This window comes from Dermacentor variabilis, chromosome 11, assembly GCF_050947875.1.
Source record: "Dermacentor variabilis isolate Ectoservices chromosome 11, ASM5094787v1, whole genome shotgun sequence".
Taxonomy (NCBI): Eukaryota; Metazoa; Arthropoda; class Arachnida; order Ixodida; family Ixodidae; genus Dermacentor; species Dermacentor variabilis.
Genome location: NC_134578.1, coordinates 114102314 through 114236354, shown reverse-complemented (window position 1 = coordinate 114236354; position 134041 = coordinate 114102314). Strand labels below are relative to the sequence as shown.

Genomic DNA, 134041 nt, shown 5'->3' with positions numbered 1-134041 from the left:
TACTCTTAGTTATTTTTGCTTGCCTCTAATAAAGTTCTTGTCATTGTCACTGTCACTGCCTGTTTTTTACAGAAATAATAGCATTCCCCCACTACGGACAAATGGACAAAAACCAAGCCGTTCTAGTGCACTTAGGTAGGGGGAAAACGCAGGATCATACGAAAATTCGTAATTTATAGTTAGAATTAAAATATATAATTTAATATACTATTTCATAAATAAACGTAATTTTTCCTTAGTACTAAGCGCATAGTGGGTCTTAGATAATTTCTTAACTTTTCCTTTTTTCTGATGCACGCAACTGCCTTTCTCTATGGCGCACTAATGCATGTGGTGGAAGTCAAACTACACACATAGGCTTATCACTCCTACAATCTTCCTCTCGAGGTAGACGTTTTTTCACTTCAATTCACTTCACTTTATTACCTTAAGGACCCCGGTTAGGGGGTATTACATAAGCGGTGGGCTTAGAAATAAAGGTTACAGAGAGTGATCTTCATGACAAACAAATGCAGTTAAGTTGTTCGCAAAAGTTGATGAACACATGATGGCTGCAATGTCACGGGGAAGGCCATTCCAGTCGATTGCTATGCGAAGAAAAAATGAGGCCGCAGAAGCAGTGGTGCGGGCACGTGCGCGTGCGATTGAGAAAGGATGGGACGCACGGGGAGTTATGCGCGCCGGTGGGATGATATACGGTGCTTGATTGAGGGAACTGTGAAATACTTTGTGCAACAAAGACTGCCGATGCGGCGACGCACAGAATGATTAGCAAGATCAGTTCTACGTTTTTAAGGATGATATGCTTATGTGGTATGAATATGAAGAAAGGATGAACCTAGTGACACGATTTTTTACAGATTCTAGTTCGTGTCTTGCGTACACCTGGTGCGGGCTACAGATGGGCGCTGCATATTGTTGTTTCGATCTGATGAGTGATTTGTATGCGAGAAGTTTTATGTCTGATGGTGCGTGACGCAAATTATGCTTTAAAAAAACCGAGGGATCTGTTCGCGGATGATGTGATATTGCTGATGTGTGCGTTTCATGAAAGATCAGAGAATAAGGTGACGCCTAGGTATTTATATGATTGAACTTATTCGACGGTGGAGTGAGAGATTAGGTATGAGAATGATAAGGGATTAAGCTTGCGTTGATAGAAAACGAGCTTGCATTTACTGGGATTAAGCTTCATTAACCAAAGATGACAACACTGTTGTGTAAGGTTAAGGCCATGTTGGAGTGCAGTTTGATTAGAAATCTTTGTAATTGTGCGATAGATGACACAGTTGTCGACGAATAAACGGATATGGAAGGATACATCTACGGGCAGGTCGTTAATGTATATGAGGAATAAGAGGGGTGCGAGTAGAGATCCTTTTTTATTGAGTTAAATTTCTTATCTGTAAACAACCTATTGTTCGCCGCTGTTTGGTCTGTGTATTGGAAACCTTCCATGTTTTCTGTTTCTCGGTGGTTCAAAACTTTACGATGTATATATTAATAAGGATAACATTGGCGCATTATCTTTTGTTTTCTTCATTTTGTGTAAAACATTCACAATTATTTGTTTCTGTCGTTTTGTAGGGTAACTTTCAGCACTTCTGCCCTACGTGACTGCAGCATGGCATTTCACATCAATTCCAAATTTTAACTCTCCTTGCCGTATTATGAAAGTCAGTTTTTGCATCTTGAATATTTACGTCCTCGGTGAAAACGTATCTAGTGTGTTAAAGGCTTCTTGAGCTTAAAGCTAGAAAAACGACGACGAAGTTACTGTGCTCGGTTGCTGGTTTTCTTCTGGTGCTGCAGTTTTTCTCTATTTACATTATTTTCGTGCATCAGTAACAGGCAACGACGTTTGTGCTGAACCCTGAAGTCGTCTACTCTGCTGGGAGATCCTCCCCGCGGAGCTTGCCATGGAAGGTATGGTCGTGGACGCGCCTGGCGGTCAGCATAGATCGCCCGCGGCTCGGAAGCGGCTCAGTTCGGCAGTAGGATCCGACGCTACTGATTCCGAGCTTTGTTACTCAAGATCGGAAGATTCGGGTGCTTTCATACCTGTCAAGCACCACCGCCCACGACGGACATCTCCGGCATCATTCTCAAGTGAAGGGACTGTCATATACAGCACCATCAAGACTACGACAGTAGCTTACATTCCCGTCGACGTGATGGTAAGCCTGAATTCTATCTCTGGACAGAAACTTAATGATTTCTTCTTCAAACTTGCCCCTGGACTAATACAAGAGGTTCGCGTGAACCCCTGGAAAAACGTCATTGCTGTTGACACAACTGAAGACAAGATGGTGCAAACTCTACTTGGTTTGTCTGAAATCTGTGGGGTCCACACGCCTCGCTACATACCACAGGTTACAAATATAGCAGCTGGTGTCGTATCTGATGTGGACTTGGATCTCAAAGACGACGTTTTTAAGAACATGATCGTTTGCACGCCACCATGCAAAATAGTTAGCGTTCGAAGGCTGGGCTCGTCAAAGTGTATGAAGATACTTTTCGCCCCTGGAAAGCTGCCTAGTCATATAAAGGCTGGACTTGTACGCTATCCTGTTCGACCTTTCGTACCACGGCTTTTGGAATGCCATAAATGTTTTAAGATTGGTGATGTTCAGGGCTTTTGCACCAAAGATCTGTTCTGTGCCAAATGCGTTGGGAATCACCATGTAGATTCCTGTGAAAGTCGGGCATATCGGTGCCCTAACTGTAATGGTGAACATTTAGCAACGGATAAAGGATGTCCCGCATTGAAGAATGAACTGAAGGCACTAAAAGAGAAAGCCAAAAAGAAGGCAGCAGGAGATGAAAGCTCCCGTCGCCGTAGTAGTAGTAGTCGCCGTAGCAGCGCGTTCAAAGAGTGACAAAGACACAACGCATCGGAAAGTAGGGGGGCGGACCTTATGCCTCTCAGACATATCGTGGCCAGCGCTTTCATCGAAACCGTCGGAACAAGTATCTACAAAGACGTCGACCACAGTGGAAAGCACTGCGAACGCAGTACCTAAACCGGTATCAGCCAACGACGATGTGCAACTTGCCAATCTTCTAAAGACGCTTGTCAACGTCATCAGGTCACTAATCGCCGGTCATCAGACGCCAGCAGCGTCAGCAGCAGAGCAACTTTTGGAGGCACTCGTTCCTGTCCTCGACGGCCTTCGCTAAACGTTTTACTGGAAACAATTCTAACAGTTGTCAGCAGCCTCTCCCATTTGTGCTGCAATGGAATGTCAGGTCAATGCGACCTCGGCACGCTGATCTAGTCCTTCGACTCATCGCTATGAAGACTCCACCAGACGTTATAGCGCTTCAGGAAACTAACGTAAGGAACGACGAATATCGATTGCCAGGCTTCGTGGGTGTTCACAGTAAAACTCGATGCGCGGAACCAGCTTGTGGCTCTTTCCAGTGTGTGGAGGCGGCGCATACACGCGATGCTTCAAAAGCATCAGTGTACGTTCGTGCTGATTTGGACATCGCGTTTATTGACACAGACGGCATCTGTGACGATGAGTTTGAGTGTGTAGCTGTTACTGTGAGCCTCAGAGGTGTGTGTACGACGGTAGCAAGCATATACAACAGACCTACTCGTTGTTCCGATACCTCGCTACTTGAGTGCTTAGTGTCTCGGTGTGGTGCATCGTTTGTGTTATGCGGAGATTTTAATGCCCACCATCCACGATGGTCTAGCCGTCCCCAAGACAATCAGGGGGCAGAGATAAACGAGATCATTATCAAGAACGATCTGCAAATACTGAATGACGGTTCACCTACATATAGAGGTAGAGGATAGGAGCATTCCACTACAGACCTTGCGATATCAACGAGAGATGTGTGCTTAGTCTGGTCATGTGAACCCGACCCGTGGGGCTCAGATCACCTACCCATTTGGTTAACACCAATACATACTGTGCGGGTCGCCAGGATGTCGTTTATACAGTGACTAACTGGGACAAGTTCCGACAGCTGATCTCAGAGGCTCCATCTCAAGACAGCCTATTTAACTAATCAGTGAGTGCTTACGAAAAACTACAGTACAACGACGACGGAGTATCGGCAACCCAAATCTCGATCTAAAGCTTGTCGCATGTCGCTTGTCTTGGCGCATGTCGACGGCGCATTTATAGACGGGCACAGCGCTATCAACGACGCACCAACTGGACTATATACAATCGCATTGATGCAGCCATACGGCGGCATACAAAACAACTCCGTCGCAAAAGCTGGGAAGCATTGTGTAGTTCGTTGCATACTGTAAGTGGTTTTGGAAATGTGTGGCACATACTGAAGGCTCTCCGCACTCCTGAAATCTGCAAGCTTCCTACGGCTACATTGAGCATAGCGACTGGCCAGCCACCAAACGTAATAGCGGAGGCATGTGCAGAGATTTTCGTCTCTCCTGCATCCAGTGTCACCACAATTAGCGACCTTCCTTCTTTGACAAGTCACAGCATCAGAACCGCTTCCAACGGTCCAGCCTGCCAGATGGACGAAGCAGATTTCACTCTTGAGGAGCTGCGACACGCGCTGACCCTCTCCAAACGCCGCACTGCTCCAGGAGAAGATGGTGTGACGTATCAAGCATTGCGGAACGTTTATAAGAGTTTCCATAACAGTATATTGGACGAGTATAATGAAGTATGGAGAACCGGTGTAATCCCTGCTGAATGGAAATCGTCCGTGGTAATACTAATTTTAAAGTCCGGGCATCCTGCGAGGCACCTCAAGTCCTACCGACCAATATCCCTAACTTCAAATGTCATCAAGTTAATGAAGCGAATGGTCTTGTTTCGCTTAGATGTCAGGCTAGAGGAGCTGAATTTTTTCCCTGATGTCATGAGTGGCTTTCGTCGCCGCCGTTCAGCTCTGGACAGCATATCAAACCTTGTCTCAGCGCTCGAATTTGCTAAAGGAAACAAGCATTCCGCCTACATGCTCTTCCTAGACATACAGTAAGCTTTCGATTCAGTTCCGCGTAAGGCGTTTATTTTCGCCCTTGCAACCGCGGGAATTTCAGGTCGTCTGCTCTAATTTGTGCATAATTTTCTACCGGAGCGCCGGATTAAAGTGCGTGTCGGAGGAGTAACTAGCGAATGCCGAAATGTGAAGTGGGGTGTTCCACAGGGCAGCGTATTATCGCCGCTTTTGTTTAACACCGTACTCGCCGCGCTTCCAAGTCGTTTGCCTCGGGACACTGACTTCCCTATGAGCATAGCTGTCTACGCAGATGACATTGCTCTGTGGATAAGCGGGCCTTCGCACCTTGGTCCGCGGATTCGTGCAAGCTTGCAAAGAGCTCTCAACGCTACTTCGGAGTACATGGGGGAAGTTGGCCTGCTCATATCACCTGCTAAGTCGGCTGCAATAGCATATCACCCTAAACAACGCGCTCGTCGAACAATGAGCCGACTGTATCTCGAAGAAACGCCTATAAACTGGGTGCGACAACACCGTTATTTGGGGTTAATTGTGGATGACCGGATCTCTTGGCGTCCTGCCGTTAACTCAGTACGACGCAAATCGCATTCCCTCCTTAAGTATGTGGCCGCCTTGACTGCTCGAGTTGCTGGCTGCGACTAAACAACGGCTCTTCAGGTGTACCAGTCATCTGTGCTCTCAGGCATGCTGTACGCATTACCAATTTTGGACATACCACCTAGTTTGATGGCCCAACTGCAGCGAAATCACCGCGTTGCCCTTCGACTAATGCTTGGATTACCTCGTGAGGCGCAATCTATTGCATTACTCACTGAAGTGCATCAGTTACCCCTGAGGCTGCAAGCAGATCACAGAGCTCTGTATCATATTCAGCGTCTGTACCGCGCATCGAATGGCCAGTCGATCCTTGACCGTCTCATTCACCGCCCGTTATCTCCACTGACAGTCCCGTCGCTGGCTCCTCTTCTAGTTCCCCCGGCAGTTCCTCGCACCACAACCGGACCGTTTCCTTCAAGAGGCGAAAATGCCGTCGAAAATGGTCATCCGGCAGGTCAAACGCATCGCCTGGCTCTCCGTGTTCATGTCCACGACGGCGAAGAGCCACGGCCATAGCGATGAGAGGGGCAGTCATTTCTTATTCCTTTGGAAACAACCCTGCCTCTGGCCCTGCCAAACATTTATGCCTTATTCTCGCCATAATGAGTGCGTAAACGTCACTTTGACGTTTGTGGTTTTTGCAAGTTCCTGACGTCGCCTCATTGACTGACAAAATGGGCACGGCCCGGTCATTTTCCACCAATGGCTGCGTGGTGATGGCTGCAAAATGCATAAAAAAGTCATAGAATTGTTACAAAATCGGACCCCTGCCGAGCATCGGAGAAAATTCAAGGATAATTTTTGTCATTGCGAAATGGCACAAGCATAGTGGCACATGCATAGTTATTCAAGTTGGCGTTAAAAAGGTCTATTGGAGAGCGGCACGCATCCAGCACGGACCGAGTGGCATAGACCCAGTGGTACAATCTGGTGTCAAAAAAATTTAGTGGTTAGCACCTAGTGTCACACAATCACTGCTGCATACCAAGTGACCCATTTCGGCGTCAAAGAGGTTCGTTGAATAGCGGCACGTGGATACACAATGCAGCTTACTGGGTGACCCAAGTTGGTAGAACAGTTGGTTTCGAATCCTGTCGCCTCAGCGCGGCAGCCTTATGGGCTGCCTATTCGAACATGGTCGTGATCCAGCTTGGCGGGAAAATGGTTAAAGACCTAGGTAGTCAGTCCCCCGAAAATTGTGTGAAATACCCAACGTCGGTTGGGGGTAAGTGATGTGGAGGAGACGAATGGACCTTCTTTGCCCTTCTAACGCTGCCGAGGATGCTCCCCCCCCCCGTAAAATTGCCTATGACAAGCATGGTGTGATATGCCCACAGGCTGATATAAACGCATGTGACTCGATACCTACAGCCACTGGATGTCACAACGGTGGCATGAGAAAGAGCGCCGGCAGCAAAAAGCGATCGCTGCATGCTGCCTCTTGTTTTACCAACAGAAAGCCTTTAACGGCCAAATAAATGCAAGCAGTCTTGCAAGTAGTGGCAGCCTCAATTAATTCCGCTATTGAGCTTCCCAGTACCAAGTAACCCAAATAATTGCCTTGATCAAGTATTGAAAGAATACTGCAGACGTGCAGAAGAGAAATTTACTACCTGGAATCGAGTGGGTGCTGTGTGCTATTTATTGATTTATTTATTTATGGACTTATTCATTCATTCATTCATTCATTCATTCATTCATCCATTCTTTCATTCATTCATGCTGTCGTCAAACTAGACATAGTAGATGTTTAAACAATTCAATAGCAAGCAATCAAGGTAGCAAGGCGCAGCATATAAATAACATGAGTTACGATTAACTAGTTGCAGCACTATATGGGCCTAACGAAAAAGTAATGCGCCAAAACAACTGAAACCGACAAACAGCTAACAATAAAACGTATTCTGAACCGTTTACAAGTAATTAGTAACAGCCTTTTCAAAAGATTGTAAATCAGTAAATTCTACATATCATGTGGCAAGTTGTTCCAGTCGTCTATGCTTCGAACCAGGAACGAATTTTTGAATGATTCTGTTCTATTATTAAATGGTTTAATATGTTTTAATGCTTTGTTCTGGGGTGAGCAGGTCTCGCTGATGTGATGTGTTTTATTCAGTCTACTGTATAGTCTCCGCTTAATACGTGAAAAAAGTACGTCAGCCGATTAAGCTGCATTTTCTGCTTGACAGTCATGAGGCGAGCTCTATTTCTAAGTTCATTGACGGACTGGGTTCTAGCGTATGTGTTAACAATAAACTTCAAGGCCCTGTCTTGCATGCGTTCACATTCTAGTGTGTTTTGCTGAGTATACGGCTCCCGAACATGACTTGCATAATGAGTGTACTTGCATGAAGTACACTCATTTTGTGGGTCATTGTTTTTGCCTCTGTGGTGGAGCGGTGAGATCTCGTCGAAATGACCAAAGCTTACAAGTGGCCTTGTTACAGATGTTGCCGACCTTTACCGACCAGTTCAAATCATGTGCCAAAAGAATTCCTAGGTATTTCAATTCCTTGACCTCAGCTAATTGGCTTACTACTGTAGGGGAAAATTAAAGGATCTTTTTTACGCGCCACACGCATACAAGCAGTTTTCGATGCATTCAGTTCTATTTGCCACTCGTCACCCCAGAGAGTGACTTTTTGTAGATAGTTACTAAGCTCCTGTTGATCATTAGGAGTGCATATTTAAGCATATATAATGGTGTCATCTGCGTAATGCTTGGCGGCTATTTGTGGCGAGAAACCTGCTCCCATATCACTAATATAAATGGAAATAAGTAAAGCGACTATAACACATTGTTGCGGCACACACAATCGAACTGATTTATTGGTACTGCAAACAGAATTTAATGAAATCAATTCTTCCCTTTCTGACAAATATGCATCAATCCATTTTAATGGCTGAGTATTACCTAAGAAATGAGACAGCTTCATAAGCAGCTGTCTATGGTATATTCTGTCGAATGCTTAGCGGAAATCGATACAGATAATATCTACTTGAACCCTTCCATCGATACATTGACCGATTTCATGTGTAACCTCAGTGAGAATAGTGACTGTGGAGTACCCTCGGCGAAAGCCATGCTGGTTTTTACCAAAAATGTCGTTTTCTTCCACAAATTTAGTTAGCTGGGTGGTTAAGATGTGCTCTAGCGTTTTGCAACATGTACTTGTCAAAGAGATTGGTCGGTAATTAGTGACATCATGTTTGGAACCTTGTTTGTGAATAGGTACTACCTTAGTCCGCCTCCAGTCTCTCGCACAGTCGCCAGATTCTAGAGATTTAGTATAGATATCCGAAAGAAAGCATGAGCACCACTCGGCGTATCTCTTTAAAAACACGTTGGGAATTTGATCAGGGCCAGGACATTTTTTCTCATGTTGTTTAAGGAGCAGGTTCAAGATGCCGTCTTATCTAATAGTTCGTTCAGAAATACAGTGCCTAATTGAATGGAGTGTTTGGGGTGTAGACCCATCATCCCATGTGAAGACATGGCTTGGCATGGCAAGAACATTTAATCCAGAAAAACTAGGGTCCGAGGGCAGAAGCCCCCATGCTAAGTCGGTGGCTCCGCCCACGTAGGCACCGGTAGGCCAAAGGCTTTCCCAATGTCGTGAGCTCTCCGGACGGCCAGGAGTTGATCTTGGAGGACTTCGCTGGATATGCGCAGACTCCAGTCCTTCTCACTGTTGAGGTCCGAAGCCCTTTGGTTGGGGCACAGCCAGAAGATATGATCAAATAGACACGGAGTGTGTCCGCAACTTTTACATTGAGCGGGAAAATCCTGGTCAATCTTGTTAAGCACAAAAGGTGTGGGATAAGATTTAGTTTGAATCATTCTTAATGTGGGGACTGCCTGAGCTCGGTTGAGCTTCTTATGGGGGGGGGGAGGAAAAAACCTCCTGCCATCCCTATAGTGTGAGGTGATCTCGTGAAAAGTAGTAAGTGGGTCTTTGTAGGAGCCGCTGTCATCCTGGAGTAGTTCCTGATCTGATGCGCGGCATGCGAGATCTCGCACAGCAGAGTAAGCTTGCTCGTTAGGATTGCAGCCATTGGGGCTGACCGAGTTGCCCTGATGAGCCGGAAGCCAGACTAGTTGCGAGCTATCCAGTTGGTTGTAATTATAAGTATTAATACTGTGTATAAGTAACTTGTGTGATTCCATCGAGACGAAGTCGGCTGAGTAATTACTAATAGCTGTGCCTCTCCTCATTGTGATAGCAAGTGCTATGCTTGCTTCTTCGGCGGCATGAATGGAGCTCGTTCTCGGTGACGCCGCGCTTATTAATTTACCGCTCTCATCGACCACGGCACTAGCGTAGCGGTTGCCCGATCCATAACTAATTGCACCGACAAAAAGAGCTGAGCTTTGTTGTTGGTGCAGTTTACCCAGAATTCATTTGGCCCTGGCGTCACTTCTGCCCTTGTGGACAGGATGAATATTTCTAGGTATGGGGTCTACAAGTAATTGTGCCTCCACCTGCTTGGATATGTTGAACTTAGAGATGTCTCCTCCTCGAGGCAGTATTCCGACTTCATCTAGAATTTTGCACCCCGGCTTTGTGTTGGAGAGTCTTGCAATTTGTGACATCGTATGTGCCTCAATGAGCTCATCTATAGTGTTATGAAGTCCTAACTTGTTGAGGAGTTCGGTACTCGTTCCGTGCAGGAGTCCTAGAGCCCTTCTGAGTCCGGCGTATAAGTGCGTTGAGCTTAGCTCTCTCTCCTTTCCCCCAGTTCAGGTATGATGCAATGTACGTCACATGACTGATGAAAAATGCATTTTATGCTCTGATGAGATTGGCCTCCTTGAGGCCTGCATTTCGATTTGAGACCCTGCCCAGGATCTTTAAAGTATTGTTGGCCTGACCTGTGAGACGGTTCAGGGCCGTAGCATTACAGCTCCTTGCGTCAATGAGAAGACCCAGAATTTTAATTTTCTCTACTCTGGGTATGAACCGTCCTGTGTAGTCTGCGATTTTAATTGGCAGAGTTTCTAAAGGCGCAAAGTTTCTATCACCTTGTCTCCCCTGTCTAAAGAGCAGCAGCTCAGATTTACTAGGTGATAGCCTGAGTCCGGTGCCCTTAGGGAAGGATTCTGTGGTGTCTACCGCTACCTGTAGTGTCTGCTCTACTGCTGCGAGTGACCCCCTTGGGACCCACATTGTGATATCGTCAGCGTATATGACGTGCCCCAAGCTCGGAATTTTGGACAATCCCTCCGAGAGCCTGTGCATGGCAATGTTAAAGAGGAGTGGGGACAATACTGAACCTTGTGGTGTGCCGTTGTTGCCTAAATTGTATGGACCGCCTGTGACTATACCGAGTTTGACCTGAGCTGTCCGATTAGCTAGAAAGGATCTCACATAATTTTAGAAATTGCTTCCCAGGTTCAAGGTTGAGATTTCATGTAGGATATGTTTATGTGCAACCGTATCAAATGCTTTGGTAAGATCCAGACCCAGAAGGCCTTTTACGTCCCTGCTAGGGTCGTCAATAATAGCCCGTTTGATCATGAGCATGGCGTCCTGTGGGGATAATGCCTTCCGAAAGCCTATGAGATTGTGCCTGAAAAGCTCCTGGTTTTCTATGTGTACTATTATCCTCATATGAGTAGCATGTTCGGCTACTTTGCCAATACAGGATGTAAGTGATATGGGCCTGAGGTTCTCCTTTGTTAGTGGTTTGCCGGGTTTCGGTATAAACGTCACCTCGGGCTCCCTCCATTCCTGTGGGACAGTGCCGGATCACCAGTGACTATTAATTTTGACCGTGATTATGTCTATAGCATCATCGTCCAGGTTTCGCAAAAGTTTATGTGTGATGCCATCCGGACCCGGGGCAGATCTCTCATTTAAATTAAAGAGCACATGCCTTATCTCAGCTGCAGTGAAGTCACGGTCCATGTCCTGTTGCGATATTCCGGAGTAAGGTTCGCTTATTTCTTCTTCGTTTTCATATTCATTTTTAAGTGGCAGGTACATGTGTGCGAGGTCGTTTGCGACCTCTCTTGCTGTCCGCCCTATAGTTATCTGCTTATGGACGAGTCTGTTTATGGCGAGGTTTGTAGTACCTCTAGAGAGCTTGTCATTAAGTAGGCTCTTCAATAGATTCCATTTGCCTCCTCTGCGCAATCAGCCTTCTGTTTCTGAGCAAGCTTCGTCCCATTGTTGATGTGAAAGTTGAGCCGCGTATGTTTCGATATCACGATTAACTTCGGCGATCTTGGCTCTAAGTCTTCTGTTAAGTCTGTGACTCTTCCATCTGGTTAGAAGGGGAATTGTTCGCTTCCAGCATGTGAGCTAGCTTGGAATCCATTTTTGGGACTTCGATTTCTGTTGAGACTGCTTTAGTAGCTTTCTTAATCGTTTTCATTAGTTGATCTAAAAGCTCCTCATAAGATTCGTCATCTAGGCTGGTTTCCTTGCGCAACTTACGAAAGAGATCCCAGTCCACGTACTCATATTTCCTTAGTGGTGGTGGTTGCGTCTGTAAGATGACTTCAATTATGTAATGATCACTTCATAAATTCTCCTGCAGATTGTCCCACGAGCCTTCCATTCCCCGAAGGAATGTTAAATCCGGGGTTGCATCTCTGGTAGTGGAGGTACCAGTTTTCGTGGGGAAGTTAGCATCTGTAATAAGAGGAAATTTTATTTCACTTGCCATGGTTGCTAAATTAGTACCCTTGACGCTCTGATAACCATAGCCCCATTCTTTGTTGGGAACGTTGGAATCCCCAGCCACTACGAGTGGGGCTGTATCTGCCTTACTGGAAATGCGGCCCAAGAGGGTCTTAAATTCCCCTTTCCTATCTTGTGGAGAGCTATAAACGTTAGCAATGTACACGTTAGCTGCTTTTTTGTTCTTCAGGATGAGTTCGATCATTTGTGTTTCTAGACCAACCTTGCACTTGGGAAGCTCGTGAGTTTCTTAGGAGGTACCCTTTTGAACCAGAGTCGCTATTCCCCGACCCCCTGGATTGGTCAAGGTTTCGGAGTTGTAACCCGGTAGAGAGTTATCCTCCTTAGCTAGTGTATCCTGTAAAAGAATAACGTGCGGCTTAACTTTGGCCGATCTGATGAGCTACAGCAGGGGAGCCTTGCGCCTTCGGAAACTCGCACAATTCCACTGCCATATTTTAATGTTATTGTTGTCGTTTGAAGCCATTATGATACCATTGGTTGACTACCCGAACCCCTAGAGTCCGCGCTCGGGCTGCCGTTTGTGCCTCCGTGGACTGCCGATGCAGCCGCGGCGCTTGCCTTTGCCTTAACTTTGGGCCTTTCTAGTTGACCCTTTCGAGCATCTAGATTACTGATGAGCTAGATTAGTGATGAGTCACAATAGACAGGACTCTGGCGAAAATCATGTGAAGACCGATCCAAAATATTCATTGAAGAAGCAAGCCATTTCAGAGCTGTTCGTGATAGACTTATCTTTGCTTGTCAAAAATTGAATGCCGAATTTGGGCCCTGAAATGTACCTCCAAAGTTCTCCCGGAGAGGATTTAATGAAACTGGTAAGTGTTTCATTCATGTAACAATGTCTCGCTTTAATAATTTCCGTTTTAAGTTCCTGTGAAATGGAATGAATATAATGACGTGTTCCTGTAGAGAAATATTTTTTAGACCTCATTTGTTTCAGCAGACGCTTTTTATGAATTTTTTTCCGCTTAATCCATGTGTCTTTTTTCTGTTAACTTTCTTGGGGCGCTTGGGAACAACTAGTTCTATTGATTCCAATACCACATTTTTAAACTTCTGACAAGCATCATTTACTGACGTAGTATTTAGCGAAATAAAATGGCTGAAATTATCATAACCTTCCCCTAAATGGTACACTACTGCAAAATCATCTGCTTTGGAGAAATCAGAGACTAGCAAAGTTTCATTCTTTTCTGCTCGGTTATACGTGGTAGAGACATACGTGACCACCATTTTGCGGTTAGAAATCCATTCTAAGACTTCACACAAGCACTTGGATTATGTGACAGATCTGATTAAAAACACCAAATCAGGTATTGATTCTGATTCGTGGGTTCGTGTGGGCATAGTTACTATTTGCGTTAAGTCACGGGGAAAAGTCAGATTCAGAAGAACACGAGACACGGACTGATCATTTTGACCTTCCGGATAATACACCCAGTCAATATTCGGTAAATTAAAATATCCGGCCAATATACTCTTTGAGTTTCTGCTGCCAAACTTTTCAAGTAATAAATTATTGAGAAATAGCATGTATTCTTCGGTGGTGTCAGGGAGGCTATATACTGCAACAATTACAAAATACAGGCCACCGATCTCTGTTGTACCTACAATACACTTCAGTTCTGGAGGGAATGAAATTTCAACCAAGACCATTGAAGTTTTATAAGCAATAGCAACACCTCCTCCTCTGGATCCTCGGTCTTTGCGACAAGCCGTATAGTTCGGAGGAAGGAAATCAGCGCTCTTGATTGATTGATTTAACCAGGTTTCAGTTACAATTACGACATTTGGTTCATGTTCCAAGAGGACAGCTTCCAAAAGTGAAGATTTGTTCCATATGCTGCGTGAATTGACGTTTAAAACTACTAGTCTGTCAAAGACACTCTTCACTGCTGTTAGAGCTGTTTCCCCTCTCGTAGTGTTTTTATCTGCCGCCTATGTTGCTATTTTTGTCATGACGACGCGACTCCCAACAAGGCCTACGTGTGGAAGTGTCATCATCCCAACATTGCCGGCCACATAAAGCTTGTCATAAACTAGGCGCACTCGCTTTCCACTCGACTTCTAATATTTAGCGCTTTCCCATAGGCACTTTCCGCTGTGGACCACGCTCTTTGAGAAGTCGCCGCTTATCGAAAAGGTCACGCCTTTGAAATTTGGACAATTGGGCATAATGTCATGTTTTTCCTTGAAGTCATACAGCCGGAAAATAACCGGTCGTGCTTTCGACTGCTTTTTTCCAAGACGGTGCATGCACTCAATGCTGCTGGGAGAAGTTCCAATCGCAGAAAATATTTTGTCCTGCATCAGCTTCGATAAATGTGCCTGTGTTTCATTGCCTTGTTCAGGCAAACCTAAGATAAGATTGTTGCGGCGCTGTCGACTTTCCATATCATCAACTTTTCTAGATAGCAGTGTGACCGTTTCATTCAGGCGAGACATCGTCCGCTATGCGCCATCAAGTTAAGAAAAAGAAGACCCAGGTTTATCTAAGCGGTCTTGAATAAGTTTTATGGCGGCACTATTTACTTTCACTTCCTTTTGATCTGCTCTCTGATCACGTTTAAGGTCACCCAAAGTCTTGCTCTGGTCGTTCAACGTTTGTAAAATGTGTTCAAGTTTTTCATTTGTAGTCAAACCGTGGCCCGGATTCAACTCGACATCCGCACTTGTGATGAGCTTGAGACATATATACACACAGTCACATACAAACAGCGCTAGAGTGCGAGGGCATGGTACAATGATCGCAGTGACAAATGATTACTTCTAAGTGAGGAAGTGTCGTGTCTCACCTGCAGACAAGCAAATACGAACACGTTGGAAAGAATGCTTGCATGCCTGCCGTGCCCGCAACTGCATCCGTGGGGGTCTGGGGGCCAGATTAAGTAGGGATCGGTCCGTGACTTGGTCCTCGATAATTGGCCAATGCTTCCAATATACGTATCGCCGTCGCACGTGCCTAGTAGCTCCTTCTGCAGTGGATCGAGATGATTTGGTAACAGCAATCGACGCCCCGGCTTGCAGTGTGTGGTGATTGCACTTGAATTCGTGGCGGTGACGAGAAGAAGGACCAGGACATGTATACATATTGGTGGTGGGTGTCCAGGAGAACAAATGAGGCCAAGGCTCCGCGTGCTGCTGGTGGAGAGGCCAGAACCCCATTATCAGAGCTTCTAGTGGCTTTCTTAAACTCGAGGAATCTTGGTCGGTACTCCAGTTGCGGTTGTTTGGTTTCCGAAAGGGGGGGGGGGCAAATGGTCTACTTTGCCCACCCCTCTTCTGAGATTGGAGATACGCCTTGGTGGGATGCGCCTTTTGTAAATTATGAGGGTCAGGCAGCCAAATTTTAGGGGTGGCATTAGTCAATTCTAGCAGTGGGTCAGGTTGGTTTAGAACGTCGGCCGAGTGATTTTTCGAATTGATTTTTGGGAGTTGGCCGCTCAAGTTTTCGGGATAGGTGAAGTCAATTGTGGGAGTAGGCCAGGCAGGTTTTCAACGTGGGTGGACTGAATTTTCAAATTCGGCAAAGTGAATTGATTTGGTGTGGCCCACCCAAATTTTGTAGATGAGCCAAGTCAATTTTTGGAGTGAGCCAGGTCGCTTTTCAACTTGGGTCAACTGAATTTTCGAATTTGACAAAGTCAATTTAATTGGTGTGGGTTTCTGGTTGCTTTTCGCAATGCGGCGCAGCAGGTCCAAAGCCGGGAGGTGGTGTCATCACTTGGTGATATGCGTATTGGTGCAATCGGATTTTAACTCCGGACGAACGCTGGACTTTCCGCTTCATGGGGCATATGATGCTTTGGCATTAATAACGTCGTGTCCAAAGCGCAAAGCACTACTCAATAATTCAACGGGGTAAGTGACTGAAACAAAGAAAATTGCGCTTAGATGGCGTGAAACAAGGTGAACGTCATCTGAATATGGAAAGATGAGCAATATAACACCAAGAGCAGCCCACTACAGCGACATCTGCGATATAGAGAACGATAATGCAAGCTTTACAATTAGAACCGTCAAAGTGGTTAGAACTAAAATAATGTGCTAGTGGAACTACACAATCGGTTTCGCTCGAACAGACACTCAGAGGATGTGCTTGATATAACTCGGTGCGCAGAGATTTCAGTAGCTCAGAACAAAAGTTTATGAATAGCATTTCGAGGTATTAAGGGAGTTTACAACAACAAAGACAGGGAAGTGTTATAGTATATTATCCAGCACAAAGGCATAGATGATTTTGTGGAGCTCATAAAGGAGTGAAACGTGTAGAAATTGTACTGGCAGACTGAAAATGTAACCATCATCATCGTCAGCCTGGTTACGCCCACTGCAGCGCAACGGCCTCTCCCATACTTCTCCAACTACCCCGGTCATGTACTAATTGTGGCCATATTGTTCCTGCAACCTTCTTAATCTCATCCGCCCACCTAATTTTCTGCCGCCCCCTGCTACGCTTCCCTTCCCTTGGAATCCAGTCCGTAACCTTTAATCAGCATCGGTTATCTTCCCTCCTCATTACATGTCGTGCGCATGCCCCCCCCCCCCCCCATTTCATTTTCTTGATTTCAACTAAGATGTCATTAGCTCGGGTTTCTTCCCTCATCCAATCTGCTCTCTTTTCTTATCACTTAACTTTACACCGGTAATCATTCTTTCTATAGCTCGTTGCGTCGTCCTCAATTTAGGTAAAACGCTCTTCTTCAGCCTCCAGGTTTCTTCCCCGTACGTGATTACTGGTAAGACACAGCTGGTTTTACACTTTTCTCTTGAGGAATAATGGGAACCTGCTGTTCATGATCTGAGAATGTCTGCCAAACGTACACAAGCACATTCATATTATTCTACTGATTATTTGAGTTACATGATCCGGATCCACGGTCACTACCAGCCTCAAGTACATATATTCCCTCACCACTTCCAGTGCCTCGCTAGCTATCTTAAACTGCTGTTCTCTTCCGAGACTGTTAAACAATACTTAAGTTTCCTGCAGAATAATTTTTAAACCCACCATTCTGCTTTGCCCCTCCAGGTCAGTGAGCATGCATTGCAATTGGTCCCCTGAGTTACTAAGCAAGGCAAGATCATCAGCGAATCGCAAGTTACTAAGGTATTCTCCTTTAACTCTTATCCCCAATTCTTCCCACTCCAGGTCTCTTAATACCTCCTGTAAACACACTGTGAATAGCATAGGAGAGATCGTATCTCGATTCCTCACGCATTTCTTTATTGAGATTTTGTTGCTTTCTTTATGGGGAGGACTACGGTGGCTGTGGAGCAGCCGTAGATATCTTTCAGTATATTTACATACGACTCGTCTAAAACCTTGACTTCCGGCAAGGCAAGGTAACTGGAGTAATGATTTCTTACATGAGTACATCGTTTAGAGTTTTGGTCGCCCCTACTCTTTGCAAGAACTGACAACAGTACCCCTACCCCCTCCATCACGATCAAAACTGCTAAGCACACCCTTCCTTCTTTTACTTTAACACTTCGGCTTCTCTTGACCTATTACATGCACCAGCTTCTCCTCCACCACTTAGGGTAGGGGCCAGTGAGCTATGCACAAAGAAAAAACGCGTCCAAGGAAAACAGTTGCTACCCTGTTTGATGACAAGTACTTTTGTTAAACTATAGCATACAGCAACATAACTTGTTCCAACAATTTTGGTCTACGTTCATGTTTTTCTAACACACAAGTTACTGTGTTCTAACACACAAGTTACTGATTCCTTTGTGCCGCTTTCTTTAGGATGGAAATTCACAAATACTATTTCTTTCACCTACAGCAACAAGTCTATCTTTGTAAGGCATGTGGGGTCAAGAACAACTTTCACCAGGAAGAGTGCGAGAGGAATGGTCAAAGAAAATAATGTTGCTTCTGTGATCTAAAGAAGTTGAGGACTGAAACGTTGCACCTTTTTTTATATATATGCTGTGCAGTGTATTCATATCATAAAGTACAAAGCACTTTATCTTTCCAGCTATGTAAATGTGTTAGTAAGACAATATTCTCAATGGTGACCTGCTGCTTCTGCTATGAGTTGCCTTCATGACATTTCCATTAAAGGGTAGGTACTATTGCGGGCAAAAGTACCGGAAGTTCGAGCGTCAACCAAATTGCATGTCGGCCGTCAAGACCGCTGGAAACGGTGGGTCATGCATGCACATTCCGAACGCAGATGTTAGCTGGCTGGTCCCGGCAGATAGCACAGCAATAAAATTCGGTCGACGCTCGCGCGTTCTGGGCATTTTTGTCCCCCATAGTTGAAAGAGAGAGAAAGGTAAAGGAAAGACAGGGAGGTTAACCAGAGATTATATAAGGTTGCCTACCCTGTACAGGGGAAGGGGCAAAGAAATGCGATAGGTGAGAGAGAGAAGGATACAACAAATTTTAAAGAAACCTACAAGCACACGCACGTACTCACAAACTGTTTCTGTTTCCGTTTGCTAGATACGAAAGCACTCGTGTTTTGTATCACGGACTCTCTTTTAGGGCTGTCAGTTCTACTGAAATTACCGTTTTTCATTTACGGAAGAATGTTCGGTCACACATTACCAGCAGATTTGCTCTAATACGATATGTCAATTTTTTTACAGTGCAGAGTAACCGAAGTTAAAGAAAGAAACCTCTAACGCCTCTTTGCAACTTTGTTCCTTTATGTCACAGGTACATACGAACACGTCACTCACGATACCATTGTCCGTATGCTGCTGTGGACGATATTTCGTGATGCAACAGCTACGTGTACAGAGTATCCTGTGTGCGCACTCATTACAGTCGAATGTGTGCCCATACGCGCCGCTCAGAAGAGCGCAATATGAATAGCCATGTTGTTCTCCGAGGTGACATATTAAGTTTTAGGCAGCTCTTCGTGAGGCTCATTAATGCTGAAAGGAACCATAAAACACACCCGAGTGTTAAGTGGCCGCTCCCACACCATGCTGCCTGAGGTGTCGTGATTGGTTTCAAGTACTGAAAACCAAATGGCGTTTTACATCCAATATAAAGTGATGCTGCAAGGAGAGTTAACTTCGCCTAAGTTGCTTATGAATGAGTAGCGTATATGCTCTCTTAACAATATTGGAACACATGCGTAGTCGGCAATTTTCTGATTTTGTTTTTTATAACAGCCCGCTAGTATCACTTACGGTGACTGCGCCTGCATACTATAGTTTGCAAATTTTAGCCAAGATCCAAATGTATTCTCAAGGTCTTGAGCTAGATTATCCTCAAAGTGTTGAATTTCACGTCATGTCCGCGAGTGAGTGGCGTTTTGTCAGTTTCGGTGTCGGTTAAGTCTATTTTTCAAGATTATCCCTTTTGTTCCAAGCCTCGTATTTTGCACGAAAGTTATTATTGCCTACGTTTTCTGAAACATGGCCACTTATGTTGCACGTAATTTTGATGCAGTTGATCTTATAGGAAATGAAGCGTAATTGAAGCGGCAAGGCACAATAATGTCTTTCTTTATCGCCTATAAGAAATTAAAATTATTTTGGGCATTATATTTAAAATAAAATATGCCCTGCCTGCTGCACCTAGGTATTGAACGCTGTCAAATTTGAAAAAAGAAATAAAAAGCACTTCCTACCATAACGAAACCAAAGCCAGGGAAATGGCGAGAGAGCGATTTATTGAAAAAATGTATATGCTTGATCATACATGACATGGGTTAATATCTTGACTCGCAGGATTTCTTCTTTTTTGTGCTTCGCGCAAACTTACAGAAAGATATTATTCCAAGTGGGCTTTTCTTGAAATCCATTATCCGGATACAGTCTTCTGTTGGCGATGCTTCTGTTGGCTTCTCTGTTCACTCTTCTCTGTTCTGTGTTGCGATGCCGTTTGCTACTGATGTCTTCTGTCTTGTGTTGTTATAACTTCTTGATTCGCGCAAATTGCCTATTTTTGCAATATTTCCCCCATTTTACCAGCTTCCACAGCCTTCAGAGGTCCTTCCAATGATATGTTGATGACTTAGGATACATTAACCTAAGAATGGGAATACAATGATATAAGATTTCATTCTTTTGTTCTAGTTTGTATTTTTTTCTGTTCTTTTCTTTCTTTTCTTGAAGGTTCATCATAGCATCTATATTGCATTTTGTTAATGGTGCTGTTTCATTTTTTATACATTGTTTTCTCTTTATTTGTTTCTTGTTTCTTTCCTCTGTTGTTTTTCTTTTCTTTAAAACATTGATATAACTTGTTTTTCTCTTTTATTGCCTTGGTATTTTCACCATGTTATTCAAGTATGAGGTTTAAATGGCTACCACTCTTGATACATATATGCGTTTTATTTTATAAAGAAGTACATCGATTGGAGATGATAGAATTGTTTAGATTGTGTTAGAACATATTTTTAATGCTAGTTTGAAGATGTCACTGCATTGTAAGATTTTGGGGTAACACTTTTTTTCATGTTTGAAGATCGAATGGAATAGACAGCTTTAGTTTGATTTTCGTGTTTATTTTTACGGTGATGGTCCAGCCGTCTTACCGCAGATTATTGTATAATGATAATATGAATAATAATTTGACTTCAGTGGCAGCCGTATATGTCACACAAAATCTGGCAAAGAATTCACAGATAATGCTCCTGTTCTGACTTCGGTGGTTGCCGTGGCCATTATAGCGCTGTCTCATATATTTATCCATTGTACTGCCTAATAAGGACTGATGAAAGAGATTATATAAATTTTAACCGTCAGTCTTTCTCAAGAATGATATATCAATATTACACGATGAATGCCGTATATATTAGGTCATTGTCGAAAACTTAAATACATGCAATGAGCCGTAATGATTTATCGGCTGTTTGATTTTCTCAATCTTTGCCCTTCATAGACATATGCTCAGATTTTTGCCCCTTTATTTATGCAAAACAGAGTCAAAGTAACTTTTATCTTTATTTTCTTTTTCCGTTTGCTTTATATCTATACAATTTTGTATTTTTAGTAAATATTTTGATTACGTAATCTACCATCTCCAAATTACAAAGTGTCTCTTTGTCCTTTATGAGATCAGTTGTCTTCCTACTGTACATATGCCGGAATTTAATTTTTAATTCGTCTCGGCACATTCTAGTTCTTACGCAATTTTCTAAATGATGATCATACGAGTTTGCATCGTTCCCACAAATATAACACTGCTTTCTCTAATTCTGAACCTCCGCAGGTAGGGCGGAAACCGGCCGTCGCCTGCCAGCGATCCGTCTTGAAACTCCAGCGAGTCCTGTAGAAAAAGGAATGCAGAGCACTTATTTGCCATTTCTGCCCGTTGCTTACATTCGCCACATTGCTCTTCTCCTACTAAAGAACTGCCGCAAATAAAGAGGTTTCGGTAAGCAAGGTTAGATCACTGTATCTTCCTGTTTTCAGATACCTGCCCAAAGTTTGCGTTTTAGGTGCACTCTATGTTACAAGGCACGCAAGATTTTTGTTTTCGTTTTTACGTTACACGAAGGCACGCGTATGCCTGTAGTAATGTTGTCCATGGAATAGAACCTGATTAAAAGAGGGCTGACTTAACAAATGAGCAACACACTGCTGCGTTCTTGGAATGCAAAATTTTTAATACTTGAAAGCACCACTGGAAAACCAAAACCGAAACCAAATCTTGAGTTTTGTGTTTCTGCCATCTCGTGGGAGACTGGAACCAAGTCCTACGTGGCTTAAAGAAGCGCTATGAAGCACGGTATTGAACCACTGCCAACTCGACTTGGGATGATAGGGGTGCGCGATTAAACCTCCAGGCCACGGCCTCCGACGATTCCGCACTAACATAGGCTTCAGTCTTTCAAGAAACCACGTGAACTTGCACGTTGGTGTTTCAAAAAATCGGTTTTGCAGACAGTGTTACGCCACGTGGAGAGAGTCGATATAAGAATAAATCCAAAGCTGAGCCTCCGGCCTACATACGCTGTAGCGGCAATCACATTGGCAGCCATAGTTTTATTACAGCGACCGTTTCTGTCTCAAAAAATTGAGTACAAATTTTCGTCGTTCCAAGAAGCTTCCATTGCTCAATGTTTACCCGCTCTGGGAACAAAACCTTAGCTTTCCACAGCATTGTCAGCGAATTTGTCTCGTGTGGCTTGTCTTCTAGAACCTGTCTGTCACCTGCATTTTTCACAATTGACTTTTACTATTAATTAATCGTGAAAAACACGTTCGTCCCATTCAAAACGCTCTAGCTTCAAGACGCAGTCTCTTGGGGCGCTACTTGGTACGTTTCCATAAAAGCTGGATAAGCCGAGCAGGTAAAATGTCTGCGTGCCCTCGTCATGCGGCTGATGCCTGTTACGGGCAGCATACGGACGCGTTTGATGCCGAGAGCCACTGCGCGTTTTTGATTCTGATTAGCGGTGTTGCATTGTACTCATGAAAGCTTTCCTGCACCAATTCTCCTCGGTACGTGGGATTTGAAATTTATATTCCGTAATTCACGCCAACTGTCCGAACGGTGGCGCTCGAGAAGTAGTCATTTCTCTAGAAGAATTACAAAAAAATTACGCATATATAAACATACCTTGCATAGTATTTTTCTCAAAATATTTTGAGCGAAAAGTTATTGCGCCCGTGAGGGGCCATGTAATTTTCTTTTATTTTTCTGCGAGAAATGGGGGGGGGGATATTGCTCGAGCGCCTCGGCTGGACAGGTGGTATGGAATGGAGGCATTGCTATTAGCAATCTCTGCCCAATTTGTGTTATTTATATATCTCTATATTTGTCTGTCTGTCTGTCTGTCTGTCTGATCTAGCCTCTTCTCTAGAGACAGTGATCCAGGATGTCTAATGGCTCGGACAACTGGGTATGTAAACGATGCCGTGGTGCCACCGTGGTCGTTCCAGTTTCGTCATCCGACTCTCGTCATGCCGTCATCGTTGCACCTTTTACACTGCTCCAGTCGCGCAAGTTGTCTAATGGCTTCTGCCACTATAGGTATGCGTTCGTGGTTGTGATGGCGTTAGAGTAACTGCATCGTCATCATTCCAGGTTCATCACCTGACTTTCGTAATGCTTCGTCGTCACGCTATCCTCGTCGCACGCTCGTTTTGCGCTCGTTGTCACACCGTTATCTATTGTCGTCAACCCAACCTCATCCCACACTCGTTAAGATGCGAAAGGTAACTTTTTCCCGAAACGCCAAAATCAATGTCAATATCCCGAAAAATAAATTCAGTTCGTTTCATTTCCTTTCATATAAAGAATGTGAATGCCAAAGTTTTTTCGGAAAACCGTGAAATCATGCATATAGAGCGTTCAAGCGCTTCTAGGCGTATTAACAGCTGCACCCGTAAAATTTATTTATTTATTTATTTATTTATTTGATAAATACTGCCAGCCTTCAAAGAAGGCCGTGGGCAGGAGTGGACAGTACGGGTGCGATCTTGTACGCGTTCCAAAATAGAACGGAAGCGGTCCCTTCCACCGAGCCGCACACGATTGGTCAATTTGAACCGTGAAGAACGCCATGACGTCAATTATGACGTGATATCTGGTGTCAATCAGTCCGTGTCGTCTGCTATCTGACGAACGCTACGGAACGGACCGCCTATCTCGTGACATAAAGAACGGCCCGCCTCCGTTCGACTTTGGAACGCGTACAAGATCGCACCCTACATATTAAGAAATCATCAAAAATAAGAAGACAAGAACACATTACACTAGGCTCGCACCACGCACTGAAAAGCAGTCAAAGACCGATAGTTTGCACGTCGCTTGCATACAAACCCGTGCTACAGATATAAAATTGCACACTGATATATTGGCAGAGTGCTTTACAAGGAAAAATTAGATCAGAACACTGACCATTCAAGCTGCGCATGCGCGTCGCACGATATGAGAAACCGCTGTAGTTCATCACTTATCGAAGCATATTGCGGGAGAACCATAGCATATGTCGCGAGATGATAAGTGTTGCAGAAAATCGAAGGCTGATGGAAGAATTATAAAGCACCTAAGAATGACTGTATGGTGGGTTTCTCGACAATGTGTGCACTGAGCCGGTTCCATTCTCGAATAGTTCGAGGTCCTTAATGATGAAAATAGATCCTTAATGCGTTCATCGTTTTATGCAACCGTACGTTACTCACGTTTATGTCGATTTATGTAGCAGTAACAGAGATTTGGTGGGTTTCGGCCACAAACTGCATGAACGGCTCTGTGTAATGTGAGACAAGTAACAGCACAGTCGTGCAACTTTGGACAGCCGTATGTGTCTGCGAAGAGAAAAGAAAACATGTAAAGTGCATATCCTTATTTTAATTCTCGAATTACGATAGCAGTGTTGTAGCCACGTAAAAAAATATCGCAGTTTCGACCGAAAGGCGAACCACCGATTGCGATAGCAGATGAGTGATACGAAGAAAAAATAGTAGTTTTATCGGCCGTATAAACTTGTAAACATTCGCTAACTAAATCAACAATGATGCAATGTGTAAGCGCGACTGAACGAGGACATCGTAAGAAACAGACACACAGAGACAGTGCATGTTTCTTCTTACGGTCCTCGTTCAATCGCGCTTACACGTAGTATCCTGGATTCAAACCAACTAGCCCCTGAACGTGTTTTAACTAAATTAGTAAGCATAGTGTCACGCGCGCACAGGTAAACACGTACACACCTCGCTCGATGAGCGCGAGAGGTTGATGTCCAAATGGTGGAGTGAGGAATCGCGGCAGTAGACGCGATCCAATTGACCTTCGTGTATCTCTCGCTTCAACGCGAAGAAAACGTTGAAAGCGCAGCTCACACGATGCTACCGGTACTATGCGAACTCTGCAAACATCGCACGTCACATTGAAGATTAAGCCAGCGCGGCCGCGCACTTTGGGCACGTCGGAAATCAGTTGAAGATACGGCGCCTGCACGGCCGCGCATTAAGCAACAGCCGCCAGAGAAAAACCCTCTCCCTCGGCTCACCCTCGTGCCTCACGCGCGACAGAAGAAGTCGCGCTTCCGGCCCCTATTTCTACGCTCTCAAACGCGAGCTTCAGCCGCGTTCGCCGACTCACCCTCGCGCGCTTTCACTTCCACACACAGGATACAGCGCGCGGCAACGATTTTATCGCATTTGGACTTCATACGGAACCTCACGACGGCGGCGATGACAACGCCAACGGCAGAAATGTGCCTGGAGGGTCCACATAATTGCTATCGCGATAAAGCTTCGAAGAAGTTTCGCCCCAAGGGCAAACATTGACAGCAACAGCAAGCTTTGCGTTGCGCTTTCCTTCCTCGAACGGTGTTCTAACACACACAATTGCTATTAATTGTTGTTATTGAGCTTGTCCAGGCGGCCAAATCGAAACGCGCCAAGTGTCTCAAGGCACTGGCTTGCGCGCGATAAATTCATAAGGGCGTTTTATTCGCTCCGCAATACATGCGTCCGTGGTTTAATGGTTTCAATGTCTGGCTTGTGTGGTAGATTTCCTGTGTTCGAGTCGTGCCACTGGAAAAATTTAATTATGTTTATTTAATTATTTATTACGCATCTTATTTTTGAAAATAACGAGTTTACAAAGCCGTTTGAAGCCAAAAGGATGAAGTTTAGGCAAATCTATCTACTTCCCGTAATACTCGTGCTGGTACTACCGTTCTAATTGCAGCTCACGTAAACACTAGCGCCACAGTTCCCTCTAGTAATTATTGTATGAAACTCTATGGGGGCCATAAATGCTTCTCGAGCGCCTGTCTACCTGAATAACGCTGAGTGGGCAAAACGCGACAACCATGCGATGAGAGCCGGCGTTTCATTTTACAATGGAGCCTTTAGAACCTCGCTAGGTTTCTTGTTGCATTTGGAGCTTCGCCGAGCTGGGGGAGGGAGAGGTGAGAGAGAAGGAAAGCGGGCGTATAATTATAGCGTTGCGGCGAGGGTTGGTGGAGCCAAGAGGGGGAGGAGTGGGCAATGCGGCCTGAATGCGTGGTCTCTCCTGCTGAGTGCGAGGGAGGGGCGTCGGTAGGGGGTAGGAAGCGGTGAGTGAGGAGGGGCGTTCCGCTGAGGCGGCTGCTAAGGTGACTCGATGTCCTCCTCGCCCGCCACTCGGTTCAGAGTGGAGACAACCGCGGCGTCTTCCACTGCATTGGCCACGCAAATCGCGGACGCCGTAGTAGACGCCTTGGGCGGGCGTTATGGTTACGCGTGGTCGGCGCTCCTGTGTCTTGTGTGCGGTTGGGCACTACTTTACTGGCCATCCCCCAGATCGATTGCTCTCTTGTGTTTCGTACAGCAGAGCCAGGCAGATTATTTTGTGTGTTTTCAGGCTGTTTAAACAGTCCTCTAAATATGCCACTAGTGAAAAAAGCATTGAGGCTGTGAAATGCGCAAGTCATTCGCAACATCCAATATCAAGCATAAAAGGATAGCGAAGACTCACCGTTCAATTGTTTAACATAGCGTCCATCGTCAAGGTAGTACTTGTACGACGAGTCGGCGCCAGGAACGTCTGCGTGAGATTAGTGCATAAGTACCTTATTGTCTATTCTGTTACTTATTATATTCATTTGATGCTTATCTTAAAGCGACGCTTTCCCTCCGAGGTTGTCCGGACTTTGCTGAGTGTGGCTGCTTACTAATGATGCTGTCTGTCCAAATAGGTCATAACTAAGCTCACTAGTTTGTCAATGGTCTATCGGGCTGCTCTGCTGAGAGAATTGGTTGGAAAAGCAGCCGCCGAACGAACATGGGTAAAAGAATATGTAAAAATAACGGACGGGTCGAACCTGGATCATCCAGAAAAGGAGCCCGATGGTCTTACCTCTCTTTTTTTGTTGGAGCGCAGCTTTTCGGAGCCCGCTCCTGCACGACGGTGGGCGTCGGTGCAGGCGTAACCGAGCGAAGGAGCACAGCGAAATACGAAAAAGCGAAATTTTTGCGCAGCAATGGATGAAATACAGGAGGAGGAAAGCGGAGGAGGAGGGTCCAGTGGAACATCAGGCGGAAAGTGGAGGAAGAGGGTATGGCGAAAGGGTGAGAAGAAAAGCTTAGTGTGCCGACAATGGCTACCAGATGCCGCCAGAGTAGCACGCGATGCCGGCGAGGTTTGTCGGCGGCGGCTGCTGTGAATCGCGCCAATGCGTCACCCACGTGCTGGCTCACGCGATCTCCAGAGCTCCAGATTAGCTTTGCATTCGCGCCTCATTTCTCTCCGTTTGCAACTTGCCGCACGAGACAGATTGTTCGCGCCAGACAATATATCGCGAAATAAAAGCACCTATAGGACTGCGCTGAAATTTCGCATTAGGGGGTATAGTATTCGCCGGTGATTTTACAGGGAAGCAGTGTACCTCTACCACCCAAGGAAATTTTTCGTCTGTCAGCAAAAAACAAATCCCCATACGTGGGCCGACCCGGGGATAATGCAATGACGGGCCGACCACCGGCGGAGACGAAGCAGGCGTTAAGCATTCCCCATACATGAGCCAATCCCGAAGATAGTGCAATGCCGGACCGACACGCGGCGGAGGTGAAGCAAAAGTACTCCCCATACCAGGCCCAATCCCGAAGTTAGTGCTATACCGGCCCGAATCGCGGCGGAGGCGAAGCAGGCGTTAAGCACTCTCCATAAGTGGGCGGAACCCGAAGATTGTGCAATACAGGAGTGACCCACGTCGGAGGTGCAGCAGGCGTTAAGGGGCCCACATACACAGCTTCAGTGGCAATACTTCACAGAGTGAAATCGCACTGAAATATTTTTAGAGCGCGGGTCTTAGGAACTCGTTCATGTGACGAGGGTCGGCGTCGGCGGTGGCATAACGGAGCGAACCCTTTCCTTGACAGCGGCACATCCTGCTGCGCTCTGCCTTCGCTTTTTCATCTTTCGCTGTGCTCGTTCGCTCCGTTATACCGCCGCCGACGCCGACCCTCGCCACATGAACGAGTTCCTAAGACCCGCGCTCTAAAAATATTTCAGTGCGATTCCACTCTGTGAAGTATTGCCACTGAAGCTGTGTATGTGGGCCCCTTAACGCCTGCTGCACCTCCGACGTGGGTCACTCCTGTATCGCACAATTTTCGGGTTCGGCACACTTATGGAGAGTGCTTGTACGTGGGTCGATCCCGAAGAGGGTGCAATGGCGGGCCGACCCGCGCCGGACGTGAAGCAGGCGTTAAGCACTCTCCATAAGTGGGCCGAACCCGAAGATTGTGCAATACAGGAGTGACCCACGTCGGAGGTGCAGCAGGCGTTAAGGGGCCCACATACACAGCTTCAGTGGCAATACTTCACAGAGTGGAATCGCACTGAAATATTTTTAGAGCGCAGGACTCAGGAACTCGTTCATGTGGCGAGGGTCGGCGTCGGCGGCGGCATAATGGAGCGAACGAGCACAGCGAAAGATGAAAAAGCGAAGGCAGAGCGCAGCAGGATGTGCCGCTGTCAAGGAAGGGGTATATAAGTCTAAAATTTAGCTAGGAGTGTGTCGTCCAAACATCAGGTTGCTTTTGCCATTGTTACACTGTTGCATACAGTAGACATCTCGCATTGTGTATCTGAATCTGTCTGGTTCGGCAGAGCCTGTGAACCATGAAGTGCATAAATATGAAAATTTCACGAGATCAGTTGCATGCATAAGGTTACAATGAATGAAGATAATCATTGCATAATCAAAGTTACACGTCACATTTATTTCTATAAAAATTCATTAGACATGTCCCTAAAGCTTTGCTTCACGTTGATTCGGATGTGCGTCGGATCTGTATCATTTTTTTTGTCGTTTTGCATGGTTTCCAACACTGACTGAGTATCGTAACCGTCAGTTATTTCACCGATGAATACGATACTATCTAATGCAAAATTTGAATTCCCCTCTATACGTGTCTTCCTTTTGCAATGTATTGACTGGCACGGATAATGTGTATCGTGCGGCACGTTGCCGACGGAGCGAAGTGTGGAGCGACTGCCTGACTAACCTGGAGATCGCGAGAGAAAGCGCGTGGGCGCGATTCACAGCCGACGCCGACAGACCTCGCCGACGATGCGCGCTACTCTAGCGTAATCTCTTGGTCATCGTCACCGCACTACGTTTTTCCTCTCACGCTTTCGCCCCATCTTCCTCCTCCGCTCTCCCACTCATGGTGCCGTTGCACCATCTTCCTCCTCTATCCTTCTCGCGACTTTCTTCCCCCGCTGCTCCCCACGTTCGCTCTTTACTCATTCGCTGCGCTTGTTCGCTGGAATATTTTTTTCCTGATCAATGCTTCATCTTAAAGCAGCTCATGCTAGGTCACATATGCCTTAGTTTAGGCCAAAATCGCACTTATACTTCAAAAATAAGATATCGTGTCCTACGCGCCCAAGCCACTTTCGGATTATGAGGCACGCCGTAGTGGGGGACTCCGGAAATTTGGACCGCGTGAGATTCTTTAACGTGCACCTGAATCTAATTACATGGGTTTGGTCGCATTTCGTCCCTATCGAAATGCGGCCGCCGTTACCGGGACTGGATCTATTGCGTCAACGCCAACGAGCTCTCTCAAATGATCGCCGCGTGCGTCGCACTATCGCATTACGTAGCGCGGCTGCGTGGGAGCACATGACAGCGCGCCTGTATTATTTTTGCTACATACATGCCTAAGAATAAAACGGGCGAATTTCTAGCATTTGAATAATAACTTTACGAAAGCTTCGGATCACATAGATTTCAAGAGGTACATATGATCTGCAATAATTATTCTTCCCTTGAAACAACAAGCTGCAAAAAGACGTCACAAACACATACGAAGAAGAACATATTTACGAGTCATGGGGAGACAACGAAGTGCGGCTAAGGCAAAATGCATAAATATAGAAAAATGAGAGTACACCCGGCGACAAAATATTGCGGGGCACGAAATCTGAGAAAAGGCCGAATATCTCCGCAAGCTCAGAACGCCGTCTGGTATTTGTGTTTGAGATGATGACTAGAATAGGCTAACATTGTCGTACACAGCCTGTAGGAGTAGCCAGTAAAAACTGGCTACTGCTACAGGCTGCTCGCGAACTGAGCGTTTTCGGAGATACCGTGGTCCGTTTAATTTTGTCGCCGGGTGTATAAGCTTAAAATTAGCTGTCTACTGAAATCCCGCACTAAAAAACACAATTATTATCGCTATCAATGTGAGAATGACGTAGCAAGGTCATTGCTTGTGGAATAAATGGCAACGAAATGACGCGGCTCTACACAGAAGCTAAACGCACAGTAGAAGGAAGCGCAGATTGCGTTAGGAAAACATCGATTGCCATCTGCGAAAGTACCGGGCTTCTGCAGAACTAGAACATTCTGGCTGTGCACTGTTGAGATTGATGATGATGAGGGGCGCGTGATGACACAAAAATATAGAGTTTGCTTTTAGTAAAGATTGATAAAGGGCCATGACCTGTCACATCTGGAAAGACATCTAATTTGTTTATGTCACCTTCAAGGCCAAGTTGATTACAGAGGGCAGTGGGTAAAATATGCAAATGGCAGCAAAGAACAACATGCAGTGAGTAATAATAACCATGCAAAAAGAGCGTGTAGTATTAGTATACAATGCTGCATAGTGCATTGCGAAAATAGTAACTATCACTAATAGATGCTATTCCAGCAGGAAGGCGGTTCCACGAGTCAGGAGTCTACACCCGCCTTTTACTCTTTATTATGGGCAATAAGATTCTATTGCCGTAAACAACGAACTTCCAACTTCAAATTGAATTCCTGTGTGGGCTAGAAAACTAGAAAATGATTTAGCTTTACACAATAGTAGCCCCCGGTAGTTATTATGACGAATACAGTAGCAAAACTGTAAATGAAAAAATTAAATATTTACTGGGCGAACTTGTGCCCTCAAAACCTGGCTACACTGAAAGAACGGCGACTGTGGCGAAGGCAGTCTGTGATCGAAAATCTGATCAGTTGGTCAAGAGCGCCGGCTTTTATATGTCAGTCATCGAAGGTTCCAGAGTAAGCACTGGTGCCTGCCTGTGTTCCAGAAAGTTTGACACCATTCACGTCACACATACGTGAAATCAGATTACACAAGGTTCGGTGGCATAGGCAGCGGATTCGAGAAATTTCCAACACATGCAGGTGCATCGTGCGGTGTGCGATAACATTTGTTAGGCGGTGAAACATGGTCACCCGATAAAGCTAAACAACTATACCTCTCTATAGGATGCCTACCTTATGACAATTAAAAATTAAATTAACGGGTTTTACGTGCCAAAACCACTTTCTGATTATGAGCCACGCCACAGCGGAGGACTCCTTAAATTTCGACCACCTGTGGTTCTTTAACGTGCTCTTAAATCTAAGTACATGGGTGTTTTCGCATTTCGCCCCCATCGAAATGCGGCCGCCGTGGCCGGGATACCTTATGACGACGAGCAATGCGATGGGATATGTGCTGCAGTGATCGAATGAATTTGTTGAGAACAAAACCAAGTCGCTATATTTTATGAAATAAATTCTGGCGGCAAAAGTTTGAACGAACTGCTAAAGACATGAAGGAAACGATGCTACTCAGGGATGTACTTGCAGTGCCATTGAAGCACAGAGAATAAAACAAGCCGAGTTATCTGCACAGAAAGACGAGATCTCCCTCAGCGAGTTCGCTCCTGTTTTCCGTACCAGGTGTATTTATCTAGCCGCTTTCACTGGCCGATCCAGAATATTGTGCAGATGAAAAATGTGTGCTGATTTGTGCCCTAAATATCGCTGGTCGCCGAGATTTCGGGCATATATAACTTGAAAGAAAATTCCATGAAAGCGGGATTCGAACAGATGACGTAGCCGCCCGATACTGTAATCATTAGGCCATGAGTGCATGTCCCCTCAGTAGGTGAATAGAACAACCTTGAAAATTTCTCGAGTGCAAGCCAGCTCGCTGAGACGTTTGGCGCATTTAATTGCAGTATCAAATTTGGAATACTCCAGGCGATTTTCGCCGTCGTCAACAATTACGCATAAGAAATGCTGATGTCCTTACCGTTATTACATTTCTGACGAATACAACTTACATTAATATGCCGTATTTAGTGTCTGCGCTTCGCGTTGTTCAATAATTCACCTTCGAGCAGCGATCGGCTAGCGTTCTGGTTTGTAATATGGCAGAACGACCGCCCCGGCAAGGTGTATGTCTCCGGTTCAAGTTCCGCCCATAACGATTTTTTCCTCAACTACGGAGCTTTGTTTATAAGAAACATGTATGGGTTTCCTCTGGAGATTCATGAGGGATACGGGTGGATGACAATTTTTCGATTCATTACTCACATTAACTGTACGATAACCCTTGGCGTGAGAATTTGAACTGCAGGTGACGAAAGATGTCTAGGCGTGCTCGTGTTCCAATCGAAGGGACTGGTGCACAGAACAAGCTCTATTACAAGACCGCAGGCTAGGCTACAGTGTTTGCTGGAACAAATTGTAACGCAGCCTATACAGACCATGCAGACCCTTCTGGCTTTCGCCACCGTTCTCGCACACGCATTAGGCATGGTAGGGCGGCTTGAATAGTACCTGCCAGTTTGGGGTTCTGCAGTGAAGCACCCCTGCCCTCGAACCACGCAAAAATGCCCCATTTGTTGCCAGAACGCCGCTCGACGAGCCCCAGCAAAGTGGTTATCGCATTATCGGAAGCCGGGTGCTATCGGTTATCGCAAGCAAGGCGGGCCCGGATGCACGCCAAGAGCACTCCGATGGCCCAAATGTAGCAACAATGTGCTCGACGCTGAGAAGTTCTAATGTACGGTCTGGTCCTCGTACTCGAACCTAGTTTCGCATATTACACTGTACCACAGAGAGAGAGAGAGAGAGAGAAGGGAAGAAGGAAAGGCAGGGAGGTTGACCAGACTGGGTCCAGTTTGCACTGTACCTGTACCATAAGTTTACACTGTACATATATGTGCCATAAGTGTAGATGCGCAATTCCAGCCGTGGCACTGTTGGAAACTACACCTGCTGTCACTTGCGCTGAACGTGAGCATCAAACACGGAGGATGGAAAAGAACTAAGAGCGAGCGTCACGTAGTGACCTTGATGCATAGCCACAACAATTAAACAAAGGCTCACGGTAAATAGGCCCTCCCCACGTGATGCGAAAGCAATAATTATTATCCTCTGAGAGCATGGAATGGAGAGCGTGCGACAAGGACGCCACTAAAACCTGCTGTCAACCACAGAGTGTTTGAAAACGTCCAATAACCGTGCCGGGCCTACTCCTGCAGAATTGTTGCACAAATTGGCTGCGAAATCTCGTGGGGCGGCATCATAGGAGGGTGGCTGGTTTGCCGAGGCGAGCTGCTCGGTGGTATGGTCTTCGCTATTTCCATTTTCCGTTCGTCAAGGCACCAAATGCGCACTCAAAACCTTCATCGACGACGTTTAATCTAACTACGACTCACGAGAGCAATGCGGAAACTCCGTATCACCCCGTTCCTCTGGAAGGTTGCATTGGACGCTCAGCATTTCGAATGGCCGGTCGCTCCACAAAGGCAGCAGTAGTACCACTCATAATCGGCAGTTCCACAATGGTAGCTTAGCAGCACGACTAGCGAATGAATGGGGTCATGATGTCAAGTCACGCTGAACCGCAGCCACCACTGCTTCCGCACGAAGGATCGAGCGCCCAAGATAAACAGGGGAGGAATGGGTCCTAACAAAAGGTGAATGGGAATGTAAAGTGCGCTGATGAAATCTTCTAAGCTGGACAAACTCTGAAAGCGTCGAACTTGGCCGCTTCACGCAAGTACATAAGCATAAACATCTTAGAAGGTGGGTGGGAAAGCGGCGCGGTGGTAGCTCATTTGGTAATAGCATCACACACGTAATGTGAAGACGTGGGTTCATTCCCCCACCTGCGTCCACTTCTCTTTTCATTCATTTACATCTATTTGTCATTTCTTTATTTCAATTATTAAGTACAAGTAATTTCCCCTGTGCCATCCTTGGTGATATTTGGCTCCTTATGATATAGTTTTGGTTAGCTCTATTTTTTTTTGAAAGAACTTCCTTTAGTTTTCGCCGTTTAATTCGGGATGAGTGTTTTTGTTTGGAGAATGTATAATGAATAATTTTCCTAATGACCCAGTGATTTGTGGGATTTCTTCGCACACCTCTGGAGGCAATAACTTGCGCAACACAAAACTGGACAGAATTCTTAATATGCATCCCCGTGCTACAGACATCATCAACCGATTTAGATTCCAGTTAAACAGCAACGTGGTCAATAATGTTCTTTTCTTGGGTGCAAGTAAAATATTTAACATAGAAGTTGACTCGCCATCCCTGCCCTGTGTAATTGGTTGTCTAGTGAAGCTGTTGAGAACTACCACTGCAACTGCTGAGGGAGGGTATGTAATGCTTTAACACACACCCCGAAACTAAGACGCAACCAAGGGCGGGGAAAATCTCTAAAGAAAGAAGAAAGCAAGGACGGTGGGATTGCCTGCTCAGTGGATGTTGAAGATTTGCTTTACGCAGTCCCATATGCAGAACTGTTTCCGATAGTTCGGGACTGCATCGAACAAAATGATGTTCTCTCTTCTGAGAGTGATGAAGGCATGTGTAATTAACTTTATGACTTCGATAAAATTTTATCTTTATTTCGCTCGTTTTTCGTATCATGACCGTGTTTGCATTCAGCGTAAGGGTATTTGCATCGGTTCGTGTCACGCCAGTTTTATTTAACACATTTTGATCTTGTATTGACTGAGACTTGGCTTTTGCCTATGAGGACGTAAAACTGCAAAATGTTTTTGGCATGTGGACGATTTTTTGGTGACTTTAAAATCTGACCTTTGTACTACGACCACTAAAACAGTGTAAGAAGTCTTAGCGCTAATCGCACAACATGGCAAAGGGCTTTCCTTTAGACATGAGCTTCCTTTACCTAACAAACAGCAGTTTCTATATTTAAGTCTATTTTTTCTGAACGATACATTTGTTAGTAGTACTGCCCGTGCTCACGCAAAGCGCTCTCCTTTACCGTGTGACTCGGCTCATACTCCTAAAAGGGCAATAGCATCCATGAGTGTTGAGGCGGTGTTGGTGAGGTCTTCTCAAAAAAGGCAGGAAGGCTCTAACTGTGAGGTTGCACGGCTACGAGCAGCTGGACGGTTGCAGTGACAGAAACCATCCTTCATTAATTCAAGGGTAAGCGGAAAGGCAAGCCGCTAGTGGAAAAAAGGCCGCATGTTGTCCCGTGCATACATAATGTGGCCCACGGTTTGAAGAAAGTGGCGAGCAGGTACAAAGCACCTATTGTGTTTTTGGCTTCATGTAAGCGTTCCGGCCTGTCACCACGCTTTTCGGGCCCACATAAGCTGACCCTTTGTGTTAAAAAAAATACATACAAGGCTGTGTGTCACTTGAGAAGTCGGTGTGGTGTGCTAAATTCCGCCTAATTCCGGCAGAGTACATGTCGGCCAGACAAGCCGTTGCATCAACTTTAAGGCAAGGGCACACGAGCTGTCTGTTAAGCATAAGATTATTGCACATTTGCCTATGCACTGCGATTCCTGCACGTGTGAGCCAGGACTTTTCCATATCCACATTCTTGGTAAAAAGCAAGGATTCCCAGGCCCAGGAATTAATGGAGGCCTATTTAATCAACAAGAAACGGGACGTCTGCGTCAGCGATACATATGTGGCTTCACGTAGCACTGAACGACAGTTCTTGCACTGTATGATTGGATAATTATGCAAACTTGCTTGAGTATTGTGCGAAAGCGTACGTCCACCACCTGGCCACCTTCGCCTATAAGTATGATCCTGTCTGCTTTCAATAAACTCGTTGCAAGTCACGCGCTTTCCCGTCCGAAATGTTTTTTTTTTTTTTGCCGCACGCGCTGTGGTTGCTTAGTGGCTATGGTGTTGGGTTGCGGCACCGAATCCCGGCCACAGCTGCCGCATTTCAATGCGGGCCAAATGCCAGAATGCCTGTGTATTTAGGTACACGTTACAGAACCCCAGCTGGTCCAAGTTTGCGGAGTCCCCCACTACGGCGTTCCTCATAATCGGATCGTGGTTTTGGCAGGTGAAACCCCACAATTTAATCCTTCAAGCCGTTCTCCGCGCTTGGTTGCATCTTAAGTTCGGGGTATATGATGAACCAACTAGCCCAGCAACAAGTGTTGTAACATTATAATACTTTGTTGCTTTAGAGTAATGGTACTATCTGTAATTTAAAGCAATGGTAGTAATTGTAACTTTAACAGCACACCGTCGCCTATAGCGGTGCTGAAAGAACATTGAAGTCAGTTGTCACGCTGGTTCTCTTATATGGGAAAGGCAAGGGACGTCACTCCCTACGTCGCAAGCTGCTATCCCTGCGGCAGATTGCGCAACGGTAATCTTTTCCGGGAAACGTATGCGGGGAGCGCTAAATGCTTCGCACTGTTGCCAGGAGTCGTTACTCCTTGCACTGCCGCTGGGATCGGTCCACATTCTTGCTAATGAACGCCGGCAGGATAGCAGTTTCACCGTAAAATAACTTTGTAAGACTGATGGTAATGTCTGATCCTGCGCACCAACCATAAATATAATTTACCCGAATATGTTTGCTTTCACCACGTAATGCGCACGAAACAAAGTATTTGGCATATACCACTTACCTTGCAATTGCGGGCTAACGCAGTGACAGTAACGTTCTCCCGGAAGGCAGTAACCAAAGGGGCTTCCTTCAAGCTGGCAATATAGTTCGCATACAGGTCCGCCCTTGGGACACACCTGATCTAACATAAGTAAAATAAAGGATTATGCAGATCGAACACACATATTGCAATCTATGAGAAGCGAGCTTTAGCAAACTGTTACTGCAATGCTATTATACACTTGCCTGTTTCATGCCTGCCTCCTTCGCGTAAAGGTGCGCTCGCATGTGTTCTAGCACACACTTGCAAATGTGACAACTGTTACAGGGTCTTGTATTTCTTAATTTCTTCTGATTTATTTTAGGTGTACCGCCCGATTCCCCTTCCCCCCCCTCCCTTTGCCGGTTCCCATTTTTCTATTTACCTTGAAATTCTCTTGATTTTCCAGAGTGTCCTCGCCGTGTATCTTAGCTAAAAGCTGTATGAACAGCTTTTTGGCTTGTGCGAAAAAACATTTCTCAGAACTTTATGGTGTGTGCCCTAGTGCAGAAATTATTATCATCAATACGCGGCGTTCATCTCAAATAGGAAAAAATAATTCAAATACTACATATATTCGAGCGTTCTAGTGACTCTCTTGACTGTTTTAACCTCTTTTATTTTGTATATGTTTGCTTGATTATTGACCATGATGCGTGTAGTGCAAGCGCTCCGGTTTTGCTTCACTGTAATTAAGGAAACGAAAGTCCGAATGCGGCCTACTGGTTGCAGCAGCGAGTTGCTGTACAGAAGTGGGGGGGGGGGGTATCTTCAATTCAGGCATTCGGTAAACAAATAAAGGAAGTATGAGCTAATCCGCAAGACAGTTTTGGTGAGGGAATCCTGGAAGTGTTAGAAAACAATACCTCGCTTTAAATTATGCAAGATTAGATAGGTGTGAGCATTTTTGTTTGTTTTCTAGTCTTTTTTTTTGAATTTTTGTCCCATTACCTGCGCAGACCGGATGAATCCCAGGTCTCCAAAGACATATTTCTGAAGAACAAATTTCATATGGGTGCCACACTATCTGCTCGGATTAACAACTCACCCTCATTTCCCAGCGGATGCACAGCACGTCACATACGTGGCGCTCATTTATGATCACGATGAGCGATCCGTACCCGACAACCTTGCCTAAGACATTGAATCACAGAACCTTGTAGCGTGAATAGTTGGCTACTGGGTTATGGGTGAATATTCACAGTGAAGATTAAGTTGAGCCGCCGGTAAGCTAGGGCCCACATATTTCCTGGCGGCAGTGCCTTCAGGAGCTTCGAACCAGTTTACGCTTGCGGTGTAGGCAGTTTTCGAGCGGGGGCTTTCTTAATAGGTTAACAGTGGGAGTGCTAATATGGAAGAAAAAAACCTGCGGGTGAAGTGTGGGAAGGCCTTTACGTGGTAGAGGTAGAGAAGAGATGGGAGAGCTTAGACAACCGTAGTATATATATATATATATATATATATATATATATATATATATATATATATATATATATATATATATACATAGAACTGCTGTGACCGCCTGTTGTGGGAACCAGACCTCATTTTAATTGCTGGAGGTGCGGGGTAAACGGCCCAGCTTCCATGCTGGAATTGTGCACCCGCCGTCTACACCCCCTCCACCTGTTATCTGCTGCGGTGTGCCTTACCCGTGGTGGTCTTCAGCGGAAGCGATGGCATTGTTGTGGAGGACTGGCTTACCCTATCGTATAACGATAGGGTGAGCGTCCACACCCGATGAGATGACGCCACTAAAGTCAACAATGTTATCTTCTCACTTCATAAGGTAGATCATCTCTGGTTAAAAAACCACGAGGCAGGTTTTCCAACCTGGTCCGCATTGAAGGTCGCCTTTATAGAAGCGTGTGGGCGACCAACTGTCGGGCAGTTCTGCGCCGAAAAGCGTTTGCGAGAGTAGGCACAGCACGTCGGTGGGTCGTTAACAAGTTATATTGATCATGATCTCTAGCTCTCCACTCTCGAGTCGGACAAAACCAAGCACATTATGAAAATATTGACGAGGACGGTTTTCAGATGAAGCTAGCGAAAAACCCGAGCATTGTAAAGGCGCTCATTAAGTTGTGTCAGGGCTACCACGAACTCCGGAGCATCGGACCTGGCCTCCTCGCGTGGTTAGAAACGACACGAGCCTCGCAGGCCTAGCTGTCATCTCGGACCAGTCAATGCTACTTGCGCACATCAAGGCCTTCATACGCAAAGAAGTAGCTCCGCAGATCTCACTGCTGCAGCTTGCTCAGCAGCAGCGCCAGCAATGTCTTGATTCTTGGCTATCAGCCACTCTTCGGTAGGAAATCAAAGCGGAAATTGCCGACAGTGTGCCAGTGTACCATCAGTCGCATCCTGTAGCTCCTCCTTTCCTGATCATCATGCCTCCTTCGACCAACGCTCTTTGTCAACATGTCGGCGCTCTCTCTCCCTAATACGTCGTCTTCCCCAGCCTACAAAATAGGAAAACTAAACGCCGCAGTTGATGCGGCACGACGTTCGATGGCTCCAGAGCGTTCAAGTTCTCGCTTTTCTCCGTAAAACGCCATAGCTGCTTCTGTCGAAGGTGTCTCAAGCCTTCCCCTATTGAACACTGCAGCATCTGTTTGTGGTGTGATTGAAATCCTTCATAGCCCTCCGTACCGCAAAGGGCAGCATGCTCAGTCGTTAGCAGCTTATACGGCGTGAGTTCTAACTTAGGAGGTTATGCACATCCATGAATTCATAGTACTGCCATCTTTCTCCCTTGACGTCATTCTTGAAAAGGATTTCCTTCACCACACAAAGCCATCATCGACGGCGAGCTGGCAGAAGTTGAGCTTTCTCCTTTACGCGACCTTCCTTTATACCATTCTGCCGAACATCACCGTAAATTAGTGGTCGCTGAAGGGACCGACATTCCTCCTCACGCCGCTGTGGGTTTATCTGCATCGTGCGGAAGCTTTTCCGACGTCGCGCTGATGCACACCAGCAACAGCTGCAGCGCAAGACGACGCTGCAGCTACGGTTCGGAGCGCTGCTCGAATTACTGCTCTAGCCGCCTGTTCCGGACACTAAACATCCGTTTATTATTATCACGTGGTGGTGGTGTTGAAGAACACAGTAGCAATACTGCGAACAACAAAACTAACTTTTATTGGGCGAACCTGTGCCCACAAGACAGGCTACACTTATAGCACAACGATAGCGGCGAACACGGTCGGCGATCGTCGAAAATCTGAACAGCAGGTCCAGCGCGTCGTCTTTTATGCAGTAGTCATCGAATCTTCCAGACTAATCGTTGGGACCCACGTGCCTTCCACAAAGTTCTAAACCTTTCGCGTCACGCGATGAAATCAGATAACACAAGCTTCGGCGACAACAGACAGCGGATAGAAGCATCGATAACTTTCCAGAAACTTCAGATACATGCAGGCGCGTCCCGCGCTGTGTGATCAGATTTATTAGGCGGCGAAATGTGGTCGCCCGATAAACATAAGTACACGTGTCAATGTTAACGCGAAGTAAGCTGCCCACTAAGAGTCCCGATTGCATGAAATCAGCAGCCCACTGCAGGCACCGATCGCCAGAGAGAAGACGATGAAGAGCGCAGTTACACCCCAGTTTTCTTTCTTTTTTTTGTGTCGGCCATCATTAAAAGAAGAAGGATGTTCTGTTTCGGCGAGCTCCTCTTAGTTATCTTCCTGGCATTTTACTGGTGGAGGGGTGGTTTACATGCTACCATTTACAGAGACGCAGTGTACCCCTGACACGTCTCCTGTGAGTATTCCGGGTGAGATTACCCTTGTGCACGTACGTACCAACCGCCGTCTGCAGGGGCTCCAACCTGAGCACAGTCTTTTTCGCGAGCGTATCCGGACGATGAACCCGTGCTCACCACCTTATACTGCGGCTGTTATGCCGGCACAGTTCATCATCAACCAGCCGCAGGCGCTGATTGTGTTCCTCGGAGATGCCACTGAAGACGTGGAAATGGGCTAGACCATTTGGATGCGAGTCGCCAAATGCAACGGATGGAACGAAGACCGCAAGCTGCGCAACGTTTACTTCGCGCTCCAAGACTCCGCGAGGAAATGTTTTCATAACCATGAAACGGCATTGTCTTCGTGGGACGAATTTCGACGACAGCTAAGCGCCGTATACTCCAACACGCACAGGAAAGTGAGAGCGGAGTTGGCAATACAGGCAAGATTCCAAGCGTCACCACGAATGGTGAAGACATTGCTCAGCTTTCCAGACATGTGGATGCCTCAATGGCCGAAGAAAAGAAAGTCGGCTATCTGATGCGATGCGTGAAGCGAGAGTTTTTTCCTGGGCTTATTCAAAATCCAGCACTACAGTTGCGGACTTCCTTGCTGACGCGACAGCAATGAAAAGTGTCCTTCGACAGCGTACCAGACAATACGAGCGCAACGTGATTGAACTTTCGGACAGGCTCCCTATCATGGCTTCAGGAAACCACCTCGAGGACCTGCGCGGAATGATCAGGGCAGTCGTACGAGAAGAGCTCCAGAAACTGCCGGGAACCGACGCGTCGACAGCAAAAATTTCTGTGGCAGAATTAGTGCGCGACGAGATAAAGCAACTCATCCAAACTTCTGAGCACTACGACGTACCCCAATAGCGGGAGTCAGTCTGAATGACTTATGCGGACGCGGTACGGAGACCGTCGCTGTACGGCCCCTCATATGTCATTTGCCCCACCGAACAAACGGAAGTAGCTTGAGGCGTTGCAATCCATCGTCCATGGAGGAGTCGAGGCACCGGAAAAGCGATGTCTGACGCGCTCCTGACCTCAGGCCCTTATGCTTTCATTGCGGAGAAGCTGGCAGCGTCTACATGCTGTGTACCTATTGACTCGTGGGTCTCTGTCCCATGTTTCGTCGAGACGCTCGTGGGCTTCGTTTGCCCAGCCCTATGAACCCGGAAAACTGAGTCGAGCGATCTCAGGAGGTGAGGCCACTGACGCCGAGCGCATCAAGTATCTTCGATTATGACGACAACGACGACAACGAAACGATGTTCAGGCGCATTCCGGTGATCAAAGACGAGGTATAACGTCGGAAATACTCATTACCATAGACGAAGACGTCGCCGCTTTGACACTGGTGCTGACAGGTTGGTTATGAGCAGAGAGCTTGCGTTAAAGTTAATGCTTTCACACAGTGCACTGGGTCACAGATCCGTACTTCTGGAGGTCATACACTAATTCCCGTGGGCAGACGCACAGGTAGAGTAATTATTCGCGGGTTCACGTACGTCGGGGTCTTCATTATTCTGCCCAGTTGCTCGAGGGACTTGATACTCGGAACGAACTTTCTACAGGCGAATGGAGCCATAAACCTGGAAAAATCGAGTGTGACGTTCTCTACGGCGAAAGCCATTGCAAGCGACGCTGGCAGCGAGAACCACACCGAAGGCGCCTTGTGCACCGTCGATGAAAACATAGCGGTACCGCCAAGATGCAGCCTACTGACCCTGGTAACGTGCGACGTATTCGACGGCTATGAGGGCATCGCTGAGGCAAACATTCCATTCATGCTTGAGCGGAACATCTGCATTACACAGGGCCTCGTCCAGCTTCAGAACGGACACTCATTAGTCCTGCTGACCAACTTCAGTAATGATTATCAGCACTTACCACAAAGCACAGCTGTCGCTTTCCTGCATGAAATTTCTGCCCTCACTGAGGTCGCCTCACTCGGAAGTGCTTCGACCAATTCTTTGGAAGCGGTCAACCTGAGCGATCGCATTCAGAATAACTCCTGCTAATCCGAAGGACAGAAACAGCTACTACTCAACCTTGTCAATGATTTCTCTGCCTGGTGCTCTACCGAGTCTAAAGTACGGTGCACCTCCGTTGCGAAACATCGGGTTCCTACGGACGAGTCAGCACGCCCGGTTCGTGAACATCTGTATCGTATTTCGCCTACGGAAAGGGATGTGATAAAGCGCCAGGTTCAAGAGATGATCACTGATAACGTGATTCAGCCGTCCATAAGTCCATGGGCGTCCCCCGTCCAGTTGGTAAAAAAAGGACAATCCCCTACGCTTCTGTGTAGACTACCGACGTGTTAACCATGTCACCAAACGCGACGTTTATCCCCTGCCACGCATCAATGACACTCTGGACTGTACACCACGCCCAATTTTTCACCTCTTTGGAACTTAAGACAGGGTACTGGCAGGTCGAAGTAGATGAGCGCCAACGCAAAAAAACAGCATTTGTGACGCCTGACGGATCATATGGATTTAAAGTCCTCCCATGCGACCTGTGTTCCGCACCTGCCACATTTCAGCTGATGATGGACGCCATTCTCTCTGGACTAAAATGGCAGACGTGCTTAATCTACTTAGACAACGTTGTGGTGTTTTTGAGGACGTTTGATGAACTTCTAGAATGACTCACACACGTACTCATCGCCATCAGCAAAGTAAGTTTGACTGTCAAGCCTGTGAAATGTCATTTTGACCTTCGGGAGCTCAAGTTTCCCGGACACGTAGTCAGCCCCCGCGGTCTTCAGCCAGACCCCGAGAAGCTAGCTGCCATCGCAGAGTTCCGGCGTCCAACTGACAAGAAGACAGTTCAACGCTTCTTAGGTCTCTGTGCTTACTATCGTCATTTTGTCGAAGGATTTTCAAGGATCGCTGAACCATTAACGAGATTAACACTCCAAGATGTACCCTTCGAGTGGACGGTCGAGCAACAAGCAACATTTACAGAATTGCTGAACCCACTGCAAACAACGCCTGTACTCGCGCATTTTGACGACAAGACTGACACAGAAATCCACACATACGCGAGCAACGTGGGGCTCGGTGCCATACTCGTCCAGTGGAAAGACAACGCCGAAAGGGTAGTAGCCTACGCAAGCCGTGGTCTGACAAAGGCCGAGGTCAACTATTCCACGACTGAAAAGGAGTGTCTCACCATCGTTTGGGCCATAGGCAAGCTTCGACCTTACCTGTACGGCCAACCTTCGAGTAGTAAGTGACCACCACTCACTGTGCAGGTTTGCGAGTCTTAGGGACCCTTCAGGCCTCCTCGCTCGCTGGAGCCTCCGCCTTGAGGAGTACGATGTCACAGTGGTTTATCGATCCGGACCGAAGCACGGCGACGCCGACTGCCTCTCACATGCACCTATACCTTTGAAGCCCAGTGATTTAGATAATACTTCCAGTTTCTTGGTGTAGTAGACACTGTCGAGATGGCTGATCTCCCACGTGCAGACAGTACAATGCTTTCCCTCATTCTATCCCACCAAGTAGCCGACGTTCTTGTCCCACGACCCGTGTAACAAGGACTGTCCTCTTACTGTCTCCGCAACAAAGTTCTCTACAAAAAGAGCTTCGAAAACATCCAATAAACGTACCTTCTCGTGGTCGCAGTTTCATTGTGCTGCAAGCGTGTCATGACGTGTCATGCAAGTGTTGCAAGCGTGTCATGACGACCCGTGTGCCGGAAACTTAGGCTTCGGCAGGACGTTAGCGCGCATACGCCACAAGTATTACTGGCCGCGGCTGTTCTCGTCCGTTCAGCGCTACGTGAAGAGCTGCTGTGATTGTCAGTGGTGCATGGTTCCAACTTTGAAACTGGCTGATCTTCTGCAACCCCTGGACCCTCCTCCAGCACCGTTTCAGCAGGTTGGAATGGATCTTGTCGGTGAATTCCCTACGTCGTCCGCAGGCAACAAATGGATAGTCGTCGCAACTGACTACCTAACGCAGTACGCAGAAAGAAAAGCTATACACCGCGGAACAACCACAGAAATCACCATGTTCTTTGTGCATGAAATCGTATTACGTCACGGGACCACTTCTGTCTTAATAACTGTTCGAGGGACTGCCTTTAATGGTGACTTAATAGAGGAGATCGTCACATTGACCCACACCAATAATCGGAAAACTGCGGCCTATCACCCACAAACTAGCGGTCTTACGGAGCGCATCAATAGAACTGTCGCCGATATGATCTCGACGTATTTTGACGTAGAGCACAAGTTATGGGACCAAATTTTACCATACCTGACTTTCGCATAGAAAACGCCTGTACAGAAAACCACTTGATTTATACCATTTGTACTGGTTTATGGTCGCTGCGTAACAACACTTTTAGAGGCCATGCTCCCGGTCGACAACGAAAAAAGAAGGAACAATGCTGACGACATCGTCCAGAAGGCCGAAGAAGTTCGATAGCTTGCTCGCATCTGCACACGCCTCCAGCAGAGTACTGACGCCCGCCATTACAACAGTGGCCGATGGAACATCCAGTACGAACCAGGCGACTACGTTTGGGTCTGGACACCCTGCCGTCATCACGGGCTGTCGGCAAAATTACTGCGTAGATACTTTGACCCGTACAAAACCGTCAGGCGACTCAGCGACGTGAACTACGAGGTAGTCCCTCAGAGTACTACTATGAGCTCGAACAGAAGACGGCCACGAGCCGAGATTTTCTACGTAGTGCGGATCTAACCGTACAATGGCCGAGAATACGTGTCCGTCTCATAGACTTTCTCACGCGCCCTCTGTCACCATCCGATCAGCGACAGGGGCGATCGCTTTTCACGTGGGGAGTAATGAAGCGAAGTCAGCTGCCGACTACGAGTCCAGATCCTAGAAGTCAGCTGCCCACTGCAGGCACCGATCGCCAGAGAGAAGACGACGATGGGCGCAGTTGTGCCCGGGGTTTTTTTTGGGTGTCGGCCTTCATTAAAAGAAGGCTGTTCTGTTTCGGCTAGCCCGTCTTGGTCAACTTCCTGACAACATACATATATATTGCCACAAGCATATTGCGTGTTTCATTTGGACGATGCGCGCCCGAGGGGTCCGATTTTTTAACAATAAGAGGCCAACAAGCAAATACACCAAGGACAACACGGGACATTACTTCTACTTAATAACTGCATTAAAGAAATGATAAATTAATGGAAGTGAAGGTGGATGAAAAACAACTTGCCGCAGGTGGGGAATGATCCCAAGTCTTCGCATTACGCGTGCGACGCTCTACCAATTGAGCTACCGCCGGCGCCCCTTTGCCATCCGCTTCTAGGGTATTTATGTGTTACCACAAGAAGTAACCCTGGGAGTGTTGGCCAGCGCCACCACTTGCAAACCTTGGCGGCGGATGTGGAACATCCATTCTGCCACACGCGTCACGAGTGCGGGATATTTTTGGGTGATAGCAACTGCTCAATAAACCAACACGTGCTACCTGAAGGTATCAATGGCGCCGCCACGCGGGCCCTGAAATCTTCTCAGCGGGTGGTTTCTACTCAACTCTAGCGCGTGTTACTCCCGCGGTCGGGCGTCCTGATGGGCAACGTTCCGTGGGTTTCGCTCGGCCTTTGTCTTTCAAAAGCCGCCGACACCTGCTGAACGGCCCAGGTTTGGATTCCGTGGTCGTAGCACTCCGCCGTAGCCGCGAGTCGCGGCTGCGGCGGCTTTGTACTTGTCGTTGCATCTCGTACTTGTCGAAATTTCATCGGGGAACTTGGCTCAATCGCATATGTTGTGCGTCAGGGTGGCCCATTTGGCCCATTCCCGCTGGCACACGCGGCACACATCACTCACATGTACACATCACGGACGCATGACATCACGCACACATCACGCACACAAACCTGTAGACGAGACACGTTTGCCATTTTAGGTCGGCTAGCACAGTGTCCATCATCCGTGGGAAAGCTGCCGGAGCCGACCACAACCCGAACGGAAGTAATGGGAACTCGTAAAGTCCATCAGGAGTGACAAAGAAGACTGTTTTTTCCCGGCCACGCTCGTATACGTCAATCTGCCAGTACCCACTTTTCAACTCAAGGGAGGAAAAATACGTGGCTCGCCATAGCCGGTAGAGAGAGTTATCAATGTGCAGCAACGGATAGACGCCTTTCCTTGTGACGTTAAATCTTCTGTAATCGACAGAGAAGCGTAGAGTGCAGACCTTCTTCTTTACCAGGACAACCCGTGACGACCACGGACTGTTTGAAGGCTGGATGGCGCCATCGTCAATCATCTCCTTGACTTGTTGAATTGTTGAAGTAATAATGAATCTAAGTTGATACGGCCCTTGAAACTATTATCCTTATTTTTATAGCTGTGCAATAATTTGTTACAGCCGTCGACGATTCGCATTGCGGACGAAGGGGAGACGTTTTTGTTTTTGTATACTCTGACTGCAAATGATCTGTGTCAACCATTCGGATAGGCTTGATACCAATTTAATCATAGCTTTAGCCATCGCTTTTGTCACAGAATAGTCAAATGCTCCCGAAAGATTAATACTCATGCATGGAGTACTGCGCGCTGTAACACCACATTATCCAAAGGCCCTGTCTTCCACGACTGCAATTGAATATCTTCGGGAGCTGCGACGGCGGCGCATTACTTCGAAAATTAAGAATTTTTTCAGCGCGAGCTGATTAGCTCAAATAGTGTGCTTGCTGTGTTCCCCTACATAGGCAGAACATTTGAGATTCTGCGGAAAGCTTGTATGAGGGGGCGACCATGTGCACAAGTGCGTCAACGCAACCTAGCCTTAAATCCTCCTGCACTGTGCCTAAATCTCCAACGATTGTGTCGTTGGATGGCACGTGTGATGCGAGTGGTCCTACATGGAAGACAAGAGGCCGCACCGTCATTTTTGACAGACACGATGTGCCCACAAATGCGGCAATGACTGATTCAGTCGGAATCCTCTCCTCATGTACAAGGCGATTGCAACGGTAAATAGCACCGACGCGGGCTGCAGAGGGCTTTTCTATGGTTTCAGCTAGTTTTAAGCGGAACTTTGCCCCCCCGTATGAGACCCTTGGTGCACGCATGGTTACACTGGATAAAAGCACTCACCGGAGTGGAACCGAATGATTTGCATTCAGTAGGTCTTCAACACAGGTATGGTTTGGTGACCTATACATTGTACCTCCTCGTCCGAACGCTGGAACGCCAGTGATGATGCGAAAGTGGTTGGACGTCGTCTTAAGTGGCTTGTGGACAGCTTGCGGGTTTGTGAGCTTGATGTGACGGAACCTCCAATTGTATGCATGTTGCGCTCATCCCTACGCACGAGTGCAACAGAAATGGTGCTGACACCACTACGAAAAAAATAAGCCTGAATGTAATTCATTAGGTGGAAGAGTGGCTTACCAGAAGGTTTACGCTAGCCAGGCGAATTGATCGACATCAGCGCAAGATGGCTGATAGGAGAAATGCTTCTCTCGTTGCGTCTCCTAGTTCTCGAGATACACGCCGCGTGTCACCAATCTCCAAAGTCAACAACACCACCATCCACAAGAACAGGCTACAGAAGATGCAAGACACCAGTTCGTTCAGTCTGTTCCCTGCTGTTATGACACAACTGCCGTGCAACCGTTTGAAACGCTGCCACTTGGCCGCGCGACGGGGAATATGAGCACTGATATTTTTTTACGATGTTGTCGTACTGAAATGACAAGGCACGCGCCAGTTTGCATTCCGCCACACATGCAGGAATTAAACAGACGAGCAACAGGTAACTCTACCACTCACTTTGACGAAGTAGTTTTCTCTGCGTGCACCTATTCTCACCACTATTCTATTAAAAACACCGAGCATTACTTTTGACCTCGTGACATCACTCCTTGAGCGTTTTGCAGCGTGTGCTTGCATAAAGTGCTCTATAGATTAAGCAATAGCTTGTGAATGCTGTACACCATAAGCAACAACATTCAATGAGTTCACAAATTGCATAGGATCACAAGATATTGTACTCATTACATTTATTTTCTAAGTATTTATTTACCCGTCCAAGAAAGCTACGCTTCACACGAATGACAAAATGTGCATTGGATCAGCATAATTTGTTGGTGCTGAGTTAGGCACTCCGCACAGTTTGTATTTGAATATCTTGCAGGTTACCGCTGATTTACAATTTTCACAAAATATTTGAAACCCTAAACTGATAGTTTATTTCTTTCGGTTGGTAAAATAATTCTGCTCTTCAGCGGAAAACATTTCATCCAGATCGGTTCACCGATCGTGTAATCAGAATATTTTTGCATGTCACATGCTTGGAATACAGAAATATGAGTTGATCGAGAGCTGGTGGCTTTCCCTTAAGGAAAAGGAGTGAAGTCTGGCACGTTATGTAGAGCCCAGAGGATATAATGGGTAGTTTTACGTAATCACCTAATTGATTAAAGATCCAGTGCCAAGGAAAGCGCAACACTGTTAAGCGTACCATGTAACGACCTGGCTTGATGGAATGAGGAAACCGTTAGCTATATGATAATTCGAGAAACAGAATTGCGGATTAATGTTAAATTGTTGCAAAAAGTATTTTTTAGTAGATGGGCTTAAACAGGCGCCTGATTACTGTTTAGAAAGCTGGCGTGTGCACATTTAAATCGCTGGTATCATGAAAGACACGGAGCATGATGCTGTAGGTAGGCGTGCATGAAACAAAAACCTTGTAGACTTTGCCATTCTAGCAGTTACGCGGTCTTGTTAACTTGTGGCATTCGGTTCTCTTCGCTGTTCCCGCTTTCAATAGGCTGCTTGCTTCGTGGATGATGGCAGAGCGCCAAGATAGGCTTCGCTAATAATATAGGAGAGCGAAATAGCTGGTGGCATTGTTTTTTATATGCACTGTGGGGGAACGACGAAATAACATGGCTCGTCGCTTGACACCTTCATTTCAGCTACATGTAAGGTCTCTTGAATTGTAAACAGGTTATACCATATTTAGGTGCCTTGAGCTGCATTACAACTACAAATGACAAGAGCTTTTCTGCATGTAATGAGGTCTAATGACTAGAAGTTTCCATTCTTGCTTTGCAATCCCAGGTGAACAATGTTTCGATAAACAGCTGTGTGCATCGCGGGGAACAAGTTTGGCATGAGACGCTTTAGCGCCCAGTTACTACGATAACCAGTTAAGCTAATATTGAGAAATTCGCAGTTTCTTTTAGTTTATTGCGTCTGTTTGGGGGGGGGGGCAATAAAGCAAATTTGTAATAAAATATACAATGAGAGCTGGCGGGACAACTTTCACTGTTTTCTACAAAGTTGGGCAAAATAAGTAGAACCGATAAAAGTACGGTTGGAAGCTTATTCTTTCTATTCTCTGTAGCAGCACTTCTCAAGTTGAAACTTCCGATCTAAAACTTTAAGAAGCATGAGCAATGTGCTTGAACAATATAACTAAGTGGTTCGTGTGTCGGAAGGCGCCAGAATTGGTGTCTACAAACCTGTACGATTTCGTCCTTTATGAAAACATGCTAATGTGTATGTGTTTGCATTTAGCTTTGCTTTGATGTCAACTGGATTATTGTACTGCCTATCTGCAAGTTTACTGAACCATTGTTATAAAGCTGTTTAAAGGAATTATCCAGCTATCGGGTCTCGTCCTACACTTACATATTGCAATTCGAGATGTTGCAATGAGTGTGCTTGTAAGACTTAATGGTACTTACTTCGAACATAGTCGGAAGGCCGAACTGTCGAAGGTGGTGCAGTCGTTGTAGACGTTGCTGTGGGCGGAGCAGCTGTGGTAGGAAGGACGGTTTCATTGGTTGCCTTCTCACCTTCGGTTATATACACACATTTTATGAATTACAACTGCGACAATAATTGCTTTGCTTCGTAATTGGTAAATAGGCGACAGGACCAGAACTGATTTGTTATCTAGAACTCCTTATATGCGCTGCTGATCAGAAATATTTGCATTGCGTTTCTTCTATTTTACAATGATGAGGTATTTTTATTACATTTCGTAATATAGTAATCATGCGCTTTCACAATTTTAGTTTCATAAATTTTGTTTTGATATAATATTGATACCATGGTACCACTCTCGTGACTTGGAAGTATCGCGTCGGTTTCTAACATAAGGACGCTCACGAGGTGTCTTGGTTAAGACAGCGGCAAAATTTACCAACATATACTTTATCTTACAGGTGCGCAAAAAAAAGAAAACCCTTAACATCGCTTTATTTCATGACTTCTCTTGCACACCTGATAGCGAGCACGGTAACGATCCGATGTTTTCCCCCTGGGCGGCACGTACTAACTTAGGCCTAAGCTGACATTGATCTTTGATGTTGAGAAAAAATTATCAGTTCCACAAAAGATGTCCCGTGTAGGAATCTGCTTGTCGCTAGGAACCTGCAGCGAAGTTTCTTTATAAAATAATGTCGTTTGTTTATGTTAGTACCAGACACTCCAGCATATCATTTGATTTGCTTTCGAACGGGTTCTACTTAGCCTAGACAGGCAGATTTCCTATTTGGCTACCTAAATCATTCTCCATATAATAATGAACTGACCTGACATTTTAAATTATGACTTTAAAATGTATTGAAGCCCCGACGAACTAGAATCGTAAAATTGTGGCTTCAGAAGTTGGTGTGGTATCCACTACCAGTATTTTAAGTACGCTGCTAAGCAGTATATTTGACTCTCATCTTTAATTATGTGATAGTACGTATACTGGACAGATTAGGCGTTAGAAGCAGTAACTCACCTGGTCCAAGTTTCAGGTAACAATAGCAGTGATATGGAACGTTTCTACCGCATATAGCGAACTCCCCACCGCTTATAAGGCAAACAACCGCACAGTCGAAAATCTTCGGGCATCCGTGAGCTTTGAGAGGGAAACACAACGACGGTGAATATTATTGTATATTGTGGCCTATTCAGGCCTAGGCCTTCTACTGTCTCAAGAAAAATTTGTAAACACCGAGAGAAAAGAAGTGACACAAACGTCGCACAAATTGATTGGCCCAGACAAATGATAATGCGAAGCATTATTTAGGAAGCTCACAGCAAGATCACGCAACGCCATATTCAGTTTTCGGTCCACCATAAAAAATCTGTTTCAGATGTACAACCCTGGCAAAATGGTGCTGCAATCTAAACTAGGCATAAAATTATCTATATTGTGCAAAGTTTGGGAGGATATAAGCAATAGGTAATAAAAAAAATTTAAGCGAAACCTAATACTGATACTGATAATTTGATACTGTTCTAATGTATGTCAAGTTTTAATCGTTCAGTGTCTTTTCAATTCATCTTTTTTATTTTGTCCTCGCCGTCATTTTTTTCTGATCATTGCATAAGTTGCATTGCATTTGTGTCCGTTTTTCATGTTTATGTGTATGCACATAAGTATTCATGTGTTCTGCCCCTCCTGCTTGGGCAGCCATTTGGGTCTGCCTTATTGAACAAATAAAATGTAAACAATAATTAATCACGAATTTCAGAATAGCCTCATGTATTAACTTAATTTCTTAAATATTATGTATGTAGTGGAGGTCCGGTTAAGGCGAGTGTCGTTGTAATACCATTATTCAAGTGTCCTGCAACCTTTATTTCTTTCTTTATTACACACACATACATTTCATTATACAAGATACGCACACTCTGTATGGTCCCATAGACAATGACTAGTACGGGGCCCATTTTAAAATATACGAAATGGCTACAAAATAGCGGTAGTAAAGAGTTTCAAATATAGTAACAAAGAATACAAAGAATACAACATTTGGCAATAAATGCAGGAATAACGAGCAATGGTAGTGCATGGATTTGCGAAATGAAAACATGTTGTACAGGCATTATTATTAGTTCTTTCGGAAAGTTAGCAACGAGAGCAGGGAAATTGCAACACTTCGTAATAAAAACAAGGAAAGCCTGATGAAATAATACTTGTACATGGTTTAACAAAAAGAGAACAGAACAATTAGTTTAAGAAGCAGGGATAATAACTTCGAAATAATACTTTTTATTTGCTCTCGGCAAGTTCTGCGAGTTCCTTATGTAACGTTGAATACCATTCCACGCCTTGGCTCCAGCATCCTGTAGCAGTTGTTTACCGTAGGCATTTTTATTCGCGGGATATTTAAGTTACCAAAAGTGTGGTTCCGAGTGTGCCGTTGTGGTGCGCTGAGTAACTTAATAGGGAATGGTTCGTTGTATCATAATATTGTTAATACATGTGGCTAATCATAATTGCCGTACGAAATTAAAAGGCGAGAGGTTCAGCATAGACAACAGGGGTTTGCTTGATTCACAGTATCGCGAGAAAGTTATCGTACGTATAGCTCGTTTTTGCAACCATCATACTGGTTCATGGTAGGAGTTATTGTCGAACCCCAGGATTCCACATGGTACAAATGGCGGCAGTTCACTAGAGTAAAGTATGAAATAAGGAGTATTGAAACGTCAAAGTATTCACGACCTTGCACGAGGGCATAACTACTTGAAACTTATTTAGAGCACACAGTGTCTAGCTGAAACTGCCAATTTAAGCAGGTGTCTAGAAGCACACCATGGTATGAGATCGAGTTAGTACTATCGAGGGGGCAATTTTTGATACGTAGTATTATATCATTAGGCGGAGTAGTATTATTTCTGGAATGGAATACCATGCATACAATGTTCTTGGCATTATAGGTAAGCTTGTTAGCAGTAAACCAATCAGAAATTTTGGCTAGTTCAGTAGTCCTTTTTTCTTCTATATCTGAAATATTTTCACCAGGAATAATAAGGGCGGGGTCGTCAGCATACATGAGCATTTCGGCAGTGGTATTGTGGCAAGTCATTTATGCATAGCAAGTAAAGCAACGGACCTAGTACCGAACCTTGTGACACACCTGTTTGCATGGACTGAAGAGAAGCAGTGATGCTGTTAATTTTTACCATTTGTTGACGACCTTTAAGGTAACTGTGTAAGAAAAGCAATGTTGTGTTGCAGAAGCTATATTTACGTAATTTTTAAAGTAAGCTATTGCGGTCTACGGTATCGTATACTTTCTTGAGGTTAAGAAAATCTGCTACAGCGAATTTGTTATATTGAAGGGCGGCAATTAATGTTTGACTTAGTGTGAGCACTGCTGTGTTTGTAAAACGCACTGGCCAGAACTAATTGTTGATGTAGACATAACACGAGATATTTGTCCAAAAATAGATGTGTGTGTCTTGCGATTATTTTTTCGGAAGTATTGTTAGGAACACTCAGTACAGATATCGGGCGGTAGCTAGAAGCGTCGGATCCGTCCCCCTCTTTATAAGCACGGGCAACTTCGGCCATTTTAAATGTCCATGCATATGTTCCACTGCGTAGTGAGTGGTTGAATAGATCGCATATTATGTGTCCCAATATATCAATATTATCTTTTTAAACGCGCGCTACAATCTTTTGCAGGCACGGCGCTTTAGTGATTACCAGCGAACTCACAATAGGCATAATTTCATAAAGCTATATAATATTATTGCGAAAGCAATACTACGCCAGGTCTAACCACTCGTCGCGTATGCCGTGGCCCCACCAGAGTACCGGCGCTGACGTCAGCTCTCTCCTTTGCTATGACGACGGGTGACGTCAGCCGCCGCAGCTAGAAGGAAGTCGCTCGTCGTGTGTGCCGTGGCTCCCGAGCCGACGCCGCGCCTAACAGGTGATCTCTCCTCCGTTGATATGAGGACCTCCTCGCCTTGCGCTCGCCCCGTGGTGGCTTCACTGGGATAAACAGCGGCGCTCTACGCGTTGGTTGATCAGTCTCGCCATGGAAGTTACCGACGAAAAGTCTATATCTGAATCTAGTTGCTCTGCTGCTTCGAAACAGTTAAATTCTATTGTAGCGTTTTCATTGGAGTCAATAAAAAGTGATTTCATGAGTGAAACAAGTATTTGTCTTTAACAGAGAACGCAGATTACCACCAATATAACAGAGGTAAGCAAAGCAAGTTCAAGCTAAACCAAGTCCGACATAAATTTACAGCACAGGCATTTATTATTATTATTTGTTTTGAACACATATACACATATATACAGTTAACAGGAAAGGGAAGGCGAGGAGCAGGCTAGCAACTGCCACCGGAAGGGGCACAACGCCTGCCTACTCTTCTGAAGGGAGGTGACAGCAACACAGAAATGGAAGATAGGAAGGAAGGGAGGAAAGAGGAAAGAAAGAGCAACAGGACAAATCTAAAGACTAAAGTAGAACACAGTACACTAGCACGTTGTTCCGCCGAGTTTCGACTCTGCAGCCGGAATTAAAGTGACGCCGCATCGAACTGCCTCCACAATTATCAATCACATCCATGGCTAGTTTGCTACGCGGCTAATTGTGCGCTCCACGATGAGACGCCAAGTATAGCTGCACGCAATCACCGTTTCACTGGTAGTCGGTTCACAATATACACTACAAGGTGTTTGAACCCGCCACTTCCCATCTTCGAAGGAAGAAGCGTTAGGACACAGTACAGATCACACACAGTAGGGCCGGTCACTGAAGGTCACGCTACTACAGAATGTTGAACGTTCACGCTACAAACGTGAACCTAAGTTAGTTAGCTCTAGGAAGGTTAGTAGGGCGCGATGGGCCTGATCACGTTTAAATGCACAACCACTGGGGTATAAGCATTCCTCGAGTGTCGCACACCGCAGGCCAAGGAGGTGATAGTTTCTCACTAGCGACATGCGCTGCGCACTGAAAGCGGGACACTCAAATATAAGGTGCTGAAGTGTCTCGTAGCAGCCACAAGACGCACAGAATGGACTTGCCAGAACTACAAGCGTAGCCATGCAGATATTGTTTTCGCGATTCAACCAGATTTACAGAGCTAAAATACGGCCAATTTTTATAACGAAACTATTGGTCGTGGAAATAGGTTCATAAGAAGCTTTTCTACGACATGGCAGTGTTTTAGCCAGTGAGCGACCAACATTTGTAAAGGAAGTGTTAAAGTCATTGACTGTTTTCTTAGTAACGTTATCAGGTACAATTTTTTCATTGCGAGTACGTCCAGTTGTTTCGTTGATTATTTGCAAAGTTTTCCGAGAATAACCAGAAGCGTGTTCAGTAACGTTGGAGTAACAGTATTTTTTTCGCATTTACGCGACACTGCAACAGATTTATTACGGGCAGCCTTGTACACAATTAGAAGATGGACATTATGCTTATCACATTTCCATTTATGATACCAAAAGTTCTTTGCCTTAAGCGCATTTAATATATTCATGGTCATCCATATGTACCATTCGTACCATCCATTGGTATCTAATATGTATGGATATTGACGATAGTTACGGAGTTTTAACGGAGTCTGTAATAACTATAATTACATTATTAAATTCTTTGTCTACGTCATCATGATAAACCTCCTGCCAACTTATTGAAAGTAAAAAGTTACGAACCTTTAAATAATCTATTCTGTCAATTTTGTGGCCAGCATGGCGTACCATAGGCGCTTTTTCTAACGTGACAAAGCTTGGTATGTTATCGGTGACAGGCTGGTCAAAAACGCCTGCTGTTGTTTCAGTAGGAATGCTAGTGAGCACATGATCTAGAATGGTCTCTGATGTGCCTGTCACCCGAGTACGCATAGAGATTAAATTGCGAAAATTATATGATTTTATTATGTAAATAAATTCTTTGCTGCTAGCGTTCAAAACAGCAATATTTATATTGCCAAGAATTACAACCTGAGTACGGCCAGTCCTTGTCAGGGCTGAAAGAATTTCCTCAAGTTTGTCAAGAAAACAGCTAGTGGGCTGTGTTTGTGGCCCACAAATCACACCGACAATCAATCAATCTTTTATTTTCATTCTGTCAATGATACAGAAAGAAGGACTGTGACAAAAAAGCTGCTTTTCAGAACAGCTTGACTACGCCACAGCCCCATGGAAAAATTTCGGAGCGGTAACAGCACTACCGTAAAATAAATGAAAAAATAAACAACAACAGAGGATTCGATCTGTAGAAATAGTGCTTCAATATACATTATGCTAAATCTGAATTCAGATAGTATAGATAAGGGGAGTCCGTTCTTGGCGAAAAGGGCTACCCCTGCGCCGCGCGAATGAGATGCACGTTGCTGAAATATCCCTTTATAGCCAGGTACGGTAAATGTTTCTTCCTTTCTCAGCCATGTTTCACCGGCTGCAATAACGTCATAATGTTGTTCATGCTACGAAATAAACAATGGAAGAAGGTTAAGGTGTTTTCGTATACTGCGCACGTTGTAGTGCAAAAACGTTAAATTTCTTTTCAGGTTAGATTTGCGAACTTCAGCCGTTGCAAGCTTAACTTATTTCTTTAAGGTCCTCGATAGATGACACTTGTAGTATTCGAGAGTTTTCACTTGTACGCATACCTTTCCATCGACCACCCATGCAAACTTCCAGTTCTCCCATCTTGCCTGCATGGCTTTACCCAGCAAAACTTTGTTCTCAGCATATAAATCTTCGTTCACGTATATCGGCGTGTTATTTTGAAAAGCCAGCATTGAACTATTCCGTGGGTACTTTTTCGCTGCTCTTAAGAAGATATCTCTGGAGGTCGTTGACACAAATATTGCGACAATATTAGTGGGAGTGCTGCCTTTTGTGAGAACACGCTGGGCAGCGTGTTCAATCGTGTTCGAGTTTTGGCACAGCAGAAACCGACAACTCTGGTAGCGAAGGCCACATCATCCGTAGTAAGGTTCAAGGCTCCGCCTCCTTAAGGCAGAAGGCCACATTCAAAACTCAGTTTTCTCGCACAAGAATGAGTTTTTGCTTTGTACATTTTATGTATGCCCAAAGGTTCCGTTACAAACAAGGTTATTTTCCTATCATCCTTACTTTGCGAGTTAGAGGGAGGTTTCCTACCCATACCTTCGTGTTGCTCAACCGAAGCCACACTGCATTAGTTCCCAAAGGCAGTGCTATTATTTTATAGGAATGTTATTGAAAACGATTTTTTATTTTATGTTATCTCTAACATACACGGGTGTCGTTGTTCTAAGTTGTGCATTTGTCTGTCTTCAAAAGTCTAGAAACTGCCACAATGGCTATATGACCTCAGTGTGTTGTTCTTGACATCTTTCGCAGGGTTTGGAACATTTTTTTTTTTACAGCGAAACTGTATGTGGCTAGTGTTCCGTGTATTTTTTGTGCGCGTCCACAAAACTGTCGTCATCAGTGGTTCATACGCCCGTAGGCACTTATGCTCCAGCAAGTAAGCAAAAAATTGCAATGGCTCATGACACCAGGTGTATGTGTGGCAATCGCACTCCTAAACTTCAATAGCCCAGACTGCCCAGCTGTTCTCAAATAAGGAGAAAGTTGTCGCTTAGCCTTAACAGGCACCGTCTTGTTAATCACATGTTTCTTAAAGGTGACGTCCGCCAAGGGTTTGGTCAGCAAATGGTTTTGTCCTGAAAATAACAAAATGCGGGGACTTGTATACAGTTCATACACATGTTCTATAAAGCTTACTGGCCTAGATCTATTTTGACATTTGATTACGCATGCGGTTATTTTGCACTAATGATGGACACTGCAAACTCCTGTGAATCCGATTACCATGCTAGCTCACCTCTCTACAAATATAGTGTTTCTCTATCAGCATGCTTACATTCTACATTAAGGTACCGTTACAAGGAAGACTGTAGATACCACACCAAAGCTCCTTTTGAAGTCATTTGTCACATCGTCCTGTGTTCTACCACATACCTGTGTTCTACCACATACCTCCTTATTCTGTTCGCTGCATTTTGCCTGATTAACTTGAACTGTGTTCTGAATAAAAACATTTACCTTACCTTACCTTGTGTTGGTGCCATCCATCTGCACGGGACACTCGTACAAGACGGCCTCTGGATACTTCGAATGGCAAACAGCAATGGAACTATATGCTGGCAACTTTGGCTTTGACTAGGAAAATCAGAAGAAAAAAAGTATTCACATTTAGATGCCTGTTAAATGCTCCTGTGAGTGGGCAAAACAAACGGAAAGAGAAAGCTAATGTTCGTTACAGAATAGATATTCAAGAAGCGCGGACTCGCTGCACTACATTACAGTGAGAGCGTTCATTGATTTTCATTCTTTTTCTTTTCTAGCTGCACGGGCAAGGTTCTCGAAGGCGCGGTTATCCGTGCATGATATAGATAGCTCAAGCGGTTTATGCACGGTCGGGATATTTTTCTTGCGTAATGCGGTAAAACATCAAATAATCGCCAGAACTATTCGCCGCGAACTACTCTTCGCAAGGTCATATAGGCCCGAACCAATGACATGTGAATGCTTTTACGGCACGCATAGCATGCAGCCTGCGGCTGTGCAGTCGATATGTCCTATTCACCTGCTGCTCTTCAAACCTTAGCATAAGATTAATTCTACTTTATTTCGGTAAATTAGCTCACTTTGTAAACGAAAAATTAATGTTTCCCAAAAGCGATCCGTAGCGGTGTTTGCACGTAGAGACGGTGACAGCGCCGCCACCTCGCGAACACACCGTTGTTAGGACACTATTTTCCACATCGTCGTTCAGTGCTATATCATAAGGGCGGACAGCACATTCGTGCACAGCATTTCACGTCTCTCAAAAATGTACTTACCCAGCAACGCAATCGCAGTATGCTTGGACGACGGCCCCTGCTCCGCCTTGACCAAACGTTACGACTTTCTTGTAGTGGCCAGCTTTCATCGAGCACAAACATGCTGCGCAACACAAGTTCGGTCCCTGTTGGTTGTCAGCGCATCACATAGTCGATCCGGCGAAAGTACCTCTCCTCTTGGAACATCCAGCCTTGATTCAGCTGCCGGTGCGACTCGCCGAAATGGCTGTTGATCATGTTGTCAGTCACTGGCGGCGCCAACTCCAAATCGCAGCTCCACTGACCGCCGGAGTCGTGAAGTTTCTTGAAGTCTTCAATGGAAAACATGCCGAAGAAAGCTTCGCAAGAGTCGACAGGTGGTTACGAAAATCAGCGGCGACGCCACACCCCAACGCACCACACCAATCACACCACAATGCGAAGCAACGAAAGCTGTCACGCCGCCGCGTCAACCGAGAGCCACCGTATTTGCATTCGGCTCCCGCCGCTAGAGGCGTTCTCCCATCGTGAAAAAGGTCAATTGTGCGCGCTTTATACAAGTCAAATACGACATTTTCGCCCTTTATGTACCTCAAGTCCGCCGTGAAGTACTGATTATAGTCCGAAAGCTACGGGAAACGGAATCGCTTTGTTCAGAGGCTCGTAAACTAGCTCAGTTGGTTCGATATCTACACATTTTTGTGCAGTCGATATGTCCTATTCACCTGCTGCTCTTGAAACCTTAGCATAAAATTAATTCTACTTGATTTCGCTAAATTAGCTTACTGACACGCTACAGCAAGTCCACCAATCCAATTAATTTAGTGACACCACGGAACACGTAGCCTTTTCACGCATTCAACTATGTTCTGTGAATATTTAAAAAAAAATACATCCATTTTATGAGCAAAATGTGCTGCGACCATTGTGCTGTGAAGCGCAATCAAAATATGAACGCTGCCAATGTGAAGGCAACCGTTGCTATGTCGTAACGGAGCATATGCGTTGAACGATGAGTTTCGGCAGCGTAGCTTTTGAATAACAAACGGACTTTGAGAAGGTCATTTTTGAGAATGTCTTTCTTCTTTGAAATCGTGAAAATATCGCCAATTACTCATTCGAGTCACTAAAATTGTTGCTTATTGCTAAATAGAAAACTTTGTCATAAGCAGACAAATTGTCGCTAAATCTAAGGTCACGGTCGCTAAAATGGGAACGATGATTAATTACAGGTAAAATATTAAAAGAAAATCTTATTTTGTTTTTACAAAGGTTATACAGCCCCAACATGTACTGGATGATGCAAGAATTGATAGGGTCAACTTGTTTTGGAATGTCCATTTGCAAGGCGCATCCCGCAAGCGGCTCGCATCGCGATGTACCGTAACCCTTAATTGTTCTGCTCGCCTGGCTGAGCGTAATCTGCAATAGCATGTGACGGCGCTACCCGAAAGACAATTCTAGCTGGCTCGCCCAAATTGGCTCGCCATTCCAACATTGCGAAAGCTGATGGCCAGCGAAGCTGTTAGAGAACCACTCAAATGCCGTCGATGGGGATATGAAATATTTTTTTGTTCTGCCCAGTCTTAGCACGACACCGTTGTTGAGCATTACGATTTTGCACTCTTCGACGCTCATCCTATTCACACTGCTCTTCGGGAGTCTTAACTTTCTGTGGTCTAACCATAGCGGTCTTGCCAGGCAGGTCTTCTTCTCATATATGAAGTTTTGTGACGTCACTCACAGATTCGTTCTGCTGTAGTAGCCCCTTTCCAACTGGAGCAGCGTGTGCAACCGTAATCTTTAGTGGAAAATACACGCGGGGAGAAGGAACGTGCCTCGCATTGTTCACAGGCGTCTTGTCGTCCAATATGTGGTTTTGACGCTTGTTCTGTGCTTTTCTTTATTAAAATGAATACTGAACTGTGTGTTGTATGCCTGATTCCAAAGGATATATGCACTTTTCTTTGTTCAACGTTTTATTTTGCTGACGGACACGAAAAAACCGGCCAACTAGAGGCCAACAGCCTGGCTTTAAAAATTGTGTACTTATGTGGCCGCAGTTCTGAGAGATCTTGGTCGGGACTCCAGGTACCGTACTTCCCGTTTTGAAAAGTGGGTTGGGTAGCCTACTTTGCCCTAAACCCACTTCTCAAAGTGCGGGGCAAGCCCCCCCCCCCCCCCCTCACCCGTATGTACGCATATGGCTGCATATAGATAGTTTCCAAATCGCTGGACAGGCTGCAGCTTTACTTATTCAAGGATTGCATGCTAAGGCGAATGTGAGTGCTGTAAGTGCAGAAACATACTATCTGCAATGGAAGCAGCAACGAAAGTAGTTTGCTCACCTTCTAAAACTTTCACATATCTTCCAGAATCGTGTAAGTACTTCTGCGAAAGCGCACCGTCTGCGAGTTCTGTCATAGAAAAAAATACGTATAGTTTTAGTGCACGCAATGCAAGCGATTGCTGTTTTAATTCCAGGCATAAATTTTGTTGCATCTTTGGGGATGATATAATGCTCCATATCTGAAATTCGATTTTCTTATGATGACAAGTAGTAACTAAAGCGTAATATGATGAAAGCGTAGCTAACTATGGGTAACTGCGGCTGGCCGCGAGACGTTACACTATCATTCCATACCAGTTAACTTAATGCCTGCGCTTATTAAAATAGAGAAGTCACATTGCGCGAATGTTACCTCTCGATTACAAATTTCATAATAGTTGAACACTATTAAGTAATGCGGCTGCTATATAGCGACAGCAAATTTATGGACACTCCAGGCGCATTCATGCCGTCGCCATTGGCGCCATCGTGATGTTTCGTATAATGTCAAAGGACGATAAAATCGGTGCCGCGCGCCGTATGCTTCATGCTCGAGTGAAAGCATGCGAGGGTGACCCGGCGAACGCGGTTCAATCTCGCGAGCACGAACGAGGAAGGCGGAGCGGAAGCACTTCCTCTTCTGTCGCGCGCGAGGCGCGAGGGTAAGGGGAGGAAAGCCGAAGGAGGGGAGGGGAGGGCGGGGGGGAAGTTTTTTCGCCTGTGGTTGCTTACAGTCACGGAGTAAGACATTTAGGAGGGGAAACTCCCGTCAGCGCGAGCGAGCGCGGGCGACCAGATGAGGTCACAATTGTTGTATGCGCCGACGGGGCCATATACAGTGGCGGCGCCATGCGGCGCATCGGAGAAGCCGCAGCGAAAAAAAAAAATGCAGCGCCCGGGCAGGCCGTTCCGGCGCACTCTCAACGGCGGTAATTTCTTTCCAGGCCGCCAGGAGCCGCCAGCACGATAACGGCTCCGCGGGCTTGTGACTTTTTCTGGTCGCCGCAAACAGCGGAGTTTCCACTCCTAAATGTTTCTTGCTCCGTGCTTACAGTGCAGCCGTGCGGGCGCCGTTAGTTGTAAGCGGTCAGTGACGTGTCCAAAGGCAGCGCCCGCGCGGAACTCTTCCTTCAAAGCGATCTGCGATGTTTGCAGAGTTCGCGTAGTGCCGGTAGCTTCGTACGCGCTGTGCTCTCGACGTTTTATTCGCGTTGAAGCCAGACATGGGACGAAGGTCAGTTCGCTCTCTGCTGCAGCAGCGATTCCTCACTGCAGAGTTTTGACGGCGAGTTTCCGCGGTCACCGAGCGAGATGTTTTCACGTTTACCTGGGCGCACATGACAATGTGCTTGTTAATTTAGTTAATCATCAAAGGTTTACAAGTTTACACGGTTGATAAAACTAATATCATTACTTGGTATTGCTATATACTAACTGGCTATCGCAATCAGTGCTTTGCCTTAGGGACTAAACTCTAAATTATTTATATGGCGGCAAGCTCCAGCAGCCTTTCGTTTACGCAAATATCCAACCTGATGCAGAAATAGAAGGGACCACTGCTCAATACATGATAAATATCATGGTGAGTAAGGTCCAACTTCACAGTGCTATGCAAATATGAATCTTCTGACCGGAAATAACGGCGAAAAAAAGAAACAACCAGAAAGCTTGCCTTCGCGCATACGCGCTGCGCGGTAATGAGGAAGTAAACGCGTCTTGCGGATGGGATGCATTCTAATGGCGCAACTTACGTATGCTTCCTTGGAAACCATGACGCTTTCAATGCGTTCGTCGCACACGGTACCAGTCAGCTACTGCGCTCAACAAAAGGTTCGATATAATTTGTGCGCGTCCGCAATTGCGTGTTTGTGTGTGTGTGCGCATGCATGCCTGCATGCATCTTGGTTCGACTCTTTAAGCACTCGCACAAAGCTTGACTGTATAGAGATAGATTCCAAGTACTTGGAGCTGCTGCATTTTTGATGTGGAGACGTTGTTCGCTACGCGCTCCTTCGGTTGGAATCACTAACAACAAGACGTAAGTACTTGCTCCGTAAGTACCTGCTCCGTAAGTACCTGCTCCGTGCAATCAAGATGGCGGCCGTCCAGTGTTCCATCGACGCTTTCGAAGATTCGGATGATGCAGCCGGAGTCAAGACCTTCAGGTCAATCGTGTCCGAAGCAAGCGCCCTGAAGATCGAAGTTCAAGCAGCTCCGCCGCGAACTGCAGGCACTCTAAAGAATGTTTTCTCAGGAACACGAGGCTGCTAAAGAAGTTGAAGCTCTAAAGCCATCCCCTGTTCTGGAGCTGCAAGCAAGTCAAAAAGTCTGTTGCAACCTACTCACTCCTATTGTTGAAGGCACCGTGTGCTTGCATGTGAAAACTCGTGAAGGCTCCGACGCTGCCGGATCATCTGCCAGTAGAGTCAAACGTCGCAACGATGATCGCTAACCATAATTTAGAAAAGAGCAATGGACGCTAGGAACGAAGTTACTACACACACGTCGAACAGCTTTTCTGAAGGCACTCGCGAGCGAATTCAGCGACTTTCATGGCCAGTTCTTTATCGCACCTGAGAAAATATATTACTGCCTTGCTTTACCCAGTTGATTTTTGTTTGAACAGCTTCACAGTTGCAGGAGTAGCTCTACTCGTCTTTTCCTCCAGCCCCCAAGCGAAATATTTCCTATGCATGCACCACCCCAAAAAAGATTGCAATCATAAGTACGTGGGTTGATGTTAAAATCGCACAACTAGGACCACGATATGTATAGGACTAGGACATGACTAGGCCTCCACATGACTGCATCATGACTAAGCAGCGCATGTTCGAAGCTGCGCAACGAGTTGGAAAGACTTTTGCCGACTTCGCATACCGCAAGTTAGACCTTATGGAACAATGCAATTACCCCGTAAAGCAATCGGAAAAGTGTCAGGCCATAACGACTACAGTTTCACCTGAAGCCAAGAACTACGTCTTTGAGAAGACATTTAGGCTTATGGAAGGCATGATTAACTCCTTCTTGCTCTTTAACCAGACCAGAAAGCCTGCGGAAAACATAGAAATTATGGTTGTTGACGAATGCGAGACGCCCGCACCAAAGACCGTCAAACGTCCTGTCTCGGTAAGTAGGCCGAATAATCCGTGCGCGGAGTGCATGCACTCGCAATCTTCGGAATATGAGGTGCAGAAAAAAAAGTCTGCCTCAAGGAAAAGAAATGCGAAAGCGAGGTTGTCTTCGTCACAGCATCGAAATCATTTATCGCCCCGAGTTTTCAGCAGATCCCGAGAGGACACTTCAGAAATTCGTAAACCGTGATTGAACTCCCAGCGAAGTGGACATCTTGCCACCCAGTACCGTCTGCTACTAACTTTGTATTTCATTTACGTTTCAGAAGAAATTCGAAGCTTTCAGTCTAAAGCAACTGGGAAACGACCAACTGGTGACGCCGAAGCTCACGAACAGACATCAGTGATGGACAGCGGATTTCGCGCTACAGAAGTGGGTACCTTTTCTTTTCCGGTCGTCATCAACAGACTGATGAATAAAGGCATCCTTGATGCAGGCGCTCTGAAAAGTGTTGACTGCACCACTGGTTAAGCAACTCACACATTTCAAGATGACTCTGTTGCTGTCCCTCGGTTATCGTACGTAAGATTGCTCCTAGGAGGGCACTTCTTACAAGCCTCAAGAGCAATCATAAATTAGGGCTCGCAAATAGTCACTTTTTCTGTTACTCGAAGGCAACAAAAGGTCCACCTGATTAAAGAACCAGCAATTCCAGCTTTGTGATTTTGACTAGTTACGGTGAATTGGCCTCGCATCTCGGTGACAAATATCGAATGGTGGTCATCACAGGGACAAAGCTCTTATGCGACCGTTTATGCAGTTATCTTTGAGCCGATGGTTGCAGACGCTTCACTAAAAGCGGCCAAGGTTTTGCTTGGCCTCGTCGAAGAAACAAGCAGCATACAGGGCATTGAACTTTCTGCTCAAGAATGTCAACCGATCCTCCAGGTTTCAAGTCAGCCTTCCCCGAAGGCCTTTCATGCACCACAGCGTTTGAAGTCGTTGGCCCGCAACATGGTACGATAAAAGTTGGAGACGTTACCTATAACATCGGGACGGCATTATCCTTGAGTGAGCTGCAAGTTCCGAAGGAATTGTTGACGCAACATACCACTGCCGTTGCACAGTCTACTACCGACATAGGTTCCAGCAAGGTTGACTAGCATCCTATTCCAACAGGAAATGCGAAGCCTATGTGCAAGATCCTTGCAGATTGTCTCCTACGCAGCGCGCTCATACGCATTGTTCATACGCAGGAGTTCATACGCATTTCGGTTCTAGTAGCGAAGACGGGATGATACGCATGTGTGTTGATTACCGACATCTCAACGTACACAATGATGCATAAACAAGGTGGATGTCGAGAACGATTACACCATTACACGTCAAATCTTGTTCTGACTGGCGCCACTCTTGGTTGATCCGTAACAATGTTACTCCACGCCCTACCACGATGGTTAAATGCAGATAAAAGCAAGCGCCGATAATAACAGACGACTCGTTAAAAGCGTTGAAACAATCTAAAAAAGTTAAACATGCCTATTGGTACGAAGCACTGGCAGAGAAGAAGCTGAGGGAAGTACAGAGGAGGACGACGCTCGCTATTTTGTACGCACCGTTTTCCATTTCGTATGCCGCTGAACGACTTGTACGTGTATTTTACTCCGCTCCCCGTAAAATTTTGGTGCACGTGCGGGGTATGCATCCCCCATATATATCGCAAACACGCTAACTGGGATGTACAGTGCGCTTCCGGCACATGGCGAACTCTTGCGAATATATTCCGCTTGTACACACCAACACGAAAGCAGTGGGATTAGGTGTGTGGAAAAAAAGTAAACGCATTAGGGAGCGAACAGGCCCGAGCATGCACTTTGCCCCTCGTAGACCGTCAGCCGTCATTCTGAAATCAGCAAGGGATGACATATCAGCGCAAAGGCATTGATTTCTCGCTACATCCAAGTCAAAGCACCGTACCAGAGCGTCCGAAAGCCTCCCCGACTCATGAAATGCCCTCCATTGGGAACGCTGCGGTGGCGTGAAGGATCCGGCCATGCCCACCACTAAGCTTACGCTCTCTCATTACGAATGACACAGCCGGAGCAAATCCTGCCAGTGCGGGCAGTGTCGGAGGCCATGGCCACACTAATCTACTTGGTGATCTAGTGTTGATGCAAGACGGCACTGCAACGTTCTGGAGGTTAGGCAGAGTGCTGTATTTGTTGGCACGACAAAAAAATTGCGTCTTCCGCGCTTCCTCCGTGGGATCCGTGCAAAAACTGTACGCCCTTGAAGCATCTCGTTCAGAAAAATGGCTGGAATGCCGGAACGAAGCGCATGCCCCCCCGTTCAACCAAGACGTGCTCTGGTGGCATCGGGGCTTGAGAGTACGCACACGTGCCGGGATCAAGCAGTTCGCTTGAATACTGGCAGAACAAACGGACGTCCCGATTTCACGTCTACGGCACCATCGCGTTCTCGATAATTATTGGCTGCGAAACCTGGGAATGAAGCAGCGGCTGCTGCAGAATTTGTGACTTACAAAAAATACATCTATCAAATTTTTATTCGACATCTCGCGCACTTCTTCAGGTGACAAGAATGCCAGTCTAAATACAGCATGTTGTCTGGACTTACCAAATGTTGTTGCATTAACACAATGGCAACCGTCGCGTTCTTTCTCGTTACCGCAGTAGCCAAATGCAAATAGCTTTACTTTGCAAAGGAAATCACAAATGGTGGGGTAATCAGGGCATCCCCATCCTGAAAAAAAGGAAAAGAGGTTTACATCCGACAATGATCACATGAATGAACTGCCTCTCAACCTCCTCCGGGCTCTATTCTTTGTTAAATTTTATATGTACATGTACGCAAGTATTGCGTACATTATCGATATTTTGCACAAGGCATGTCCACGCCAAGGCGGAACGACCAGTATATTTAGTCGCGCCAATGCGTAGTTTGTTAGGATGTGTATTTTGTTAGCCGAATCCTATAAGTGCCCATTATCCGACCATTGCTTGGAATACTAGAAGTATGATGTCATTCTATGGTTAATTAGGCTGCGCTTTTATTCTCTGTGTACCATAGGAGAATTACGTTCCCTGCAGTATTGTTTATGGCAACAAGACCTTGCTGCACAACACCCATGAGTTACTCTAGAAACTGCATATCAGTGTTAGGCATGTTTCATCAGAATAATATTGACACATCAAGGGCAACGTACACTAGCTTCCCAGACAGCACAGCAGAAGGGTCTGATGTTACCAGTGAGTCTCGAGTGACTGCGCCTAGGAAGGCCTAACATAGCTTCGGTATCAATGTTGGTTATACTGATGCACGAGATCTCCAGCAGTGACCCATTCCAGCAGTCAAACACCAACTATAGGCAGCAGCAGAAATATTAAGCGGCCATGTCGAACCCACATTACCGCTAGTCTGCCAGTGCTCGCTGTACTTTGTAGCACAATGGTCAGCGGTGTCCATCTAATTTCTGACTCCCTAAATTGACTGAGAAGCCGAGAAGCCGTCCGTAGCAACGTGGGGCATTTAATTTTCTACTCAATCCACTACATAACTTGTATCAACCAAATCATGCAACAGATGCTAGGGATGTACGTGGAATAATTAGGGAGCTCTTATATTAACTTCTTGTTCTTTGTTGAATATGCTATGCTCAGGGCATAATTCTAATCAGTTAACATATGGGTACTGCGATTTAATGTCGCAACATTCACGCTGAAGTCTTGCGTTGTGGCGGGTCGAGGTGGTAATTGTAGTTAAACGACACGTAAGGCACGATTATCCAGGTTACGTGTAACACGTTTGAGCCTTTCCGCAGATACAAACTTTCTAAAACTTGACTTATGGCTATCAATGAGGAAATTCCTGTCCGCTACGCAAAATAAATTTAGACATACGTCAATAAATGCAATTATAAGCGTGTATAGTAGGGCACATTTAGAAGCCATAATGTTTTATTGGCGCCATCTACCCTTATTCATCGCGGAAACTCAATGTTACTAGACCGTTTCTATTCACCTGTGGGAAGATTGGACTGCTCAACAAAAAAATAAATAAATTGCTTCGCCGTTATAGAGGTAGCAATGGAACAGATGTGTCACCATGTCAAATACCTCTGAACGCGCGCGTTCCAATTTAGGCGCCTTTTAACGATAGGATGCTTGCCGCAATGCTACTTTCACGGGCAAAATAACATAATTTTTCTGATCAGAGTAGTGTTGTAATCAACTTTAGGACATTGTGCAGTAGGAGCTATTTCACAGGGTATTATTGCCACACAGCTTGAAAGGGGAGAAACAATACTAACGTTATTTTGTTATTATTCTAAAAAAATGCTGGCTAAAGTTCTAACCGAAAATACAGCTTCTTTCAGAGTTTTCTGCGGCAGTTTGAGGATGCTTATAATTTCAGCCTTTGCACCTTACTGCAAAAACGTTCGTTCGAGTGCTTGTGCGTTGTGATACTGAAATTTAGATGCAGGTGTAGACGAGAAACACGTTTCTTTTTCATATGCTTTTTCTGAATAATTCTGGATCCAGATCCACCGAGTGCTTATTGTGCCTTTTGAACTCCTTGTAAACGTAAGAGTGTTTTAGCGACATCGCCAGCAACTAACGTCGCTCACACTTGAATCAGGTGCGACTTTTATCATTCACAAGAAGTGGAATCCGTGCATGCCTCACAAACTTGTCCGCTCAAAGCCACAAGGACAGCTGCTTGCAAAATCCCATGACGACTATTAAGCCGACAAACTTCAGAGGTACCTATCAAGAGTTTTATGCACAAGCGGCTGCTTAAAACATTTGGTTGCCGAAACGATTACGGCCACTTGGGCAACCAATGGCGCCAACTATTAGAAATGCTAGTATGTGGAGTACTACAGCTTCCAACGTTAAGTCTCGCCCCATCATCCTGCCGATTTCGCCACTCGAAATTAGAACATAACTTTAAATCACTCTACTGAGCTTAGACGATGAGCAAAACTGGAACAAGGTAAAAGCAGGTGCCAAAGTTTCGACAAGTGGACTTGTCTTCTTTAAGGCGACATATGGTTTCCTCGCCAAAGTATATATAGGTTGGGTTCTTCTAAAGGGGACAGGGCGTACGGGTGGTCGGCGCGGTAACGAGGGAAGGTGTGTTACAGGCGAGGGTGTCGATTTGAGAATAAAGGAGTGCTGTGCACAAGGCCAGGGACACGGCAGTCCGTCAATCACGTGTCAACGTCCGTGTGTCAGCCGGCGTGTCCACGGCGTGCACAGCAGTCCTCTATTATCTGTTTCGCTGGTGGTCGTGGGCCATTGTGTCTCTGAAAGAAATAGTAGAACGAGCGGCAGAAACCGGTGCTCGCTAAAAAAGAGAAAGTACTGAAATCTTCTATATAAATAAATAAAAGAAAAAAATAGACGGAAAGAATAAGAAGGGGAAAAAAGAAGAAAATAAGACGAAAAAAAGGAAAAAGAACCGCTAAGAAACCAAACTAACTGTTTCCTATAGCTTGAAATTTAGCATAGCGAATAGATTCTAAAGCTGCCTTTGAAACGTTTATGCCTATTGGTTGCAATGTCTTGAACTTATGGGTAAGGTATGATTCCCTGTATTTTCTTTCTCGTTCAGAACGGAAATTCGACTGTAAGATGTAGACTTTACGTTCATCAAAGGTATCACTTGGTTGGTTGAAATGCTAGGCGACGGCTTTGGGAAGCTTTTTAGCTGTGTCCGCGTGCTGTCCGTTCAATCTGACGTTCATTGATTGTCCCGTTTCACTGATATATTGTTTCTTACAGAAGGAACATTCAAGCATATCAATCAGATCCGAACTTGCACAAGTGATGCTAGATTTGACTTCGTGTGTGTAACTATTTGCGGCGCTTTTAGTTTTAATGTCACTTTGAAGGTGCCTGCAGGTCTTGCACCTGTGGCGACAACATGCTTTTATTACAGGGGATGCTGCTGGGCTGACTTTTGCTTGCACTAACATGTCTTTAATGTTCTTGTTGCAGCCGTAGGTAACCTTTGGCACATCCGGGAACGCTGTTCTCAGACGTTCGTTACTTGATAATATTGGGTGGTAATTTCGTGGGATGTTTTTTTTTTATGTCTGGAAGTGCATTAGAATATTTTGTTATAAAGGCCGGTGGTCTGGCAGATTCTGTTGTAAGCTGTTTCTTCGATTATTGCGACTGCCTCTCCAATCTTGACGCGACATCATAAGCTCTATTGAGAGCAACTTGGGGATAGTTCCTTTCCGCTAGCGTTATTTTGAGGTCATTTAAGTGATGGATATAATTGCGGTGTTCGCTGCAGATTCTTCTTATTCTTTTCGCTTGTCTGACAAAAATTCCTTGCTTGCAGTGTCGCTGGTGATGACCCTTGTGGTCTAAATATTGCTGGCTCTCCGTAGGCTTCCGGTAAAGTGTCGTTGTAAGTTTTCTATTTTCTATATAGACCGTCGTGTCCAAGAAGTTGATCCGACTAGGAGAGTCGTGAGCAAAAAATGTAATACTCGGGTGAAAGAGACTGATATGGCTAATTAAGTCGGTTAACACGCTTGTGCCGCTTGTGACGACGACGTATTTATAATGTGGGAACACAACAGACCATGTACCAACTTTTTAATGCTAACATGGGTCGCTTGTTTTGTGGCAGTAGGTGTGTGCCGCTCTTGGATGTTATGACGGCGGTCCCTGGGGCAAGTAGCAGAATCTATTATCTCTGCGAGCTTTAACCTGCAAATAAACACGTATCATGCGTAACAGTTTTGCTAGAGGTGCAGGGTATGCGGACCACACAACATGGTTCTGCAATAACATTGATCTTCGTCGAAGCAGCCGTCTTGCTGGATTTTCTCCATTACCGCTGGTGGTCGTGATCTCATGCGATGCAGGCGGAAGCCGGACTGTGCGCCGAGGCCCAACTTGCGTGGTCACAAGTGACCGTGGTAGTGAGCACGGTGACCTTGGTGTGCCGTGTACAATACCGACAATCAACAAAATACCGTCGACAGACCAACTGTTTTTGAACGGACAAAGAGAACGCTGAGGGAAACGCTGACCATCTACGTGTCCTCTTGCCACAGCAACTAGGATGACACCTTGCGATTCATCTGCTATGCTCGTAACTCTGCGAACAATGAAACAAATTACCGTTTCATATTTTGCCTTTTTCTACCTTCGTTATGCTTGATCGGCGCGCCGTTTCCTTCACACCATCCCACAATTTCCTTGATACACTGACGATTCAGTCACCAAGACATTCTTCCTTGCCGAAACAGCCTCCCGGATGGCACGTCATCGTACGTTGGCCTCGCAGTAGCGCTGGAATCAGCCATGTGACAGCACTTATCAAGCGGTTCCTTAAGGTATACGGGATTTAGTGTGATTTGGACCCCACAGCGCAGGTGCGGCTGGTGCTGCGAGCGTTTCTCGCACTGTTTAGGCCCGTTAACTATCTTCTGTAATTTGATTTTTATAACTTAAGTGGTTGCGCGTCCGCTGTCTATAGTTCGATGGTGTAGGAAAACAGAGGTCGTGCATGCTGCGAGTGTTAAATGCTATTACCGCATTAATGCTCAGTGATTCTCCTAACGTGCGTCATCTAGGAAATGGTTGTAACACTGCGAGAACAGGCATCGAAGAGGAGTACGACAACGGTAACAGGGGCGAGCTGCAAGATCCAAGCGGCTAGCTGCGCGATCGATTATCTCCGTTAGCCGTCATGTGCAAATAAACGCACCTCATCTGTAACAATATCATATTTTGCATTTTTGGTTCTAAATTACGGCAAATCGCTAATATGAGTAAACGGATTCTTTGGTAACTCTAAACTAATCTGATTGCTTGGGAAATGTGGATATTTCACATAAAATTAATTCGCAATGGTAACTGGAATTCTTGAGAAAATATTAATGTATTCTTGTTTCAAACCTATGAGTGACTGTGCTCTTATGAAAAAGAAATCTATGTATCAACACCTGCACATATTAGGTAACCCATTTATATGCTTCGATTACAGCTTGGCAGGGACGAGGCATAGGTTCCAGCAAAGTGTCAATGACCGCTTAGGGTATCATCATCCATTCTTGCTGCAGGTGAGCAAATTTCTCTTTGGCATCGGTCGCGGCTTTGTGCTACAGACGGAGTTCCTATTCTTCCCAAAGGTGCTCGATAGGGTTTAGATCCGCAGGTCGAGTAGATCGAGCAGGGTGACAAAAATCGGACCTCTTTACAATAGCGGATGTGAGCTTCAGGTTGTTGTCTCGCTGTGATATAAACTGACAGCCAAACTTTCTGTCGCTGCCGAATACGCGTTTGTACACTTCCTCAGTGATTGCGCCTCAGTTCTGTGAAGACAGCAGAGTCTATGAGGGGAGAAGCAACATCACACCAGCACAATTCCTTCGCTTCGCTTCCCAGTAGCAATCCTGTAGTGAGGATCGAATTGGGTTCCTGTAGGACGTGGTGCGTAGTACATTCCGTCCCTCCTGAAGCGCAAAACTTGTGTTCGTCTTACCAGACGTCCTTTTGGCATTTCTTGATGTTGGAAAGTAGCAGCGTATTCCTGATCTACGCCGCGGCACCCTCGATGGCGCGGACGACCTCGTCTTTTTCTCGCCGTCTTTTGCGAAGCCAGCGCATGAGCCACAGCGAATGGCTGCGGCGCGCACCTACCCCATCAGTCGACAATGACGTCACGAGAGCGGCGCGAAACTTGCCTATCGTGCGCTTTTAGTTTCTCCTTGGTTTCTCGCGCGCGCTATGCGCCTGCCGACCGGTGGTCGCCCTACCTAAGGTGTTTCCCAAGTTTTTCCGTTTTTCCGTAGAAATCTGAGCTTCGTTCTCTGTGGAAGTGCCTTTGCTGCTCGTTTCATTGCAGGGGCAGGTAAGAGAAAGGGCTAGCCTTATTTTCTGTCCCCTGAGGAGAACGGAATGTCGTGCTCCGGATGCAGTGGTTTCATTATAGCGGCAGAAAGGATTTCACCCCTTCTAGGCACATCCTTTTCTTTTGCGAGATGAGGGTTACAGTTTTCTTTATATCTGTGGGTGGAGTTGAAAGGAAATTTTAATGCTATTTGCATAGCCGGACTCTTCCTTCCGGTCAATACAGAGCACGCCTGTGACTGTGCATATAGGTTTCTTAGGTGAGCCGCTGAAATTTGGGCTGACTCTTCATGCTGTGACAAAGCTATCTTGTGTTTTTCCGCGTGCGTTAGTTTTCAAATGTATGTAATTTATAAGTTAATGCCAATAACACCTATTATGTATTTGTGTGTGTGCATGCGTCGGCGTGTGGTCGAATGTATGCCTGTGTGCCGTGTGTGTGTACGTGTGTGCGTGTCTGTGTGTGCATGTGTGTGTACGTGTGCGCGTGTGTTCGTACGTATGTACGCGTGTGTGTGTACGTGTGTGCGTGTCTGTGTGTGCATGTGTGTGTATGTGTGCGGGTGTGTTCGTACGTATGTACGCGTGTGTGTGCCTGCTTGTATGTGTGTGTGTGTGATCTATGCGCCTGTTACTTGTGACGCTAAGGGACTTCTTACTCTTATTGCGTGCTGCTGTATCTTTAAAAAGATTCAACGTGGCGAGCATTTTTTGTTATTGTTTACGTACTCTTTTGCACAGTGCCATTGGTACAAAAGCTCTTGGCGCACTCATTTCGGTGAATTCACTTTAAGTGGACTGTCAGATTTCTTCTCGTTTACCTTCTATTAACTTTTTTAAGAGCCACGATTATGAAACAAATTCTCGTGTATATCCTACGCTGCTTACATTATATGCGCTCAATACACCCCTGTCTTACAGACAGCCAAAGTGGCGATGGTGAGCCAGTATGGTATGGTATGATGAACTTTATTTAATGTGCGGAAGATCAACCTTTAGGTTGACGCAGGCGGCTCCCACGTCAGGACAGTAAGGTTTAACCTTACCGCCGTATCGTGGGCCTTCTGGACGGCCTGTACTTGATCGGAAAGAACTCCACTGTGTAGGGCTCGCTGCCACCAGTCTCTCTCTTCGTCACAGTCTGTGAAAGTCACAGGACACTGCCAAAGCATGTGATCCAGAGTAATGATGCCATTACACCTCTCGCAATTGATTTGTACCTCTCTTTCAGGATAAGGCTTTCTTTCCTCTGATCCATGCAGCATCTACAAAAGCCGCATGTTCTCTGTCGTGTTCTATCTCTTGCAGGAGAGCTTTGGCCCTTGCATTTCGTCGTTCCAGGTTGTGCACCGGGTGCATATTTCTGGGGAAAGGAGTCGTCTTGATTATCTCTCTTATGCTATCTTTTAGTTCTACTGTGCCTTCACCTGAAATTTTGGATTCGGTTGGGCACCACCCTACCTCTTCTAGTATTGCTCTACCTGGTCTTGTTCCAGAGAGCCTCTCTCTGTGGGCAATTTGCTGAGCTTCAGTTATCTCGGCTATTGTGTGGTGGAGCCCCAGTTTCATTAAATTATTATCCGGCGTGTTAATTGGTAACCCCACTGTTGTTCTGACTAGCCTTTTAATTAATCTGTTCAACTTGTTTAGCTCTGTGTCCAACTGAGCATCCCAGCTACATAGAAGTGACACGAGGCGAAAGCGTGGACCAGTCTCATGGCGCTCTCCTCTCCCAGCCATCTGTGTCTGTTAGTGATTCTCCTTAGCAGTCTTATTACCTCCACAGTCTTGCTTGTGATGTGTCGTATTGTTCTTCCGTTTGCCCCGTTTGCCTCCAGGAATAACCCTAAAACTCTAATGGATTCTACTTGCTTAATAGATTCGCCTGCCTTCGTGGTTAGTACTAACCTGGGTTCTTCCTCGGGAACATATCCCCTCGGTTTTCTACCCCTTCTTTTGTTCTTGAGTACAAGGAGTTCAGACTTATTAGCAGAGCATTTGAGTCCCATGTCTTCTAATATAGACTCTACCTCATAAATGCTCTGCTGAAATCTGCTTTCCGCATGTCCCATACTTCCTTCAGCGGTCCATATAGTCACATCGTCTGCATAAATAGTAAAGTGTATGCCCTCTATCCCTTTTAATCCCTTTGCCACTATTGACATGGCCAGGTTGAAAAGCATAGGTGACAAGACCGGCCCTTGTGGCGTCCCTCTGTCACCAAGATCCATCTTCTTTGATTTAATATCCCCGAATCTAATGTGCGCTGAACGATTGCCAAGAAAGGTTTTGACCACTTCATAGAGTTTTCTCCCCAATCCCAGTTCGGAAATCACTTCAAGTATTGCTCTATGCTTAATTCTGTCAAAAGCTTTTTCGACATCCAACCCCAAGAGAGCTCGAGTGTTTTTTTTTGGTTTAGCTAATAGCAGTTGATGCTTGATTAACAACATGGCATCTTGTGTGGACAAGCCTGATCGGAAACCAATCAGATTGTACGGTAGGATGTCATTGTCCTCCACATATTTCGTTAACCTGTTCAATATGACATGCTCCATTGTCTTCCCTAGACATGATGTTAACGAAATTGGCCTCAGATTATCCAAGTTGAGTTGTTTGCCCGGCTTTGGTATTAAGATAGTACTGGCCGTCCTCCATTCTTCTGGATATACCCCATCTTTCCATAGTTCATTAATGTATGTGGTCAGATATTTTATTGATTCGTCGTCCAAATTCTTAAGCAATCTGTTAGAGGTGCCATCCGGGCCAGCTGCTGACCTACTATTCAGCTTATACAGTGCCGTGCGTACCTCACTTTCGGTGAATTCCTGATCCATATATTTGCATTCTACCCCTAAGTAATCGGCATAACTCACATCTTGATCCTCTTTCCTGAGGGGCAAGTATTTAGTAGCCAATCGCTTCATTATGCTCTCTGCGCTTGCAGTCTGACTTTCCTGGTGTACAAGTTTCGCCACTGCCGTACGTCTGTTCGATTTGGTGCCTTTTTCGTTGAGCAGATGCCTGAGCAGACTCCAATTGCCTCCACGTTTTACCCTTCCGTCTACACATTTGCACACCTCATCCCATTTTTGTTTCTGCAAATATCGTGCGTGTTCCTCTATACCTTTATTGAGCTGAGCAATTCGTTTCCTAAGTCACCTGTTTAAGCGTTGTGATTTCCACTTTTGTAAAATCGATTGCTTGGCTTCGATCAAATGCGCCAATCTACTATCAATTTGTTCGACCTCTTCCTCTGTCTCTATGGCCTTAGTCGCTGCATTCAAGTCGTCCCTAAGCTGAGCCACCCACTCTTGTAGTCTGATGCGCCCCTTTCTATCTTTGTCTGCTCTGTCTTTTCTGATTTTTCTAAAGTGATCCCAGTCTATGTAAGAGAAATGCTTTACCTCCACCCCCGTCGTTTCCACCATTGTGTGTAGTATATAATGGTCGCTTCCTAGGTCCGTCCCAGAGTGGATGCAGTCTGCCCTGGGTAAGTTATAAGTGAAGGATAAGTCCGGGGTAGTGTCCCTACACGTGGAACTGCCACTACCTGGTAGGAAAAGCTGGGTCCGTGATAAGAGAAAGGCCTATATCCGTGCTTGGTATTCACTTTTTCGGAGCGCTTCCGCTTGTTTTTATCGAAACATCTTCGAAAAAGCAATACAAAAAGAAATGTCGGAACGTTCTATCGGAAGCCTACTTCAGTCACGACAGTTCCACAAGGAACACCCATATAACGCTTCAAAGGGCAAAATAAACAAGTGCGCGAATCGACACTAGTGCGGCTGCAGCGAGCCCATGGAGGGTTGAGCGTGCTGTGCGCACTGCGCCGGCCCTGGGAGGGGAGTAATCCTATGAGCATGGAGGAGGAAAGCGCGCGCGCGGAGGATATTGGCGTTACTTCAGCGATCGAGGGGTAAATACCGCCAGTCTTCCAACTTTGCCGCCACGGCGCGACCTCCTCGCCCCTTGCTATCCGGCCTCCCCCCCCCCACCGCATTACGTACATGTACAAGAATTAAGGCGGATTAGGGTGGATTGATTTGGGTGAAAGCGGATTAAGTCAATTAGGGTGGATTAAGGTGAATTAGCTTTGAAGAAGGAGGATTAAGAGTGGTTAAGATGGATTAAGGAGGAATCATATAGATTAGGTGGATTAGGGTTGATGGAGGCGGCTTAACGTACAGTAGGCTTTACAAGGCTTTCGCATTCGCGTCTGTTGGCGATACCTAAGGACACCATGAATTTTCGGAATTTGCTTTGAACTTCACTTGCACGCACGCATGAGTGGGCGATGATTATTGTTTTATTTTCTCACGGATACAGGCAATGTGCAGTGGGTGTTCACATGATCGCGCACGCCTGCTTTAATTGCTGCATTTTTTAAAACCACCTTTCTGCAGTTTTGTTCTGTGACGAAACTTTTTCCATTGATTTAACACGAGCAGAAATCTTTGCATCAATTCGCTTTCGTTACGAAAGTCGAGAAACCAATCATTACTGTGGTCATGGGGAAGTAATGCACAGAATACTCTGCAGGCAATTATGTTTAGCACTGCAACGTCTCTCACCCTAATCTACTGTCATCCTGCTCACTCGATTTTAATCCTCTTTAATCCACTATAATACTTAACCAACCTTAATCCACCCTAATCCCCCTTTATGCACATGAATCCCCCTTCTTCTGCCCTAATACACCTTCATCTACCTTAATCCACCTTATATTTCCCTAATACACGTTAATCGTCCTTAGTCACATTTGTCCACCTTAATAGAATGACTAATCAATCATTATAAATTTTTCTAATCAGTAAGCATCTCTTATACATGGCTGGGCATGGTTTGGTTCGCTTCTGGCCTTTCTTGGGTCACCTGATGTTTAGTATACCTCACAACGTGACATTGCAACAGAGATCTAAGGCTTTCGCCTAATAGGCGACATGCACAGGGATGTGGCACAAAAAATAATAGATCAAATGCAGAAAGTACACGCTCTCAGCATGAGATAAGACGGGGAATGCGGGAGATGTAAGTTCAAGACGATGAGCAAAACGTGAACAAGGTGAATACAGGAGCCAACGTTTCGACAAGTGGACTTGTCTTCTCCAAAGCGACGTACGCTTTCCTCGCCACAGTATATATAGGTGGGGTTCTTCTAAAGGGGAGAGGGTGTGAGGCGGGAGGATGCGGAAACGAGGGAAAATGTGTTAGCGTGTCGAATTGAGAGTAAAGGAACGCTGTGCACAAGGTCAAAGCCTTTCCTGTACTCTCAATTCGACACGCTAACACATTTTACCTCGTTTCCGCATCCTCCCGCCTCACACCCTCTCCCCTTTAGAAGAACCCCACCTATATATACTGGGGCGAGGAAAGCGTACGTCGCCTTGAAGAAGACAAGTCCACTTGTCGAAACGTTGGCTCCTGCATTCACGTTGTTCACGTTTTGCTCACGATCTCATCATGTGGCAAAAATTGTCTCGAGAATAGAACTCACCTCAAAGCTCCTCTTACACAGTATACGCCATTCATACGGTTTTAAGAAAAAATCAACCTGCCTATAAACGTTGCCTTCAGCATCATCGATGCCGTTATCAGCATTTCTAAAAAGTTTCCACATCACTGGGGCGCGCAACTTTCCCAAGATAACGCGCCTCCATAGAATGCTTCGCAGGGCCTGGGAGAGCGCAGGAGAAAAAGCATGCCGTCCGCAGCGCGCGCAGCCGGCGGGCGAGGAGAATCGAGAAGGAAAGCGCCGCGGATGGATAGTGTCGCTACTTTCAATTTATCAAGGGGTTTCAGGTGGCAGTAGAGCTACTGTATATGGCTTCCGCAGGGAGCCAGAGTTAGGCTTCTGTTTTCCACGTGCCGCTCCGTTGCCATTCACCAAGCGCTGCCACGTGGAACTCCGTACTGCTGCAGAGAAGTCATCCAAACAGTGGTAACATGGCAGCGCCCATATACAGCACCGGCCACCCGCTTCGATCCGTGTTCGCGTTTGTTACTGATACTCCGTCGTGTCAGCAAGAAACAAGCGGCAAAATCCATCATCACTCAGGCTCATGTCAAGCTGAAGTCAAATCATGAGGTATGTGCTATTGTAATTACTGAGATCGGCTGTTTGTTTTCACTCTGCTAAGACTACAGACACGGCAGCAAGCGGTAAGACTGGGTTGATTTCTAGTTACCTAGTGGCGCCAGAGCATTAGCATTGGCGATGCCTTGACGAAGCAGAAAACTATAAAAGCCTAATTGTTCACAGCATCATTTATTTACTACCCCGCTCTAGCATCGTGCAGGATGATGGTAGTGAACAAACTCCAATTAGACGCCAAATAGACGCCGAGTAGACGCTGTGGCGCAGGTCAATATTTGTGAGGGCATTCTTACGTACTACTTCCTAAGGAGGCTGCAAGGTAACTGCAGGTAAAGCGTATAAAGTGAAGCCCTGCTGTCTCATCCATCCGGCTTGCCATTCCGCCCTCAGTGCTTTTTGGCTGTGTCACCGTTCTACAGCTGAAAAATTACTGTTCGTGTTTATGTACAAGCCCAGGCTATCCATAGGGCCCTGGAAAGAACGGACCGTCATGGCGTTCTGTCCTCCACGTGTGAGCGGCCAGCGGCTACAATGACCTCCCGTTAGGAGGTACCGAGAGTAGCTCCTCAGGATCAAACAGAGTTCGTTGTCTGTCTGTCTGTCTGTCTGTCTGTCTGTCTGTCTGTCTGTCTGTCTGTCTGTCTGTCTGTCTGTCTGTCTGTCTGTCTGTCTGTCTGTCTGTCTGTGTGTCTGTCTGTCTGCCTGCCTGCCTGCCTGCCTGCCTGCCTGCCTGTCTGTCTGTCTGCCTGCCTGCCTGCCTGCCTGCCTGCCTGCCTGCCTGCCTGCCTGCTTGCCTGCCTGCCTGCCTGCCTGCCTGCCTGCCTGCCTGCCTGCCTGCCTGCCTGTCTGTCTGTCTGTCTGTCTGTCTGTCTGTCTGTCTGTCTGTCTGCCTGTCCTGTTTATGTATTTTCTCAGTAATTACCGATGGGAAAACCGCGCGAACAACCTTGATGTGTAGGCATGACACGCCATTTTCTTCTGCTAAGCATGAGAATTAGGAGTGTCCTACATGCAGATTTTTGCAGTTAGTGTTTATTACACAAAGGAGTGCGCAGTATACAAGGTATGACTTAGTGCCTTAAGTGAGATAATTTTACTGCTATGCATTGCATTCGTGTTGAAAGAAAATTCGTATTGTTGGCTCATTTCACTTCGTATATGGTTGAGAAATAGGCCTTACTGGGAAGGTTTTCTATGTGCTGTTGCAAAAGCTGACTACCTTCTGCTCACCCTTGCCACCGTTGCTCAAATTGTGGCCACGTGCAAAATAATGTGAAAATGTGTATTTCGTCTTTAGTGCAATGTTATCTTTGTTTTACCATGTCTGCTTTTTTCATTTTGTTCAGTAATAATGAACACGGCACTCATTTTTTAATGTTTTATGCAGGTATATAAGTTCCTGTTGTTTTGTATGGCTTTCTATAAAGAAATTTGCCAGTGAATTTTCGGTTTCCTTAGTTCTCATGACAATGTCATACACGTCACCCAGTTTTGTGCAATATCTCAGTGCATATATCAGAAGCCCTTCTACATTTTGGTTAATATGGCATTATACAAAAAATGTTTATATATGTGCGTGCATAAAACGGCCTTCGCGTTTTATTACGTTTTATTTTCTTTTTCGTTATTTCACTGCTTGTGAACTTTTGTGTTGTCTAATAGTCATGCAGCTATATGTTTAATAGTCGTCCAGCTCGACTTCTTGCGCAGCTTCGCGAGGGCGAGTGCCCCCGCGGCACTCGCCGCGTCCGCGCGGAGCATCCAAGCTGCTGTCCGCTGCGTCGAGGGAGCGGAACATTTCCGATGCAACTGCCATCCAAGTCAGGAACGTCTCCTTCATGGGGACACGTACAACGCTCGAAGGCCGCACCCTGAGCATGGATACCACCGACATGGAGCAGAACAGCCCTGCTGTCATGGCGCGCCCCTCGGGCAAGAGAACGAAGGAAGCTACTGGCCTTCCATCGGATGAATATGTAGCTGCCAGCAGCCCCAAAAAAACCTCGATCATCACAAGGCCTGGTCGCACGACCGACACGTGCGTCTCCGGTGTCGCCAACAACATCGTGGTAAAAAGTGGTCATCAAGCCTCGTCGTAGATATGACATTTCCACTCTGCACAACCGTATCATTCAAGCGGCCCAGGACCCCTGCCTCGAGACTTCCCGCTTTCGAGGTTTCGCTCTACACAAACCTACCAATACGATCTCAATATGGGTGTCTGCTATGGCACTAGTTTATAAACTAGAAGGACTGCAACAAATACAAGTCTCGGAAGAATGTGTAGTTCCAGTCCAGGCGCACCTCGCCAGTGGTACCGATTGAGGACGCTACGTGGTTAATGGAATTGGCCTTGACGAAGAACCCGAGAGGCTCCTGCAGGAACTATCGTATCTGACACACAAGGTCGTGGCTGCTCGCTATCTAGGAAGCGCTCGTACGTGGCTAATCGTGCTTCAAGGTCCTGATTCTCCACCTTAACATATCCTGTATTACGGCTGCGTACTGCGCCCGCGTCCGTTCAAGCCTTCCGTTCTGTACTGCTACTCTTACTTTAGACGGGGACACATGAAATCATCCTGCCCCTACCCACCCAAGGACGACACCATGGAACCTGAACCGTCAGCGTCGTTTAGGTGCGGCCTATGCCAAACAAACGATCATGACATCATTTCCACGACGTGTCCTACGAAGTCGAAGGCTTCAAAGAAGGCTCGAGAACGCCATTCTCGACACCCAGCAAGGACCCCTCGAGATTATTTAATGAAACAAGTCCCTGTGTACAACCGATACGCCGTTCTGGCCTCACTCTAAGAGGACGCTAGCCAGGTGACAATAGCAAGCACAGCGACAATGATGCATCCACTCCTACATTTCGCGCAGCTTTTAGGTCGTCCCCTTCCCGACCACAACGGGCATGGAAATCGATAGAAGACACGACGCTTCCTTTGGCAAACGAGGAGTTCGAGATCGGCGCTCGCCTGCCCACCCTTGAAAAGGAAATCCAATGCCTCAAGGAACGCCATACAGTGCTCCGGCGTCGCCTTGGCGGAGCGCGGTCGTCGCAGTCGTCGTACATGTCTAGTCCTGCTTATATGGTAACCAGGCATCTGTATGGTACGGTATGAATAACTTTATTTAGGTCCTGAGGGACCTAAATAAAGTTATTCATACCATAGTGTCGAAACCACTTTCACGCCAAGAACTCTTGCGCTTCATTGTGCAACAGCTCCAGCATCTCACCTCGGTTCTACAGGCCAATCTTATCCTATTATGGCTGGTACGTCTTCACGTGCGCCAGAAGGCATCTTACAGTGGAACAGTCGCGGCATCGCGGAGAAGGTAGGAGAGGTGCGTCAGCGTCTGAGATATGGGAAGCTGCGTCTTTGGTCTTTACTGCTTTAAGAATCAAACGGCCTGCCATCCATTTCAGGATTTTTGGCATACTCATCGCCTTCAATGTTGCTACGCCCGATTTCCCTCCAGGAAAGGCTGCAGCTTGTGTAAGATGCACTCTTCATCAGACCCACGTTGATATTTCATGGTGGTGCAATTTATGGCAAGAAGTCGTGGCCGTATTGGTTTGTTTCCGACGCACGGACGGTAACATCGTTTCGTACCATGCCCGCCCCATCAGCGGTCGTGCGGCTCGGTTGTGTCTCGGCTGGTTGGCGCACCTACGACACAAACATCTTGGTTGCCCCATTATGGGAGCAGGAGATTTTGACGTGCCCGACGTCACATGGGGACGCGCTATTTCCAGTTCGCGTGGTACGTGTGTGCTGGACACATTAATGGACGGCCAATTCACTCTGCTTAATAATGTGTCAGTGCCTACTCGTCGGCGTGACCACCCTCGCGCGCCGGCACACTCAACGGACTTATCTTCACCGGGCTCGGAAGGACGACCGTCCCGTGGTCATGTGAACCCGACTGCTGGGGTAGCGACCATCATCCCATTTACCTCGGCTCATCTTCGGACGGAACAGGCCACCGCCACCGACTATGTCGAGTGGTGGACTGGGATCGATACAGGGCGGTATCAGAAAGCAATGTATCCAACTCCATCCGGGACCTGTCCCGTTGTCTTAAGGCGGCATTAGTTGATTAATTAGTTGATTAAGGCGGCATTAGCGTCGTGGGTTGATGAATCGCGAAGCGCTCCTGATTTCCACCTTCTGCCCCTCTGGGCATCGCGCCTCCAAGCAGAACTTGCACGAGAACGTGACCCTGCATCAAATACCCTTCGGTTAGAGGCCCAATGCCTTACTGCAGTAGCTTGGCGCCATGAACACTGCTTAGAACGTGGTCGCTGGATAGACTGGTGCTCTTCTCTCGGACCTTCGTCGTTCTATGCCTCTATTAGGCGCACCTTCCGTGGTCCGCGCGCTCCTGAACCCGCAGCCTGCGCCCTGTTAGCATCGGGCCAGACAGCAGCAGTATTTGCAGAAACTGTTGCCCACACGTTTTTCCGGCATTAGACAAAACGCCTTCTCCTTTCGGTGTTCAAAAATGCCATCCCGCGGACGCAAGAACGCCGCCTATACTCTCCGACATTGAGGGTATGCGAGCTGTCTTCACTATGGCGGAATTTTTGCGGCAATGGACCTGTTGAAGCCATGTAAGGCACGAGGACCTGATGGCATGCCGCATGAACTTTATAAAAACACGGAAGGCAAGGTTCACAAAGTGCTGTTGGGGGCCATAAACAAAGTTTGGGCTACAGGAGTTATCCCGGCTTCTTGGCGGCATGCAGAAAGGTCCCTATTCCCAAACCCGGAAAGCCCCAAGGTAATATCGCTCATTTGCGTCGAATCGCACTAACCTAAACGTTAGGCCAGTTGATGAAGCGTTCGATCGCGACACGTATTACATGGTGGCTCGAGCAGTACTCCTGGTATCACCCTGGCCAAATCGGGTTCCGTGCTCATCTAGGCGCAGAGGATGGCCTTGCGTACCTATCTCGTATGGTTCTTATCGGAGGCCTCTCCCGAAGAATTCGCACCATTCTGGCAATGGATATTCGTAGAGCATATGACCATGTGAGTCACGAAGCAATTGTCGGAATTCTCCATTTATCTTCAGTTCAGTAGCCCTGTCTGCAAAGCAGGTCAGTTCGTCGCAAATCGCCGTGTCCCACAAGGCTCTGTGCTCGCACCAGTCATTTTCGATATTGCTCTGCTTCCACTAGCTTGGTAGCTAGCGACGATATATAACGCACAGTACACAATGTAAACAGATGACATCAATGTCTGGTCAGTTGATCCTAAAATCTGCCACCAAGAACAAGCGCTCCAAGAGGCCCTAAACGTGACGCACAACTGGTGTGTTCAAATAGGGCTTCGAATTTCCAAAGACCAGACGACGTACATGTCAGTAGCGAACAAGTACGAGCGCCGTTTACTGGCAGTCCGGCCTCTTCAGTTAACTCTGCATCAACAACCACTACACGAGGCTTCCACTCTCCGTGAAATCAATTCCTCCGGATCTTGGGGACCATGGGTCAAGAAAGCAAAGAAACATGCCACAGAAATAATACATTTGACACGTCGAATTGCGAAGACATCTGGCGGAGCGAGCACAAACATGGCTCGCCTTCTAGCCCGCTCTGAATTGCAACCATGACTCGTCTACATAGCCCAGTTTCATCACCACACGAAGGCACAATGGGCTCGCCTTGAGGTCATTAATATCGAAGTTATGCGGGCCATAACGGGATTACCACGTATCACACCGTTGCCAACCCTACAGGCCGACTCCCAACTCAACACTGTCGACGAACTCGTGCACCAACGTCGATGCGTGCGCAACCTAAAGCCATGAAATTTCTGCTCGGCTGCTTCACTGGCCCGGTACATGGGACACGAAATAGACAATCCAGCCTCTACGAGACCCGATGTGGCTCCGTGGAAGAGGGCACAATTAAGTGACAATAAGTTTCTTGGGCGTCTGTATAGCCCGGTTCCTCGCTAGGCGAATGCCCGAGTGTCTCGCCATCGTCGCGCCGATAATAATCAAGACCATGTGACTCTCGTAGCAAACACTGATGCCAGTGTTAATGGCACCATGATTCACAAAGCCCTCATGTGTCCATTGACACCAGAGGCAGGCCAGACTCACTCGTATGTTGCCGATCCTGTACTACCGACCTATCTTGCTGAGCTTGCTGCCATACGAGATGGCTTGGCCGCGTTGCTGCCTACTGTCGAAGCTGCTCGATACTCTCAACTCATCATTCGCACAGACTCTACTCACGCCATCCACGACATATGTAGGGTATCTCGGTCCACTCTATTCTCAGACAGTATTCACCGTCTTTCTGCCACTACGAATATCCTCATACGCATACAGTGGGCGCCTAGAGCAGCCCTGCCGGGTCTCCTTGAAGCAGATATGCCAACCCACCCACAGATTACAACATACCCACTTACACATTTTCCTGAAGACGCCCGTGGATGACTGATCCGGGAAATAGAAAACCTCCGACGTACCACATGAGCTCTTATACCTCCGTGTGGGTCAGACCTCCCTGGTTGGTTAACCCGCCGAGAGGAGGTTACGTTAAGGAGGCTACCTGTTGGGGTCGCGCTCACCCCGTCTGCGACCGCTGTCTGACCCAATAGCACCATGGTCCTTTGTTAATTTTGGCATCTGTTACAATAAAACTTATTGTATAATCTTTAGGCACAAAACCCGTAGCCCTACTATTTATTTATTTATTTATTTATTTATCATACCCTCAAGGTACGGTTGTACATTGCAGAGGGGAGGGGCAAAGTAAGTAAATACAGAGGCAATCACAAAATAAGGAGGGAAGGCAAACAACATGGCAAAAAACATCGTATACAAAACAAGAATGGTAAATAGAAACTTGTGAGCGTGGCAAAAATACATGGCGGAACAAAATAAAGAAAGGAAAGAACATACGATATAAAAATACAAGCAATAATGTAAAAACAATGGCATAAAAGCAGTTATTATACAGAACAAGCAAACGCAACAATTATTTATAACATGAAGCTTTGAATTGTGCTTTTAAAGTTATTGGTGTCAATAATGCTTGTAAGTAATGCGGGTAAGTTATTCCAATCTTTGCTCGTTTGGGGAAGAAATGAGTATGAAAAGCCGACGGTGTTGCAGTGCGGAATGTTTACCTTTTGGCGGTGGTCTATGCGAGATGAAATGTATGGTGGTGGTTGGACAAAGATAGAGCGTAAATATGTGTTATGGTAGTAGATTTTATGGAAAAGACATATGCGAGATAGTTTTCTACGGGTTGATAACAGCGGGAGGTGAAGGAGAGCTTTCATGTTAGTGACACTCGCAGTTCTTTGGTAGTTGGTGAGAATGAAACGGGCTGATCGATTCTGTATTAACGCGATAGCGTTAAGGAGCTCGTGTCGCAGAAAAGCCGGTGTCGTCGGCGTCGGCGTCGGGTGTCGGCGTCGGCGTCCGCGGCGTTGGCCGTGAGCGATAAATCATGGCAGGCACTTCATAAATAAAAAGCAACTTCCAAGATGGGCTGGGTGGGAATCGAACCAGGGTCTCCGGAGTGTGAGACGGAGACGCTACCACTCAGCCACGAGTTCGATGCTTGAAAGCGGTACAAAAGCGCGTCTAGTGAATGCGGTGTTGCCTTAGAAACGAGCCGTAGAAAGTTATACTGCGGTGTATATCGGTAATTATGAGCATCTAACTTACAGAAGTCGCATTTACACGAATAGCGAAGTACGTTTCCGCTACATTTCTTCTGCGCTTACCACACACGCAGAGCCATCTTGCGGCAAACAATAGACCCCCTCCTCTCAATGTACGGCGCTGCCCCGACAGGTGGCGCGCCGTGCGCGCATTGGGGCTGTGCGCGGACCGGTGCCAGGCGCCTCGCGTCCCCGACTACCTCTCCCCTGACGACGCTTCGCCGTGCTCCCACACGGGTTGCAGAATCAAGCGCCGTTCCTTTCTTTAGATTACTATCTATCTCTCTGCCCGTGCCGATCACGACGTTTGGCTGGCGTAGATCGTTTCCCCCTCCGAGACACCGAGTTCTTTGCTTCGTTCCGTTTGTTCAGGCGCGCGTGTCGTTGCCGCGCCGAACGCTGCGTTGCTCGACGCTCACCGCGTGATAGGTGGGCGCAGAGTCCGATGCGGGGCGCCTCGTAAGTGATCACTGTCTGAGCGCATTGTCTTACACCCCTTGGCGGGTCGACGGCAACGCTGTCGCGTTCCACTCTTGAAGGCGAAGCTTAAGCGTCCTCCAATTTTATTGCCTCTAGAGAGTGTATGAGGGTGTCATGACCGGGGTCCCATACTGATGACGCGTACTCTAGTTGTGGGCGAATGTAAGTTGGGTACAATAAGAGTTTTAGTGATGATGGTGCTTGAGAAAATTTTCGACGAAAGTATCCCAGCGTGCGAGTGGCCTTAGATGTTATGTGATCAATGTGAGTTTTCCAGGATAGATTGCTGGCAATGTGAACCCCCAAGTATCGATATGACGTTACACATTCTAGTGGGATGTTATTTAGCGTATAGGTGGGGCAGATGACGTTAGTACGAGAAATCCTCATAGTCTTACACTTTCTAATGTTTAATTCCATGCGCCATGTACGACACCACTCATTTATGTTATTGAGATCCTCCTGAATTAGTAGAATATCTGAAGAATTAGTTATTTTGCGATACAAGACGCAGTCATCCGCAAAAAGACAAATGTTCGAGGAAACGTGAGTGGGCAAGTCATTAATATAAATTAGGAATAATAAAGGACCGAGCACAGACCCTTGCGGGACGCCGGAGTCAAGTGGGGCTAAAGGTGAGTTAGCGTCATTAGTGGTTACATATTGAACACGTGATGTCAGAAACGCGCGAATCCAATTAATTACGGAGGGGTCGATGTTTAGAACGCCTAATTTATGAAGAAGCAATGCATGGTTCACTTTGTCAAATGCTTTAGAGAAGTCGAGAAATATACAATCTGTTAAAAAACCAGAATCTAAATTGGCATGTAGGGCATTAGTGAAGAGGATAAGCTGAGTATCACAAGAGAAGTTTTTACGGAATCCATGCTGCATAACTGTGAAGAAGTTGTTATTTTCAAGAAAATTAACCAGATGTGTGTATATTATATGCTCCATAACTTTGCATGGTACAGATGTAAGTGAAATAGGTCTGTAGTTGTGTGGATCATGGGTTGGTCCGGTTTTGTGAATGGGGATTACTTTCCTTTCCATATATCCTTTTATATATATCCTTTCCAGTTTTTCTATCTGCATGCTCATCTGATATATTAAATCCAGAGCATCGTAGTTAGACATTCTATAGATATTGTCGAAAGGAGGAGTCGACCCGGGGGTTATTATTATTACACATTATTTTTCAGGGACCTTATAGATTATCAAACATAATATTGTTCTGCCGCTGGTGTAGGAGGAAAACTGAAAAATATTTTCTGAACTAAATAAGCTAACTGCCACAGAAAATTTACTTAGAGACATGAGAGCAAGCACGCCTCTTCCTGCAGAGAATAAAATTGTGGCGGCCGATTATTTTCGAGTCTCTGAATATAGAGCCCCTGTTTGTTCTGTGCACCGTCGTCCTGTGTACTGTTCATCGCATCTTGCGACTATAAAGGAGGCGCTGGGTAGATTAGTGGAGGGGGGGGATTCCAAGAGAATTCCATCCTGGCTGAGGCCCTGCAGTCGGTGACTGTAGCGGCGGACAGGAGTGTCCACTGCAGGAACTGGTTGCGGATTTGAACTGGATGCTACACTCCACACTGGACTTCCGGGCACAAGGGAGTACCAAGCACCTGGACCTTTATCGCCAGATACGGACAGTACACAGGAAGACTAGTGTATGAGGAGCCCAGCAAGAAAAAAAGACTACTCACCTACAGAATTTCCCCTCATGCAACACGTTGAAAGAAGAAAAAGTGCTGCGCATACCACTTTCATTCTTGGACTCCTTTAGACAAAAAAAAGGCCTGCAAGATATAGGAAAGGGTTTAAGAATGTTCAATAACATCGGAGAGCATAAGTGACACCTATGTACTACATGCCATTACTCTTTCCTTTCTCCATTTTCGTTGTTCCTCTTTTCCTTTCATTTTCGTCTTTTCTTTTTTTTTTCTCGCTCCTTGCTTTCTGCTGCCTTTTGGACCCTCTGGTTATTAGGACCAGTCAAGTTGCTTTTGTAGCAACTTTTTTCCTAATGCCTTGGCACTTTGTACCACTTGTTTTTATGAATAAAGGTATATAATAATAATAAAATAATAATAATGTAAATACGTGCTATGTTTGCTTCAGTTATAGGAAATGGCTCTGGTAATGTTGAAGTCCGTCCTGCTAGATCAATAAAGTGCACCATTGAACGTCAGACGGTAAAGTATTCCTATTTTACTGATGCGTCTAAAATTTAGTTTGATGGGTTCTGTTTTATATGATAATACACTGCCTTTATTTTCAGGCTGTACCCTACAGCCACTATGTGTTAGTATCTGATTCATCTAAGATAACAGCACTCCAACACCATCGAATTAAAGGTGACTTCGACGCCATTTTTTGCACCAGCTGCTCTTCTTTGCAGGGCAAACAAAACTTAAAGCGCAAGAGTAATAAGTACTGGAGACACTAAAGCAGCACTAACATCTGCGATGTTCTGCGAACCAAAGAGAGTAAAAAAACAAACAAAAGTTTTGTAAACAAGTGCACTACAAAATATAGCATGAAAACGCGCATTTAAGTTCAGTTTCGAGACGAGACCACTGATATACCTACACATATCTACTTCACAAGACACAATAACATATAACAGAGCCAAGCGTGACCTCCGCATTTAAGACATGCAAACCTTGTTAATAGAAGGAAAGTGTACTGTGGGGTCAAGAACAAACGTTTACCATATTTGTAATATTTTACAGCGAAGATGTCTAAGGCTAGGTGAAACCGTTTCCTAGGAACAAGGCACGAGAGTGAGCCCAAAACGGAGAGTGAAGGCGCGAAAAAAAAGAACAAATACAGAAAGGACGTCCGTTTCTCCGCATCAATGCCTGGTTTTAGTGGCCACCTGCGTCTGAAACCATGCCTCTGTGACGTAGTCCCTCTACGATAAGGGGATAGAGGCTCATTTTACTCTGACGTTGCCATGGGACATCCGCGAGTGGTTCGTACGTCCGAGGAAAAACGAATGTGCGAGGAAAGACGCCGAAAGCAGGGGCAAAAATGTGAACGTCGATGTTGCGCCGCCGACCCGGCGGTGAGAGAACAAGCACGCGCCAGCGCCGGCGAATGCTACCGTCGACGTCGGGCTGATCGGGCCACCCGAGAACAAGAGCGTGCCGCGACACCGAGTGCAAGAGACGGCGTCGAGACGGCGACACTGACTTCGCCGGTGCCAACGCGAGGCTTCAGAGATACTTTGTGGACCGTCACTTTGTATTGAGATGCCGGATGTGCGACATTAGGCTAAATAGAGCGGTCAAAACTACAACTAGATTCGTGTCCTACTTCAGTCGTACTTATTTTCGGTGAGGGAGGCGGGACGTGAGAAAAGGGAATCGCAGTCACCAGGGTGCTGTCACTCGGCATAAAGAGGGTGCCGAAAGGGCACGCGCCGCGATTCTTCCCGTAGCACGTGCGCATGTGTTGGTGCAAAACATTTCTTTATAACACTGTTGTACGTGCAGTCGTACCGCCCTGCGGCCCAACACAGCTGCGCTCGTCCATCACCTTCACAGAGTGGAATTGATTGATTGATTGATTGAGCAACTTTTATTTTACAGTCCTGCAGAACGCGTATTAGCACGTATTAGCAATGGAGTTTTAATTTTACAGTGAAACTGGTAAGGGCTAGTTCTCCCAGGAGCATGTTCATGTATAGACAACACAAAACATCCTCAGGAATGGCTCCAGCGTCGTCATCTTCCAGAGCTGGGTCGTCGGCTCCCCTCGGCGGTACCGCGCGAACGCGCTCGTCGATGCGATGTGGTGGCACCTGTGTCATGGAGGGCCAGTACAGAGACGCCTTCAACAGCATCATCAATATTGTTTGGTGGTGCAAGAAGAGGGCTTGAGCTTTGCGCATATATAGCAGTTCTTGCCTCGGGACCTGCTCTGCTTAGTTTTTCCGTGTAAGCGATAGAGAGATGTCGACGCATCCGGGAGAGTGATCGACGACAGCGAGAAGGAGAACGGTGGTCAGAAACTGTCAAAGGCTTGGGCGGGGAAGTTCATACTTACCTTTGCCATCTTGTATACCTTTCAAGTTTGAAGAATTGTTTCGACTACTGCTAACAAGGTAAATTCGGGATACGCAGTCCTCCGCAGCCTTTGCAACTCACTACTAAAGGTAGTTTCGGTGGAATGTTCACAGGAGTTTCGGAGCCCTGATTCCAATGAAAGGACACAATTGCTCCTTTAACTATCTTAGATTAGGATAGTTGTAGGGTACTAATTGCTTACGCGCGCGAGAGCTGTGCATCTGACCCATGCGCCTGGGTGACAGTATAGGGTTAACATGTAGAAACTGCAAGCAGTCTTATTCCGTCAATTAATGCGTGAATCTTACAACCCCTCCCCAACCATTTAGAACAGGCTACCTTACTGTAGCAAGAGAAGTAGCGTGGCGTTAAAGGAATTTTAAAAAATCGTCAGTATATCTGAATAGATCGTGTATACGCGGTCCATGTTGCTGAGATGCCAGATCAGGAACAATGCTAGCTAAAAAATACTACTTAAAACTGGTGCGACATACGACTCGAAGAGAGGTAACGGAGAACGGTTGCCTGAAGATAGAGCTCTCGCAACGACAAGAACCTTTCAATAAACATAGAGAGTAGAGCTCAGGAATTCTACTACTGTACATTCCACAATAAAATTCTAAACAGCGACTTTGAATTTTAGTGTTGAATAGAATAAAACTGGTCTTGTGCATCAACTGAAAGGATGGAGCGTTTCCCGATTTTTTCGCAGAAACCCACTGAAGTCCTACTCACTTTTTATGTCAAAGTGGTCGCCTACCTACACCTTCGTCAGGCGCTTTTGAATCATTTTCTAATGTGATGCTGCCACATTAATTTTGCCGCGAAAATTGGCTTGAAAGGAGGCTGAAAGGAGTTTTTCCCATCAGTATTGTGCGTTTTCGCACTTTCAGAATTGCTGCGACAACTTTTAAGGCATGCCCTGATTTCATTATCAAGATTCTCAATATTAAAATCCCTGTACAGCACCGATGCCTTTGTCTTCAACTTCGATACCTTTTCGTGGAGAAAGTTCTCATACACTGCCTGGAAAGATTTCTTAATGAAACAATCCTACTTCATCATCACAAATCCACCCTTTTTGTCGGCTGTATGCCTTTATCCTTTATTGAACGTCTTTATTCGCTCTCTACAAAGGAACGTATATTGCGAAACTTCCGAGTGTTGCAAAAGTAGCTCCCATTGCAAAAATGCATTCGAATATCTCCTGACTCATTATTGAGAAACTGTTCATTCGTAGTAATGCATTGCTTTAAAAAGGTACTTTGGTACTTTGAAGCTGTATATGAAATATTTGAACAAACAATAATGTGCGCACAAATTATTTCAGGCGCCAAATATGTACGCGTCCTCTGATGTTCGTGCAGCTGCACAACTAATACCCCGTTACAGAATCGTGAAATCACCGTCATACCTTTTTAATAGAAGTAAAGCGTTTGACGTTGTCTCATCATGAAATAATACTGCAACAAACAAATAAGTATGTCGCAATTTTTCCCATCAGTATTCTTGTGACCGAAGACAATGTGTGATTATTATTTCTCCACTCTCTGCGTTAGAGAGGTCTGCACTTATCGCTTGGAGGTCTGCACTAGGGCCACTGTTTCGCAATGGTACGGTAATTTCACTCCTAAGCTGCTGCATAAGGAAGGCCTGCTATACGCTGTTGACTTCGCAATATTTTTCTCGAGGACAGATTGGAGGAGTTTATTAGTGCCAAGCACTACTTGGCTTGTTGGGCATTTTGCCGGTGTCCGGCGGTGGTGGCGCATTTATTGGGAGAGACACTAAAATGTAAGTATAGTTGAGTAGGTGGTTATGTGTGGGATCGATGTAGAGTGTATAAAAAGGTCGTAATTTAGGAAAGTGGTTATGTAGACATTCCGAGTTATAAAGCATAATAGATTTGAAACGAAAATTCGGAATGCGATTCGCGGTAGGCGGAGTTTAAGCCATGCCACCGCGAGGAAGCCTTATAGTGAAAGCCAGAGGCGTTACCTCGGCGCCACACCGGCCGGTGTCATTCGCGAGACGAAGGAGCACCTTGTTCGCGCGGCGCGCCTAGCGCTTCATGGCGTCAGGGGAAAAGGCTCGCCTCTTGTATATAAAAGAACGCGCCCTTTGGATCATCTCCATTGCGTGTTTCAATATGGATCCAGGAGCATCTAGCTCGGCGGTGCCTGCGATATCGCGCGGTCGACCGCGAAAGTACGCCACAGTAGAAAAAGCACGGGCGCAGCGCAACGCGGCTCGGCTTGCAATGCAATAAAATGCAATCGCATTTCTCAAGCATGCATCTAAGTAGATTACGGACCATAAGATAATGATCGTTGGCGTTGAACCTCCACTACCAGCAAGGACACCGTCGCCTCGTTTGTCAACGGAGTAGTAAATAAAGAAGAGGTTGTGGTGGTTGTAAATGTATTTCCTATAAATAATTTGGGAGACCGCAACACTTCCGGGGGCTATTGCGAAAGCACTACTGGGAACACACTGGAGGACTACATGGACGACTACTTTAGGAAACCACACTAGGAATAAATATGCGTCGTAATAATTTCCCGATCTGGGACCCCATGTAGATCCCCCAATTAGTTCCCTTTAGTGATACTGTTATATTATTGACGGGATTATGAATAATCGTCTGACTAGTAACATTCAAAGAATGTAGTTAGGTAGTACTATAACCAAGAATTTACTGACGACACAAATATTGTTTTGTGTGTAACCAAGATGTAATTGCTCATTGTCTTTTTATAGATGCCCGGACATGCCATTAACATTTTTCCTTTTTTGTTATGTTACTAATATTAGCCTTCGTTATGCTTATCAGTCGCTAAACACACTGCAGAGGCTTTGTAACATTTTCGAAAGGTTTATATGCGTACGCCTGCCTATATATATTTAAAACAGAATACGTCAGTTATCTCTCTAAAGGCAAAGTTAGTCTTCCTTGCGATTCACTTGCGTGTCCTTATTATACATGATTTCTACGACTATGCTGGTGAAAACACCTGGGCATTTCGTGCAGAACATACCTCGACAGAAGAGTTCGAATTAATATTTGTAAAAGGCCATCATGTCACGGGTGTCTCATTTGACCTAAATCTCCTAAATGTTTGAATTTAGACATTTTACGATAACTTTACTCTGCGTTCTTCCACAAATTCGTATGCTGTTGTTTGCAGGGCTGTGGTGCTACATAAGAATATTGCCTTTAACTTACCATTATTGCTATTTAATCGGATGAGAATAATTTCATTTTCTAGTACAATTTCCAACCACAAATTATAGCAATTGCTTCGTGTTTAGCCTAGAAGGACCCTATATATAGGTTCAAACGATTGGGTTGATTAATTACCAACTGCCTCTTTCGTTATTAACACACTAGAGGCGTATCCGCCTGGCTCTTGCAATGTAAGGCTTGCTAATTGCAATTTACAAGCAGTAGAGGGTCATCGTACGAGGCATATAAACTGAGAACTCGCAAGTGTCACACATGTCTCGAACTATTAGCCGAGAAGCTTGCGGCAAAAATGCGTTGTTTTGCCACTTACTTTTTAAAAAAAACCCCATTTTATGCGTGAAAGCAAGAACTTCACTGTGATGCTTACGTATTTTTTCACTCATATTGAGAATGAACTTCTCGAAACAAGTGCCATACTCAAAATTCCTTCTCACCCTATTGGAAAATCCTATTTAAATTCAAACTGGGTTATACAGGCTTAAACTGGTTTTAACAGGGACCTGTTAGCAGCAAACAGGTATAAACAGGACCAGTTTACACACGAACAGGTCTGAACGGGGTCCCGTTTGGCATGCAAACAGGTATAAACTGGACCAGTTTACACACGAACAGGTCTGAACGGGGTCCCGTTTGGCAAGCAAAGAGCTATAAACAGGACCAGTTCACACACGAACAGGTCTGAGCGGGGTCCCGTTTGGCATGCAAGCAGGTATAGGCACGACCAGTTCACGCAGAAATGGGTCTTAACAGGGGCCCTGTTCGCAACTAAACTGGCTTATACTGGACGCAGTGGCACCATATAGGGTCGCCTGTTTGGCACAAAAGCTGGTTTAATCTGGAGCTTTGTGGCAACCACACTGGATGGTATCATGCATACCAGTTTAATGCTTGAATAGAACTGGGGAGGAACTTTTTTAGTGTTCTACATCCTGACAATTTAGCCCCTAGTGCTAAATTGGGGCCATTATCAAGCTCTACAGAAATTGCGTGACCACCTCGGAACATTCACAGACCAAACTGCGATATGCTAGCTGCGAATTTCAAACCGATTCCCGGTCCTGCCCAGTTGAAAAAGACAACAGGAATTCCTGCTGCAACTACAGAAATTTCTGTTGTACGACAGAAGTTCCTAACGTTTTTGTAGTTGCGACAGACATTTCTGGCGTTACGACAGCAATGCTGACGTCGCAACAGAAACATTCGGTCGCGACGGCCAAGAGTTCTGAAGTCGCAACAGAAGCACTTCCCGTCGCGGCCCTTTAAAATGTCAGCTTCGCATCGGTGGTGTACACTGTACTTTTCTCTTGCGCGGTATTCAATCGTGCTTCTCTGAAGGCGGCAATATTGATAGCACCGACACCGGTATTAAAGTTGACGTGGCCAATTGTTATAATTGTGCCGTGACGACGCGGCACCAGCAACGCCCTACCGGCCTCCTCAAAAGCGGCCGCTGATCAAAATCACACCATCTGCGGGAATGGCTGCGTATCCGCTTTGTTTTATTTGGTAAGATGGGGCACACAGGCCTGTGCACTTACATGTGCGGTTACACTGACACATTAGTTAATTTCCCAGAAATATTGCACAAGCTTATGCGAAGCGGAAAGGAAGTTTTGGATTGTTCCACAAAGTTGCGTGAAAAGCTGTCTCGCTCGGGTCTCATTAATCTGGTACAGCGCTGCCGTGAGAAGCCAGTATTCTGCCGGGATGAAGACTCACCCACGAGTGTTTATGTAGCTATATAGCATTGAACACGAATTATATGCGAGCTCAAAAGTGTAAAGAGCAAGAGACAACTGTCGAAATTAGCAGTAACAACCCTCAGTGTCCCCGGTCACCGTTGTCTACTTCTGAATTTCTTATCAAATATGGATATCGTTACAGAAAAATCGATGGTCTAGCACTCCACGATGTACCTGTCGATGGTAACAACACTTTTGCTCATCTAGAGATGCGGCAGCTGACGCGGTGAAGTGAAAGCGCATCTTGGCTTTTAAAATGTAAATGTAAACAGCAACCCAGACAGCGATTTACACTGTTGGTATAGCTTAAACAATTCAATAGTAGCTATGTTCGGTGTGGTGCAGTTCAAGCAGCCAGAGACAATAGACCATGTTTTTTTAAACTGTTGGGGAGGCGTGTTCTTCTGGGATGTATTGCAGAGGACACTAAAGAAAGAATTTCCACTAGACGCGTATGGCATTCGTTACTTAAGCATAGATAACGAGGACGGGGTGCCTTTTGACCTAATTATGCTCTTGGGCCTCCACTGTATTTGGCGCGCGAGAATGGCGGGATACCATGTTGATAAAGATGCGCGGTCTGCACGAATGTATTTCAGGGAACAGATGCACTGGTTTGTCGCTCTCCATAAGGCGACAGAGGAACCACCTGAGTGGCTCCCAAGAGTAGAGCCGTTGGTTAATTTGCGCGAATTTTGATTAGACTCAGCCAGTACGATACTGGTTGAATACGTGCCCAACAGCAAACGCATGTTGTATCTTGTTTTTTGTTTCGGTGATTGTTTCCTCTTGTAAATAGTTGTGTACTGAAAATCGGGCAATAAAGAAAAAAAAAATTCGGTGTGGTGCAGTGGTAAGATGCTTGTCTCGGGACCGGTAGATCTGAAGTTCGAATCCTAGGCGAACGCATTTTTTTCTCTACTTCTTTATTTTTTATTTTTTTTCGTATTAATAATTTTACATATCCTTAAAGTGGTCTCTGTCAATTTTTAATCAAATATTGATCAGGAACTACAGAATTTTCGACTACAGGACGTCACACTACAGAGAACAGAACGACAGTCACAACGTCCCAAAATACGACAGACTGAAAATTTCCTGTTGTGTTTTTCAAGTGGGTGAGACGTTTATACCGCGTATACGCAGATTGCTGTCCTCTCTATTAAAAGCAACGTTGCTGAAACACGTCGTACAAGACGCTGTACGACTCGCATAACATCGAAATACAACGCCGTCACCATCCATGAGATCACCGATAGCACGGTCGCTTTCGGTGGCGGCCTACAGATGGCACCACAGGTAGCACCGGTAAAGTTACAGGTGATATTATTTTGCCGTCTGCAGTTGTCGCTACATGTGAGTGCTTGCTGTGTATTGACGCCGTCCGATGTAGTTGTTTAATCGTGTGTACGCTGTGCCGAGAGAAATTGTGGTGCATTTTGTATGCATTGAGAATCACAAAACCCCTGGGACCGCGTAATGTAGCCCGCAGTATCCTTCGTGTGGTGCGCCGATGTCGAAGATATGACCCTTCGCGCTTCCTTTGTTCCGGGCTCATGAAAAGGATCTCCTCCTCTGGCACTGTCGCATCGTATCGCACTGTACGGAAGAATTTGGTGAAAGTTGTGCTCTTACGTCCTGTAGTTGATCCGCAATTCGACAGTGCGTGCGCCGGAAGAACCGTTGGTGCAGTCGATGCCGCGGCACCTGTGACACTAGAAGGAGCGTTTTCCGAGTACGCCGAGAAAGGTAAGTCCGGCGCTTGCGCGCATTCTTCCTGTCTATGGTTCGTGAAGTGTGCGCTGTTGTACGTATCGCAAGATCCGTACAACAACCGAATCCGGATTTGTAAAGCAGCAAGAATTATAAATGTGCTTTTCAAATGGTTGTTCTTCATGCCGCAGTGCACATTTAGCAAAAAGTTCCATGGAAATTGCCCTAAAACGTATTCATGTTACCAACAGCTCTATCTGTGGTTTATTTACTTTCACCTATGAAGCACGCTAGCGCGGGTGGTTCTTTGATATAAATGGGCATAAAAATTCAAGCAAAGAAAGTTACTGTTTGTGTACATAATTTTTCATTGAGAAATGGTATAGGCATTTCTAGAAGTAGTACGTCGATGTGTCGTCTTCACAGCTAACAGCTGCGCGAGATAGCACCCGATTCCTTCGTCGACGCATGGCCAGATTTTTAGCTTGTATGGAAATTATTCTGTTTATAGAGTGTCGTCAGGTGACGTGTATTAGTGTCCTGTGTGTTTTCGTGTACTTGTAAAGGCTTCCGATCTTGCAGAGAAGCCGAAATTACATAAGCAATGTTTCTTTTTGATCGAAAAATCTTTCTCTTTTCTGTATTGTCTCTCCAGAAAAAGAGGTGGTCTGTTGTAATTTTGAGCGCATCGTCCTTTGGGAGCAGTGCTTTGTTTCGCCGCATAAACAAATTAGGTTTTGGAACGCTTTTCATGTCCTACGGAATTTTTTGATAGTACAGGCGCCCAAATCTTTAACTGGCGTGCGCGAGCGGCGACTTTTCCGTGCGTCAGCGCCGTATGACGGGGCGAGGCTGGAAACAGCTTAGCAGACGATGGGCCCAGCTGAGCGCGCTTTGTCCGCATGCGCTTAGCCTCAGACTCTTTCCAGCGGCGCCCCGTCATACGGCGCTGACGCACGGAAAAGTCGCCGCTCGAGCACGCCAGTTAAAAGATTTGGGCGCCTGTACAATTCACATTTCACGTTATACAGCTGTACGTTTGTGTAAACCTTTTCATAGTAGATTCATGTTTGCTACAGTTCGATTTACGCGTTATTTAACCGCCTGTGATGTTACAATCAGATATTTGCACAACCAGTTGCAGCTTCATGTAACTGGTTGTATGAGACTTTTTTCAAAATGTGACGTGATCTTTTTATATCACAAGTTTGCAATTTCAGCAGGGATTACAATAAATTAAGCATTTAATATTTTTTAGGGATGGCAAGATTTTGTGAACCAGAGGCACCTCCACATATGCACCTGCGGCACTTCTGCAGCCTCAACAGCACGGAAAAGTACCTGATGTGCATGCTGTGACAAGGTGTGTGCAAAGCAGTTGCTGCCACTTACACGAGCTGCAGATTTTGTTGGTATCATCTATGTTTGGAAACTCTCCTGAATTTTGCGTGGGTTTACAAATGTGGGCTCATTTTACAATTTTATGAATGTCAATTTAGAAAGACAATGAAGTTGTGTTGGTTAAGATGTTTTGAAGCTGTTGAGAGATTGATGGCACGACATTGTTAAAATGCATGTAAAAATTAATTGTAATGGTACTTGTACTGCTTTATTATTAACGATGCAATACCTCTAACGAGAACATCAGAGGGGCACTTGCTTTTGGGAAGTTTGGTCAGATAAATTCCTGAAGCAGCGTAAAGCTCTGTAATCTAAAAAAAACAATGTTGTCAGTTACTGGTTTCAAGTTCGCTGCTGCTTTTTGTGCTGCACGACAAGTTAAATAATGGTTGATAATGTGTGTGTGACATAATAGTTCTGCGCAAACACACGAGGTGGAGAGAAGTAATTAATAAAGGGAAAATCAGACATCCACCCGCTCGTGCCATTTGCTACAAAGGAAACCCGTATGTGTTCCTCAAAAGGAAAGCCGCACAGTTGAAGAAAAATTCGTCCTGGTCCGGGACTCGAACCCGGGACTACCGCCTTTCCGAGGCAGCCACTCTACCATCTGAGATAACCAGGTGGCTAGCACATGGCAGGGCGAAGTCGAATTAGTTCACAACACGAAGCAAAGGCAAGGGTTTGACGTAATATTTTTTCCCCTTTATTCATTACTTCTCTACACCTTGCGCGTTTCCGCAGAACTATTACGTCAGACCCTTGCCTTTGCTTCATGTTGTCGACAAATTCGACTTCGCCGGGCCATCTGCTAGCCGCCTGGTTATCTTAGATGGTAAAGCGGCTGTCCCGGAAAGGCGGTGGTCCCGGGTTTGAGTCCCAGACCTGGACTGTTTCTTTTTTTCAAATGTGAGGCTTTCCTTTCGAGGAATCCGTACGGGTTTCTTTTGTAGCAATTGCTACGAGCGGGTAGATGTGCGATTTTCCCTTTATTAATAATGTGTGTGTGTATGCAACAATGGGGGTGCTGAGAGCAAGCTTTAAAATAATGTGTGCTATGTCCCCAACAAAGAATTTAGTGTCTGCAGCATTTTTACAAAATATTATGTTCACAGGTTGGCAGGTATGACATAATGTACAACACTTTTGCTGTAGATGCATTTTCATATGTCCATTTTCTGTCTACTTGAATCGTATATTTAGAATTTGGCCCACCTTCAGTTTGATCAAGTTACATAGGTAGCCCCCTCTGAGTTAAATATAATTAGGGGCTATTGTAGATATGCATGATATACCTACTCACTGTATTGTGACAGATATTTTTAGGGACTGTGTTGTGAGGCATGCATATCCTTTTACCTGTATGTCTTGCTGCAGGTTGCCCGACAAAAGCATAAATGCTTTGCCCACCTTTATTATTATGCTTTCATGTAGACTTCTAACATCTGTGCCCACATAGACTCCATGTTCTTAATTACATTTTTCTAAGTATTCACTGTTGTGCATTACATTAGTGTGTTACATTACTGTGCATTACATGTTTTCCTTCGTTTAATTTTGGAGGAGGGTATTCATTTCTATAATAGTACAGAGAATAGGACTTCAAAACAAAAAGCCACGAAAGGTGGCTTAAAAGTGTATGAAGCTTGGAATTCTACATTCCATCCCCTAAAGCGCTACCAGTAGTAAAACATTCCTAATTGTCTTTTTTATAAGCTAGCTGCCAGATACATGGTCCTATTATGAGAGTATGTTATTTTTTCTTCTTTGGTCTGACTTGTTTTGTTGAATGTTCTCCTTGTTAGTTCAGAATTTGTTTTCTTGCCACCTCATGCAATACTCCAACTGGAGTCTATGAGCTATGTGTATAATAAATAAGTAAATTCCTAAAGCATGCAACAAACCATGCAGCATAGCATTTAAATGTTGCCAGTTTATAATGCTTCTCGAGTGCAGCGCATCATGGAGCTTGAGGCTGATCTCTTCAGATGTAAAAAAAATTGCAGGTTATGAAAATGTGGTCCTACAAACTGCTGGTTACGCATGTCAGTCAGCCTGTTGTAGTGGTCACAAGTGAGAATGTAACCAAAAAGCTGGGCGTGCTCGGCCATTTTGCATATGGCACAGGATAAAGCTTCACCTCTGCTATTGCTTCTCTTATAATAATGGCCTCCGAGTATACATGCCGAGTTATGCTTCTGGGGACACTTATTAGTTAACCTTATCAGGTAATACCATTAGCCTTATGGGTGCTATAATGTTGCAGTGCCTGCAGGATGGCCAGCATTACAATACACATTAAAATTATTGTACAAGTCATGCAATGGTATCGGGATTAGCCCACCAAGTGACAACCTTTAATTACACTATACTTGGTATCAGCCCAGCTCACTCAGTCAGGAAGACATCCATGCATAAAGGGAGGGGTATGGCAAATAGAGGGCGTTCGATTAATCTTTCTCACATAGATAGCTCATACATATAATCTTTCTTAAATTGGATGCTTTGTTGCTCAAAGTGAAGTTACTTATGGGCATGATGTCAGCATTTCGATCCTATTTATGCTCAACGAAAGTTGCTTTGTTCAGTGTCACTTTTTATATTGTTTCGCTTCTGATTCGAAGCTCACTTGTTTTATAGCTGCTATAGGTATTGCTGGACCTGGAGAAGAAGTGTAAACAGACCATGCTATGTTGCTGATCTGCGCTGATCTCCACATCCAAGTTGGTCCCGCGACAGTTGGGCACCATTGTGCCTTGCTTCATTGACAAGGTAATATAATATGGTGAGCTTGTACTTCAATATCGGTATTGAAAATTATGTTAAGGAAAAAAGACAAGGATTGGTCTTTATGATAGATACGCTCATGTTCTTTCTTTAAGGTGTTCTTTTGACACTGTTCTGCATGGACATATTTTTAGATAATTATAACTCCTTTAGTGCAAAGTGCCATGGCGCTAGTTTATGCGTTAAACTAACACTCTTTCACCAAAAAAAAGCCTTATTTAGCACACAATTCACAAGGAAAGAAAGGAGGCAACATGACAGACTGCTACTAACAGTTCAGTATTATTGCTCGCACAGTGATATTGTGCAAAAGGTGAAAGGGGGAGAATAGATCTGAATACATGCTGGTCGCACAGAAACGAAAAGGATGCATCTCATGGTGAGCGTGACACTTGTTTTACAATGATAAGAAGCAGTCTCACTGTCTAGTAATTCTCTGCTTGGGGAGCTAGTGCTAGGTTCCTCGTCATACATATAAGAAAAGCCTCAGATATCTCTCCAGCGCTTTTGTCTTTATATTTTGTCACGATCAAGCAGCTTTCAAACATAGGTGCATGTGCGCCGAGAGCAGTGCACTACCACTGCTAACTGACCCACGCATCAAGTTTGCTTGGTCACGCTGCCAGTCATTTATACATTGGCCGGTTTATCCGATGTAGCCTCTACTGCACGAAATGGTATGTGATAGACACTGCACCTGTGTACTGTACGTGCTTTGTTACATGATTTTTTTCAGAGATAGTGATGCAGGCCTTTTCATTATTTACATGCCTACACAACAAACCAAGCATTATCTGTGCTTAGAAAGAATTGTAGGAAAATCCAGCATGAGGCAACTGTTCTCGGCACGAAACAAACTTGATTCGTTGGTTTTCGTTCATTGGTGCGATCACACTAAGGCAGACAAGCTTGTAGGCTGTGCTTCTGCAATTTGTACAGCACACTGACAGCACTGATGTGGGCCTCATCTGTGGGCTGACTGATGGCACCTTCTACGGCGCAGACCACTTGTGTTGGGCGAGTCACCAATGTTGACGTTTGTTCCCTTGTGCAAAACAGCAGTCCTAGGTTTTGAGTAGTTGTAGGAAGACAAGGTAAACATAACTTCCATGGCTTGAGTGGGCTCATTTCTCTTGGGGCATCTAGCTTTTTTTCTTGCAACTGTGCAGAGGTGCTTCCCTAGAGTCGGCGTGAAAATGGCATAGAGTTGTGCATTCGAGAACTCCTGAACAATGATCTGCTATAGTTAGGGCTTTGCGAAAATGCACTGTCTACCAATTGGTAGAAGGTGCATTATTCAGCCACTGATTTCCTGTTGGCATGCTTGCACTCGTGCTGTCAGTAATTTCTTGGCTTGCCGAATTATCTTGAGGCCCCACGCTGATGATTCTACTGGTGTCTTCATGTGCAGACTTTTCAGGATGAGGTTTTTTGCTTTGCAAATGTTGTTGAAAGGTAGATGGTGCTTACAGGTAGCTATTCTAGATATTAGTGAAATGAATTGGCCCATCTTGCTTCGTCAAACATCGTCACGCCGACATCAGTTGGACAAACAAAAACCTGGCCTACTCGCAGCGTCGTGCACGAAGAAACAAACAAATCAGCTGCTGGATTGTCTTGACATGGCATACTAAGCTGAGACCGGAACTGCTGTAGCTACAAACCAGGCTGAAACGATGGATGATGAGCAGGGATTTGCAGTAGCGCCACTTCGTGGGGCAGCAAGGAGGCTCCGTTCAAAACAAAAATGGCGTTCAGCAAGTAGAACCATGCAACGGTCAGAGTCGGTGCATGGTGCTCTCGATCAAGTTGGCTCAAGGAGTGTCCGAAAAATCAGATGAGAGGTTGCAAGGCGTCCGAACTTTCGGAAGTTGTTATACATTATGGTCCATGGGGAGAATGGCGGTGCCGTGAAGCAGACCGAGTAATCATGTCCGAATTTTCGGAGTCCGGAAAGTCAGTGGGTGACTGTACCTATACCTATGTGTCTATGTATACCTAGGTGCAACAGTATTTGCTATGATCTGTGCAAGAATTGCTGTTGCCCGTAGATGCCCAACATGTCGGGTGTCAAATTGTAAAATACCTTGCAAAAGTGATCTACAGAAAAATACCGCTTCTGCTATATTTCGCTTTTGCAAGAAATTTTGCGGCTGCTGGCACCTACCTTAAAAGGCTTTATATGGTCTTCTCATGGCCAGGGCCTTCTACTTTTGTGAGTTTGCTTATCTCGAAATTTACCCCGGTTTTTATAACTTCAAGTTGGCGGGATCCCTAGTCTCCTTTAACGTGTACCCAATAGACCTTACATAGGGGTTTTGGCATTTCCCTGCCATCTAAATGCAGCCATTGTGGCTGGGATTCAATCCCATGCCCTCTGCCTGAGCAGCGCAATGTCAAAGCCAGTACACTACGGTATTTTGCTGGCAGAAGGGTTTAGTTTCTGAATAATTTATTATCTCAACCTGTCGGTGTTGTTTTTAAAGGTATTTCATGTTTGTGTGCTGTTGCTTCAATACTAGTAATTATTGTAAATCAAACGATGTGTCCATCTTTTTCCTATAACACTTGCTTCAATCGCCTGCTAATTATGACAGCTTATTCTCCCACAGTAATCCATGTTCCCTTGAAACATAGGCATTGCATGAAACCACATAATTTTCAATAAGATTTATTCATTATCTCCTATGACCGGAATGCTGAACCTTTCTTATCTGTGGGAACATAGGCAAATTTGCCTATGTGCCAACCTGTTGCATGAGTCAAGATAAATTATTGGCTTTACTGTTTCAGGTGCCCTGCTCGCTCTCACCCAAGCAACCCACTCCAGCGGTCTTCTCTCGGCAGACTGGATGCATCGAAATACCGTTCGAAAGTCCAATAAACAGTGCTTGGGACATTTATGACATGCTTTTACTTAGGCCGGAGGACTTCAGGCTTAATGAAAGCTCAAGTGGGTGTACAGAAATAGCTACGTAAAGTATACTTGTCTTTTTCACTTACAAGTACATGCCAATACTTTGCCTGACATTTTTCATCCCAAAATTACGCTTTACTGTGGATTTGTGAACAAACCATTACAGCAAAAAGCACTGCATTAAGACGAGTACAAGTAATCGAACATATACTAAACTTGCAAGAATTACATTTGCATACTTGTAGTAAATATTAAAATGAGGTACAGTCTTCTTCAGGGTGCATTTTCTTGCAGGTCATACATAGAGAACGTACTCGTGGGTCATACAAAACTTGTTCATGATGTATCACATCAGTGTTGGTAGTGGTAATCAATTTATGCCGAAAATTGTGTTCATCTTCGTGTCAAATAATCTACCAGGCAAACCTACATGTGAAAGTGGCATTCTTGTTGCAAACATAATGCAGATCTACTTCTCTTCAATGCTGATCGCAAATACACAAGTGTACATAATAGGTTTAAAGAGTAAATTATATTAAGCAACATCAATCCATTCTGAAAGGACCTGGTATGAATGTCGCAAAATATAGGTCTGAACAGGGGCAAACAGGTCTGAGTTAGATAGGACGGAATTAAACGGGTCAGTATTAAACAGGATTTAAACGGGTCAGGATTAAACAGGATTTAAACGGGTCAGGTTTAAACAGGATTTAAACGGGTCAGGTTTAAACAGGAATAAACAGGATTTAAACAGGTCAGGATTGAACAGGATCAAACGGGGTCCCGTTCCATAACCCTATTTGATGAAACCCGTTTGAAAACAAATAGGATTTTCTAGTAGGGCAGTGTATACGCCTTGCAAACACGCTGGTAACAATTTGCAAATGGCGATATGCCTCGTTACAAACTTCATTCGAAAGATAATTTGTGAATTTTTCTTATTTGTCCATTATACATATCCATTTTTCCTGCAATTATTGTCCGCTTCAGTGGATTATCCAGCTGAATGGCTGCAATTATGCTATCGGCCACAGCTCATTATATAAATATTATTGGTGAAAAAGAAACGCCGCCAGAGTATTGTAACGGAGGCACTTTTAGCAAAATCCCCGTATGACCTACTATATTATAGGAAATGCTCCTTTAGAAAATCTTGCCTCATTTACCCTTGTAAAATGGATGAGATGCTGGCGAAATGATCCACTCCGAAGCGCCGCTTCTTTATAAGCTTCGGGAGAATATAAAAGGCGCTTCACATCTTCCGCAAGGGAAGGTAAAAAGATTTCAGTAATCCATGTCCGATATTTAGGATATGCGCATGACTGGTTTATTTCAACCATAGAAAAATAGTAATGTGCGTGTCAAAACAAATTCTGCTCTGAAGAAACCGCCAACGAAAAATGAAGTCTTGTGTCGAGTTCTTGTAGTGCCGCCGCCAGTTATTGTCAGCTTTCTACTGAATACTTGAACAAGCACGCTTCTCATTTTTACCAGGAAATGGTGCCACGTATAACAATCCAACGTAGTCTATGCATGAACCGGTTTGATGAAAAGGAGATTTAAAATATGTAAAAACCAATTTGAAAATCTTACCGGAAGAACGGCGCTGATACAAAGTTAGCGTTATCGCTGTGTCCTCGTGATTGCCTATGCCGAGCGCTACTTTTCCCAGTTCTAAGAAAAGTTGGAATTGTACACGGACCTAAGGACTACAATGGAGTGTGATCTATCATTTTTCCCAAGTGCGTTAAAAAAATATGGTCCCATCTTTTTTTTTTTACCTCGTGAGTTGCAAATGAGTTGCAAGCCCCAGGGGAGCGTTGGCCTGGCGGCCTGGGGCACAGCTGGAAGCATCCGAAGGTCCTAGCAAAGGACGAGTCGATTGCTAACAGAATAAATTGCTTATTATAGCATCGCAAAAGAGCGGTCGGTCAGGTCGACTGAAGTGGAGAGACGGGAGAGCACGTTACTCGACGGAAGAATTAGAAGCCTCTCCCTTGGCGTCCGGGGGCAGCTGCTTTTATACTCTCGGAGTCGAGGGCAAGAAGGAACGGCTTGGATGCGGCGCACGTGACGGCGGCGTACGGACACGTTGAGCCAAGAAGTGACGCATCCGCCGGGCCGGCGCCGGTCAGACCTCCTCGCTTCACAGTTGGGGGAGCTCCTCTCTCCGGCTGCCGCGCATTGACAAGCGTGGGCACCAACATGCACACACACTCTCTCACACACACACACACACACACACACACACACACACACACACACACACACACACACACACACACACACACACACACACACACACACACACACACACACACACACACACACACACACACACACACACACACACACACACACACACACACACACACACACACAAACACACACACACACACACACACACACACGAAGACACGTGGCATTGAAACATGCCTGGACGCGCTTGGCGGGAGGCGTTGCGGCAGCGCTCAACTGGCCAAAATATCCGCCGCTTTGAACGAAGCCCCGGCGTCCGTTGCATCCGCGCCGGCTATACCGCACGTCGGAGGCGAAACGTAACTGACCGGCCCGCCGGGAGAAGGAGATCCCGATAGTCAGGGGACTGCATCCGCTGTCCGGAGGGATGTCGCTCGATGATGCTCATAACCGAAGTCGGTCGTCCCTCGGCGTTTCTTGAGCGCAGCGCAGCAAAAAGGCCTCGTTCTCACGTTCAGGTTCGCACAGGACACTGCAAAGTGACTGAGGGAGAGTTGCCATTTTTGTTCTCGTTCCCAGCAAGCGTTAGAACTACGCCGAAACTCAACCGCTCAGTCAGCAAGCACAACACAACCCTCACTAAGCCATGCCAGGCTCTTTCCTCTTCTATACTACTGCCTAGTTCCTTACAGTAGTCTAGCGGCACTCAGAACGCGTCCACAAATTGGAAAATTGCACTAGAAAGCACGTCATGACTTTGAAACACTAAACAAAAGCCATATGTTAAAAATCCTGCCTCAGGAAGAAAAACATCAGTAAGAAATAACTTGGAGGCTGATTCCTACGTTAGGGGCCTCGACTTAAGCCATCGGCGTTACCGTTGAGACTCCCCTTTTTGTAACGCACCTCAAAGGAATATTGTTGCGAAGCGAGGCTCCAGCGCAGGAGGCGGCCATTTTTGGAAGAGTTGGTCTGCAGCCATTGGAGAGGGCAGTGATCCGTCTCGAAGCATGCGAAGCGGAGACCGCAGCGAGCGACCATACACTAGCTCAGCTGGCGAAAACCCCGTAGCCGCATGCGGCGCGGTCCTTAATGCAAACATCACCCCAGGCAGACACAGCTCCCAGTCAGTTTGTTGTTCAAAACACAATGCTCTCAACACGCGCTTCCTGACGGAGTGGAGCTTCTCAACGGAATTCGACTGTGGGGGGTATACTGAGCTGTGTAACAGCTTTACCCCGCACCTTTCGAGAAAGGCTGTCGTCAAAACACTAGTAAACCCTGTGCCCTGATCTGACTGGATTTCCGCAGGAAAACCAACTCGCGCAAATCTGGACAGTAGTGTATTCACTATCTCAACTGAGCTGAGTTCTTTAAACGGCACTGCTTCAGGGAACTTTGTCGCTGGGCAGATCACAGTCAAAATGTGTCTGTACCCCGTGGTTGTTACCGGCGGAGGTCCCACTGTATCAATAACGAGCCGTCTAAAAGGCTCCGTAATGATAGGTACCAACTTCAGCGGCGCCCTCGATTTGTTCCCTGGTTTGCCCACCCGCTGACAGGTGTTACGTGTCCTCACAAAATGTTCTGCATCACGAAAACACCCTGGCCAATAGTACTCTTGCAATAAACGGTCCTTAGTCTTCTTGACTCCTAGGTGTCCGGACCACGAACCTCCATGCGACAAGCGCAACAGATCCTGACGGTAGCACTGAGGCACGATCAGCTGATCGAACACCACTCCCCTGCGGTCTAGATACTTCCGGTACAGGACTCCACTTCTTTCCACAAAACGAGCATTTTTCTTGGCGATACCTTCCTTGACATTGCAGCGAATGTTTTCTAGGCTGCCATCCTTTTTTTGCTCGGCTATCAAAGCCGACCGGCTGACTTTTAGCAACCTATTGAGTCCATCGGACGTAGGGGCGATGAGCAAATCTGCAGATAGCTCTTCTAACTTTCCCGTGTCGGGCATTTCCTCTCCAGTATCTGGTGCCTTCAACGCTACAGGCTCAATTTTATTCAGTTCGGACGTGCTCTGAATATCAGCTTGCTGCGCCCCCGACCCTTTCTCATTGTTCGACAACGTCGGCCCCGCAACTACCGCCTTTGCAGCGAACTCCCGAACTCTCAATCTGGTCAAGGCATGAACGCTAGCCTCATTAAACAAAAGCCCCTTCTCGCGCAGCAGCTGATCGGACCTGTTCGAAAATAGGTACGGATACTGGGGCGCCAGCATAGATGACACTGCGGCCTCCGTCTCAAGTGCTCCGAAAGCTCCTTCAATAAGCACTTTTGCTACGGGCAGACACACGCTATGAGCTTCCACGGCTTGCTTGATCTATGCGCACTCACGCGTGAACATATCGGGTTCTACGTAAGAGGGGTGAACTACATCCATTGTAGCTGCGGAATCACGAAGCAGTCGGCACTCTTTCCCGTTCACGAGGAGGTCTCGCATCTAAGGCTCGAGAAGCTTCATGTTCTCGACAGTGCTGCATAATGACAAAAACACGACTTTTGTTTTTGTTTCTGGACACTGCGCCGGAAAGTGACCCGGCTTCTGGCACGTATAACACACGCGCGCTTGCCTCGTCTCGAAGCGCTTTCTGCGTTCGGCTTCGGCTGCCACAGTCTCCTTACGTTCGGTCGGACTCCTTTCACTCGCATCCGCACTACGTGTGTCCCCCCGTGCTCTCATGGGTGTGAACTTCGGCCTCTCAAACTTGGAGCCAAATTTACCCTTTTGACCGTCCTTAGCTCCGCGAGCCCGACGCGTCACAAACTCCTCGGCTAGCTCGGCGGCTTTAGCCACCGTACTAACGTCTGGCCTATCCAAGACCCAGTACCGCACGTTCTCAGGTAACCGACTATAAAACTGTTCCAGCCCGAAACACTGCAGAACTTTCTCGTGGTCACCAAGCACTTTCTCTTTGAGCCACTCCTGCATGTTTGACATAAGCCTGTAGGCAAACTCTGTATATGACTCACTTCTGCCTTTCTCATTTTCCCGAAACTTCCGACGGAACGCCTCCGCTGACAGCCTGTACTTTTTTAGCAGACTCGATTTCACTTGGTCGAAGTCCTCTGCCTCCTCTCTCTTCAAGCGAGGAACTACGTCGGCCGCCTCGCCGGGTAACAAAGTGAGCAAGCTCTGTGGCCACGTTTTCTGAGAGAAACCCTGCTTCTCGCACGTTCGCTTCAAGTTAACCAGGAACAAACGAATGTCCTCTCCAAGCTTAAACGGCCGCATCAGGTCAGTCATTTTGAACGATACTCGTTCTCCTGCACCGTGTGCCGGACTTCCATTACGAGCGCGTTCCATGTCTACCTCGAGACGCTTCATTTGCAAAGCGTGTTGACGGTCGCGTTCCTCTTTCTCTTTTTGCTCTTTACGTTCGCGTTCCCTCTCCTCAATGGTCTCAAGACATTCCGACAGCTCGTCATCCTCAGCTTCTAACTCAAGAGTAGCCCTTAGCACTTCTGGTTTTCTGAGTTTGTCTGAGACATTCAGACCCCACTCTCTTGCAAGCTCCAGCAATTTCGGTTTGCGCAACGACTTCCAATTCATGGCTGCTCTGAATGCTGCTTTCTCCACTGCCTACTATTGTCTTGCCGCAAACTAATCCGGCAGCAATGACAACCACAATTACCAGCTCTGTTTCTGACAGTAACAAAAGCCTGCTAAAACTCAGGGCTAACTACAAAATCAGGCATACAATTTTCTGGGTACCAGGACACGCTGGAATAGAAAGGAACCTAAGGGCGGACAAGGCAGCTCGAGAACACACAAACCGAGCGGCCACAAGCACCGACCCTGAGGAACCCATACCAGTCAACCCAAGCTACTCAGACATTCTGAATTACTATAAGGGGGTCCGAATCAAATACCCTCCACCCCAGAACAGCCTAAATCAGCATGAAGCAACCTCTTGGAGGAGGCTGCAAAGAGGAACATACCCAAATCTAAACACACTAAGCAAGATATTTCCAACACAGTATAGAGACATTTGCCCCTGGTGCGGCGCCAAGCCCAGCTTATACCACATTACATGGGAATGCGTTCAGAACCAACAATTCCTTCAAATAAAAGACCCGAGTGCGGAGCAGTGGGAGAGGGTGCTCTCCAGCAGCGACCCGAAAGTCCAGCATGGACTAGTAAGGCACGCTCACCGAGTAGCCACCCTCAGTGGTGCCCTGGAATAGGGGCGTCGACCCTGCGCAGAGGGGGAATAAGACCGTGAAGACGGCCGGCCACATCTCCCACCACTAATTTCTAATCAATTAGAGCAAATAAAGTTTTTCCTCCTCCTCTTCAGAAGAAGGAAGTCCCGCACTCACTAAACCTCGCCGCCAAGAATTCAGCGCAGTCGTTCCGCTGCAGGCAACCAGTCATCACACAGGGCTCGTTGCACTGCTCCCGGATGGTCGTTGTGCTGCTCAGCATACAGTCGACCGCATATCTTCGCTGCTGGCCTCCGTTGTCACGATCTCACCGCCGGAAAACAGTTGTTGCAAATGGGTCGCAAGCCCCAAGGGTAGCGTTGGCCTGGCGGCCTGGGGCACAGCTGGAAGCATCCGAAGGTCCTGGCAAAGCATGAGTCGACTGCTAACAGAACAACTTGTTTATTATAGCATCGCAAACGAGCGGCAGGTCAGGTCGACCGAAGCGGAGAGACGGGAGAACACGTTACTCGACGGAAGAATTCGAAGCCTCTCTCTTGGCGTCCGGGGGCAGCTGCTTTTATACTCACGGAGTCGAGGGCAAGAAGGAACGGCTCGGATGAGGCGCACGTGACGGCGGCGTACGGACACGCTGAGACAAGACGTGACGCATCCGCGGGGCCGGCGCCGGTCAGACCTGCTCGCTTCTCAGTTGGGGCAGCTCCTCTCCCCGGCTGCCGCGCTTTGACAAGCGTGGGCACCAACATGCACATACACTCACACACACACACGAAGACACGTGGCATTGCAACATGCGTGGACGCGCTTGGCAGGAGGCGTTGCGGCAACGTTGAACTGGCCAAAATGTCCGCCGCTTTGAACGAAGCCCCGGCGTCCGTTGCATCCGAGCCGGCTATACCGCACGTCGGAGGCGAAACGTAACATGTGGTACGTGCAGGTCGCGCTACGAGGAGCAGCCACGCTAAAGTCCTTTTTCAGTTGTACCAGCTTGTATTTTCATTTTAGGCGCTCTGAACGAAAATTGCGCATTTGCGCGCATGCTTTATTACCATCAGCCACATTTACATACAGTCTTCACATTTCGCTGTTTTAGTGTGTGCACAAAGCGAAATATCGTGCGAGCGTGAACGTTCCTGCATTCCTGACAGTGCTGCAATCCGTAAAATCTGTATTCTCAAGCCGCTGTAAATCTCTTACATTTCGCACTAGCAGGGGGGCTATAACGTAAAACTATTCCAAACTTTTCTATTCCAATTTCGCAATCAGCCTTCCGCGATTGGTCTAAAACTTTTTGGACCACCCTTCCTTTCCCCTGTCCGTCACGCGACGTCACGAAAACAGCGATAGCTCCCCATCTGATATAACGTGTACACACGGATTATGCATGATATGACCGAACAAACGAAAAATAATTATTTCTGCTTCGACGCCTCTTCGCCATTAGCCCTCGACCATTGGTCAAAAGGTCTCGGGCTGCGCCCACTTCACCTGCCTCTCACGCGACGCCACAAAAACGCAAAAACTCACCGCGTCAAAGTGACGTATGCGCGATAAAGATGCATTGATATGCCGAACAAAACTGAATTTTCTTCTGAATAGCCGCAGGCTGCCCCGTTCCGACAGGAATAAAAGATGGCTGCCGCCGATCGCTCAGGCACTGGCTACTCGCACCTGTTGGAGAGCATCGGTTTATTTGCGTGTAATAAAGCTTTCTACGTGGCCGTGTAACATATTGGAGCTTGTTGGGCCCATTTACGACCTTGTTCTGCCAACTCTCCTTTGCTGAGGATCCGTTTTAGCGCCATTCTTATGCTTCCTGTGCATGCCGCCGCGGTTGTCGACGAGCCACCGCAAGCTAAGCAAGGGAAAGCGGACCAAACGCAGACGCTGGCACCACCCCCTTCATCCGGTTGCTTCATTCGAAGCAATTGCTTCGTATTTAGCCTAGAAGGACCCTATATATAGGTTCAAGCGATTGGGTTGCCTAATTACCAACTGCCTCTTTCGTTATTAACACTCTAGAGGCGTACCCGCCTGGTTCTTGTAATGTAATGCTTGCTAATTGCAATTTACAGGCAGTAGCGGGTCATCGTACGAGGCATATAAACTGAGAACTCGCAAGTGTCACACATGTCTCGAACTATTAGCCGAGAAGCTTGCGGCAAAAAGGCGTTGATGTGCCACTTGCTTTTTTAAAGAAACCCCATTTTATGCGTGAAAGCAAGAACTTCACTGCGATGCTTACGTATTTTTTCACTCATTTTGAGAATGAACTTCTCGAAACAAGCGCCATACTCAAAATTCCTTCTCAGTGTATACGCCTTGCAAACACGCCGGTAACAATTTGCAAATGGCGATATGCCTCGTTACATACTTCATTCGAAAGATAATTTGTGAATTTTTCTTATTTGTCCATTAGGCATATCCATTTTTCCTGCAAATACTGTCCGCCTCAGTGGATTATCCAGCTGAATGGCTGCAATTATGCTATCGGCCACAGCTCATTATATAAATATTATTGGTGAAAAAGAAACGCCGCCAGTGCATTGTAACGGAGGCACTTTTAGCAAAATCCCCGTATGACCTATTATATTATAGGTAATGCTCTTTGAGAAAATCTTGTCTCATTAACCCTTCTAAAATGGATGAGGTGCTGGCGAAATGACCCACTCCGAAGCGCCGCTTCTTTATAAGCTTCGGGAGAATATAAAAGGAGCTTCACATCTTCCGCAAGTGAAAGTAAAAGGATTTCAGTAATCTATGTACGATATTTATTAAATGCGCATGATTGGCGTATTTCAACTATAGCAAAATAGTAATGCGCGTCTCAACACAAATTCTGCTCTGAAGAAACCGCTTAGGAGAAATGAAGTCTTGTGTCGAGTCCTTGTAGAGCCGCCGCCAGCCATTGTCAGCTTTCCACTGAATACTTGATCATGCGCGCTTCTCATTTTTACGACGAAATAGTGCGTCGTACAACAATCCAACGTAGCCTATGCATGAACCAGTTTGATGAAAAGGAGATTTAAAATATGCAAAAACCAATTTGAATATCTTACCGGCAGAACGGCGCTGATACAAAGTTACCGTTATCGCTGTGTTCTCGCGTTTGCCTATGCCGAGCGCTACTTTTCCCAGTTCTAAGAAACGTTGGCATTGTACACGGACCTAAGGACTACAATGGAGTGTGATCTATCATTTTTCCGAAGTGCGCTCAAAAATATGGTCCCATTTTTTTTTACCTCGTAGCACGTGCAGGTAGCGCTACGAGGAGCAGCCACGCTAAAATCCTTTTTCAGTTTTACCAGCTTGTATGTTCAATCTAGGCGCACTGAAAGAAAATTGCGCATTTGCGCTCATGCTTTATTACCATCAGCCACATTTACATACAATCTTCACTTTTCGCTGTTTTAGTGTGTGCACAAAGCGAAATATCGTGCAAGCGTGAACGTTCCTGCATTCCTGACACTGCTGCAATCCGTAAAATCTGTATTCGCAAGCCGCTGTAAATCTTTTAACTTTGCACTAGCAGGGGCGGTATAACGTAAAACTATTCCAAACTTTTCTATTCCAATTTTGCAATCAGCCTTCCGCGATTGGTCTAAAACATTTTGGACCACCCTCTTTCACCTGTCTGTCACGCGACGTCACGAAAACAGCGATAGCTCCCCATCTGATATAACGTGTACACACTGATTATGCATGATTTGATCGAACCAAAGAAAAATAGTTATTTCTGATTCGACGCCTCTTCGCCATTAGCCCTCGGCCATTGGTCAAAAGATCTCGGGCTGCGCCCACTTCACCTGCCTCTCACGCGACGCCACAAAAACGCAAAAACTCACCGCGTCAAAGTGACGTCTGCGCGATAAAGATGCATAAATATGCTGAACAAAACTTGATCTTCTTCTGAATAGCCGCAGGCTGCCCCGTTCCGAAAGGAATAAAAGATTGCTGCCGCCGATCGCTCAGGCACTGGCTACTCGCACCTGTCGAAGAGCATCGGTTTATTTACGTGTAATAAAGCTTTCTACGTGGCCGTGTAGCATTTTCGACCTCGTTTGGCCCATTTACGACCTCGTTCTGCCAACTCTCCTTTGCTGAGGATCGGTTTTAGCGTCATTCTTATGCTTCCTTTGCATCTCGCCGCGATTGTCGACGAGCCACCGCAAGCTAAGCAAGGGAAAGCGGACCAATCGCAGACGCCGGCACCATCCTCTTCATCCGGTTATCGATTTTCAGTGCAGTGGCTCGGCTCTATCGAATCCCTCTCCACTTGAGCGTGCTCCTCGCCTCTTGTGAGCGAAGTAGATAAGACAAGCCGCTCAGTGTAGCCAATGTTATTCATTTTTCAAACAAACCAAAGTGACCTCCTGTGAGCGCGGCGAGCGTTCGATTTCTCTATTCAGACAACCCTGCGGGTGACTGCCTGATGCTTGCGTCGGCGGTTACGCAAATTTGACGCCAGGATATTGGAATAAAAACACATTGGAATAGTTTTACGTTATAGGGCCCCAGGACTACGTCTTCCGCATACATTAAATCAAGGACCTTCGGTTGCATGGTTAGAGCATTGTGGATGTAAGATAAGTAAACCTATTTCAATGCTTTCCAGTCGTCTTTCCAGGCTCCTAATATATGCATGAACAATGTAGAGAAAGAGAACCCTTGCTTCGGTCCTCCATGAATTTCCACAAGTTCAATGCCCTTCGTGCATTCTGATGATATTCGTGCACGGTTGTCTCTATATATCTTCTTCAGCGGCTCCGCGAAATCATAATCCATGCCTCCGCGCTTGAGAATATCCCACGGTGATTCGTTGTCTACGTTGTCTTTACCTCGCTTATGCTACAAATGCTATCAATGTACGTCTATTCTGGCTTATTTAAATCTCTGTACTCTGAGTTAAGTACAAACATAGTATACTCTAAAGATAATGTACTTCCCCCAGTGCATCATTTTTCTCATCCTGCTCGACAGTTCTCGTTTTATGATTTGCATTGCCACAGTATATATCTCCGACGTTACTCTAACTGCCCTTTACCTGCTAGTCCTATCCTTTTCACCTTTGCCTTTGTAAACGATATGCATCTTGCTACCACAACGCCTATTCGGAATTTTCTTCGTTTAATTACTTGCTCAGTGTGATGAGTCAGCAGTGCCTTGCTATTTTGGACCATTGTTACTGATTACCTGTATTGGGATTGATCTGGTTCAGCTGCCGTGTTATTACTGACATTTTCGCCTGCCTTTTCTCCCCTTAAAATCTTTCTACAATAAGTTTCGACCTCTCAGACTTTCCTGTACAACCGGAACCGCATAGAAAAGGCCACCTCGCGGGAAGTCCCAGACAAAGCAATAGCTATCATAGCCCCCTGCTCTCCCATAATTGCTTTTAGCAGACGTACATAGCTTCTTATAACTTCAAGGAAGCCTTCAAGGACGTGTTGTAGAAGGCCGGGGCAAGCAGCAGGCCGGGGCAAGCAGCAGGGATGAAGAGCCTACAGACGAATTGAGAATTTTGATGAGGCAGAAAATTGTGGCATTCGAGCTGCGTCCCCCCATTATACTTTATAATACAAATAATAGGGAGGTTTCTAAACATAATAACTAAAATAAATCACAGCCTTGTTTTGTGCAATTTCATCTTGGAATTCTCTGCCAAGACATATAAATCATGCTATGCACTACCTTGTTTCCGTCGGCTTCTAAAACAGTTTTTACAAACAACATACGTTACCTGATAAATATGTGCGTATACATTACTGCGTATCCATGTTTCATTTTTTTTCTCTTGGTTTATGTTCCTAGATTATTAGCTGTTTATAGTCATTTAGTTTCTGTGTTCAATTGCGCGCTCGTAATGTTACATAATCATTACATTGCTCTTCAACTACTTGTATATTTGTACTTGTATGCGTATTTAAACAAAGAACTATTCTTGCTGATTTTTGTCACGTTCAACTACCAGATTTTTGGTTAATTACTTCTAATATGTTGACTTCTATTTACCCGCTATTTCTGCCTTATTTGCTAACCGTGTGTTCTACATTGTTATACATGCACTAATAGGAGATCCCCCTGACAGTTCTTACTTTGCTACATCCTTCTGCAGTATATTTACTTTGTTTTTGTATGTATGTCTAACAATATTATATTATCGACTGCAGCTGTGCTTCACTCCCGGATCTGGCGGCTAAACACCGGCAAACCTGGTTAACACAACTTCGGTCAGAGTCCTACAGTCCGTCGACGTATGCAGAAGAAAATGAGTGGCTTGATTCAATGTCTCCTAAATTCATGCTATATAAACAGTTAATCTTGCTGAATTTAATTCTCCTTCTCTAGAGCCTGTGTTATGGTCCGCGATCGTTACAATTCTTTCTTGAAACGGTTGGTAAGGAGACCTTAGGAACCAAAGCTTTGAAAAACAGAGTTTCAAAACAGGGTGATATAGACTCTCACATTGGCTGCATGACGTTACCTGCGTCTATAAAGGACCTGAAACATCAGAACAGGAAGCCGATCATTAAGAATAATGGCATTCTCAAATGCAGTGACATGTGGTTGTTGGCAGAAGTCAGGGCTATTGCCTCAAAGCCTCAGCTTTACGTCACTTAACTGTCGATATCCGCAATCCACAAACTGCCCGCAAAACAGGATAGGATCCCCCGCGCCCCGATAATTGACACCGTTCCCCATGAATCTATGAGAGACAAATAGTTTTCTAAACAAAAAGTTTTGCCAGCATCCCTACCTGATGCCTATATGACTGAAATTCTATCAAATCAAAGAACTTTATTGAAAGTTGCTATGCATTAGGCACGTGATAATGTCTTGTTTGTCAAAGCACCGCAGCGGACAGATTTCCAACCGCAGGAGTACGGGCTATTGTATGCACCTGATGAATCGCATTGGCAATCTTGTTGCATGCAGAGGTTTAGAAAGAAAATTTTCCTCTATACTGCGTAATGTTATGTGTTGCGCTTATTGGCATGCTCAGACTCGGTACTTCCCTATGACGTTTGTTGTCACACACTGAGGAGTGAACATTAAAATGTCAATAACATGTTTCAAGCACAGCTGCAGTCCTTTGTCCTTAAAGGGAAGAGAAATGATAAGCGTGATACCCTATTTTAAAGCTTACCATTTCGCTTTCATTTCATTATTTTATTCAATACGCTGTGAAATAAATAATAACTGATGTGGCAGCTAGTACATTATCAAGTATTACCATGTCTAGGGTGATTTCGCGTGGTCTTGGTGTTAGTGTGCTTCCGCAAAACGAAATTCTGTGAAACAAATCGAGGATTTCACTTTCATAACAGCTGATTATGAGGATGCTTGCTTTAAGTTCAGAAGCGATTTACCGATAAGTATCCCCTGGCGGATATACTGAGTGCCCTTTTAGGTTCCCCAGCGCTTTCTTCAATACGTCCGCATATAGTGCATTCCCACATTGTACAGGGTATCCAACGTAACATGAGCCAAATATTAAAAATATTCAAATGTCAAGAAGCTGGACAGAACGCACGTAAAATTGGTTACAGTAGCTTGGAGTTACTCTTTACATTTATTTCATACCGCCTAATTAGCCAATTAGTCCTCATTAATCACCTTCACCAATATCACCAAAAAATCAAAACTACAAATGAGGAAATTGTACAGTAACATGAAAGCTCCCAAATGTAGCTTGCTGTTGCTCGACAGCGGCTACATAAAGGTGCTTTGCAAACATGAAAGAAGCCCTCAAGTGCACGCAAAATTGCTGCGCGAATGCCCGCTCGAGGCACTGTGCGTGCATTCACGCTCGGAAAAACACTTTTTGTAGCACGTATCGAGCAATAGAAAGCTCTATTGGGAGATTTTCATGGTGCTGTAAAACTTTTTCATTGACACTGTTAATATAGTAATACTGTTTTGGAATTCGATAAATTAACCAAGTCTAATTATCTAATTATCTAGCGTGAAAAAATAATTTGAGTATCTCCAAGCGACGGCAAACAGCAGTAATTTGGTTGTGGCCAGCTACATCGCATTCGGATACGTTTGTTACCTGGATCAATTTGCGTAGGATAGCTTCATCATCATCATAATCATCAGCCTTGCTACGCGCACTGCAGGCAAAGACGTCTCCCATACTTCTCCAACTACCTCGGTCTTGTGCTGATTGTGACCATGTCGTACCTGCAAACTTCTTTATCTCATCCGCCCACCTAACTTTCTGCCTCCCCTTGCTGCCCTTCCCTTCTCTAGGAATCCAGTTCGTAACCTTTCCTGACCATCGGTTATCATCCCTCCTCATTACCTGCCTTGTACATGCCCATTTCTTTTCCTTGATTTCAACTAAGATGTCGTTAACTCGCGTTTGTTCCCTCACCCAATCTGCTCTCTTCTTATCCCCCCTTAACGTTACACGCATCATTCTTCTTTCCATACCTGGTTGCGTCGTTCCCAATTTAAGCAGAACCCTTTTCGTAAGCCTCCAGGTTTCTGCCTCGTAGGTCAGTACTGGTAAGACAGAGCTGGTATACACTTTTCTCTTGAGGGATAACGGCAACCTGCTGTTCATGATCTGAGAAAGTCTGCCAAACGCATCCCAGCCCATTGTTATTCTTCTGATTATATCAGTTTCATGGTCCGGATCCCCAGTCACTACCTGCCCTAAGTAGATGTATTCCCTTACCACTTCCGATGCATCGCTACCTATCGTAAACTGCTGTTCTCTTCCGAGACTGCAAAACGTTACTTTAGCTTTCTGCAGATCAATCTTTAGGCCCACCCTTCTGCTTTGCCTGTCCAGGTCAGTGAGCATGCATTGCAATTGCTCCCCTCAATTACTAAGCAAGCCAATATCATAAGCAAATCACAAGTTAGCAAAGTATTGTCCATTAACTCTTATCCCCAATTCTTCCCTGTCCAGGTCTTTGAATACCTCCTGTAAACACGCTGTGAGTAGCATTGGGGAGATCGTATCTCCGTGCCTAATGTCCTTCTTTATTGGAATTTTGTTGCTTTCTTTATGGAGGAGTATGGTGGCTGTGGAGCCGCTGTCAATATCTTTCAGTATTTTTACATAAGGCTCATCTACATCCTGATTCCGTAATGCCTGCGAGACCGCTCACGGTTCGACCGAATCAAACGCTTTCGATCAAACAAACTGACACCTGTACACCAGCGGAGCAGCCGCCGTCTTCAACCTGACTCGCCCGAATCCGGTCGGCCCTCTTCTCTTCATGCCAAGGGAAACTCCGGCAATGGACGCCGCCACAATGAGTAGCCAGGTAACACCGGCACAACTGGTCGTAAGCCAACCTTGCAAGCCGCCAATATTCCATGGCGACTCGTTCAAAGACGTAAAAGATTGGTGGGAACTGTTCGAAAGAGTGGCGAGCTTTAATGAATTGAATGAGAGACAGAAGCACCGTAACGTATATTTTGCTTTGGAGGACTTCGCAAAAACGTGGCATTAAAAGCACGAACCCTCTTTGTCCTCTTGCGAGGAATTTCGACAACTGCTAGTAACGTACGCCAGCACGGATCGTAAAGAAAATGCGGAAATTTCACTTCAAGCTAGGAACCAACTCACAAACGAGAAAATGACGGTGTACATAGAGGACATGTCCCACCTGCTCAAGCGTGCTGATCCAAACATGAGTGAACATAAGAAGGTGCGCCACCTCATGCTTGGAGTAATGGAGGAACTATTCGCAGTTCTCGTCCGCATCCCACCGCGCACGGTGGCCGAGTTCAGATACGAAGCAACGACCATCGAAAAGACGCTGGAACAGCGGGCTCGGCAATACAACCGTGAGGCAAGCTGCGCACCTGCCCATGTCTTCACTGGAGGCGTGCCAAATGACCTTGAAGCCCTGCGGGAGCTCGTCCGGTCAGTGATCAGGGAGGAGCTCAACAAGCTGCAGATACCTCAGGCTCCAACTGCAGTATCTATCATTGACGTTGTCCGGGACAAAATGAGGCAGGTCATACGGGATTCAGAGCGTGAGCCACAGCCGATGCGGCGCATCCCAGCGTACGCCGACGTACTCAGGCAACCCACGGTACACAGTGGTGGAGCAGTTGCGACAACCGTTCCCTACCCGCCTACAGTATGCAGTGGACTTCGTCTGCTGGAATCACCGGCTGCCTGTCCGCCTTCAGCACGTGGCGCACCTCGTTTTGTGGAACAAAGGCCTCGAAAAAGCAACGTCTGGCGTGACCACGAGCGCAGGCCTCTGCGTTTTCACTGCCGAGAAGCGGGTCACCTGTACAGGTTCTGCCCGTACCGTCAAGCTGCATTAAGGGGTCTTTCGTTAAGCGCACCATGCCCCCGAAACGGTGAACGGCCAGCGGAGATCGAAGAATACTTGTCCGCGCGCCAAAGCCCCGTTACTCCTCACCAACGTCGACCACGGTCACCGTCGCCCATACGCTACCGATCGCCTAGCCCACGCGCGTCTCCAAGATTGCCTAAGCGTCGTTCACCAAGGCCACACCAGGAAAACTGAAGCAAGCGACCTGTGGAGATGAGGCCACTGATAACCAGAGTTACGAAGATCCTCCAACGCGGTTCCAATGCGATGACGAGATAATTCCAGTAAACAGGTGCAGGAAATGATGTATCGCCAACTTCATCGTCATCTTCATCGTGCCTTCATCGGCACTGCCACGGTCATCATGACACGTGAGCAGCGGAACACACGGACGCAGGCTGCAACAAAGCTGCGGTGCTTGCGGCGTTATGTCTGATTGATGTCAGTGTTTTTAAGCCTAGTGCGACATATCAGGAAAGAAACGATTACATCAGACTTGCGGTTGATAATAGATGGATGCGAGCTGAATGCCTTACTGGACACCGGAGCTGATTATTCGGTAGTAAGCTTCAAGATGGCGAAGCACCTGAAAAAATTGTGACGCAGCGGACTGGTCCGCAGATACGCACGGCAGGCGGTCATCTTATTACGCCGCTTGGCCGATGCTCCGCAAGACTTACGATAAAAGGCTTCACTTACGTTTATGACTTTATTGTACCGCCAGAATGTTCACGGGAACTTATATTAATCTAACGGCGCCATAATTAACCTACGTAGGTCCAGTGCGTCTTTCTCAACAAAACAAGCTATACCTGTGGAAGAATCGGAGGAGCGACGTCTCGCTGCACTGCGCGTCGTTGATGAAGACGTAACTGTGCCGTCACGCTGCAGTATAATGGTTCTTGTGGAGAATGAAAGATTTTACGACCGCGAAGGCATAGCGGATGGAAACATAGAGCTCCTTTTCAAAAAACGTACTTGCGTGGCTCGGAGTCTTGTTCACTTAAGCGATGGCCGTGCAAATGTCGCACTTACGAATTCGAAGCCGTACCCACAGCTATGCGAGATGAAATTTTGCATGCATGTCACGATGAACCGACATCTGCGATCCTATAACGTAAAACTATTTCAATATGTTTTTATTACAATCTCATGACGTCAAATTTGCATAACCACCGACGCAAGCACCGAGCGGTCACCCGCAGGGTTGTCTGAAGAGACCAATCAAACGCTCTCTTCGTTCATAGGAGGTACCTTTTGTTTGCTTGAAAAACGAATAACATTGCCTACACTGAGCCGCTTGTTGTATCTAATTGGCTGACAAGAGCTGAGGAGAACCCTCAAGTGGAGAGGGATTCGATGGCTCAGAGCCAGTGCACTGAAAATCGATAACGGAATGAAGAGGGTGGTGCCGGCGTCTGCGACTGGTCCGCTTTCCCTTACTTAGCTTGCGGTGGCTGGTCGAAAATCGCGGCGGCATGCAACGGAAGGTTAAGAATGACGCTAAAACGGATTCTCAGCAACGAAGAGTTGGCTAAATGAGGTCGTAAACGTGCCGAAAGTACTCGAAACGTTACACGGCCACGCAAGAAGCTTTATTATACACAAATAAACGCATGCTTTCCGGCAGGTGCATGTAGCCAGCGCCTGAGCGATCGGTGGCAGCCATCTTTTATTCCTTTCGGAACGGTGTAGCCTGCGGTTAGTCAGAAGAAAATTCAGTTTTGTTCGGCATATTAACGCATCTTTAATGCGTACGCGTCACTTTGACGCGGTGAGTTTTCGCGGTTTTGTGACGTCGCGTGACAGACAGGTGAAGTGCCTGCAGCCCGAAAGCTTTTGATCAATAGCCGGGGGCTAACTGTGAAAAGGCGTGAAGTCAGAAATAGCTGTTTTTCTTTTTTCGGTCAAATCATGCATAATCAGTGTTTACACATCATATCAGATGGGGACGTATCGCGGTTTCCTTGACGTCGCGTGACAGACAGGTGATGTGGGGGTGGTCCAAAAAAGTTTTTGACCAATTGCGGAAGGTTGATAGCAGTAATGGATTAGAAAAATTTGGAATAGTTTTACGTTATAGCACCCCTGGACACATGAGCGTGAGCCGTAGATTCGCCAGGATTCGTCTGAAATACTACTTGGGCCCTATAACGTAAAACTGTTCCAATATGTTTCTATTCCAACCTCCTGACGTCAAATTTGCGTAACCACCGACGCAAGCACCGGGCGGTCACCCGCAGGGTTGTCTCAACAGACGAATCAAACGCTCTCCTTGTTCATAGGAGGTCACTTTTGTTTGCTTGAAAAACGAATAACATTGCCTACACTGAGCGGCTTGTCGTATCTAAGTGGCTGACAAGAGGCGAGGAGAACGCTCAAGTGGAGAGGGATGCGCTGGGGCAGAGCCAGTGCACTGAAAATCGATAACCGGATGAAGAGGGTGGTGCCGACGTCTGCGATTGGTCAACTTTCCCTTACTTAGCTTGTGGTGGCTGGTCGAAAATCGCGGCAGCATGCAACGGAAGCTTAAGAATGATGCTAAAACTGACCCTCAGCAAAGGAGAGTTGGCAGAATGATGTGGTAAACATGCCGAAAGTGCTTGAAAACGTTACACGGCCACGCAAGAAGTTTTATTATACGCAAATACACCCATGTTCTCCGGCAGGTGCGAGTAGCCAGCGTCTGAGTGATTGGCGGCAGCCGTCTTTTATTCCTTTCGGAACTGGGCAGCCTGCGGCTATTCCGAAGAAAATTCAGTTTTGTTCGGCATATCAATGCATCTTTATCGCGTACACGTCACATTGATGCGGTGAGTTTGTGCGGTTTTGTGACGTCGCGTGACAGGCAGGAGAAGTGGGTGCAGCCCGAGAACTTTTTACCAATAGCCGAGGGCTAATGGCGAAAAGGGGTCGAATCAGAAAGGACTGTTTTTCTTTTTTCTGTCAAACCATGCATAATCAGTGTGTGCACATCATATCAGATGGGTGAAGTATCGAGGTTTCCGTGACGTCGCGTGACAGACAGGGGAAGTGGGGGTGGTCGAAAAAATGTTTGACCAATCGTGGAGGGCTGATAGGAGAATTGGAATAGAAAAGTTTGGAATAGTTCTACGTTATAACGCCCCTAGTCTAAGTTATTAGCATCAGTGCAGCACTACGTCAAGACATGTCCCGAGTGTCAAAGGGGCAAGACTCCATCCGTAAAACCGGCAGGCCTCCTCCAGCCAATAGAGCCACCAAAAGCCCCATTACAACAAGTCGGTATGGACATCCTTGGACCCTTCCCACGATCATCTTTAGGCAAAAAGTGTATAGTCATGGCCACGGACTATATGACCCGTTTCGCAGAAACTGATTCCCTGTAAAGTGCAACGGCTGTCGAAGCTGCAACATGCTTTGTCAAAAATACAGTGCTCAGGCATGGCGCTCCCACAGTTGTTATTACCGATCGTGGAACAGCCTTTACTGCGGACCTAAGGAAATGCTTGTTGCAAATAACACATACTGATCATAGGAGAACTACGGCGTGCCACCATCGGACAAACGGTTTAACTGAGCGCCTCAACAGAACACTGACTGACATGCTTTCGATGTATGTCGACGTTGAACATAGGCTGTGGGATGAAATTTTGCCGTACATCACCTTCGCATATAATACGGCCGCTCAAGAAACAACATGAGTCGCTCCCTTTCAACTTGTCTTCGGCCGAGCAGTAACCACAACTTTAGACGCTATGTTGCCGTTAGATGAAGAAAACAATAACTCATCTGACCTCGATGATTTCTTGTAAAGAGCCGAGGAGGCGCGACAGATGGCAAGGTACCGAATACGCCGCCAACAACACATCGACTCCAGCCGGCACAACCAGTGCCGTAGTGAAGCTCATTATCAGCCCGGTGACAAGGTGTGGGTATGAACCCCAGTGCGACGCCGTGGACTGTCTGAAAAGCTTCTGTGCCGATACTTCGGCCCTTACGAAATACTTCGTCGTATAAGCGACGTCACTTATGAAGTTAAATCCGCTGGACACGAGAGCCCAAGACGACGCAACTCTACGGAAGTTGTGCATGTTGTCCGCATGAAACCCTACCAGGAAATGTAATGAACAAAAAAAAAAACGTGAAAACCCACAGCAACCCCTACTTCCTTCCTCGCATGGGGCCGATGCGGTAAGGAGGGGGATAATGCCGCGCCAAGTTGATCGCATTCAAGTTGCGCGCCCTTCGTATTGGACCCTGTGCACGCCGTACCCTGGTGTTATTCAGCAACAGGCAGCGATCTTCGTGGCACGGGTAGCAGGTGGGACCTGGCTTGCATGCGCCACGCGCACGAGGTGTCACGCGAGAAGAAAGAGGAAGACGGTTCGAGGCCTGTTTGAGAACTCGACTGCCGCCGATTTCTTCACGACCGCAGTGACTCTTGCTTGTGGGCACAAGTTCGCTCTTAATAAATAGCGCTGTTTAATTAAAGTCGTTACAATATATGTATATATATATATATTTCTTACATTTAAAGAAACGTAGTGTGACCTCAAAGCATTGATCGCTGCAGTGAGGGCGTTAAGTGAGTAAATACAACACCTCGTTGTAGCGGACAGTTCAATTTTGCAGCGCGAGTCCTCTCGGTGGTTTAATCTTCCCTCGTGTAGTTGTCGCATACAGGGCTGCCACTAACAATGCTTCGTCTTCCCGGTGAAACAGCAGCCTCTCTCTCTCTCTCTCTCTCTCTCTCTCTCTCTCTCTCTCTCTCTCTCTCTCATTTTTCTGTGAGTCCGAGTATAAGCGCTGCTGGGCGCAACTTCTGTTGATTCTGATTTCCATTGAATCCAACATTGCCTCATTTCGGTCACTGAGTGAATTATGTAGTTTTCCCCAACTGTCACGCACTAATACGTAAGAAAAGCGCAGTAGCGTTACTCAAAGAAAACTTAGTGCATATTGTTTCCAGTACAGTGGAGGAACCACGAGTAATTATTTCGTTACTGAGCTCTAATTTGGTAACTGTAATTAATTATCTAACTCGCTAAGTACTGCGCTAATTTTCAGTCTCAATTGAACATTTGTAGGCGTGCCAAAATTACACCTAACTGCGGTGTTTCCAGCGACATACTAATTCCGTACATTTTTTTTCCGACTGGCAAAGAGATTTCACGCAATGTGAAAAATACCACATGAATGTGCTCCAACCCGCGCCATAAAGTAGCGCCCTCAAATAGGCCTACTGAAAGCAACGGCATGGCCCCTCGCAAATTGGAAGAAACAGCGCATCACCTTGATAATGGTACGGAAGGAGCAACCGCAGGTCTCGCGGCTATTCCTTCCCCTCATTTGTACGTCACATTTACTCTCCGTCTCTCCAGGCCGACAGACCACATTTATCACAAAAGCCCCTGAATAACGCGGCCGAAGCGCCACTTTCACCACGCAAGAGAAGCGAAAAGCAATGTAATAGGCATAGAATGTTCCAGAATGCCGGATTTGTTCGCATCACATCTAAGGAATGCGCGCGAAGCTGTGTTTCGTGCCAGAAACGTGCTTCGCACCAAGGCCAAATTAAAGTGACAGTTTTATTTTTCGATAAGTTGTATGCGTGCTGCATGAACAGGCTCGCGTCAAAAAATAAAAGCCAAATAAACAGACGCAGATGCAACCAATTTGTAGCGAAAAGGCAAAACCGATGCGTTCAAGAAAACAAACATACAACTTCTAGATGAGATGAACTGGCCATCAGGATGTCTGCACAAAAAAAAGGTACATTTCAGTGTGCCCTTATTATCTGTGAATTCTTGAGCTCCGTTGAACACCAGCTGCTTCCTAGAGGACGTGTTTGAATAGGTGTCCGTTTGGAGCTACGCAGTACTGAGTCCGCTTTATCACATGTTCAGTGGCTTTCTTGATGACCGACGCCGAAATTCTTTAGAAGACATCCGTTTTCCTTGCCTTCAACTAGTCTGACGCGCGTATCAGTCATGTAAGCATAATCTTTGACATAAACCCAAAGAAGGAAACCGAGTGGCGAGAGGTCAGGTGACCTAGCCGGCCAATTTACAGGCCCATACCTTTAATCTATAGCGCATGAAATGTCGCATTCAGCCAGTTTCGTGCTCGGCTCTTGCTGTGAGCGGTTGCCCCCATCTTGCTGATACCACAGAAGTGGAAGACGTGACAGGGGGACTTCGCTCAGAAACTCATTCACCAGTCCATCAAGGATTTCTTCCAAGTAACGCTGTTCAGTCATTTGAGATCGAAGAAGATAGGACTGATTATAGCACCGGCGTAACTTCCGAACCACACATTGAGCGACCACTGCTACTCGTGCCGATTGCATTTTACCCAGTGCGGATTGGATTCCCTCCGCTAGCGCGCATTATGGAAATTTATCTGCCTGTTTCTGCAAAAATATCTGTGAACATGATGTTGCTCAAAATGTCCGGTGACTCATCGGCTTTTGTGAGGACCCAATTCGAGAAAGCTACATTCCGCAGGTCCCTATCTTATTACCGTATGGGGCAGTTTAAGGTGGGACGGTTGCAAGGCCGAGTCAGTTATTCCAAACGTATGACGTGGAAATTTACACCTGGGCAGCCATGTCCCGCACGCTAGCATGAGGGCTTGAGGCCATAAGTGCTTGAACATTCGTGCGTAGGCTAAGACTGAAAAATGGAGCCCACCACTGCTGTTTCTTGAAGCCGTCTGCTTGTGTCAGCTTTTGATGGTTTCTAATGACAATGCATGCATTTGGTTTACCACCACACTTCCATGACTGATGTATGCCTGTGGGATTCTTCTTGTTCCCATTTGCAGCTACCATGGCAAGGAACATGTTCACTTTCTGGTCTTTAGAGAAAGACATGGTGACTAGGACGAAACAAAACGGAGCCTCAAATACTTGCACCGGCGTTCCTAATTCGCTTTTGTGGTGATAGGTATATTGGAAAAAACATCCCTGCACGTTATCTACGCTTACACAACATCCATTACAGCTTGTTTCCATTTAACACGAAACGCGACGTGTTAGGTCGACCGCTGCGCGGCAGATAAGGTACTAGCTCCGTCATGATTTTTCTCGTTATTTCCCTTATTTCTTTTTGGATAACCCAGAGACAGCATAATCGAGGGTGGTGCCTTATGATCCGGGCGGGAGCGCAGTCACGTAGTATACTCCATATTTCACGGGGTTTATTTATCACTCGGAAAATACTAGTACGCAATCAGTACTTCGCTAAAAATACCGCAGTTAGATGTCCGCTGGCTGTGCCTACATATGCCTCATTGACAATTTGAAAATTATGATAGTACGTCTCGAGTTAAATAATTACTATTACCTAATTAAAGTTCAGGAACGAAAAAATCGTTTTCTTTACTTGGAACGTAACAAAATTGGCAAAGTGTGACAAGTACGTATGACGAGCATAAATGATCGGTCATGACACGAATATGATGACATGTTTGCCGGGTAGGTCATGAAGCAGCCGCCTAGGCCTTGGTTCTCTCATGGTCGTTTCATTAAATTGGCGTGTGCCAAAATTCGCTTAGTACGACGAGCGTGTATGGCAAACATAACTGATATGTCAAGACATAAATATGACATGTGTGTCATGCGTAGGTCATGCAACAGCCGCGTACGTTTTCGAGCTCTCATGGTGTTTCGTTCACTTCTTAGGTACCAGAATTAGCATAATATGACCAGATTGCGAGACGAGGATAAATTATCCTCACGGCGCGAGTATCATAACGTGTGTCATGTAGGTCAATAAACAGCCACCTACGTCTTGGTGCTCTCACGGTCGTTTCATTACCTTTGTAGTTAGCAAAATTGGCACAAAACGACAAAAGTGTATTACGAACATAAATGATGAGACGTGACATGAATGTCGTGATATGCGTGTAATGTAGGTCACGAAACAGTAGCCTACGTCTTGGTGCTCTCATGGCGGTTTCGCTAACTTGGCAGGTAGCAAAGTTGGCATAGAACTAGAAAATTGTTTATGACGAACGTAAATGCTAGGTCATGACGTGAATATCGAAACATGCGTGTCATATTGGTTATGAAACAGGCGCCGACGTCTTGGTGCTCTCATGGTCGTTTCGTTAACTGCCTATGTACGAAAATTGGCATAGCACGGCAAGAGTGCATGAGGAAGAAAAGTGATAGGTCACGATACCAATGGCATGAAATGCGTGTCCTGTTGGTCACGAAACAGCCCCGTAAGTCCTGGTATGCACCAAAATTGGCGTATAGTACGACCAGAGTGTATGAGGAAAATAAATGATCAGTCTTGACGTGAATATCGTGACATGTGTTTCACGTAGGTCATGAAACTGCCGGCTGGGTATTGGTGCTTTTATTGTCCAATTGTTAACTTGGAAGGCTCCCCGCACACTGCTTCGCATAACATCGATTCCCATAGGGCATTAGATCTGCCGGATTTTATCATCATCGTGTGTGTCCCCTTCTCCTTCATCGCCCGGGTGGGTGCATCATGAGCCTGGACTGTGCCGACCGTCCTTTGCCGCACCTCTCGAGCCTAATAAAGGTCACCTCTTTCTGTGACATCACTTTCTGCACATACTGTTTGGCCTGACAATATTTATTTATTTGTTCTTTGCGATACTGGGGGGGGGGGCAGTCTCAGTGAGACCGAAGCAGGTGGGCATTGTATTAGGCCATTTAACAAAAAGAAACAAACAGGTCATGCTACATGGTAAAGTAAAAGAACGAAAAAGCGAAAGACCTTCCTTAACTGCTGTACAAATCACTAATGACGATGTGAAATACAATACTTTTGGTTGGTATAAGAATATCGCTCCGTAACAAATGTTGTATTACAAGAATTTATATAAATATAACGAATAAATGACCCATGTAAGATTATAGTAGTCGTACAGCCAACTGATAACACCACAGAAGTGACAGTTTGAGTAACCAGTACTACAGTTAATATATGTGGGTGTGTTAAGTGGGGCGTTCTGTGTTTGATGTCTGAGTGACGGACAGGAAACGATGTCTGAGTGGAGGAGATTCCATTCTTTGACGGCACTTTGTAAAAGTGAAACCTTGAACGTGTCATTGAGAACACGGTACTGGTTTAGTGTAAATAGGTGCTTTTTTCGTGATAGATCTTATGTAGACAAATTAACGTACTTAGCTCGGTCTATCTTATAAGCGCCGTGCATTAGTTGGTCGAAGAATTTTGAGCGGTCTTCTCTGGCCCTAACAGATAGTGCTTTAAGACATCCATAAGCTAAGAGGTTTCTAGGGGAGTCATAGGTAAAGATAAACCTCACAGCTTCTGTAGTTTCGACATGTTATGATGTGTGTGGAAACCAGATGATATTAAAGTATTATAAGACGGAGCGAACAAAAGTTGTGTAGGCTAGTAGTCTGGTGTGCTTTGGTGCAAGGCATTAACATGGTCTAAAAAAATAAAGTTTTGCCTAATGCGACTGAGGCAATATCATCAATATGTAAATTCCTTGAAGGCTCTGAAGAAAATGTCAAGCCTAGGTATTTGTGATTGTTTACTTTATTCAAGCAAGTGATATCAAAAGCGTAAGAAAATTCCGAAGACTTCTTTTTTTGCTGTAAAGCACCTAAATACAGATTTAGTGGTGTTAATTGAAATTTGCCATTCTTTACACCAGGATCCCAGAAACAAAATCACCTCTGTATTCAGAGACCACAAAAGCTGACGCGCCAACTTCGTCTTCTTTCAAAAGAAGCCTGGTCGCTGCTCGTGTCCCTTAATGGGTTTCTTCTCTTTATTTTCCTCTTCTATTGTCGTGACATTATCATCTCTTCCTAGAAAGCATCGTCCCGATGCTTTGTCATCACGGCAAGCTAGCGAGGACACGCTTGCGGCGCAGTGAATTCACTAGGACAAATAGGGCTTCATCTAGACCACGTGCACAACTTCCGTTATATGCCGTCGACGCTTTCAGCGATGCGGACTATCGGGAGCCACATCTTAGTTGAGATCACTGAGCCACCGAAGAAATTTATACGGCCCGTAGTAGCACCGTAACCGTTGCTCCGAAAGACCGCGACGGCGAATGGGAGTCCAAACCCAAGCTCTCCCTCCAGGCTCGTAGGAGGCTGGTCGGTGACGAAGATTATAGCGTCTCGAGTCGTAATCCTGCTGCTTATGGATACGTATGCGAGAAAGTTGTCGCGCTTTCCCAGCACGCTGAGTGAAATATTTAGCATTCGTTTCAATGCCATCGTATTCATTCGGCAGCATCGCATCCAAGATAGTTATGACTTCACGACCATGTAAGAGACGGAACGGCGTCATTCGTGTTGTCTCTTGCTGAGCTGTGTTGCAAGCGAAAGTGACATGAGGCATGATTTCATCCCAGTTCTTTTGCTCCACATCCACGTACCTGGAGAGCATATCCGCGAGCGTCTTATTCAGACGTTTTGTCAGTCCGTTCATTTGTGCATGGTACGGGAGCTGTTCCACTAAGCCTAATACTCTGTCCAATCATCATCATCATCATCACCCTGGTTACGCTCACTGCAGGGCAAAGGCCTGCAGCGGGCATATCCCACTGCAGTCATGTACTAATTGTGGTCAAACCCGGTCATGTACTAATCGTGGCCATGTCGTCCCTGCAAACTTCTTAATCTCATCCGCCCACCTAACTTTCTGCCGCCCCCTGCTACGCTTCCCTTCCCTTGGAATCCAGTCCGTAACCCTTAATGACCATCGCTTATCTTCCTTCCTCATTACATGTCCTGCCCATGCTCCCATTTCTTTTTCTTGATTTCAACTAAGATGTCATTAACTGGCGTTTGCACCCTGACCCAATCTGCTCTATTCTTATCCCTTAACGTTACACCTATCATTCTTCTTTCCATAGCTCGTTGCGTCGTCCTCAATTTAAGTAGAACGCTTTTCTTCAGCCTCCAGGTTTCTTCCCCGTACGTGATTACTGGTAAGACACAGCTGGTTTTACACTTTTCTCTTGAGGAATAATGGCAACCTGCTGTTCATGATCTGAGAATGTCTGCCAAACGTAGACAAGCACATTCTTATTCTTCTGATTATTTCAGTTGCTTGATCCGGATCCACGGTCACTACCAGCCTCAAGTAGATATATTCCCTCACCACTTCCAGTGCCTCGCTACCTGTTGTAAATTGCTGTTCTCTTCCAAGACTGTTAAACATTACTTTAGTTTTCTGCAGAATAATTTTTAGACCCACTCTTCTGCTTTGCCTCTCCAAGTCAGTGAGCATACATTGCATTTGGTCCCCTGAGTTACTAAGCAAGGCAATATCATCAGTGAATCGCAAGTTACTAAGGTATTCTCCATTAACTTTTATCCCCAAGTCTTCCCAATCCACGTCTCTGAATACATCCTGTAAACACGCTGTGAATAGCATTGGAGTGATCGTATGTCCCTGCCTGACGCCTTTCTTTATTGGGATTTTGTTGCTTTCTTTCTACGGTGGCTGCGGAGCCGCTATAGATATCTTTCGGTATTTTTACATACGGCTCGTCTACATCCTGGTTCCGTAATGCCTCCATGACTGCTGAGGTTTCGACAGAATCAAACGCTTGCTCGTAATCAACGAAAGCTATATATAAGGGTTGGTTATATTCCGCACATTTCTCTATCACCTGATTGATAGTGTGAATATGGTCTATTGTTGAGTAGCTTTTACGGA

The 134041-nt window shown here is 45.9% G+C and overlaps 1 protein-coding gene and 1 long non-coding RNA gene across 3 annotated transcripts; one reads left to right on the top strand and one right to left on the bottom strand.

Annotated features, from left to right (window-relative positions):
- Window positions 1-20926: 20926 nt before the first annotated feature.
- On the bottom strand, window positions 20927-115177 carry LOC142563140 (uncharacterized). Of its 2 annotated transcripts, none has more exons than XM_075673686.1 (10): window positions 115113-115177; window positions 89496-89588; window positions 67247-67372; window positions 61557-61625; window positions 51371-51490; window positions 50322-50393; window positions 36844-36963; window positions 26650-26718; window positions 24363-24488; window positions 20927-21498 (listed from the first exon to the last, which is right to left on the bottom strand). In XM_075673686.1, the coding sequence occupies exons 2-10, from the start codon at window positions 89557-89559 to the stop codon at window positions 21422-21424; spliced, it is 843 nt and encodes a 280-aa protein (XP_075529801.1). In that variant the 5' UTR covers window positions 89560-89588; window positions 115113-115177; the 3' UTR covers window positions 20927-21421. The 2 variants fall into 2 exon arrangements, with proteins under 2 accessions (XP_075529801.1, XP_075529800.1); XM_075673685.1 differs by lacking the exon at window positions 115113-115177 and adding an exon at window positions 107263-107331 and having other exon boundaries at window positions 20928-21498.
- LOC142563139 (uncharacterized) lies at window positions 98194-105614 on the top strand. The gene is made up of 4 exons (XR_012824306.1): window positions 98194-98600; window positions 99823-99927; window positions 102606-102737; window positions 105546-105614. It is a non-coding gene; the product is annotated as an uncharacterized LOC142563139 (long non-coding RNA).
- Window positions 115178-134041: the final 18864 nt, after the last annotated feature.

Bases quoted from the DNA above. Each gene is read 5' to 3' on its own strand.
- LOC142563140 (XM_075673686.1), bottom strand. From the start codon at position 89,559: ATGAAAGTGGTATGCGCAGCACTTTTTCTTCTTTCAACGTGTTGCATG. The intron at 67,373-89,495 runs GTGAGTAGTCTT...CCTTTTTTTCAG, and splicing joins CATGAGGGGAAATTCTGTAG to GATGGGGATGCCCTGATTAC. The intron at 51,491-61,556 runs GTGAGCAAACTA...TCCCTCTCAAAG, and splicing joins ATATGTGAAAGTTTTAGAAG to CTCACGGATGCCCGAAGATT.